General features: G+C 37.6%; 1 protein-coding gene across 2 annotated transcripts; it reads left to right on the forward strand.

Moving 5' to 3' along the window:
- The first annotated feature begins 6,786 nt into the window (after positions 1 to 6,786).
- On the forward strand, positions 6,787 to 109,517 carry PTGFRN (prostaglandin F2 receptor inhibitor). 2 transcript variants are annotated; one of them, XM_087966590.1, is made up of 9 exons: positions 6,791 to 7,157; positions 45,910 to 46,287; positions 47,874 to 48,293; positions 49,174 to 49,557; positions 55,104 to 55,529; positions 82,400 to 82,819; positions 97,472 to 97,579; positions 102,624 to 102,929; positions 103,767 to 109,517. In XM_087966590.1, exons 1-9 carry the CDS (start codon positions 7,103 to 7,105, stop codon positions 103,931 to 103,933), a joined length of 2,664 nt encoding a protein of 887 aa, XP_087822716.1. In that variant the 5' UTR covers positions 6,791 to 7,102; the 3' UTR covers positions 103,934 to 109,517. The 2 variants fall into 2 exon arrangements, with proteins under 2 accessions (XP_087822717.1, XP_087822716.1); XM_087966591.1 differs by lacking the exon at positions 55,104 to 55,529 and having other exon boundaries at positions 6,787 to 7,157.
- The last annotated feature ends 3,812 nt before the right edge of the window (positions 109,518 to 113,329 follow it).

Here is a 113,329-nt window from a genome sequence, read left to right on the forward strand (position 1 = left end):
TAAATTATTTTTAATTACATTTTGATTTCTTTAAAAAACTTTACTACTACCTGTTTTAAACATAGTTTAGTACTAGAAAGGTGGAATAGAAGGGTAGGATTGTCCTCAGGAAGAGTGAAAGCATCGCTCAATCAAAGTGCTGTTTCTGCATTAAATGAGTATAATGCGGAAAGGGGAGGGGAGGCAAGGCAAGGAGTCTGTGAGGAGTGGGGATAATGTACATACCACATATTAAAAAAGGATCGATTTTCTAGTCATGTGGTGGTATCTATCCTTGATATTTTGGTCAACTGCCCCTTCCATGTACCCTGCTAAGTAATCTTTTTCAGGCTAAGAGATGCATTTGACCTTTAAAAGGTACTTGAGAAGATACATTCTTTTAGATTTCTCACATATTAAAATGTTTTAGGGCCCCAAGGGTGAGATATATCCAACTTATCCTACATTGTCCTAAGGACACTACTAATTTATTTAGAACATTTATATTGCTGCCTACTTGCACATGGCTACTCAAGGTGGCTTACAGGACATAAAAACACAATGTAAAATAAATAAATATAATAAGGCCCCACTTTGGCAACAACACACACTCATATCAGCCATTTAATGGATTCCATACTTCTCTGGGTTCCCCAGGCTCGCTGGCAGAATCATATCTTCAGGGCTTTCCTGAAGAGTGTTAGAGAGGTGGCCAGTCTAATTTCTGGATGGATAATGTTCCAAAGGGAGGGAGCCACCATGAAGGAGGCCTTTCCCATCAGATGTATCTCCTTAGGGGACAGGAGTCACAACATTCCTTGCTTCCCTGCCCTAGTGGGTCAGGTAGATGTGACCGGCACTATGTTGGACAACATGCAATTTAGAACTGGCCCAACAGCGTTTAACACACAAATTGAGGCAAGCCTTTAACCTCTACTATATCATGCCTCCTACCTGAATGTACATAGTTCTATTTATATACTCTTCCTATCAAAAGTTTATTCAGCTCTTACTCATTATCAGCAGGTAGGCATTGCCACTATAGCCATAGCCTTCTATGTCAATACACATAATCCATTAAAATCCAGACACCTTAAGTATTTCTTTATTCCTGTTGGGTTATAACCTACATCAAAGAAAAAGAACACAAGAAAAACAGTAATCGGATAGCAGATAACTCTTTTCCCAATGTCCCTAAATAGTGCTGTCAATACAGCTTAACTTCAGAATTTGAGAATTAAAAAAGAAATCCAAACGAAAAACAACTCTGCCCTATAATAAAATCAACAATACTTATTTCCTGAGCTGTAAAGCAAATAACTTATCTATGATCCAATAACATTTGATGCCTATGGTCCACATTCTAACAAAAATAATAGGAAGAATTGAACTATGAAATGTTTTGTGGCAAGATTAATTCAAAAAATAGAGAATAAAAACATAATCATAACAAGATATAATTTGACAACTTTTAGCTTTGACCCTACTTTCACTGATTTGTAAATTATGTACAGGTATGATTACGTTCATCTATAAGTTTTAAAATAGTTGGAAACTATATTCGCTGTAATGATTATGTCAAGAATTGCTGAAAAAGAAGCCAAGGACTTGCTCTGAGAAAATTTAGATTAGTTTGATTGCTATTTCACTGCTGATATGTTAGCAAGTATTAGATAAATAATATTTGTAATTTGAATGCTTCAAAAATATATTATATAAAAAATATATTAACTGCTCTTAAAAGGTTTCTAATAAAATGTTAAAAGAGCAGCAATTTCCATTAAAAGTCAGAAAAAAACCTTCCAATTTAAAAATATGAAAAAGCACTGCAGCTGGTGTCATTCTGTAGGTCTCTCCTTAAGATAGGGGAGCCATTACTATTCTTACCTGATGTAGAAAATTAACAGCACATATCTGCGAATGTTATTAAGACATACAGATTGTCATGAAGAGTTAGGCACATCTCTCACATAAGATTAATCATGTTAGCCCATGTGCATGCTATCCCTTGCCATCAACATGCCTGTATCCAGTTTTGCTCCATTTCTATATTGAATGGAGAAGTAGGCCTTTAGCTTCTACTGCCATTCTCTTGAGTGCAAGTGGAACCATTTGTGGAATCAGTTATTTTGATAGCCTTCCATTTATTTCATATATAATAAAAATGAGTACCTGCTTATGTATTTGAAGAGACTGGAAATTGGAAACATAACTGAAGGACATGAACCTTTCTTTTATTTTCCTTATCAAATGCCTAAATAGGATTCTAGTGATTACATAAACTTGATAGTTGATAAGGATGGGAGAGCACAAACTACAGGTGGACAGTAGGCTGATGTGAAATATAAGCAGATGCAAGTTACAGGTATTTTTCATCAGTTACAATCTCATTTTTATCCTTCTCTTTTTTCCACATTCTATTTCTGCATATCTCAATCCTCCTTCCCATCCAGGTTGAAAAGTAATTGTCTTAAGCCATTAGGCATTAATAAAGAATGAGCCTCTTTTTCCTCCCCATGTGTAATTTCCAACAGAAAGTTAAGTTTTAAGGCACGCATAATACAGGAGGATTGGCAGTAGACTGACAATAGCAATTCAACACTAGATGTGCACAATCAATTACTCTCTTTGATGGAAAAACAAATAGGATCACTAGTCAGTCTGGTTCTGGTTGCTTAAGTCTCTTATGAAGCTCTGTATTTGAATCATTTCCCATTGGGATTGTAACAGCTAGGGCATGTATAGACATTTACAATAATTAAAAACATTAGTCTTGAAACAGTGCTCTTATAAAAGACAAGGTAAATAAGCCCTTTTTTTAAAAAAAAATCCACAATAAAATATCTATTTACTTATTTATCTTCACTGTATTAATTATGTGAATATTTGTGTGTTCAAATGACCAAAAATATTTGTGGCACTTCCATATGGAGAGCTAATAATCTTGAAGAAATGAGAGTGTGTGACTATTTTATGTATTGGCTTTCTGTTTTGTGAAAAGCTGAAAGATGGGAAAATGTAATTAAAAACCAGCCAAAGGAGTTTCATCCTCTTCTTTGGTGGGGGACATCTCAGTGATCTTTGCACTGAGGTAAAGAAACTTTAACAATAAATGTCTTCAATTCCAGTAAAAAAATAGAGGAGAGCACATTTTTTGCAACTACAACTTGCATTTGCAATGGGCATAATACATGAGGTAAACAAGAGTAGTGCCCATCATTTTCCTTCCTTTCTCCTTTTTTCTTTTTAGAATCTCAGGCTATGAGGCAAACCACTGGGTACTACTTGGAAGATGTAGTAGTCTGTAGTAGTAGTAGTCTGTAGTACCACAAACAAATGGACTTGAAATCAAGAAAGATTTGCCTTGGAGAAGTAAATGAAATCTTTAAGTTGTCTGTAAAATCCCATGGATAAGGTTGAACAATTGTTTTACAAAATATTTTTGGAAATTATTGGCATCTCTTTATTTATGAATACTTTTATACCGCTTTAAGGTTTTAGGTTCATGTAATCCAAGACACGTAAATTGTAAGTTAAAAGTTTGTCTCAGTGTATTTCAATGTCAACCTTGTAAGAGTCTCAGTGCCTTGTCCAGTTGTAAATGAAGATGAGTTAGGAAAACAGTTTCTGTATTTTCATCTTTTCACTCACTTTGGCCACAGTACTGCTAGATATCCTATCTCAATCATGTTTTTCATGCCCCCAATTGATGGCTTTTCCTTCTGGACTGGTTAAAGAAAACTTGGGAGTAGAAAATGAAGTGGTAAAACTCTTGTCAATTACACTTTCTTATAAACAAAATGAAACCCATTACTTAACTCGTCCACTATTTCATCTCTAATTTTGTTAGAGATGAAAACAAATACAGCTAGGTCTTTTTACTGTTTCATCAATAAATTTGGACACCCTCCCCAAAAAAGCAAGGACAGATCCACAATTGTTTCATTAGTTATGTTGTAAATTTAAAAGAGTCCAACTTTCACTGTTCCACTGGTGAACTTGTAACTAAACAGTGACCAAAAGAATGGGATGGAGAAAATCCAGCCACAGTGCACAGCAACCAATTTGAGAGGAGGTGTTTGCATACAATGAAATGAAGCATACTGTATGCTGGATAGCAACACTTGATCTCGACTCAGAAAACATTACTTCTGAAGTGCAGCAGAGAAAGGAGGTTGCTTTCCCAGAGGGCTGGGAGAAAGTAGAGGATAATGTCAAGTGTTCCTGCTTCAAGAAATGGTCAGTGGCCCATGCTTGTACAAGGGCAAGCTGGTCATGCAGATCAATCATTAGCTGCAAAACTTTTCAGTGAGATAGCCCAACAGCTTTATGAGGGAAACATATGAAAAAGAGACATATTAATCATTAACAAATTTATTACCATTCGAACTTTTGTGGATCACATCTGTCTCCATTTATCTATTACATATACATGCCACTTTATAATCATTTAAAATAATTCCCCAGATTAAAATTAAAAACAGCAAGTCAGTAAAACTCAGTCAGCAAGTCAGTAAAAATATTTTAACTTTTATTTTCCAAAAAAGGCATTGAAGAAGTAACACCTGTGCAGGAAAAAAGAAGTGAAAAGTATTTGAAATTTAGTGAAAGCAATGGAATGTATATTGGAAAATGAAGCATTGCTGTTAGGCAAGGAGTCAAGGAATCAGTGGAAAAGAAGTATGGAGTAAGAGTAGAGCATGCACAGTATATTAAAAAAGAAAAGGCATGGCTTCAAGATTTCTGTGCTGCAGAAGCCCATATGGCCAAGCATGTTGTAACTGGTAGATAATCTGAGCAGCTTGGATTTACATGACCTGCTCTGCAGGCTCTCTCCTTAAAGACACCTAAAATCTACAGCTGGTCCAGAATGCAGCAGTTATAGCTTCACACTTGTGTGAAACTATTGCAAGAGCTGAATTGGTAATGGATAATATCTATGTGCAGACCAAAGTTTAAAAGGCTGATATCTTTTAAAGCCTTACATGGCTCAAGTCCTGGTTATCACTGGATGTCACTCACAGTAATATCTGTTCATTCAATAAAATATGGAAAGTGCTCCTTTTGGGTCCCTACTCTGAAGGGGTGTTGCCATTAGAAGTCAGGAAGGTAGTTCTTTCTTATTGCTGACTCTCTCCTCCAAACAGCAGTTTCCAAAATCAGACCAGAACCAACATTGTTAAGATTTAGGAAAGCTCTAAAGACAGAATGCCTTTGGGGCTGATAGGTTGAAATTGCTCTTGCAGTGAGGTTACCAGTTGTATCAACTTGTTCTTTGTTGTTTCTTGGCACAATACGGCAGGACAAAATGTTATTATTCTGTTTGTTTTAATTCTTTTCAGTGTATACTGGAAGTGTAAGCTGATTAGAATCAACATATAAGTGACATGCAAGTTTAAATACTTACAAGGCATGGGAAAAGAAAATACTGAAATTATATCTTCACATTGTTTTGTTTTACTAGCTTTACTATTGAACTAAGCTGAAAGTATATTAAATAGGAAGCCCAAAAATACTAATAATTTCATTATTCTCATCACTGTGATTCAGGATGTCAAGTCTTAATTCCTAAAGCAATATTTTTTTTCCATTTGAATTAATTTTCTTTCTCCCGAGTCACCTTCCCTAAAAAATCCTTTCTCTGAAGGAGGGCAAAATTCATACCTCATAAACTATTAATATTATCTTCAAATGCTGGGCTAACACCTGGATCTCTCTAAATTCAAACTAATCAAGCTATGTCTTAGTGAGAATCTCACCCCACAGTTTACATATCAGCATAAACTAGCATCAATTAAAAAGGAAGCAAGGAAGCTCGAGTTCAAGAGAAACTCTTCCTTACTCAAAAGGAAATAGTCAATGTCCATATTTACTTATAAATGATCAATGAAAGGACTAAACTGCTGCTCAGAACATGGGCAGATCGAAAACACAGCTGCTGTTTGGACTAAACTAGGTGTATTAATTAACCATTAAGCAGACTAAGCACCAGGCCCAAAGGGGATACCATAAAAACTTTTTATGTAGCCTAAGCTTGGCTTAGTTTGTACACTATGTACGAAGGAGGGCCCCCCCAAGATTTGTCGGTGCTTAGGGCCCCAGTGAGCCTTAATCCACCACTGGGTGGGCTGCATCCCTTTCCAATATTACCCGAGACTAAACCTGGCGGAAGCAAAGGGATTTACCTCCCGAGTAAACAGATCCAGTCCCGCCTTGCAAATCTTACCACCTTTGGTGTCGAGCGCGTTTGTTCTCGAGAGAAATTCCTACACTCACCACGGTTTTCGAAAGCGCGGGGTAAAGGCCACGTGCGGCCGGGGCTGTCGGCAGCCGCGTTCTTTGATTCACTTCCCGGTTTCTTTGGCTTGAAAGTCGCTCGGTATGCGGGCAATTATTCCCTCCCCCTCCTTTCTCGGGAATGGGGTGTGTGTGTGTGTGTCTCCGTTCTTGCCCTTGCCCGACGATCACTTTCCCGCCGCGGAGTTGGAGGCGCTGGGTTTCCCTTTCCCTGCCGAAAAGAGGCAGGCGAGGGCGGGGTCCGCTCAATGGCATTGGCTGGCGCGCCAGACTCAGGCGGAGGGCGTGACCGCCTAGGTAGGGAGGTTCCCTTGTAACCCGAGCCTTAATCGATGGCTTTCCTCAGCCCGGCCGAAGGCGACGCGCGGACTCTGGAGAACGCGCTGTCGGAGGACCAGCGGCGGCTGCCTGGAGGAGTGCCAGCGCTTCACCTTCTTCTTCCTCCTCCTCCTCCCCTTTAAGGGGTGGGAGCCGGGCTGGCCTCCTTTCGGCACCTGTGGGAGGGGGAGCGGGGCGGGGGCAGGGAAAGTTTGGGTCTGTGGTTGGCTGCGCGGCCGGACTTAGGCGGTGGCGGGGGAGAAAAAGCGGGCGGCTCCCGCCCTCCCTCGCTCGCGCCTGCCGGTTCCCAGGACAATCCAGAGCCAGCGGGGAACGAGCGACGGCTGTTGGCTGCCACTCGGATTGGATTGGATTGCCCCCCCACTCCCCTCCTGGCAGAGGCTTCACTTGACTGAAGCGGGGAAGCTCATTAACCGGCCGCTTTGGGGGGTCAGGCTGGCTTTCGGCGCGCTTCCTCGGTCTTCGCTCCCAATCTGTACGCGGCGGTATGGGGGACCGGACGGAGAAGGCGCCTGTTTCCCTGCTCCTCGTCCTGTTGGCGGGTGAGTCTTGGGGAGGGAGGAGGAAAAGTGGCTGCGGAAAGGGATAATGCCGGTAACGCATTGGGGCGGGAGGGAGAGATTTTAATGGGTGTGAGATAATGCTTTTTGCAAGCCAGAGAGTGATGGTTTGGAGCCCTAAATAAACTAATTTATTTGCTCTCATTAAGCCGGTACAGGTATTGTGACGAGACGTGTGAAGTGCCAAAAAAAGGGGGGGTAATGGGGGCATTTTGGGCACATGGTTTTTCTAACCGGGGAATGTAGGAAATCCTTAAGGGAAAAAAATATTGTGCTAAGTGCCATTGCCGTCATTCTCTTATTCTGAATTTTAAAAATCGGCTCTACATCCTTGATTTGTGTGCGTTGAAAGAGAAACCTTTGTTTTCTTAATCCGTGTTTCCCAACTGTCGAAGAGGTAATCTATAGAATTCTTTTAGATAGTTCATTATCCCTAATTTTCTCTCCCCTCCCCTCCCCTCCTTAGCAATGAATTAAAAACATTTACCTTGAGTTTTCACATTTCAGTAAAACGGTAAAAAACGGGTATTTGCAACGGCTTCTTTAAGAGGTAGTGCATGTAATTATTGTGAACTTTCCAGTTGAAAGATTTTTAGAGGAGGGGGAGGGAATATTATATTTTTGTTCATGCTGTGTTTTGGGTACTGTCTCCCTTCCCCCTCAGTTATCACTTCATAGTTCATTTTATGATGATGTCAGAGTTCACTTAGAGAGCAGTGAACTTATTTGCATTATGTGTATCTTGCTAGAAATCTAGCATCAGAAGTGCTCCAACACTAATTTTAGGTTTGTTAATTTGTGTTTTCTCTTGTTATGTTCTAATTAATGAATGGCACCTCTAAAGTTGTAGGCTCTGGAAAGAGCTGTCTTGGTGTGGATTCCAGTGCTAGACAAGAAAAGGTGTGTTTTGTACTTGTGTTTTGGCCTTTGGTACAGTTTAAAAGTAGAAATATGTATAAGAGACCGAACAAACCTAGATATACAATATGTACAAAGGAATTTTGAAGTAGTTATTCATGATTTTGTAACATCTGGAAAATTATTTCAGAAATTTTGTCATTAACTAGTAATGTGTCAGAATTGAATATATTACAAGAGTGTTTTCATTTTTAAAGTTGCAGAGCTCAGAAGAATTTATTGGGTTAAACTTAATTGGAATTTATGCCTGGGGCTAATGAGAGAATGGATTTTATTAATTATTATATCATTAACTTTGGAGAACGATAAGCCTCCATTTGGAGGAGCCATTCAGAAGACATCAGATATCTGAATAAAGACTTTGGACTTTACTCCTAAAGAACATAAAGGTTCATTGCTTGGTGAATCAGTCTACATGATTTGCATTAATTTATATGTAAGTTATTACAGCATTGAATATATTTTATGTAATTTACATAAACTTGGATTTCCTAGACATAGAGATTTAATAGCATCCCTCCATATGGTTCATTAAATTGAGGTGTTAGTAGACTTCAATTTTCATCAATTTTTACCAAATACCAATTTTTACCAAGTAATTTTCATTTACAAGATACTGGATTTCAGGAATGGCCATATTTCATGTTCCTGCAGTTCCTTTATTTTGGAGGTGATTAATTTAATTCCATAGAGATATTTAGTGAATCCCATTGATAATGATCATTAAGCACAAAATCAGGAGTTATTGTCTTTCAGTAGGTGCCTTCCCTGAACTACTGGTATATGTAAGAACAGTTTTGGACTGTTAGCCCTGAACTGAAGAGGCAAGAGTCTAGTTTTTGAAGCCCAAAGGCTTCATGCTGTATTTATCTTTATGCATTAATTGTTGGTAATGTCCAACTAATTGGTTCACTGTCTTGTTTCCAGTATTAGAAAAAAGGGAACAGGTAATGGCAAGTTATGAAAAAAATGTATTGTGTTCCAGAAATTATAGTACCACAGTACTTATTCTTTAAATTGTCTCTAAAGAAAGTGGTGCATTGCCACCATCATGATTAAAAAATGCTACTGTAGCGATATTGCATAAAAGTTGCACACATGAGAAGTGAGGTGAAGGAAGAGAGCAAGTGACAAATGTATGTCAAGATGCAAAAATATTTCTATGCTTGTAACAGATATTGCAATGTAAATATTGTGAATACATACTGGTAGGCTGTGCATAATGATGTCATTGACTGTGCCTTCAGTTTGATATAACCTTGGTTTTCTTCAGATGCTTTGGGAGGGTGCTTTCTTAAAAATGCCTTTTGTTTTGTTTGGGAGAATTATTTTCCAGTCATAGTTGATTCCTGGTAAGTGCCTGAACTTAGTCCCTGCAATCTTTTTTGGCAAGATTTTGAAAAGTATCTTGCCACTGCCTTAGGGATGAGAGAAAGTGACTGGTCCAGCTGTATTCATGCCTAAAACAGGACTGAACCTCATGCCCTCCCAGTTTCTTGCTTAGTGCCTTAAACCACAGGTTATAAGCTGTAAGCAGGCCTTTTTTTACATTTCTTTCATATTTTCATCTTTAAACATCAAAATATAATCCTTAGAAGAAGCAATAAAGAGTTTGAGAATTACTTCCCTATGTGTTGAGGATTGTGTTGTTAAAGAGACACAATATATGTTACATATAATTAGATAGAATTTGTACCATAAAAACAAAGAAATTCAGTGAAATGTTTGGCTAATTTATACCATATAGAGAGGCATAGTGCACTGTGACGTGTTATGTGATTAGAAATGTACCAGTTATATATTTACCAACTACACTAGAAAGTGTGATACTGTTTGGCAGTAAAACAAGTAGAGGCACTTGCCTTAAGAAATCACTTTCGGTGACTGCACATATGGTGTAAACCCCATAGGTAAATGCTTCACTATCCTTCACTGCTTAACAGCAACATAGAAAGTTTCTGCAAGCTGTTTGTGATCAGTCTGTAACCTGAACAAATGTCAAGCTCTCCAGTTCTAATTAAGATAAATAAGATAATTTAATTTAAAAACCTGCTGCTTTCTTTGGTGAGAAAAGCTTGAGGGAAGAAGGTGAGTCATGTTATACCTCTGTAGGAAAACTCACAGTAAACTTGTAAAATCTCCAGGTAATCAATATCTCTCTTCCATGCTTCAGAGACCCTTCTTTTTTCTGCCTAATCTTCAGTTTTTGGATAACATTAGGGAATCTTTCAGAGACTTCATTTCATGTTCATTGTTCTTTGCCATTGCTTGCATTTCCAGCTGTTTGATTTCTTTGATGCTACAACAGTTAGTAATTTGAATCAAGGTTTAATTCAAATCCTGCCGTTAAAAGCTTCCAGTAATTAGTTGCTTATCTGCTTGTAATCATGAACCTCATGAAGCAGTGTCCTTTACAATGCAATTATAGTTAGACAACAAACATGAGAGCATTAAGGGGTTTGTTCGTTAGATATGCTATTTAGCAGATAAAAGAAATATACAAAAATAAATATGGGGAAACCCTGCTTGTCCAAATGGTAAGGAAAAGAATTTACTTAACAATTTTTCTTCTGCTGGCAATCTACATGAATTGGACTAAAGAAATACTTTCAAGCAGACATTTTTGGTTTCAGCAAGTACAAAAAAAGAACTGAGTGTAACCAAAAGGATTCTAAGTTGAGAAAAATTCTGCTGTAAGGTATTACAATATTTTAGGCTTTTAGAATGAGAATGAAGGTATGCATTGGAAGACCTAGTAGAGGCATAGAAAATGTGCATATAAGTGAAAAACATTACAAGTTTTTGTTTCTTTTGTAATAGAATTCTGGGTCATTCATTGAAGCTAAATGTGGGGAAATTTAAGGCCAATGAAAGGATGTACTTTACATAGCAATCATACTTGTTTAGCCAAGTTCTGGTTTGGTTTCCTTTTCTCTCTAATTGCAAAACTAGACGGCTTCCCCAATATAATAATATAAAGTCAGGTTTGTCTACAAAGCATGTTTAATGTTAAGTATACACCTGAGGAAGATTGTCTGAGGCAAGGCAGTGGAGATGTTTTTGTTCCTTAAAAATCATGGTATTTGAAATATTTGTTCTTATATAGCATGCATGTGTTGCCTGTGCATGTTTTTCAGGGGATCTGCAACTTCTGTTTTATAAAATGGGTATTTGCTGGGCTTTGTGGAACAGATAGTTTAGCATTTGGAAGTCAGATCCCCTCTTCAAACTATACTCACAAAACAGCTGTGTAAGAGGACTGATGCCAGGAAGTAAAGTGAGAGTGGCTTAGCCTAAGGACCAGGATGCTTCTCTGCAGCACTTTTTAAAGCTGCTTTTGTTTTATAACTCCATGAATTCAGGAGTTTATGTGAAGTTCTGGAAACTATACATTTACTTCTAAAATTTAAGATTATATATAATTATGTGCAATTATATACACAGGTTTAGACAATCTAGTCAACTTCTGTGTTTTAACTAAGTGAACAGGGGTTCAAACCTGCATTATGATTCAAAAACATGAAAGGTTCAGAAATATGAAAACCCTTCAGCCAGGCTTTATATTTCCTCCTCTGGAGAAATAGATTTCAAACACTTCCTGTAGCAAGCTAAATGCCTTTTCTGTTGCTTTTGAATTTTACTCCATTGTTCCTCACAAAACTCTTCTAGCTCAGATAGTGCTCCCACAAAGGAGCTGTTACAAGTACAATTTAAGGGGGCACCCATTTCTTTACCTATCATAATCACTTTTTCTTATCCTGAATTTGTCAACAGCTGCACATCAATTCAAATTTGCACAAAGATGGTATGTTTAGTTTGTACCGTGTAGATATTGTGTCAGCTTTTGTTCACTTAGGAATTCATACAGCTGCATTATTTACTCAAAGCAAGTTGCATTTGCCTGCAGTCTTTGTGGCTATACTTACAATGAAAGCATTTGAGAATCTTTGAAGAGATATTGTAACTTCTCTTTGCATGATTAAGATGCCCGTGCAGATCACATCTGTTAGTATTTGGCATGCTATGTGAAATCTACTCATTTTAATGCCTCAGGGGGAAAATGTGTTCTTTATTGTTTTCATGGTATGTGAATTTGAAGTAGGCTGATCCTATGAAATTTGTTGTAGTTTCATGTTGTAAAATTGTTTGAGAATATGCAGTAATATTCTATTTGTGTTTTTGTTCTTTTATTTTTCATTAGTTGTATGATTTACAACATAAAATGTTCATCAATGCTATCTTAATAAAGTGTGACATACAGTATATCTTTTTTCATATTTTTTTTAAAATAATCAGGACTGCTTTACTCTAAAGATAAAGATTTTCTTTTATCCAGTCATGTCCAACTCTAGGGGGCAGTGGTCATCTCCGTTTCTTAGCTAAGGGAGGTAGCGTTTTCTGAAGACACTTTGTGGCCGGCATAACTATAGTATATGCCAAGGTGCATGAAACACTGTTTCTTTCCCACCGAGGTGGTATTTATTTACTTGCATCTGCAAGCTTTCAAACTGGTAGGTGGGCAGGAGCTGAGGCAATTAACGGGTGCTCATCCTGTCATATAGTTCTCAGGTCTTGAATCCAGTTGCCAAGCTCAGCAACTTTAACCGCTGAACCATCACACCCCAAGCTTTATTTTACTTGAATATTTATCAGTACATTAATATTATAATTCGAATATTGACATATTCTACTATATGTAGGCACACGAAATTATGTGTTGTGTGTATATGTGAAACTGAGAAAGTAAAAAGGTAAAAGAATCTGAATAAGAATTCTCGGATCTTATGGAATGTGATTGTTGCATACTGGTAGGAACTTAAGGAGTAGGTTTAATTATTAATAAAAGGTCTAAATGTAGGGCAAAAAGTATGAATTGGGTCTCTAGACCAATGGTCACCAACTGGTGGGCCACGGCCCACTGGTAGTCCACGAGAAAATTTTGGTGGTCCGCAGATAAATTTCACCCCCAGAGCACCCCCCCAAAGCAATTAATCCAGGCTGTGCGGAAACACAAGGCTGTACCGCCCACATGGCTCACGGGAACCCTCCCCACTCACTCCTCACCTGGCAAACTTGCCTGCTAAATTGCTATTTTTCCTTTTCCCCCCCGACTATCAGCTGTTCTGCTGTGCTGGGAGATTAGCTAGAAAGCAGGAAATCGTTGGATTTCTTGCTTTCTAGCTAATCTTTAGATCTTCGGCTCTGCTTTTAAACAGAACCAAACCTTCCTTAGGACTGAAGCTTCTATTATTCAGGGCAGACTCAGGTAGCCGATGGCAGAAAGATAGATCTCTGAATAATTCTGTGATTCTTTGAGAAACTCAATCTGCCTGCCTGCTTTGCCTGATTTTGGGTAAAAGTTGCTCTTTTTTAAAAATAAAAAAATCAATATTTACATACATGGTGTATTGTGAGTTAATTTGGTGAGTTTGCTTGCAGGTAGCCAATGGCAGAAAGATAGATCTCTGAATGAATCTATGAATCTGTGAGCAACTCAATCTGCCTGCCTGCTTTGCCTGATTTTGGGTAAAAGTTGCTCTTTTTTTTATAAAAAAAATCAATATTTACATAAATATTTATAATGTTTACATACAAGCCATGCCCAGCCAGTCACATGACCACCAAGCCACACCCACAGAACCGGTTGTTTAGAAATTTGAATCCCACCCCTGCTTCTGTGTGTTTGTGTGTGTGTGAATGAGAGAGGTGGGGGGAGGGAGGGAGGTTAGATCAGATGTCAGCAAGCTACCATCAAAATTCATATTAGTGGTCCCTGGGATTTAAAATTATGAGTTTGGTGGTCCCTGAGGTCCAAAAGTTTGCGACCCCTGCTCTAGACCACATAGATAGGCTAATGAACGTGCATGTTACACATTGATAATGGGGCTGATGGAAGTACCAGTAATCTTTGTTTAGTGACCGCTATTGGGGTAGTGACCACTTAGTGTCAATGTGGTCACTAAGTGATGCAGTTGTTAATTGGAAATAATGTGACCAATGACTATGCTTATGATTTTACTTTAGCTTTTCTTTGTTTTACGGTGTCTGAAGGATCAAACCCCAAATAGTCAGGTAGCTCAAACATCAGGAAAGGTTAGAGTTAGGGTATTAATGTTTGTACTGACTTTCATTGGAGAGGAGATGGAGGGATTAAAGAGAGTAAGCAGGCACATAATGGGAAATACACATAGAAAGGAATGTGCTAGTATGCTCCCAGCTTGTAGCCTTAAGTCACACAGGGGACAAAGAAAAACCAAAGTGTGAAACTGATTAAAGTCTTGTCAGTTTCAGGCAGTCTTTATGATTCTGCTAGTTAAAGTCTCAGAATTGAGCTTGTTAACATGCGATCCCTGTTGCAGACAAAAGCAGCTCAGGAAGAGATAACTTGTTTAGACATTTTCTCTATTCTGCAGGGTAGGAAAAAATGAGTTAGACATAGGACAATGCATACAAATTGGCTGTAATGGCAAATGTGCAATCGAGATTCTGCAAATGTGTAATAGATAGGTTGGCATCAGTTACAAGGTTTCTTTTGGAATAATTATTTATTGTACTTGTATGCTACTCAACTCTCAGTGACTCTGGGCATTAAATTCATAAATGCAAGATTAGCAATGTAAAGCACCAGTCCCAAACAGCCCAATTTTTTCTGATTTTTAACTTTTGGCACACTAAAAGCTAAATTTTTTTAAACATGAAAGTGACATTGGGATTGGGAAATCTCATGTTTCAAGATGGGAAAGAATACAGTCTGGAGTACATATATGAAGGCATTATTTTAAAAGCTGTATCTCAGGAATCTAGGAGAAGCTATGTCCAGAAAAAATAGGATGAAAAATAATACATAAGTTACAACTGGAGTAATTCTTGAACTTGACAAACTGTAATTTCATTTTTTTTTCTTCAGAAAGGCAGTCTAAGACAAGAAGTAAGCACACTCAAAAATGAATAGTAGTTTAACGTTTTAAAAATGTTTAAATATAAAGATCGTTACGGAATGGAAGTGAAATGGAGCAGGTGTCAGTGTATTTCTCTATTCCAAACAAAATAGAGTGAATGTTTCTGATAACTTAAGGAACAGAAATTATAAATAATAATCACATTTCATTATACAATTTCCTTAAAAATGTAATTGCCAAATTTGAGGTACACCAGCTATAATTTAACTTATCAATAGAAATCTGTAAACAAGATAAAGGAAAGAAATATAGTCTGTCATTGCAGTAATAAAAAAACAATATAGTATATTAAAAAAAAATCACAGAGCTTAGGCTCATAGCAAATGACAAATAATAAGATCAAATGTCCTAAAAGTGAATCAAGGCTGCATAGGGATTTAAGAATCAATTAGGTGCAGACAAAGAAATAGTTATGTTAGCACATAAGTGCTTATTTGAAAATGTACCATGGTCATGAGTTCATAATTTGCATGCTTCACAGCCAGCTTCTGGCAAGCAGAGTCAGTGGAGAAGATGGCTGTACAATTGCAAGTTGCTATAAAATGATATATCACTCAATGACTACAGTAGAAATGTGATCTCGTAAATTCATTGTGGTGATGTGATATCTCACTTGATGAATGAATCTTTTAGCATTGGAGTTACTTGTCCCAATTGTAATTAAATAAGAACTAACTGTCTTGGGTTGTTAGAACTCCGGCAGAAAACTGGATTTCTTACACAAAAATAGACCATGGATTTTAATAGAACTACAAAATGTCAAGAAAGATGTAATTAAGTTTTCAAGATACAGCTTGATGCTCATGGAAATATGTAATACAGGTAGTCCTCAACTTACAATTATTTGTTTAACACCTATTCAAAGTTACAATGACACTGAAAAAAGTAGGACTAACAGCTGTTTCAAGCTTACAACCATTATAGCATTCTCATGGTCTCATGTGATCAAAATTCAGATTCTTGGCATCTGGCATGTATTTATGATGGTTGCAGAATCTCAGAGTCATGTGATGACCATTCACCACCTTCTTAACCAGCTTCTGAAAAGCAAAGTCAATGGCAGAAGCCAGATTTACTTAACTACACTGATTATCTTAACCTTTTCAGAAAAAAAGTTGTAAAATCAGGTGCAACTCACTTAACAACTGCCTTGGTTAGCGACAGAAATTCTGGTCCCAATTGTCATAAATTGAGGACTTATCTGCACTATATAGCAGAATTGATGTTGAGGATTATGGTGAGATTTTTGCACTATAAACATACAAATACAACGTAACAGCACTTAGAAAATTGCATATGGGGTACTTATATTAAAACTACTTTCTTCACAGTTATTGAAAAAGAAAATTTACATATATCAACCACTAAATTTTGAGAATCAGGAAGGAAACCTGATCTGCAAATTGTAAAAATCCATATATGGACTAAAGCAAACAGCTAAAGCATGGTACAATAAACTAAAATAAATGTGGTGAAAGATGACTTTGGAAAATAAAATGCTATTCCATACTTATTTACAAGACTTTAAAGGATGATTGTACATTCATTGTTATACTGATGATCTAATTGTATGTGCAAAGGGCAAAAGAGGCAGCTTGGAGATAGTGAATAATTTAAACGTAGTAGTAGAAAGAATAGATAGAAAATAGAAAGAATAGATAGAAAGAAGCGATAGAAAGTAGAAGAAAGAAAGTAACGGAAGACCAGATTAGGGATAAATTGTTATTGAGAAAATCTTTATGGTCGCTAGAAATTGAAAATAATGTCTCATAATCATCAACTGGAAATGACATATCTTAGAAGTAATTAGTCGCTATTCTTGGAACAGAAATGTGGAGTGTGCTTGCTCAATCAAAAATGAAAGAGAATGGACCAAATCAAGTTACTAAGGCAAAAGAGTCAAACATATCCATGAAAATTGGATACTTGAACAAAGGAAGACACACAAATTGGCAAGTAATGAACAGCAGCTGTGGGAAACTGGCATACACTGCATCTGTAAACAACCCAACATGACCAATGTTTTTCGATTCAATAGAAAGGTAAGTGAGCTAACAGTTAAAAGAGTGAGTCATCAGATAGTTGGAAGCAACTATGGACTTTAATTTAAAATTTCCTATATCTAATGATCTGAAACTTACTCGGTACTATATAGAGTTTCAGATTCAGATCAAGATAAATCTGATAAGAAATCAATCACTGTGTACATATTCTTTTGTGGGGTATACTTATCACTTTGTACAAAAAGAAACAAAGCCTTGTAACCCCATTACCTGCAGAAGCTGAGTACTGTGCTATAGAACTGACATACAGGGATTTTGCTTGGCTGCACAGATAACTATTAGATTTCAGAATAAAAGAAGCAGACCCAAATACTTTACTTGAGGACAATAAGGGATCTATGAGAATTGTAATACATATTATGACATTGACATGTTGATCTGCAATATGTGGACATGCAAAAAAAATAAGTGCAAGTGAAAACTGATATAGCATCCTCAGATAACGTAGTGGCAAATGCTCCTACTAAGCTATCACCTTCAGACTGCTTCTTTAGGCTCAAAAAAGCACAAAATTACGCACATGGTACAACCAATTGCAACAGTTTGGTGCACAGAGTTGATGAAATGGGGAACAGGCTATATCATTCTGTTTCCAAATAGTTTCCGTCAGGATGCAGAATAGAGATTATCGTGTGTTATTTTCCATCCTATTGTGCTGTTTTTAATTCTATAATAGAATATTTTATTGGCCAAGTGTGATTGGACACACAAGGAATTTGTCTTTGGTGCATATGCTCTCTGTACATAAGAAAAAACAAAATACGTTAATCAAGAATCATAAAATACAACACTTAGTAATAGTCATAGGTTACTAAATAAGCAATCAAATCATACATAAGTTACTAATACGCAATCAAATCATACTAGGAAAACAAATAATATAAATTGTAAAGATACAAGCAACACGATTATAGTTATAAAAGAGTGAAAGGTGGAATAACTAAAGGTCTCACTCCCTTTGGCACAATCTTTGATAACTGCCCAGTCCTTCTAATATAAAAGTTCTGTCCTTCTCATACAGATATATAGATGTAAAATTTTGTCTACAGGTGAAACTCGAAAAATTAGAATATCGTGCAAACGTTTATTTCAGTAATGCAACTTAAAAGGTGAAACTAATATATGAGATAGACTCATTACATGCAAAGCAAGATAGTTCAAGCTGTGATTTGTCATAATTGTGATGATTATGGCTTATAGCTCATAAAAACCTCAAATCCACAATCTCAGAAAATTAGAATATTGCATACAATCAATAAAACAAGGATTGTACATGGAACAATATTGGACCTCTGAAAAATATAAGCATGCATATGTACTCAGTACTTGGTTTGGGCCCCTTTTGCAGCAATTACTGCTTCAATTAGAGACTTCAGCTCTTCTGCATTGTTCGGTCTCATGTCTCTCATCTTTCTCTTGGCAATACCCCATAGATTCTCTATGGGGTTCAGGTCAGGCGAGTTTGCTGGCCAATCAAGCACAGTAATCCCACGGTCATTGAACCAGGTTTTGGTGCTTTTTTGGCAGTGTGGGGAGGTGCCAAGTCCTGCTGGAAAATGAAGTCAGCATCCCCATAAAGCTCGTCTGCGGAAAGAAGCATGAAGTGCTCCAAAATCTCCTGGTAGATAGCTGCTTTGACCTTGGACTTAATGAAGCACAGTGGACCAACACCAGCAGATGACATGGCTCCCCAAATCAACACAGACTGTGGAAACTTCACACTGGACTTCAAGCATCTTGCAGTGTGTGCCTCCATTCTTCCTCCAGACTCTGGGTCCTTGGTTTCCAAATTACTGCAAAAGTTGCTCTCATCAGAAAAGAAGACTTTGGACCATTGAGCAACATACCAGGTCTGTTTTTCTTTAGCCCAGGTAAGACGCTTCTGACATTGTTTGTTGTTGAGGAGCGGCTTGACAAGAGGAATATGACATTTGAAGCCCATGTCCAGGATCCATCTGTGTGTGGTGGCTCTTGATGGACTGACTCCAGCCTTGGTTCACTCCTTGTGAAAGTCCCCAACACTTTTGAATGGCCTTTTCCTGACAATCCTTTCCAGGCTGCGGTCATCCCTGCTGCTTGTGCACCTTTTTCTTTCACACTTTTCCCTTCCACATAACTTTCTATTAATGCGCTTTGATACAGCACTTTGGGAACATCCAACTTCTTTTGCAATTACCTTTTGAGGCTTTCCCTCCTTATGGAGGTTGTCAGTGATGGTTTTCTGCACAACTGTCAGATCAGCAGTCTTTCCCATGATTGTGCTTCCCACTGAACCAGACTGAGAGACTATTTAAAGGCTCAGGAGCCCTTTGCAGGTGTTATGGCTTAGTTAGCTGATCCGAGCGGGATGCTTTGAGCCAGGAATATTGAACCTTTTCACAATATTCTAATTTTCTGAGATTGCGGATTTGGGATTTTCATGAGCTGTAAGCCATAATCATCTCAATTATGACACATCACGGCTTGAACTATCTTGCTTTGCATGTAATGAGTCTATCTCATATATTAGGTTCACCTTTTAAGTTGCATTACTGAAATAAATGAACTTTTGCACGATATTCTAATTTTTTGAGTTTCACCTATATTATCCATTTCTATGCTTTTCTTGTTTTTGCTGGTTAAATTTTTTCAGTTTTGGCAATGTTTAATAAACAAGCAAATAAACATCAAGTTATATTGTTAGCTGAACTGAGTGGTTTGTCTGCTTGCTCTGATTTGGATATAAGGATTGACTGAGAATGTTCTTGGCGTAAATTACACTGGAAGATATTCTCAGTAACATTCCTCTGTGACAGAAATATGTGTGATTTTCTTAATGGGAAATATGAAAGCAATGCTTGGTGGAATTATGAGGTGGCTGCTGAAAACAATGAATATAAAATTATTGCTGAAAAAAATGTGAAAGGTTTGATACATATATTGAAAAAAAAGATAAATTATGGAAAACTTAATCACAGCAACAACCAGTTAAAGAGGCAGAGAAAATGCAAAATAATTTTGATGCGAATAAGTCATGGTTTTGGAAGTGGGAAAAGAAAGCTAAACGAAGGGCCTTTAGCTGAAGTAATTTGAGATTTAATCTGAAATGTGGGGTGTATGGGAGTGATATTGATAGGTTGAAGAGTAGAATTATAAAAGTTTGTCTCTCAGAAATAAAATGATGTAAAGGAAATAATAAACATTGGGAAACGATTGAAAAGAAGAGGTAAATATACATACATAGGTAGAAAACTATAATTTCTATTATTGACTATGAAATATGGGTGTGCGGGACACTGGTAATTTTTCTCAGTAATATCTAAAATACCAAAAGTCACTATTGGGCTCCGTGTGCATCGGCACCCGCCAGCAGTACCTTGGATCCCAATCCCCGACGGAAAAGAATGAAGTCGGTGGCCCCGCATTGCAAATGCTGGTTGGGAGTTGACAACTATGTAGGGAATCCCTGGGTGACGTTATCGCAGCGTGCTGGGGATTCCTGAGTTGCCGCTCAGCGTCTGTGCTTGATCCTGGGGGGGGGGGGGGAGATGGAAGTTCTTTTTGTATAATGCGGTGTGGAAACAGGGTTTAGATGGGGATCAGTAATAGGTAGGAATCAGAGCGAATTAGGATGCGGGGCGTGGAATAAACTATGACTAGCCATATTAGGAGGGGGTAATTGGGAATTTAGCATAGGGCAGAGATAGCTGCGATTAGGTGGGTGGGGCAGTAATATAAAGTGTGCTGGAAGGCAAATGCTCCTGCGCTAACCTGGATCAGACTTTAACCATTCTTGCCGGATGGGATGTGCGTAGATGAATTAAACTACTCCAAACCCTGATGTTTGTCGTCTTGTATTTTCTGACTATTATCATCCAAACCAGTGGTTGCCAACCGGTGGGCCGCGAGAAAATTTTGGTGGGCCGCAGAGAAATCTCACCCCCAGAGCACCCCCCCAAAGCAATTAATCCAGGCTGCACAAAACACACAAGGCTGCGCAGCTCACAGGGCCTGCGGGAACCCGCCTTGCAGGTAACCACTTCTTACCCTGCAAACTTGCCTGCTAAATTGCGATTTTTTCCTTTTTCTGAACATCATCTCTTCTTCTCTGCCAGGAGATTTAGATTAGCTAGGAAGCAGGAAATGGTTGGATTTCTTGCTTTCTAGCTAGTCTTTAGATCTTGAGCTCTGCTTTTAAGCACAGCCAAACCTCCCTTAGGACTGAAGGTTCTGTTATTCAGTGCAGACTCACGGCAAGCAAATTTGAGAGACTGAGCTAGCCGATGGCTGATAGATAGATCACTGAATGATTCTGTGAACAACTCAATCTGCCTGCTTTGCCTGATTTTGGGTAAAAGTTGCTCTTTTTTAAAATAAAAAATCAATATTTATATACATGGTGTGTTGTGAGTTAATTTTGTGAGTTTGCAAGCAAATTTTATGTGACAGACTGAGCTAGCCAATGGCAGATAGATAGATCTCTGAATGAATCTGTGATTCTGTGAGCAACTCAATCTGCCTGCCTGCTTTGCCTGATTTTGGGTAAAAGTTGCTCTTTTTTTATAAAAAATTCAATATTAATATAAATATTTATAATATTTACATACAAGCCATGCCCAGCCAGTCACATGACTACCAAGCCACACCCACAAATTAGGCCAGACCCACAGAACCAGTTAGTGGTCCCTGGGATCTAAAATTATGAGTTTGGTGGTCCCTGAGGTCCAAAAGGTTGGCGACCCCTGATCCAGACCACTGGCTGAGACTATCTTTGATTTTTTTTAAAAAAAAACCTTTTACTATAGCGAGGATGTTCTTGGTTTGGGAAAGCAAGCAGTATAACAAGATTTGGGGAAACAGATTATTTCAATTTCATATTTCTGAGATAATGAAGAAAAATGCTGAATTAAAAAATAGCCAGAATTCCTCACATTCGTTGAGTACCTGTCAGAAATAATGAGGTTTCTGATAGGATTAAATATAGAAACCTTACCGTAAGCAATGGAAATTCTGTGCCATCAAGAAGGATTTCTTTTTCTTTTATTCCTTCTAAATGTTTTTTATATATTGCTTAGAATACTTCCTTCCCTTCTGAAATTTTTTTGCTGTAGTGACATTCCCGACATCTGTATAAGGGTTGTTAAGTGCTTTGACAATCATGCTCCTGAGAGTTGACTCAATTAAACCAGCTTCTTTACATGTAAGCAGGGCCAATCCTGACAATTTTAATATAAGTTGAAGTGCAATATGAGGATCAGTGGTGGATCAGATACAGAAACTATTATTATCTCAATACATTGACCAGCTATATGAATGCATTGTCAGACTAGTATTGCTCATGTAAGTATTTACTAAGAACAATTTTGTTTGCTCATGTAAAACAAAATAGTTTTTGTTTTTGTGAAGTGACCCCAAGGGATATATAATCAAAGAGAATGCCAACTTGCTTGTTGAAAACCGATTTCTGTAGTCTGTTTACAGCAATGTCAATTTTTATATACTGGAGTGACTGTAAAGCAGATTTTAGAAGAATATCTTTCAATAAATGATATAAAATGACATAAAGATCCATGATGGCACAGTGGTTGGAATATAGTATTACAGGCTAATTTTGCCAACTGCCAGCTGGCTGCCAGTAGTTCGATTTTCACCACGTCAAGGTTGACCCAGCCTTCCATTCTTCCAAGGTTGGTAAAATGAATACCCAGATTATTGGGGGCAGTATGCTAACTCTGTAAACTGCTTAGAAACAGATGTAAAGCACTGTGAACCAATATGTAAGTCTAAATGCTTTGCTATAATATGTGATCCTAAAATAAAATATTCCATTAATTAATGGCAGTAGATACAGTAGTAATTCTGGTGGCCTTGCTACTATACCTAATCATGGCATTGATAAATCAGGGAATACTTAAAGGTAAAGCTTCCCGCTGTCCAGTTGTGTCTGACTCTAGGGGTCAGTGGTCATCTCCATTTCTTAGCTGAAGGAGCTAGCATTGTTCAATTGTGGTTACGTAGCCGGCATGACTATATAGACCGTTACCTTCCCATTGCAGTGGGTTTGAACTGCTAAGTTGGCAGGAGCTAGAACAAGTAATGGGAGCTCATCCCATCGTGCAATGGTTGGGCCTGAACCCAGGACCTCAGTTTCCTGCTGATAAGATCAGCATCTTTAACCACTGAGCCATTGTGCTCCCTTATGGAATACTTAAGATGTAAAATGAACAAATATAAAAACAAATTAAAAACAACAATTTGGTGAAAAAAATGTAACTTCATAGTGATAATTTCCCCCCTGGATGTGATGTGGGTTTTTTTATATAATCAAGCTCATTTTAACAGCAACAATTGAAAAGACACATAAATATGATTGTATGATTAAAGCTAATTTTTTCAGAGGATAATATTTTGAATTATACTTGATAATTGGACAACATAAATGGATTTTCCATTTGTTTATTATGACTCTAAAATTGATTTTGAGCATTGGAAAGATAAATGATTCAATTTCTTCAGTGAATTGAATACCTGGTTGTACTTGCTACCTACTACAGGTGAAACTCAAAAAATTAGAATATCGTGCAAAAGTTCATTTATTTTAGTAACGCAACTTAAAAGGTGAACCTAATATATGAGATAGACTCATTACATGCAAAGCAAGATAGTTCAAGCCATGATTTGTCATAATTGAGATGATTATGGCTTACAACTCATGAAAACCCCAAATCCACAATCTCAGAAAATTAGAATATTACATGCAATCAATAAAACAAGGATTGTACATAGAACAATATTGGACCTCTGAAAAGTATAAGCATGCATATGTACTCAGTACTTGGTTTGGGTCCCTTTTGCAGCAATTACTGCTTCAATAGTGGCCTTCAGCTCTTCTGCATTGTTCAGTCTCATGTCTCTCATCTTTCTCCTCCATGCTGCATCGAGAGCTCAGGATGGATTGACTTCTTCCTATGACGTCATTTAGCTGAGTCTGTACTAAGATATAAAAGCCAGCCCCCGGAGAGACCCCAGCTTTTGACTCAGCTCCTTTCAGTCAGTAGCTGTGTCTCTGAAAGTGTTCTGTTAGATAGCAATCACCAGCGATCTTCAGTGATTTTTTTCCTCGCTTCAAGCAGCTCCCAGGGATCTGGGCAGCTGCTTTTCCTTTCCTGCAACGTTGGGAGCAGCGTTACAGAGCTCTGTGCAGGCAAGCTGGGCAGCGTCTGTAGACCTCCCCCACACCTGCGTTTTGGAGCAATCATAAAAATGATCGGCAAACTGAAAAGAGCACAAGCCAGCTGATCGTGTGGCTGGTTGCTGTGTTTTTCCCTTGATTTCACTCGGGGCTCTATATAGCCTAAGGAGCGATTCTTCGATCTTGGAGCCTGTTTCCTGTAGTCAGCAGCCATCTTGGATTCAAGCCTTCCACCACAAGGTCAGTGGCCGTTTTGTAAGCCCGGGCGCCATTTATACCCTAAGGGGCTTAATAGAAAAATTTCTAAACAGCTTCTTTCCAATGCAAGAGCCTTTATTGTACAAATGGAGCAAGAAAAGGCTCAAACAGAGCTCCCCCCGCCCCCAGTGGAACAGTCTCTTAAGCCCAATAAGAGAAAAAGACGTAGGCAACGCACCCAATCAGTCCAGAGGGAGGTGGCTGCTAAAATCAAAGCTAAGGCTCTAGCCTCTAAGAAGGCAACTCAGGCTGAATTGAGGGCAGAGAAGCTCAGATATGCAGCCCTAGAGAGGCAGTTCAACAGAACTATTCAACAGAAGGGAGTGCATCTACAGCATGTTTCAGGTGATACTCGTGGGCCGCAACCAAGCCCTCCCAGGGGAGGAGAAGTTATCTATGAGCCTTTCCATCCTCCATCCTGGTCTCCTGAGGCTCTTGGACTACAATCAGATCCTCAGGATCTAAGCAGATATGGGCCTTATTTCCAACAGGCTTCTGTGCCCTATGCTCCTCCCCCTCCCTCCAGGCCTCGAATCTCTCCTCAATCTAAGCCTGAAGCCACCTTCACTCCCACAGCAGCAGGCCTTTGGCCTTCGGCCTCTACCTTTGAGCATAGACCAGGGGATATCCAAGATGTTGTCTCTTTGGCCATTAGGCAGGGATTGGCTGAAGGCTTCAAGCAAATTCTTCAACCTCTGGAAAGGGTTCAGGCCCTTCTCCCTTCCCAATCTATAAGTTCCTTGCCTCATCATCATGATTTACACAGGCCCCAGGACCTCAGGGTCCATTCTTCTCTACCAGAATGGGGGGAGGTTGATGAGGAAGGAAGGCCTTCACCATCTGAACACAGTTACTCTTCTCATTCAGAGTGTGAAGAGGGCAAGATTTTTGACCAAAATCTTTCAGGGGAAGAGGATTCTCGCCCAGAGCAGACATCCTCTGCATTGGTCTTCAAACCTACTCAGCAAGGCCTTGGTCACTGCCAAGCTGTCGCCAGAGGAAGTGGCTCCCGAGCCACAAGGAAATCCCTCTAGCCAAGGGGATTCGTTCTTCTCCAAGCTTGTAGTGCATGCAGAGATTTTACCTTCTCCCATTTTGTTCCTGGACATGGTCAAGGAACAGTGTGCTTCTCCTTCGGCAGGTCCTCGCCCATCTTCTCTGGATAAGCGTTTCTACAATGTCAGCGCAGCTCTGGACAATGCCCTGGCAGTGCCTTCTGTTGACATTCCGGTTCTGGTCTCGTTCTCATCTTCTGACACTCCCACGGAGCCAGAAGATATCCTGAAACCGGATGATAAACACTCCGAACAGACCCTCAAGCGCAATCACCAGGCCGCTGCTTGGGCTGTTCAGGCTTCAACAGCAGCATCCTTTTTCATGAGGGCATCCATACAGTGGCTGCGCCAACTCCAGAATAGATTGCCTGCTTCTGACCTCCGGTCTCACCAAGACCTTAATAAGATTATTGCAGCGGCAGAATTCACTGCGGATGCCACTCTCAATTCTGCCAAATTTGCATCCAAGGCCATGGCATCTTCTGTAGCAGCAAGAAGACTTTTATGGCTCCGAAATTGGCAGACAGAGTCACGCTGAAAATGGAAGCTGGCTTCAGTTCCATTCGCAGGTGATAAGCTTTTTGGCGATGCTCTGGAACCTTATCTCATTGAAACCAGAGATAAACGTAAAATTCTCTCTTCCTCTGGGAAGAAAGCCAACTATCGCCATGCCCCTAATCACCCTCTTGCCTTCCGAGTGGTACTCCCAAGACCAACAGGCGGAAGCATCTGGCAGGCAACAACCTTCTACTGGTAAGTGGCCCTTTCGGGGGGGGGAGAGAGTTGTTCCTTCCGTCACTCTAAGTAATCCCTCGTTCTCCCCACCCATCGGAGGTCGCCTAGCCTTCTTTGCCTCCAAATGGGAGGAGTCAATGACGTACGCCTGGGTGCTCAGCACGATTAGGTCAGGGTTACAATTGGACTTCCTAATGCCACCCCCCAAAATTTTTTGATCTGTCCTATCTCTCGGGACATTTCCAGGCAAGCACTCATGAATCAGGCCATTCAGCACCTTCTTGAAATCAGGGCTATTCAACCTGTTCCCCCCTCTCAATGGGGATGTGGGCTTTACTCTCGCCTTTTCATCATTCCCAAAGGTTCAGGGGGGTGGCAAGCCATCCTTGATCTAAAATTTCTCAACCAATTTATAAAATACAGGCGATTTAAAATGCAGACTCTGCATTCTATTTTAGAGAGCGTTCAGGAGGGCAACCTCCTCTCTTCCATTGATCTCACTGAGGCTTACCTCCACATCCCAATTTGGCCTCCTCATTGCCAATTTCTCCATTTCTGTTATCAGAATACCCATTACCAGTATCGAACACTTCGCTTTGGCCTCTCATCGGCTCCAAGGGTCTTCACAAAGGTTCTGGCTGCATTGATGGCATCTCTGCATTCTATTCCAGTGAGGATCCAATGCTACTTGGATGACATTTTGATTCTATCCTCTTCCATCCATTCAGCCCATCGGGATTTGCAAATTACCCTGTCATGTCTCCAGAGCCACGGATTTTTCATCAACACCAAAAAGAGACAGCTCTCTCCCACAACCAAATTGCAACACTTGGGAGCAGTCATCAATACCATGTCGTGCCAGGTTTTCCTGTCCCCAGCTCATGGAAAGAGCCTTTCAGAGATCATCAGCCAGATCCAGCAAAATCAAATTGTTCCCCTGTCACTGCTGTCCAAACTTCTGGGGAAGATGGTCTCCTGTATTGGCATCGTCCCGTGGGCTCGGCTCCACTCCCGACCCCTCCAATGGTTCCTGCTTCCCTACCAACAAGCAGGAACCAGCCACTCATCCATCAAGGTCCCACTCCCACCACAAATCCGGAGATCTCTCAATTGGTGGCATACCCCGTCAATCTGGAGGGGACTCCTGTTCAGGGACCCAGACAGGCTAGTGATAACCACCGATGCCAGCCTCCTGGGTTGGGGTTCCCATGTGCAGGGCCAGATAGCTCAGGGCGTTTGGTCCAGATCAGAGCAGACCCTTCCCATAAATTGGCTAGAGCTCAGAGTCATTTTTCTGGCTTTCAAGCATTTCAGGCAATCAGTGACTGGCTCTCATGTTCTAGTCCTTATGGACAACATGGCCACAAAGGCTCATGTCAACCGGCAAGTGGGGATGAGGTCCAAAGCCCTCATGAGAGAGGCTCTACGGTTGGGGTGATGGGCAGAGAAACACCTGTTGTCGATCTTGGTGGACCACATCTCCAGGGTCGACAACTCCCAGGCCGACTGGCTCAGCAGGAGCCTAGTCGACCAGGCAGAATGGTCCATTCCTCCGTCTCTATTCAGGGATCTTTCCCTCAGATTCGGAACGCCGGAGGTAGATCTCTTCTCCACTCCTCAAAACACCCAAGTCACCAGATTCTTTACCAGGTTTTCTTGTCAGGGAGCGGAGAGGACCAATGCTCTTCAGTGCAGATGGCCCAAGGGTCTCCTCTACTCCTTTCTCCCGCTTCCCATCATTCCAGCAGTAATTTGGAAGAAGTTGAAGGAACGTGCAGAGCTCCTCCTCTGGTCAACCTATCGGTGGCTTCTCCTTGGAGGATCCCAGCACATCTAATCTCCGTTCACCAGGGGGCCCTGCTCCACCCAGTGGTTCAAGCTGACCATGTGGCACTTGAGTGGCAGCGGCTAGAGGAGACTGATCTTCCAGAAAGGGTCATTCTCACTATCCTGGTATCTCGCAAACCTTCTACAAGGCGCATCTATGATGCCACCTGGAAGGCTTTTTCCCGATGGTGCCTTGGGGGATGGTCTTTCTCCTGCTCCAGCCCAGTTGGCAGAAGTTCTTAGTTTCCTTCAGCATGGGTTGGAGAAAGGTTTGGCCCCTAACACCTTACGCAGGCAGGTTGCGGCCCTCTCCTCGGTCTTTTCATGAGGTTTGCTTCCTTCCTTATCCCATCACACTTCAGTCAGGAGGTTTTTGAAACGGGCTTCCAACCTGCACCCTCAGGTGGTTCACAGGTATCCTTCCTGGGACTTTCATATGGTCCTTAATGCCCTTACAAAGGCCCCCTTTGAACCCCTTGGAACAGTGTCTCTCCGTTTCCTGACTCTGAAGGTAGTGTTCCTTGTTGCCATCACTTCTGCCAGGAGGGTTTCTGAGCTTGCTGCGCTTTCCATCAGACAGGACCTTTGTTCCTTTCACGATGATAGGGTAGTTCTTCGTCTGATAGGGTTGTTCTTATTCCGAAGGTTAACACCTGGTTTCACAGGTCCCAGGACATTGTCTTGCCTGACTTCTGTCCTGTCCCGCACCATGACTTAGAGTGGCAGTGGCACACGCTAGACTTAAGAAGGGCTCTTAGAATATACATTAAGTGCAGTTCCTCCTTCAGGAAGTCGGAAGCCATGTTTGTTTCCTTTTTCCCTTCTCACTTGGGGCACAAGGCCTCTTCTACTATTAGCAGGTGGGTCAGGTCTTGCATTGAGCAGGCCTACAAAGCTGCGGCCCTTCCGGTTCCCCAAGGTCTGACGGCGCACTCTATCAGAAGAGCGGCCACTTCTGCTGCCTGGGCGACCCAAGCATCCTTGGAGGAGATTTGTTGTGCGGCCACGTGGACATCCCCGTCTCCTTTCATCAGACACTACCGTCTGGATTCCTTTGCCTCGGCGACTGCAGCCTTCGGCAGACAGGTGCTTCAACGAGTGGTTCCACAGTCGGTGTGATGAGCCGGACGAGGACCCGCCCGTGGACATGCAAGCTTTGGCATGTCCCATCCTGGGCTCTCGATGCAGCATGGAGGAGAATGGGTGTTGGTAGAAGTTACCGTGAACACCCTTTCTATCTATGCTGCGAGAGAGCCCAGCCCCTCCCTTGATTCATCCGGAGAGGGTAAGACATATTTCTGTAGTTATTTTGGGCTTTCAGAGACACCTTTCAGTCTGTCAAGTATCTTCGCCAAAGCTGGGGTCTCTCCTGGGGGCTGGCTTTTATGTCTAGTACAGATTCAGCTAAATGACATCATAGAAAGGAGTCAACCCATCCTGGGCTCTCTTGCAGCATAGATAGAAAAGGCGTTCACGGTAACTTCTACCAACACCCATTCTCTTGGCAATACCCCATAGATTCTCTATGGGGTTCAGGTCAGGCGAGTTTGCTGGCTAATCAAGCACAGTAATCCCACGGTCATTGAACTAGGTTTTGGTGCTTTTAGCAGTGTGGGCAGGTGCCAAGTCCTGTGAAGTCACAATATTTCACAATATTCTAATTTTCTGAGATTGCGGATTTGGGATTTTCATGAGCTATAAGCCATAATCATCTCAATTATGACACATCACGGCTTGAACTATCTTGCTTTGCATGTAATGAGTCTATCTCATATATTAGGTTCACCTTTTAAGTTGCATTATTGAAATAAATGAACTTTTGCACGATATTCTAATTTTTTGAGTTTCACCTGTGTAATCAGGTTGCCTATAGACATTGACTTTGTATAGATAAGTATAATGAAATATGGGACTCATTTATATTGAATACATAAAAAGATAGTCACATAAATGCATTAGGAATATATATTTGAATACTATTGGTATTAGTCATCTATGAATTGTAACTGCTATTTTTTCCTGTATTTTCTCTTTTTCTGTTTTAAAGTTTTAAGCTTTATTATAGCATAAAATAAAATGAAAGATTCTTAAAAAGGGGAGAGAAAGTGCAGGATAGAAGGAGACAAGAAAATACCTACTCTTTCCAACAGAGTAAAAATTTAATACATTTATGATATTTATAATTATTATAAGCCAGTTCTATAGCTGCACAATTATTAAATCAATAAACTAAACTCTACATTTCATTTTTTTTATATTTCAAGCATAAAATTCAGAAGCAATATCCCAATAGAAACAAGACTAAATAAAATTTTTATTTAAAATAGTTTATATTGCTATTTTAACCAAATCTATTTTTTCTTTTTTCCCCTATTGTGGGAAGTGATATATATATATTTCTATTTACATTTATTAACCTTTCTAAACTATCATTTATATTAACCATAACAAAATTCTCTATCAAATTCTTTAACTCTAAAGGGAAATCCTTATATTCATTTTAAGATTCTAAACATTTTTTAAAAGCTCCATCTTTATAACTAAAATAAAGTCTAATGCATCTTTTTAAACTTCCTTATAACAGACATTCTTTCAAAATCACTTTCAATAATACTTTGCAAACCTTAGGAATTTCTCAAGCATTCTATATAAAGAAAGAAAGAAAAAGCCCGACCCATTTTCAAACTCACTTTGTAAGCACAAAACAATCCATTGGAACTTTCTTTTAATTATATATGTCAAATCAATAGAAAATCCATCCTAACTCCAGTTAATTTATTAAAGTTAAGTCACTTCCTCCAGCTTGCCCTCATAAAATAAAATAGTTTTCTTCATCAGAATGTATATTGAATAAATATACATTTCTTTTTTTCACAAGAGACTCTTCAATATGATTTTTGAAACAAATATGTCAGCGTTATCAATTTCCATTTCAGTTTTGGAGATGTCAAACTTGTACTCTTGAGATTTACTTGCAACTCTTATTTAAATTGCTTTGTAATTAAACCATCTTTATAGTAGGCACTGTTGGTGTTAGATTTATATTACAAAATTACAGTTGTCCTTTGCATTGTCAAATACTTGTACAGTAGCTTCAGTGGTTTGTCAATTTTATACACTTGGTTGTATGTCTTAATTACTCATCTTTCTTCCAATTGCTTGGATAACTTGTTTTTCTTGCTACACTTTCATAATGTTTTTGGAACATAGTTGATCTATCAAGTGAATTGTTTTGTTTAAATACTTTGCAAAATAATTTTTGTAATCTCCATCTGGCTTAAATGCCTTCCCACAATCTAAAACACCCAATGTGAAATTCATAAAAAATGAAGTTTTTATGTTCCTTTATAAAACTAAGAAAGAAAAAAAACTTGCATACTTCCTTATTTTAGTTCACCTCTGGCAACTCTCCTCATTCAATAATAACAAGATCTCCGAAATGGTTCATATCTTCAAGGGCCTCTTTTAGCTTAGTAAACGTAATAATCGAATAAAGTGTTTTAAGAAGTGAAAAGTACAACTTATTGTCCATTTGAAAAATAAATTCCAAACCACTGCTTTTTCAATAATGAAATGATTGCAGCACATTTCCCAGTGTATAGATGACTTATCCGTCCATGTTGGAGTACTGCTGCAAGAATCTCTTTGCAAAATCAAGTATGGAGGAACCTGTGGGGTGATTCTGGGACTCCCCCTAACCCAGGAGAGTCATATGCTGTAAACTTGTGGAACTCAATTCCTTGATTTGTAAATTGAAATGCTTTGGTCCTGAAACAGCTTTCAGGATTGGTCAAGCTGCCATATTCACCGGAAGCCTTGTTCCAGGGATCTTGGGACTAATAAAGCGTGGACTAGGGATATGGAACCAATAAGATTTATAACATTGTGATTTGCCACATTCAGGGGCTCGTCATATCCTTGTCTAGTAGTCTTAAGCAAAATTGTCGAAATTGATTTGCTTCCCTGGATTTTATGCAAATCAAATAATGGCTTTGACAAAAGGGACTAATTAAATATCTGTTATTGAAGTCAAAAGATAATAAATTAGCACCAGATTAGCACAAGTTTTTTTTTTTTTGCTTTATGTTAAGCATTAGCAATCAAAAACCTTGCAGATGTTAGACTTCATTGTGCTTTTGTTTTGTTTTTTATCTCTTTAGTTGTAGACTTCTATACAATGTTTATGAATAATTTAACATTATTATCTTCTGTAACTGAAGCAGAGATTGATTTATGTCAATGAAAAAGCTTTGAGTGCTGGATTTGGCCAGTCTATTCTTAAAATGAGCAAGATTCCCTTATGTCCCAGGTGATTGTGTCCGCTTAAACTGAAAAACTAAATACAATTGGGTATGAATGAAATAGGGGTGTGTGTGTGTGTATGTATGTATATGTATATGTGTGTGTGTGTATGTGTGTGTGTGCACACACACACACACACACACACACACACATCTAACTTCTGTTAGGATACCATGTCTTGAGTTTTGCTCTTCTGAGTTTTTTGGGAGTTTCTCATTTCAAATAAATGAACTATAATTTTGTTTAATAGTAAACTTTCCATTGGAGCTCAGCTGTGGAAAGTGACATGGTGGTTTCACATTGAGATGAGACATGAGCGACTATCAAAGTCTGGCCATCTGTTATCATAGAAATAACACTATGCAAGTTTCAGTAATTGGGCATTTGAGATTAAACAAGGAGAAAGTAGTCCCAGTTCATAAGGAGTTTTAGAATTATTTGCTTAATAATGTGTTATGATACAATTTTTTTTTTAGTTTTCAGCAAGTATATATTGAAAATTGAAAAATAGTAATTTTATGTGGTTTTTTTTTTAATGTAGGGCAATTGAAGTTTAGATATGAAAAATAATTCCGATTGTGTCTCAACAACTTGAAGCTGCATATTTTGCTATATATTTTCCTGTTTATTGTATCAATAACATTTGTACTTTTGAGTTGTTTATACTGCTTCATTTCAAGGCCATTATGCTGGCCTTCGCAATCTTTGATGCTAGTCTAAAAGATTGGAGGAAGAATGATTGGCTACTTGTTACTCCAATTAGGATTATAATTCTTTAATCAAGCAAATTGCTAAATCTCCTGTTTTAGTCAAATTTTATTTTTCTCTCTCTCAAGAATCCAGGGTTAAGTTTACATCCCTACTAGATTTTAAGACAATGACTATGTTTCATGACTTTTTCTGTGAGAACTTAGATTCTTTCTGAAAGTTGTTACAGTTTAAGTAGTCTTCATGCTGATGCTATGCACATGTCCACCATTTTGGTTTATGAATCCTGAAATATCTCTGTGGATTGGTCTTCCATCATGAAACTTGAACTATTTGGGCCTCTTGCTCATATGCATGAGTATTTTCTTATATACAGTAGCTCATTACACAATAAAAACTTCCTGCCAATGTCTTATATCAAGAAGAGGGCTAAATCATATATGTGATTTTAATTACAGAGAGTTTAATTTAGTCTCACCCAAAACATGCTATTGGTTTTAAATTAATCCCTGAATAGAATATATAGGAAGTTAATTAAGACTCATTTTTGTTTGGGCAGGCTTTATAATTGGCTAACTTTTTAATAATATACTGCTCAAAAAAAATAAAGGGAACACAAAAATAAGAGATCCTAGATCTGAATGAATGAAATATTCTTATTAAATACTTTGTTCATTACATAGTTGAATGTGCTGACAACAAAATCACACAAAAATTATCAATGGCAATCAAATTTAGCAACCCATGGAGGTCTGGATTTGGAGTTACACTCAAAATTAAAGTGGAAAAAAACACTACAGACTGATCCAACTTTGATGTAATGTCCTTAAAACAAGTCAAAATGAGGCTCAGTAGTGTGTGTGGCCTCCACGTGCCTGTATGACCTCCCTACAATGCCTGGGCATGCTCCTGATGAGGTGGCGGATGGTCTCCTGAGGGATCTCCTCCCACACCTGGACTAAAGCATCCCCAACTCCTGGACAGTCTGTGGTGCAACGTGGCGTTGGTGGATGGAGCGAGACATGATGTCCCAGATGTGCTCAATTGGATTCAGGTCTGGGGAATGGGCGGGCCAGTCCATAGCATCAATGCCTTCGTCTTGCAGGAACTGCTGACACACTCCAGCCATATGAGGTCAAGCATTGTCTTGCATTAGGAGAAACCCAGGGCCAACTACACCAGCATATGGTCTCACAAGGAGTCTGAGGATCTCATCTCGATACCTAATGGTAGTCAGGCTACCTCTGGCGAGCACATGGAGGGCTGTGCAGCCCCCTAAAGAAATGCCACCCCACACCATTACTGACCCACTGCCAAACCGGTCATGCTGGAGGATGTTGCAGACAGCAGAACGTTCTCCACGGCGTCTCCAGATCCTGTCACGTCTGTCACATGTGCTCAGTGTGAATTGCTTTCATCTGTGAAGGGCAAATGCCAAACATCCTGCACGGTGTTGGGCTGTAAGCTGTGGACGTCCAGCCCTCATACCACCCTCATGGAGTCTGTTTCTGACCATTTGAGCAGCCACATGCACATTTGTAGCCCGCTGGAGGTCATTTGGCAGTGCTCTGGCAGTGCTCCTCCTGTCCCTCCTTGCACAAAGGCGGAGGTAGCGGTCCTGATGCTGGGTTGCCCTCCTACGGCCTCCTCCACATCTCCTGATGTACTGGCCTGTCTCCTGGTAGCGCCTCCATGCTCTGGACACTACGCTGACAGACACAGCAAACCTTCTTGCCACAGCTCGCATTGATGTGCCATCTTGGATGAGCTGCACTACCTGAGCCACTTGTGTGGGTTGTAGACTCCGTCTCATGCTACCACTAGAGTGAAAGCACCGCCAGCATTCAAAAGTGACCAAACCATCAGCCAGAAAGCATAGGAACTGAGAAGTGGTCTGTGGTCACCACCTGCAGAACCACTCCTTTATTGGGAATGTCTTGCTAACTGCCTATTCTTTCCACCTGTTGTCTATTGCATTTGCACAGCAGCATGTGAAATTGATTGTCAATGAGTGTTGCTATCTAAGTGGACAGTTTGATTTCACAGAAGTGTGATTGACTTGGAGTTACATTGTGTTGTTTAAGTGTTCCCTTTATTTTTTTGAGCAGTGTATATCCATTGCTGGATAAATGTTATACATTTATATTGATTTGTTATAGGGCTGGGCTTTTCTCTGAAAGAAATTGATATGAAACAGAAATTATAATCTCAATTCATTGGGGGGCAGAAGTAGATGCATTTCACTTTTCTATATCAATACTTTTTATCAGCTTTGGAATGACCGTATGTTTATAACACAATTTTATAAAAGAGGAAGAATATTATAGAATTTAAAACTAGCCCACTGAATCTCAGAACAATGACAACATAAAAAGATTTTTAGCAGAAATCATATGCTTGACGTGGTGGCACAGTGGTAAGAATGAAGTATTACAGTCTAGCTCACTCTGAGAAGTTCGATCTTGACAAGCTCAAGGTTGACCCATCCTTCCATTCTTCCTAGGTTGGTAAAATGAGGATCCAGATTGTTGGGGCCAATATGCTGACTCGGTAAACTGGTTAGAGAGGGCTGTAAAGCACTGTGAGTGGTATATAAGTCTAAGTGCTATTGCTATATGTATGAGTCTTTTCTAGATGACAATTTTAAAGTAAAATATAAGAATATTCATACTTTTGTAAATGTGTTACGCCCAGATAATCTTCATAATCCATTGCATTATAAAACCTACAGATAATAAAACTATTAAAAATTAAATCTTGAATCTATAGGGAAGGTGGGAGTGTGGATTCCAAATGTGGTCATTTTCTTCCATGTATAATCACATCATTGTTCTTCATCCCACCGTTGTCATTTGTACTATGTACCTATTTATGCTCCTCCCCCTTGTTAGATTCTGGGAAGATTGCTAGGTCAGTGTGTAACTTCATGTGTACCTTCATGTGTTTTCTCAGCAACTGGCCACCTTCTTTGGACTTCAGTTCATGATGCGGGTGGGTGGGTGATACCTTGCTCTTACAACGTTATTATTACAACATTATTCAGTGGTTTCTAAATAGCTTGAGTGCTGGAGGGGCTCCTAAACTCAGATTGTGAAAGACCATACAGAGTGGAAATTAGCCTGCATTGCATGCTGTGACTAGAGTAAATCCCTTCATTGCTAGCAGGTAAGTCACTCTTAAGAAGCCAAATTGCTACAAGGAGGCTTTGTAGAGCTTCATACTTAGACTGACCCAGACGGCTGAAAGATTTTATGCTGCATAAACAACATGACCCTTACCCATAAACACTAAAATATGTAGCCAAAATCCCATTTATCATTCAATTCATGCATAATATAATAAAAAAGCAAGGCTGAAATTGAGAATTTAATATACTAAAGCCTTTATACATGTAGCATTGATGTTTGACCTTTATTAATCTCAGATATGTGAAACTATGAATAGTGACATAATGGATTACAAGGTCCAGCTATATCTCCACACTAAAGCAGTATTATATTTCGAAGTTGTTGTGTATTGTTTGGCCACTGACTAGAACCTGTGCCAATATAAGCATGTTTTCCTTTTTTAAGATAATAAGAAAGAAGCAGGTTTACAATGCTTTATGTGTTTGGCTGCCTCTCTGATTTGCAGAATTATTTACATAAAACTATTAGCATGAAAAAAAAATACAGATTCTAGTGTGCGCTTTTCTGTTAATCATCATTTATCATCTTTCTGGCCAAAAGTAGCACACTGACAATATCAAATGCTTACTGTGTTTAAAGAGTGCTACTTAATGTTGGAGGACTTGAAAAATATCCTTATATTCTGATAATAAACTGCACAATTGTAAGTCACCTTGTTTAAAGCCAACAGATTATTCTGGGAAGGAGATAGGGTTTCAGTGGAATGAAACAGCCACAGTTATCTTATACACAGGTGTCATGGAGTGTAATATCCAGCCAGCATAATAACCTTGTAGCAAATGCAACTTGTAATTCTGTCATTGCATCTGCACAAATATGACTGAAATAATATGGCTTGGGCAGTTATCATGAATGTGTAAGTATAAGTACGTGCATAGGATAAAGAGGGCTAGTCTTTGAAGAAACTGAACTTCTAAAAGTTCTAAATAAGAGGGATTAGGTTTGGCTTTTTAAAAATGGCAATAGTCTGCTTATTTCATTCCCTTACGACAATGATATTGATACTTGCCAAAACATTGTGTTGTCGATATCAGTAAGTCATATAACAGCCCTGTAAATACCCTGATAATTATTTCTTTTATTCAAGTATGGGAATTAAGAGAATCATATCAAATATTAATTTAGCCATGTATCAAAGCAGTCAGAATGGTTTTGTTAGGATGAGCACAGATGAGAGTGTGAATCTCCTTATCTGTTTTTCCTTAATTGCTCTAATCCAAACAAAGCTTCAATCCATTACTATTAGTCTGTGATCACTTTTCTGAGATTGTGTTTAAGATGCAATTGATGTTATTTCAAGCTGATAGAAAAATAGATTTTAAGTAATTATTCTCAAGCTAATTCTCTTTCACAAGTACTTTGCATTATCTTTTGAAATAACTTCTCTGTTGCTGGAGAATACAGTAATGGACAATTGGTCCCTTTATAATTATTGTATGATGGTTATTCTCATCAGCCACAAAGCATAACTGAACCTGCTAGAAAACCGTATTTTAAGTGAATGAGTTTGCAACATGATAGAAGTTAATACATCACTTTTTAAAGATTGTTATAGTTTATCCATAAATAATATAATTTGGGATCTTGTACAGAGGCACATCATATTTCTTTGGAACTATTGATAGGACAAGGCAATTAAAATGCTGAAAAAAGTTGCCATATTTAAATAATGAGTACTCATTTTTTATTTTATTATAGGTAGGCATCATTATCTATCAAAAGGAGCTAATGCTAATGTGAATCAATACAGAAATAATAAATGTTTTTTTAAAAAGTCTGCAGTTACTCTCTTGTAGGGCTTATGTGTTTGCAACTTTATACCTCAGATGGTTTTGTTTTCTGAATTAAAGTATATCAATTAGCAAGATTTGGGATAAATTAATATGTTAATGATAACCAGCCAATTAATTATATCAGTTATTTTGAGTAATTTCAGGAAAATATGTTGGTTGAATACTGGCGTAACATGGATAGAGATTTGAAATGTCATCTTTAAAAATTCTAACATTTCCCAGAGTCTATTTTCTCCCAATTTCTAGTCAAGATCTTTGTCCAGAAGTAGTTCTTTATAAAATTGGTACCAAAAAGAGAGCTGATGTATAGGTGTAGAAGAGAAAGTAAGGCCAATGAAATGTATGATAAATGGAATACAATTTGATTGGAAGTATGTGTGTGCATTGGGGTGGTAGAGGAAAACTCACACTTCCTAAGCTATATTTCAACTTTTCTTAAAATGTGCAGCTATAATTCTTGGCATGTGCATATTTGCTTAAAATTATAATTGCATCACCCAGAGTCACATATGTGAGATGGGTGGCAATATAAATTTATTAAATAAATTGTAAAAAATAATTACATTTCATCATTACATCATTACATTTCATCAGAGTTTCTGATTTATTTAAAAAGTGAAGAAGTGTTCTGTTGTATAAAATACTGGGTTCCAAATATCTTAATAAAATGACATAAGCTTCAAACATCAACAGGCTAATTATATGTATTTCATTACTTTTAATTTTTCATCTGAGTATTAGATTTGGCTTTGACTTTCAGAACAGAACTGACTACAATTAAAATTGCCTTTGTACCATATAGAAAGCTGTGCCACCTTCAGTTCATTTAGGGATACCTTCAGAATTGCCTAAATTTTTCCTATAACTGAAGTACAAATACCTAATATCTGGAGAAAGAAACTTAGAAAAACTGAAGCTCAAAATAAACTTAGGTTTGGAAGGGAATCTAAAAGCCATGCTGTAAAAAGGGTAACGGTGAGGCTGCTGTTAAAAAAGAATTATAGGATAACATTAGGCAATGGACAGAAGATAGAGCTGATCAATTTCTAGTATTCTTTCAAAGGCACTTAAGTGAAACATTTGACAAATGGAGAGAGTAGCAACTCAAGTAAAAACATAGTTGTGCAACCAATTATTAAGCAGTCAGGCATTGCTTGCAAGAGCCAGAATTGGTTATAGAAGAATATATTGTGCCAAACTAATCTGATATCCAGTTTTGATAAAGTGACTATTGTTGTTGACCAATACAACGTGATGGACATAATATACAATATATTTTGTATTCAAAAAAGGCTATCACCAACATTGTCCATGAGATCTTCCATGAGATAAGGAAGATGACAAAATATAGATTGGATTAGATTAGGATACACTGTTTATAGACAAGAGTGGTATGGTGACCTACTGATGAAGATGCTTGCCTCCCATTTGGAGGGTTGAGAGTTCAATTCTAGGCAGTGCAGATATTTCTCTCTTAGGGCACAAAGAAAAAATATCTGCTGCGAACTCTGCATGCGTATATTACTAACTCCAAATCACAGTGGAAGGAAATGTAGCCATTAGAGGACAGTATCAAGATTTATGAAGATCTTGGTAAACTGAAGTATTGAGGTACATTGAAGTATATACCCACAAGATGTAATTCAGCAAGAAAAAACTCAAAGTCTTACATTTAAGTAAAAAAAAAATACCCCAAAGGCATGAGTATTAGTCTGAGGAAAATATATTGAACAGCAGTCCTGCAAAAAAGGTTTCTGAGTGTTTAATGTATTACAAGCTAAATATAAATCAGCAATGTGCTACAGCATTTTATTTATTAAATATATATCTATGTGCTGCCTACACTACAGATCCTGGGCTGCTTACACTAAATGGTACAATAATAAAAAGTAAAGTACAAAATTCACAGCATATCATATGACTCTGCCAGTGGTGGGATTCAATTTTTTTTACTAGCATTTCTGTGGGCGTGATTTGGTGGGCATGGCAGGGGAAGGATACTGTAAAATCCAGTCAGAGGTGGTATTTGCCAATTCTCCAAACTACTCAAAATTTTCGCTACCGGTTCTCCAGAACTGGTCAGAACCTGCTGAATACGACCTCTGGACTCTTCCCTGGACTCTTCCCTCCTAGTTATCTCCAGTTAACTGACACCTTTTAATCCAAATTTTCTTTGGAAGAGAATATAGAGTGGATCACAAACACCATGTATTGTGCTAACATTAAGGAAAGCTCTACTTAGGGGTTTCAAAACGTCGCAAAACATCATGTGATGGCAATGTGACATGGTGAGTTTGAAACCCCTGTTCTATATGGTCTGACATGAATATTGTGCCCAGTTCTGGCCACCACATTTTAAGAATTATATCAGTAAACTTTAGTATCCAGAGCAAGGTGATAAGGATCCCAAAGGATGGTTGGAATGTTTAGCCTGGAGAAAAAATGTTGTATATAGACATAATAACTCTTCAAGTATCTGAATAACTGTGAGGCAGAGGTCAGGACAGAATGTTCAAATTGTTCTACAAGACAGGACATGAAACAATGGGCTTAAGTTACAGGGAAAATATATGTTGGCTGGATATGAGGAACAATTCTAACAGTATAATCAACAATAGAAAAGATTGTCTGGTGATTTGCCTTTGCTGGAAGATGTTCAAGCAGACTCTGGATTGCCAGCTGGGATGGGATCCTGTAGTAAATAGTACTGCTAGGACTGAATTGGATTAGATCAGGGGTGGCCAGAGTGGATGTGGCAAGGGTGGGCATGGCCAACTCAACGTCACTCGTGTCTGGGGCACCTGTGATGGCCTGAATGCTCTGCCAGCGAAAATGGCCTCCTGAGCTCCGTTTTCTGCTGCAATGGCCTCCTGCAACCCTCTGCCAGTGGCCCTCCTGAGCTCCATTTTCGCTGGCAGAGGCACCACAGGCTGGTCCTTTGCTATTTCCAGGGCGGGCCGGCGGGCCTGATCTAAGCACCCTGTGGGCCGGATCGAGGCCCCGGGCCTTGAGTTTGACACCCCGGGTTAGATGATCTCCAAGGTCCTTTTAAATTGTCCCTATACTTTCACTGTATGGTTAAAAAAGATGGAAATTTCTTCTATTGCTATTTAGTAATTTGTATAATTGCATTAATTTAGAATTCAGTTAAAGTCTATGGAGTACAGACTGTACTTCTTTCTTGAGTATTATTTTTGAATAAAATATATGTTTTAAGTATAAATAACAATCTTTTGGAAGTAAACATTTTAATTAAAATTTAAATACAAATTGAAAGGAACTCAGTATAATAGTGGCATCACATAGATACAAACTGGGAAGAGCTATTTAGCTTTATGAGCAGAAATCTTTGAAGGAATTCTGGAATATTAAGTAAGGTGTTTTTTAAAAATTAAAAATAGCATGCATTTTATGAAATTTTAGATGAAACTCAAGTTGTTTAGCTCAGGGATTTTGAATCTGTAGATTGTCCACATCCCAAAGTGGAAGATAACAAGTAACATAGAAGTGGATCACATTTTTTTAATTGCTTGGGCTTGCTCAGGCAACTCTGCCTAGGTCAATTTAGAGCTGTCTTATAGGCAAATTGGGGACCAAAGCCTGGAGCAAGTTTTGGAGATGCTGAAACTTGTGTTCCTACTCTGAAACTTGTGTTCCTACCCGTTTATTGGAAACTTTCACAGACTGGTGTGATGTTTAGTAGAAAAGCTGTAGTCCTTGGAGGATATTTATTTATTTTATTTTATTTATTTGATTTGTCAATTGTTTCCAAGATAATAAGCATAAGTGTATACATAGTTGTGAATACATGAAATGGGTACATACAAGAAAAATAAAAGAATAGAGAAACAATAGGACAGGGACGGTAGGCACGTTGGTGCGCTTATGCATTTTAGTGAAATTCACACATTTAGTGCAATGTTTTTATTGAATAGTTAGGAAAAAACTAAAGATAATGGAAGTTATAATACAAGACTAAATCAAAAAAGCATGATGAAAGTTGTGTATTTTTAGGAAATGTTATATTTATTTTCTAGACAAATCATGATAAAATATGTAATTTAATTTATGGAAGAGATTTTTGAATATTTTGGAGGGGGGTTTGAAAATCTGTAGTGTGAGATTTTGTTCTCTGTTGCTAAGTTTTATGATTTATAAAATTTGAAAATAGGAGGAAACATTGTCATTTTGGAAAGCTTCATTTTAAAAATTACATATACTACATTACTTCACATACTGTCATAATCCTTAGTAATATGAAAGTGATTAAAATATATTAAATATTTTTAAATAATTAAACAATTGCTATCACTTTAATTGAACCTCTTTTCTGGAAAGCATCTTTATTTTTCATTGGTTTGTTAAGAGAACCATAGGTTCTTTCAGCAAACTTTAAAATAAGTTTTCAGTTGTGCTACAGTTTTACTGTGTAGGCTAGAGATCTTTGCACAGATACAAATAAAAGATATGTTCTTTTTTTTCATAACATTTTCCCACAAGTGCAGTGTCCACTTTTTTTATCTTTGTGAAATGTAGTTTTTGTTATTGGCTGGATGTGCCCTTGGGAAAATATTACAAAAATACAGTCATTAAGATGATGTAGCAATCTGTTCTATTAGTTACAGAAATCTCTCACGTTTGTTTTTTCATTATTGTTGAAAAACAATTACTGTTTCAGTATATTTTGCTGTTGGCAAGAAAATTGGAAACAATCATGAACTGTATTATTATTGCTAGAAATATCAAGTCAGAAATTAAGCTGTAATAGATATCCATGGATGATGCTGTTAATGAGTTTCATAAGGGAAACTATTGTCATTGTCAAATATTATTTGCAAGAGTATTGTACTTTACCTTAGTAATGAAGATATGCTGTACATATTTGAATGTCCTGGGATCAATTGCTTTGTGATTCAAAGAATATTTGTTACCATGCTTTCATGTCAGGGCCTGAAAAGAAAATAATATGTCATTTTGGACTCGCTCAGGAGAACCTTTCTTCTTTAGGAAGGCATGACTTCATTTTGAAGTGCATTTATAGTCCTTCCTGATAAACTGATCCAAAGACTGGCCTAAGTAAGGAGAGTTGGAATATGGAGTATTGGGGTATTAAAATGGCTCAGTAGATCTTGCAACATTCATTCATTGGTTCACCATATGAGGCAGCCATAAAGAGATGCAAAACCTTCTTGACTCTTGAGTTCCTGACTAAAAAAAATGATGGCATTTGGCGGTATTGCATTTGACTAGTTATCTCCTCTGCACTCTTTGGACATCTGCTCCCATGGTGCCGTGTCAATGGACTGATGTAAGTTGTAGGCCAAAATATTTCATACCATTCATATAACAGAAGATCTGGATAGACTTGGCTAGAAACGCAATTCATTGTGTCAACTTTAAATGCTTGCACTGTGAAGTGTAATGAAGTGCAAGAAGCACTGACACAGAAATAAGGTCTGTTTGTTCCACTGATAGAGGCGCAGATATTGCTAGAGTGTTTGATGGCGTAAGAAGACTTCCTCCCTGTGCCTTCTATCTCTTACTCCTGTTTTTTTATAGTTTTAAATTTCAATTTGCATAATTTTAATATTTTAATTATCTTTTGATTTGTCTTTTTATAATTTGTAAGCCTCTCAGAGTCACCTTGTAAGAGAGATGGGCAGCATAAAAATTAAATAAATAAATAAATTTAGAGCCTCTGTGGCGCAGTGGTTAGAGTGCAGTATGCAAGCTACTTCTGCAGCCAGCTAGCTACAATTTGGCAGTTCAAATCCCACCAGGCTCAAGGTTGACTCAGCCTCCCATCCTTCCGAGATGGGTAAAATGAGGACCCAGATGTTGGGAACAATATGCTGACTCTGTAAACCACTTAGAAAGGGCTGCAAAGCACTATAAAGCGGTATATAAGTCTAAGTGCTATTGCTATTGCTAAATCCAAATCCAAATCCAAAGAAACATGCATAATGCTCACCTCCTATTTGCCCACAACTCTGTAATGGGGATTGGGCTAAGAGAGAATAACTAGATGAAAATCACCCAGCTTGCTTTTGTTTAACTACTAAACCAAACTGATTATTTCCATAATGCAAAATGGTAAAAATTGAGAACGGCAGAGTTGGAGTTTTTTTGGAAGGGAATTTATCCCTTTCAGGTAAATACAGAATCTATTGCTGAATTCTTGGAATGTGAATGCTTGAAACTATTTCGTAAACATTCAATTGGCTTGAAGAAAGGTACAGATGGTCCTCAACTTACAGATATAACTATAATCAAACCCAAATTTTCGTAAACATTCAATTGGCTTGAAGAAAGGTACAGATGGTCCTCAACTTACAGATATAACTATAATCAAACCCAAATTTTCCCTTGCTAAGCAAGACAATTGTTAAAGAGAGTTTTGCTCCATTTTATGACTTAGTTGCTAAATGAATCATTGCAGTTGTCAAGTTAGTAATATAGTTGTTCAGTGAATCTGGCTTCCCCATTGATTTTGCTTGCAGAAGGTCACAAAAAGTGATCATATGATCTCAGGACACTGCAACTGTAATAAATACATGCCAGTTGCCAAGGGCCCAAATTTGATCATGGGGATGCTGCAACAGTCGTTTGGTGTGAAAAAATGGTCATGTCACTTTTTTCAGTGCCGTTGCAACTTCAGATGAGTGATTCAATGAGTGATACAATCACTAAATGAGTGATTGTAAGTCAAGGATAGCTGTATTCCTTCAATATAGGTTCTTTTTCTTCTCAGTGAACACAGGTGTCTTTTCCTTTCATGAGGCTGAAGATACGTGTTGTTATATTGTCCTACCATATTTTTCTTATGTGATTTTTCTGGACTAAGAGAAGGGTGTATATTTGCTTTGACATGTTTGAATTAAGGTTTAAGGAGAAAGGGCAGTGAATACTGCATACATTGGTATTATTTTAATCCTAAAATCTGCATTTTTAAAAAAAGATTCTTTCAGCAGCATTTGAGATTCCTACTGATATAGCATTGTGGAAAGCTAAGCCAAACATATATGGATTTATGATGGAATGGGATCACATGTTTATTTAAAAATTGAAATTGAACAAAGTATCTGCAGCTGAAATACTTCTTTCCTTTTAAGGAAAAGAAAATAAATGCAGTTCTTGCTTAGAATTCCTAGAAAATAAAGCCTGCCAAATTCACTTGATCGTTCTTGATCTTGAAGATATCTCGTGTTCAGGAGAAGCAGACTGGTAGAGACTGAGTTTTGCCAATCCTAATTAGAAATACATACTTAAAAACCTTTTGGTGTCCAGCAAATAAAAGTTATACAGATTCTGTGCAGTTCTGTGACAAATAAGTCTTCCATTGTTTGATACTTTTTGACATGGAATAAATGTAAAAGGATAGCCCTTGAGCATTGGAGAAAAAGAGAGTTCACATACAGTATTCTGGATTGTTGCCCTAAATGCAATTCTAAATTTGTTTCAAAAGACAAGTTTCTACCAGTTTAAGATGAAAGTACCTGGAATGAGTCATAAATGTGTTAAACACCGAAACCAAGTTAAAGCTAAGCAATTTTGCAGTCTATATAGCTTTATGCTGTTCTGCTTTAATTAATGCTGCAGCTGTAGATGTCTAATGTAACTGTCCATTTATAAACTTGAAAGCCTTAAAATGTAACTTAAATTACCACAATGAAGGATTCTATCTTTCAGTATAATTTTTTCTGCTGCATTAGATAATTTTATATTTTAAATTCACAGTTGGTTTTCTTCTCTTTCAGTTTTCTGCCATGGTCGTATTGTGAAGGTGCCTGAAGGACCATTAATACGAGTTGAGGAAACTGAAGTGGTGATTCCATGTAATGTTAGTCAGTACGGTGGACCTAGTGAGCAGAACTTTGACTGGGAGTTCTCGACAAATCTTGGTCAGGATTCTAAGTTTGTACACATATTGAGTACATGGGACCCTTGGTTTATGTCTCCAGAATATCAAGATCGGGTTAATAGGGGAGAGATCATGTTAAGGCGAAAAAGCAACAGTGCTGTGGAATTCGTGATTGGAAATATTCGTCCTACTGATCAAGGGATATACCGATGTACTACACCCAGCACAGACAGTGTCGTCCAGGGAAACTACAATGATGTAGTTGAAGTTAAAGGTACTTCAACAGGGTGAGGGGTATTTACAATTGGAGTGGTTTAGTGTCATATAAATATATTGTGTGAAATGTCTTGAGTAGAAAATATAAATGGTCTAAACCTGAATAGATTTTAAATGTAGATATATTAAATGTAGATATGTTCATGTCATTTTGTATGGAAATCGAACAGAAAATCAGCAAATAGACATTGTACTCTGAATTAAGGTATGTGACCTGGCCACAGTTGAACTAGTTTACTTTTTTTTTCTGAAGGAAGGGGCCCATTAAAGGGATTTAGACTTAAACCAAAGTGTTACAAATATTTTCTTATTGGTTTTATATATTTTATCAATAACTATATTTCTAAGCAAATTGAATAATTGAATGTACAATTCTGTGGAGAAAGTATTTCTTTTGAATGTTGGCGTTGAATGTTAACATGTGGGTCCTACTGATACAGTTTCAGGCAGATGTTTAGGCACCTCTGGTCAAATTACCATATTTTTTGCACTAATAGAATGCTCCAGACCATAAGATGCACCTAGCTTTTGGGGAGGAAAACAAGAAAAAAAAAAATCTGCCTCCGCCTCCCAGCAATTTGCCTCCTTGCAGCAAACAGCCTGGTCAGCTTCAGCACAGCATGATTTAGCATGTGCAGCTGACTGGCAGTTGGATTGGCCTCCCGGAATACAGCTGATCAGCTGTTCCAGGCTGCGGGGATTGCCACTGCCCATCGCCGCCCATTGCCACTGTCTATCGCCATCTCTGCATGCACCATTTTTGGCCTCTGCACATCCCATTTTTGACCTCTGCACATCCCATTTTTGACCTTCGCACATCCCGTTTACAGCCCATTCTAGGTGGGCCAGAAAGGGATGGTCCATGGACTAGATCAGGGGTGTCCAACCTTGGCAATTTTAAGACTTGTGGACTTCAACTGCCAGAGTTCCTCACTCTGCTGGCTGAGGAACTCTGGGAGTTGAAGTCCACAAGTCTTAAAGTTGCCAAGGTTGGACACCCCTGGACTAGATGTAGCCTCCAGGCTATAAAATGCCCAGGTCTGGTTTAAAATGGTACATCAGTTGTCAAAACAAGTACTGTCTGAAGCGAAAACATTCTAGGCAAGACATTCATTTTTATGACGGAAATTCTGTTTTTCCCATCTTAACGTCTCTTTTTAAAATTCATTTCCTGTAGTTGTTTTGAAGAGAAAAACTATGCAGTTCATATTTATCACATTGTTACCCAGATACTTTACCTTTTTCTCAATCTTCAAACATGTTTTGATTGTTAGTTCTACTTGATCTTCTATTTTTATAGTTTGATTGACATGTTAGTTTTCTCTTTATTAATTTTGAAACTTAGTAATGTGCAAATTTCTTTTAAATTGTTGATTACTATTTCAATTCCCTTTAAAGGAACCAACACCCAGTCATATGACATAGTGCCTTAACTTATACGTTTCTTTTTAAATTTTTACTCCCACAAATTTTCATCTTATCTTATACCTCTTCAATCTTCAAACTAAAATAAACAAGGGATAATAGGCATGGGAAATCGTTTATTATAATCGTGTGCTTGACAATCCTCTGTTTTCTAAATAGTGATTGCAGATGGCTTAACTGTTACTGGATCGAACTTCTACTCCTCATCAACTTGGAACGTATCAGAAGGAGATACATTTCAATTACGTTGCTCAGCTTCTACCAATTCTACTGAACACACCCATCTGCAAGTGTCTTGGGAGTTCAAGAGTAACCTTGTCTGGCAAGAAATCCTTTCCCTGACACATGAGGGCAAGTTCCGGACTGGCTCAGAATACAGTGACCGCTATATCAGTGGGGATGTGCGCCTGGATGCTATGGCTAATGACATTTACAGCCTGTCTCTGTCTCAGGCTCTTCCAACAGACGAAGGCGCTTATAGGTGTCGAGTGAGTGAGTGGGTTAAAGGGGCAGATGGTTCATGGCAAAAGATCCAAGAGAAGACTGCTGATATAGTAAATTTGGTGGTGAAACCAACATGTGAGTATACATTTCTGCATAGATATTATGTATATAGCCACAGCATGAGAAATTGGCCCGATTAAGATATATTTATCATGATTCATATGCATACATACAGACATACAGGCACACACATTTAACATATGACCGCATTTTTATTGTTCTGTTGGCTGCTAGATTTTTCCTATAGAGGAAAATATATAAAAAAAGAATATAAGGAAAAAATTCACTGATTGACTTGCTATTAAACAGTGGAACAGCATGGATGCTCTTATCACTGGAGGTTTTCAAATAAAAGTTGGGCAATCTTTTCCACAGCATGGGCTGAGGATTCCTGCCTTGGACAGAGGCTGGACTAGCAGATCTCCGAGATCCTCTTCCAACTCTAGGTTTATAAAATTCTTTGAATTGGTATGGCATAAAATGTTGTGTTTGAATTTTATTCTATTTTTGTCAAAATAAGCTACCTAAAATTTCAATTGAAATCAACTTAATGAAGTATCATCTGTTGAAAAGACATCTGAAGAGTAGCTTACATCTTAAATGTCTAAGGTAGACTACTTTTGTACTTCAGCTGAAAAATATTTATGTCTGGAGTATCAGAACATAAGAGAAAAAATGGTGCCATTAATTGCAAGAAAACTGAAGCTGTAATATATATTTGCATACACTTATTATACAAGAATAGAAACCAGTTTAGTTTAATAGGTTAGTGCTTTAACCATGTTACTCAGCAATACACATGTTTGCTCATGAATAGTAATGTATATACAGCGAATTATATGCACTTGTATAAGCTGACAGGGACATAGTTGGTGAACTGCAAGTCGAGTTACACTTGGAAGTTAACAATAATCCTTGATGTTGTTTCCTTCATTCCCTGTTCCCAATTCTGCAGCTTTAGAAGTGTTCATCACCAGGAGCAATATATCTGTGATGGAACGAGAATCCCTTGAACTTACCTGCAACATCACAACAGACAGAAGTGGTATTTTCCAAACAGAAATCACATGGTATTTCAATGAATCTCCAGATGGCACCATGGCAGAGGCTCAGGTTTTGCTGAATGCTGACCGTGATTTGGTAATTAGTGATTCCACCTTTATCAGCCCCAGCCATGTAGATCGAAGTAATTACAACCTGTTGATGCGTGATGTAGGCACTGAACACTCTGGTTACTACTACTGTCAAGCAGCGCTGTGGGTGCCGCAACACAATGGCAGCTGGCATAAGGTAGCAGAGAAGATATCGGTACCAGTCACTGTGGAAGTGGTGACATTGGGTGAGTAAATGGATATGAAGGAAAACAAACTTTTGAATTAAGTTTAGCTATTGGTGGTTATGTGGGCACTTCTATGAAATTTTCTTGCCATTTGCAACTTCTATGGACAATTATGACATGGTTATTATTTGGTTTTGATGAGAATTAAACATTGGAAGGCATTAGCTGGCTAATCATGCTACAATAATGGTAATTCCTGTTTTTTGTTTCACAGTTTAAAAAAGAAAGAGGCCATTCTGTGGTGACAATTTTTTTTCTAAGGTTTAGATTGAAAAAAGTTGTTCATAGCAAAACTATGGTGTTTTCTACTTAGAGATAAAATATCTTTGCTTTGCTTGCATCTGATTGATTATGTCTATTTTAATTTGGTATTGATTTTTTTAATGAAAGTTATGATGAGGAATTATGGGTTTTGATGCATTTCTACTGTGTTATATTTTGAACAAGAACTTTTTAGTGATATCAGTTGGGAGATGTTAGATGACATCTAAAAATAATAAATTGTAATAATGTTTTAAACTACTGAGTTTTTCTATCAGTTCATGTTCAGTAAATGGTCACTTAGGTATTGCTATTATATAAAATAGTGGTCGCCAACCAGTTGGCTGGGAACACTGTTGGTTTGCAAGAAAATTTTGGTGGTCCGCAGGAAAGTGTCACCCCCAAAGCACCCCCAATTAATCTAGGCTGTGCAGGAACACAAGGCTGTACAGCCCACATGGCCCGTGGAAATACAAGGCTTGCATAGCTTGCATTGCGAACAACATGAGGTAGTGGGGGGGGGGGGGGGGGGGAACTTGCCCCATTTGCCCCACACACTTTGCCTGGCCACCGGGCTGCTTCTTTCTTCTTTCTTCTGCTTTTGGCTGCATGCAAGGAAAGCAGCAAAAGTCTTTCTCTCCCCCAAACTGCCAGAAATGAGTCTTTGGGACCCTGCAAGGCATCCTGCTCCAAGAAGGTGTGCCCAGTGGTGGGATTTAGCCAGTTCGCATCACTTTGGGAGAACCGGTTGTTAACTTTTTGAGCAGTTTGGTGAAGTAGTTATTGGAAGAAATAATTAGGGTAGAAAAATTATTATTGTTAAATTATTTGAATCCCATCACTGGCTCCACCAGCACAACAAGTCTCACAAAGACTCATTTCTGGCAGAGTCTGGAGGACAGAAAGAAAGACTTCTGCTGCTTTCCTTGCATGAAGCCAAAAGTCTCTTCTCCCCCCCTCCCCCGAGAATGGAGCTGGAGATGGTATCATGTGATCCCAAATAAAGAATGATTGATCAGTAGGAAAACGGGCTGGGGAATTTTCCTGCAGACTTTTTTTGGGATTTTTCCAGGGTCTTTGCTGCTTTCTGCAGAGACCCTGGGAAAACGTCAGCAAGCCACCACCAGTCAAAATTCATATTAGTGGTCCATGGGATTTAAAATTATGAGTTTGCTGGTCCCTAAGGTCCAAAAGGTTGGTGACCCCTAATATAAAAAGCAGAACATATAAACATCTAAATTACATTTTTCACAATTTCACAGATCAAATCTCAACTGGTCCAGTCAGTTGTTTTGTCTTGAAATTTGCTTTCTAACTTGCTTATTTTATTTTTGGATAATGAAACATGGTGTAAGAAAAGACAGATACTATTTTTCAAATTTATCCTTCAATTAAGATTTTCTTCTTGGAATGAAATTGCAACATTAGAATTCAAATATTCAAATAATTCTATATTTGATGAAACAGAAATGCAAAGTGGTATCACACAATATAAAAAGAGAATTGGGTGAATATCAGACTTGTATAGAAAAATGTTTATAATTTCAGTATTTTTCTATAACTATATAAACATTGTCAATAATTTTTATTCTATTTTCTGAACTGGATTCTTAAGCTGCTAGCCTTCTTTTCTGCAAATGTACTAAAAATTAACATTTAAGCATAAGAGTTACAGAAGATTAAAGCACATGTTAGTGAAGATCCATGTGGTTCTATGAAGTTTTTCTTGATATATCAAAACCTTTTCTAGAATAATTAAAAAATCAAGTTTCTTCATGTTAATTAAAAAATCAAGTTTCTTCATGTTTTACTTTTCAGTTAAAATCCAGATAATTCTGTATAGGTTTTGAAACAGTGAAATGGCAATGCTGGAATGGTTGTTGTATTTAATGCCCAGTTACCTTAAGTGCAGTCCAGTAGTATTTGTGTAACTGCTTATATTTACTTGAAAAACATCTCATTTAAGTTCATTGAGATTTGGGGTGCTAAATTGTAATATTGTTGATTCTGATTTGGCATGGCATGTGATGAAATCAGGGGATTGTATGCTGTTTCTTTCTAGGAATTGCTTTGCATCATTACATCATTACATTGCACCATTATGTTACATCATTACATTGCAACATTATGTTGCAATAACTATGAGTGAGTTGAGACAGGTTCAAGCCTGCGGGAAAATTGATTGATGGAATATTATATAGATAGGGTTATATGTTATTTTCCATTCCTGAAAGGCAGCCAGAATACAAATAAAAATGCCAAAATAAACTAGCATTTAGTATCTAAAAGGTTTAAGATAAGCTATTTAAAACTTGGTGTTTATTTCTGTCTTTTCTTTAATATATGTTGTTTTCTTATAACTTTTTAATTGTAAGCTTCCCAGAATCATTGTGTACTGAAATTATAAATAAAATTTGAAAAAGGTCCAGAAATTAAAATGACCCAATTCCCTCCTTTTTATATAAATGGAGGTAAGGGTTAGTTTTCTCATGCATAAGGGATATTTCACCACCAAGTACATGAGAATTTAGAGTTTGTAATATGAAGACTGTAAATTCTTAAATTAAAATACAGGGAGATTCCTCTCTTGCTGAGAGTTGGAGAAGTAGATCATTTCGTGCAGTGAATTGTCTGCATATTATTAGTGCACAGAAAAAGAACAATTTTGTCTGGAGGTGTGCTGGCTTCTGTGTGGCACAGAGGAAAGATAGACCATTTCATGTTTGCTGTTGGCTAATCTACTTGACTGTGTGCTTGGCACATTTAAAGAAGTACAACTATTTTTCCAGCGAAGTTCTTTTTCTGATATTATCTTGTAGTCTCCCTACTCTCTAGTTGGCTTGAACAAGAGACTTCTATTCTGCTTTTGTAAAGTTGTCTATAGCCACTTGGAGCTTCTGCTTCCTTCTGTTACAATTATTACTTGGGTTTAGGTAAAAGTAAAGGATAAAGCTATTTTTAATGACCTTGTATTGCCTGGGTGAGTTAAATGGGAGAGGAATTACCATCGGAGATACATAAATTGTATCCAAATTTCATCAGCAGCCTCCTGCTCTTCCTTGATAGAAGTTTGAGAGCTTGGCAGGGTATTAATTCACTGAACTGTCAGCAAGGCTGTTCTTTGACAGTTGACAGAGTGCAGAAATGAGGCTTATCTAGCAAGCCTTTATTCCTTCCTTCTAAATCCTCAGTCAGAGAGTCAGTGTCAAGAGCATTGCTGGTACACTATTCTCAAAGGCAAATTTTTACCTAGCAATCCACTTCTATAAACCTTGCAAATATTTGTGGAGTTGACTAAAACTTCATTTCCCTAAACTTTATTCTTGTTCTTCAGAGCAGAAAGCATTTATTCATGTTTCCATGTTGGAAATTATCTGGTTTGGTGACTCTAGCATTGTCTGCAACAACTCTAGTGATTTATACTAGGGCCACATACATATTTATCCACTTTAATATGATCATGATATTATCAGACATAGTTCAACTTTAAAAGCTGTTAGATTCACTTAATGCAACTTGATTTTACTTCAGAGCTATTAAGCATCATGTGTAAGTAAAAGTGCATGACTGTCTTAACATTTATTTGTTTGGTTGATATTGTCCTCTTTAAATATGGCATTGAAAATAAATAGCAACAATTAAAACTCTGCAAAAAAAATCTGGTATACTTGGGTATAATCATCCAAAATGTTGATTTCGTGCCTTACATATATCATAAAGTGCACAAACAAACAATTTTCTCAATTTGAAATGAAGTTCAGTTTTGACCATGGCTTCCTGAGACACCAACAAACACATATAAAATCCAAAACTCTTTTATTTTAGTTCAATGGCTGTGAATTATTGTCATTCACAGACCGGAATGAGTCTTAACTGATTATAATTAGTCCCAGGAATGTCCGCCAAAGTTCTTTGTAAGACGTCTGATAAGAATGCACCTTATCTTACTTGAAGTGCTGCCAACGACTAAAGTCCCAATTAGTCTTTCCAAAACCAAACAGAACAAATTCACCATGGAGCTTTCAGAGTCCAAACTGATCAGAGTGAACGACTTTGCTTCCTGCAAAGGTTTTCCTACCTTTGTACTTCCTTTATACCTTATGGGAGGGGCAATCACCTCCAAGCCTTACTCCCGAGTCGCCTCTTTTGTCTTAGCTGCTCATGCCTTCTGGCAGCTCTGTGCACATGCGCACTGGAACAGGCTCCCCTTGTTCCTCTGCCTCACTGCTGCCAGATTCTGGAGGCTCCAGAATTAGCACATAACTCCCAGATGGTCCGGCCCCATCTCTGTATCAGATGTAGGACCTTCGTCCGAGTCCTCCCCAGACTCCCAGACTCTGGTCCCTGTTTTTCCCCACTGTCCGATTCTGCTGCTGTTTGCAAAGGCTGCCAGCGAGCCACAACAAGTTCAGAATGTTTTGAATTTTAGAAAAGGTCTTTGCATATATTAAATCAGTATCTTTACTAAGTTAATTGAGGGTTTATGAAATAGTGTTTAAATTTAAACTTCTGTAACAAACTTCATCATCATTCTTTAATTGAAAACTAATAATATATGCACAGGTAGCTTAATAAAGAAATGTTTTATTTTTATCTTCTCTTGACCAACATGAAAGGATGCTTTAAGTATTCGTGTGTGATTATGTTACCAAATAACCAGTTAAGCAAACTTGTACTACATAATCTTTTGTTATTTGCCTGGCAAATACAGATAGTCCTCGACTTAAAATAGTTCATTTAGTGACCGTTCAAAGTTACAATGGCACTGAAAAAAGTGACATTACCATTTTTCCCAGTTACAATCTTTGTAGCATCTCCACGATGATGTGATCAAAATTCAGATGCTTAGCAACTGGTTCATACTTATGACCATTGTGATGTCCCAAGGTTACTTTTTGCAACCTTTTGACAAGCAGAGTCAACGTGGAAGCCAGATGCACTTAACAACTGAGTTACTAACTTATTAACTGCAGTGATTTGCTTAACAACTGTGACAAGAAAGATAAAATGCGGCAGAACTCACTTAACAAACAGAAATTAACAACAGAAACGTTGGGCTCAAATGTGGTCGTAAGTCGAGGACTAGCTGTAATACCATGAAGAATTAGACATAATTAGCTGATGGTACAATCCAAATCCTTGCCATAACTGGTTAAATACTAAAGAAGCTTTGCAATTTAAAATCATGATGTATGTGAAGATATAACCTATATTCTGTATTAGTTCTGTTTCATACTTTTAATTGTTACTTTGGCTTTCTTTCTATTTTCCCAAAACCTACATAGAACCAAATTACTACGTGTTTCTGAATGCTTCTAAAACACCCCTGTTTGCTGAGGATCCCACAGAGCTTGAATGTAGGATCATGGAGGTACAGAACACTGAAACAAATGTTCGTTTCACTGTGTCCTGGTACTATAGGATGCCCACACGCAGTGATGAAGTGGTAGAATATGAACTTCTGGCCACTATGGATGCAGACTGGACACTAGTACTTGGCGAGAAAAGCAAACAACGTGCTCAGAATGGGGAAATTATTTTCTCTAAACCAAAGGTAGACATCTTCCGCTTACGAATCCAATGGACTTCTGAAACAGATAGAGGAGAATATTATTGTGTAATTTCATCATGGAGCAGACAGCGCAACAACAGCTGGATAAAGATCAAGGATGTGGCTTCTATGCCTGTAAGCATTTTATGGTCTACACAAGGTAAGATTTCCCAATTCTGACTTTAAATGGTGTGGTGCATATTGGTGATATTTCAGTGTCTTTGTAGGTATTCCGCAAAGGAAAAAAAAAGGTTTTTGATAAGTTGTACATGCATTTCCCACAGCTAACTTTGAAATGAAGAAAGCAGAATAGCCAAATGTACAAATGACCAGCAGGATGACATTTAATAATAATAATAAATAGCTACCAGTGTAAGCTTAAGATACTTTTTGTAATGACCCAGGGCATGGCACAAAAGCAACGAAGTCACAAAAGTAGGTAAAGTCCCTTTAATACCTTCAACTTGGCTCCCAATGTCCAGTTATCATCAGCTGGAGAAAAAATTCTCCCAAGAACAGTCTTTAAAGAAAAGAAATTCAGTCTGCACCCAAAGTAAATTTAAATTATAAATAAAACCAACACAAACCATGCTGCAGCAATTAACAAAACAGGGCAGGATAAGGAATTGCAGACTTCCAAAAGATAATGAAACACACACAGTTAGGAAGACGCTTTCCTGTGCGCAGTTTGCCTTTTTAAACAGTTTTCCCAGCTGCAGCTAATGAAGGGGATCAGGGCCCTTTCCTCCCCCATAAACCACGTAACTCACGTTCCCTTCTCCGTTCCTCCCTGCATGCCCTAGGATGAAGAGGGGGTGGCCCTGGGTCTTCCTCTGAATGCCCAGCCGAACTGTGCCCTTCCCCAGTTTCTTCCACAGCCACCAGAGCCACAGTCCCACTCCCTGTCAGCTGCTCGACCTCCCCTCAGAATCAGATTCCAACAGGGGCATGACACTTTTATTAGGAGAGGAAATATATGTATTGCAAGCCTTGTTTCCTTAAACATCTTACCAAGAAGCAGCCTGAAGTATATCTAAGGTGAATGTGTACTCCAGAGGACATAATGTTCCTGACGTAATTTTTGTGTCCTTAATGTTACAAAGAATGGGACAAGACATAAAAAGCATATTCTTTTTAGATATCAAAAGGAACAACTCATTCAGCAGACTGAATGCATAGGATGAAGCTTTGTAGCTTTTTAAACACTGACAAAATAGTGATAATCTAAATCCTTGTTGATAACAGTTAAAAAAATTATAATGTATTCAGTTGTAATTTTCTGAAATCTCTCAAGACTCAATTGTTTTGCTTCAAAAGACTAATACATATGTTTGTCCTTTAACTTTTAAAACATTAAATTTGATGATTTTAAGTTTGAAAAATCATAGAAGTGAAGGTTTAAATTTAAGAACTAGAATAAATTTAATTTTGTTGCACACTTTTGAAAAGACTTGAGAAATAAAATTCCTTTGCGTATCGCCAAAATTATAATTTAGTCACTGTTATGTGATTGGCCTTCTTTTAACTAATCTGATAAAATATTAACTGAGTTAACTGAAAAAGAAGTGCTAGTGTTTTTCAGATAGTCTACAAGTATCTTGTTGAATATACAATTTATAAGTCATTTTTACTTCAGATTAGTTAGTCTTTTTTTAAAAAAATCAAAAAGAATTTTGTTTTTATATTCAATAGTCTCTGATTACTGTCTGTAATCACCTATGTGAATAACATAAGGGTAAGACTTTAAGAGAGTTGACACTAAATTAAACAATGTAATAATCCAATTTAAGGCAGCTCACATTTTAATGCATTTGGATAGTCAGCAGCTGAAAAGAAGATGTAGATATTTCTTGGGATACTTCTACATGTATTGCTTTGTAAATATTCTAGAGCTCCCTGATCCCAGCAGTTCCTTGTTTTTTGCTGCAATTCTTGGCTCCACTTTTATGGAGATGCTGTCAGTCCACTATTCCTCTCCTCTAAGCCTAGTGCTAAAAAGCTGAGCAGATTTATTTTATTGTCATCTGTGGTGTAGTTGAACCTTCAGAGAAACTAGTATTGTCTTTTGCAATGTTTTGTGTCAACTTAGAACTTAGGTTGCTATTTTTTCTCACTGCAGAGAATTCTTGATTCATCTCACTTCAAGACATCTGGCTTTGATCAACTTAGTGTATTACCTCAGTATATTAGTATATTTTCCTTAACAGATAATAAAGCATGATCATTTTTCAGTTCAATAGCTGAGTTGCCATGCAGTCAGACAACACACATAAGTATGTTTCACAAGCATGATTTAAGAGCATATAGAATGCCAGCAATGTACATTTCTTCTTCTATAGATTGAACATGGGGAACCCTTTTAAATTAGAGTCTAGAGCAGTGATTGAGATTCTTTGCTCCTTATTCCTAGTATTTTGATAATCAGTGGTACTGAGAATTTCTGCCTAATAAATTTGAAAGTACTTCTGGAGATTTGGGAGTGAAAACAGTGATGGTGTTGAATATTATCTATTTCAGTAGCACATCCAAATTTTACATGTACATAAATAAACTTAAGTGCTAATTTGTCATTAATTGGTAACAGAAATCATTTTGACCGGTTGGATATAACTTTCAAAGCTGCTAGATGTCCCAATTTGTGTTCTTCTAACAGGAAATAAAAATAGTAATCTAATAACCAGAAAAGTACAAGAAATGTTATGGTCCTTTCCTTAAGCTCTGAATACTTTCCAATCCGCATTGATGTTTTTCTCTTTTCTATGGCACTGGTTATATGTGTGCTGGAGGAGCTTCATTCATGGGGTCCTTATGAGGAACAGATAGCATTTCATAGTTAGAAACAGCCTTTTCATATGTTAGTTGATTTTTAGCGGTGGAAGATGCTAAGGTTCCCTTTGTGGAAGAAAGTTTTTTCTCTCTCTAATAAATCATGAAAGTTTAGAATGTAGCATTCTAGAATGCCATGACTTGTTTTAGCTGTTTAACAGTCTACTGTACTTTGACATTTACCTGAATCCACTAATCAGCGTCTTTAAAAAAGACACACAGGAAAACAGTCCAAGAATTTCAATTCCATCCAGTCTCCATATCTATAATTTCTACCTTCAGGGGTATTTATTAAACAGTTTAGTTTATAAACTACAGTCTTCTGAAAATCATCACTAACTCTCCAAGTGTGTCTAGATATGCTTTCCATCTGCCTTTGTTTTTAGACCAAGGATGGGCTGTGATACATTAATAACTAGTGATAAATTCATATTTAATGCTGGACTAACAATGGTTCATAAAAATTGGGGCTTTCATACTGGATTCTGTTGTGTTTCTATGGCACAGGCAACCATCCACATGTCCCAGTTTGTCATCTTGCTCTTTGAGTAAGACGTTTTACCTCAAGTTTCAAAAGAATAGGTTGTCCCAATTTTGAAATGCAGTCTTTCAGTAAAATATGCCTTTTTATTTTCTCCAATCATTTCACTTTAGATTGTGTATCACATTTTAAGAATAAGCCTGAGGCAAGGGGCTGCATTATTATTGCTCTTACAATGTATTTTGAGAGCATTTTTTTCCTGAAAAAGTAGAATAAGAATAACAAATAGTGTTTAATAAGAGGTCAGAGCAGTTGATATTTAGAGTGCAATAAAATTTGGAAATGTCACAGTTTATAACTACCTTTCCGGTTTTTAGTAATTATCCATTACCCAAAAATAGAAGATTAGCATAAAGCTGTGCATCACAAATTATTTTTGGATGTATATTGTTCTGAAACAGCAGCTGAGTGGTTTTTTCCCCTGTTACATAGTAATTCAAAACACATGCTTAAAGTACTGCAGTGTATTCGTATATCTAAGCGCACATAACAATTAATCCACTGTAAAACAAAATATTGATAGACACTTGCACATTTAAATTCTCTTTTTTCCCTCTCTTGTTATGTGCCTTAGAAATTCTCCAACAGAAAAATGACAGTAGGGAGGATCCTTGCTTTTCATAGAAAATGATCACCTTTCAGTTATTTTTTGCCATTGGCATCAACCTGATGGCAGCTACCCAAGCCATGTCCAGCCAGTAAGCCACCCCCAGCCAGTCACGTGACCAGCAAGCCACACCCTCAAATTAGGCCATGCCCACAGATATTTGAATCCCACCCCTGGGTGGGGGGCACCAAGGATGAGTTTGTAGCACCAAGGGGGCAGTGGACTGAAAAAGTTTGGGAACCACTGATATAGATGATAATACAAAACCTCAAAGTTTGTGACATAAAGGGATAGACCTGATCTCAGTGAGGTTTTTTTTTTTTTTTCATTTTTAAGAACATGTAACACTTCTTTATATCCAGGAGCTAAATATTTGAAGAAACGACTTCAGCATCTAGGTGGTATTGCTAGAAAAGGACAATGTGTTGTACTCACAAGTTCTACAATGTGAGAAAAGTGTAGATTGCCCAAACAGGGATAATGAAATTAATTCTTAAATTTGAAGCTATGTAATAGTACTTATCAATTTAGGTTTCTCCTCTCCTTTGTATAACATTGTCTTTTATAAACTTGCATGTTTCAGTAGCAATTCCTCAATATGTCATGTTGTAAAGTGATTACAAGCAATCTAATCTGAACCAGTTACATTATCTCTATTTCAGAGAGAATCCTGAAGAAAGAGAGAGAGTGGGTCTTAATGTTTAAAGAGACTTAAAGGCAGCTAGTTAAAATGCAAATCTTGACTAAACTATTCAAATTTAATCTGAAGATTTGCATCTTGAATGAACTAATCCTGACACTTATCTGATTTTATGCTTCAGTGCAGGCTTTTAAACACATTAGCAATGGTAGTTGAATTTCTGAGACATTGCATGGGGATATCTGCCTGGTTGTATTCAGAATAACTGTGAAATGATGACCAAAATCACAGTCTGCAAGCTTCTCGTCCGAATTATTTGAGGGAAAAAAGCATTGTGGGCAGGAAAGAAACAAGAAAATCTAAGGACCTAAGTTATGTAGAACTTTACATGTAATGTCACTAGCATTGGACCTGCTCCGAAAGATTATTAAAATCCATGCAGTTACCAGAATTCTGCAACTTGATGTAGAGCATGCTACAGAAATCTAAATGAGAAGTGAAAATATCATCACTGGATATCAGTAAAGCTTCTTGTTCAGAAAAGGCTGCTCTGGTAATCCATTAGACTATGCAAAACCTTTTGGCCATAAGTTCAACCTGTTCTTCCATCACGTCCATTAAAAGTTTCATATTGTTTTCATACTGTTTATGGAGAGCACAATCCCATTTAGAGTTAAGAGGACTTAATCTGAAATTCAGGGGCTTCTCAATCATATGGTCTATCTTGCTAGAACCTAGCCTAAACTTGTGTCACTCCATCCACACCCTAACAGAATTATGATCACATGTCCTGCTGTGCCCAAGATGGCACTGTAAACTGGTAATCCACTGTTAAAAGATGGATTCTCTTCCTGAGTTCACTTGTTTTCATGTAGATATTGAACAGTGAGAAGAGAAAAAGCTTAGTTCTCGAACGTTGTACAACGTATTACCACCAGTCAGGAAAGAGAACCATTTTCATTTTCTTCGTCTCTTAGCAGAGGGTCCAGAAGACTGTCATGAACTAAAATAGTGAGATCTGGTAAGAGGTCTAATAGGAAAAAAAGACTGGGAAAATCTTGGACTAAACTTGAAGCTGTGTTAAAACTGAGGAATGTGTAGTTACCAAAAAGGTAAAAGAGACACAAATGCACTAGGTGTTGAGATACATATATACATACAGTTATTAAGATTTTTTTCAGAATAGGGTAGGATAAAAAATAGTAGGGCTATTTGGTTAAGTTAAAGCTGATTAAATACTTTACATTAATAAATAATAAGCAATGATTAAAGGAAAGAGAAAAGGCTTAATCAGTTGCAAGATAGATGGATTTAATTAGAGTATTGATAGGAACGCAGTTGGAAAGCCTGAAAAACTAAGTTAGTACAGATTATCCTGGAGATAATCTGTCAGCACCAACTTGATGGATAATGACCATTGGCAGCAGCAAAGGTTCTTGAGACACTGATCTGCCTTGTAGGTGAAAAAGTTTTATGACTTTATGACTGGAAGCACTTTTTGGCCAAATTTAGTTCAGCCAAATTTAGGAATACCCTCATGTGTTAGAATAAAACTTGACATGAAAAATATTTGCACATATTTGCATGTCCTGTGAGCAGCTCTATAATCTAATCAATTGAGAATTTTGACTCTGACTTTTTTTTAAAGAACTTCAAAGCATTGTTCAAATTCTTATCAGTCTTGCAAGCTTTAAGCTCTGCTGTGTTTTCAGAATAATGAATGAGTCAAGATGTCAAGATGATATGAACAATGAGGCACCGCTATAAGCTCCTTTGCGATGTGATCTGTAGTTTTCTTTTCTTTCTTTTTTTTAAGGAAACGTTGAATTTTTATTTAAGCATGTTATTTTTATTAGCCAGCTTGAGCTCCTATGAAGAAAAAGGTTGTTTTTTCTCGTAAGAGCTTACGTTAATAAAAATAAAGTAATTTTTTTTAAGGTGAATAATATTTCAAGCTGTATTTAATCTTAATAAGCCATAATTGCTTTTTACATGTTTTTGTTTTCTTTTGAAGCTTTAAGATTATTAAAAATGGTTTACCATATATGAAAAATACAACCTGTCCTGATTTAGATAAATGAAGTTAAAAATTAGATTAAATTAAAATGTTTCTGAACCTTTTCTACATGGAGGGAAGAGAAGATTGTATATCAGAAGTATTCTGTATGCGAAGTAACTTGCCACAGGACTCCTGCACTTAGATTGGGTGTTGGTAGAAGTTACCCTGAACACCCTTTCTATCTATGCTGCGAGAGAGCCCAGGATGGATAGGATGGGTTGACTCCTTCCTGTGACGTCATTTAGCTGAGTCTGTACTAAGATATAAAAGCCAGACCCCGGAAGTTACCCCAGCTTTGGCGAAGATACTTGACAGACTGAAAGGTGTCTCTGAAAGCACAAATGAATACAGAAATAAGACTTACCCCCTCCGGACGAATCAAGGGAGGGGCTGGGCTCTCTCGCAGCATAGATAGAAAGGGCGTTCAGGGTAACTTCTACCAACGCCCATTCTGCATCGAGAGCCCAGGATGGGACATACCAAAGCTTGCATGTCCACGGGCGGGTCCTCGTCCGGCTCATCACACCGGCTGTTGAACCACTCGTTGAAGCACCCGTCTGCCAAAGGCTGAAGTTGCCGAGGCAAAGACATCCAGACGGTAGTATCTGATGAAAGGAGGCGGAGATGTCCACGTGGCCGTACGACAGATCTCCAAGGGTGCTTGGGTTGCCCAGGCAGCCAAAGTGGCCACGTTTCTGGTACAGTGCGCCGTCAGACCTCGATGAACCAGAAGGGCCGCAGCTTTGTAGGCCTGCTCAATACAAGATCTGACCCACCTGCTAATAGTAGGAGAAGAGGCCTTGTGCCCCAAGCGAGAAGGGAAAAGGAAACAAACATGGCTTTTGACTTCCTGAAGGAGGAAGTGCGCTTAATGTATATTCTAAGAGTCCCTCCTACGTCTAGCGGATGCCACTGCTGCTCTAAGTCATGGTGTGGGCGGGGGCAGAAGCCAGGCAACATAATGTCCTGGGACCTGTGGAACAGGTGGTAACCTTTGGAAGAAATGAGGGGTCCAGACTGAGGACAACCCTATCATCATGAAAGGAACAAAGGTCCTGTCTGATGGAAAGAGCAGCAAGCTCGGATACCCGCCTGGCTGAAGTGATGGAAATGGGGAACACTACCTTCAGAGTCAGGAAACAGAGAGACAATGTTCTAAGGGGTTCAAAGGGGGGCTTCGTAAGGGCATTAAGGGCCTCAAGAAGATCCCAGGAAGGATACCTGTGAACCACCGGGGGTGCAGGTTGGAAGTCCCCTTTCAAAAAAACTTCCTGACTGAAGTGTGATGGGATAAGGAAGGAAGCGAACCCCATGAAAGAACCGAAGAGAGGGCCTCAACCTGCCTACCTAAGGTGTTGGGGGCCAAACCTTTCTACAGATCATGCTGAAGGAATCTAAGAACCTCTGCCAACTGGGCTGAAGCAGGAGAGAGACCCTCCCTAAGGAACCCTCGGGAAGGGTCTTCTAGGTGGCATCATAGATGCGCCTTGTAGAAGGTTTGCGAGATGCCAGGATAGTGATGATGACCCTTTCAGGAATATCAGCCACCCCTAGCCGCTGCCGCCCAAGTGCCACATCGTCAGCTTGAGCCACAGGGGCTCTGGGTGGAGCAGAATCCCCTGATGAAGGGAGGTTAGATGGGCTGGGATCCTCCAAGGAGAAGCCCCCGATAGGTTGACCAGGTCCGCAAACCAGGGCGTCCTTGGCCAATAGGGTGTCAGGAGGAGGAGCTCCGCTCGTTCCTCCAACATCTTCCGAATTACTGCCGGAATGATGGGAAACGGGGGAAAGGTATAGAGGAGACTTTTGGGCCATCTGCACCAAAGAGCATTGGTCCCCTTAGCTCCCTGGCAAGGAAACCTGGTGAAGAATCTGGTGACCTGGGCGATTTGAGGAGTGGAGAAGAGATCCACCACCAGCGTTCCAAATCTGAGGGAAAGGTCCCTGAATAGAGACGGAGGAATGGACCATTCTGCCTGGTCGACTATGCTCCTGCTCAGCCAGTTGGCCTGGGAGTTGTCGATCCCGGAGATGTGGTCCGCCAAGATTGACAACAGATGTTTCTCTGCCCATAACACCAACTGTAGCGCCTCTCCCATGAGGGCTCTGGATGTCGTCCCCCCTTGCCGGTTGACATGGGATATGGCAGCCATGTTGTCCATAAGGACTAGAACATGAGAGCCGGTCACTGAGTGCCTGAAATTCTTGAGAGCTAGAAAAATGGCTCTGAGCTTTAGCCATGGGAAGGGCCAGCTCTGACCTGGACCAAGGTCCTGAGCTATCTGGCACTGCATATGGGACCCCCAACCCAGGAGGCTGGCATCGGTGGTTATCACTAGCCTTTCTGGTACCCTGAAAGGGAGTCCCTTTTAGATTAACGGGGAACGCCACCATTTGAGAGATCTCCGGATTTGTGGCAGGAGCGGGACCTTGATGGATGAGAGGCCGGTTCCTGTTCGTTGGTAGAGAAGCAGGAACCATTGGAGAGGACGGAGTGGAAAAATCCGTGGCTCTGGAGATATGACAGGGTAATTTGCAGATCCCGATGGGCTGCAGGGATGGAGGACAAAATCAAAATGTTGTCCCAATAGCATTGGATCCTTACTGGAACAGAATGCAGAGATGCCATCAATGCCACCAGAACCTTTGTGAAGACCCTTGAAGCCGATGAGAGGCTGAAGGGAAGTATTCGATACTGGTAATGGGTATTCTGATAACGGAAACGGAGAAATTGGCGATGATGAGGCCAAAAGGGGATATGGAGGAAGGCTCCATGAGATCAGTGGAAGAGAGGAGATCGCCCTCCCGAACGGTCTCTAAAATAGAATGCAGAGTCTGCATTTTAATTTGTCTGTATTTTACAAATTGGTTGAGAATTTTTAGATCCAGGATGGTTCGCCACCCCCCTGAGGCTTTGGGAACGATGAAAAGGCGACAGTAAAGCCCACATCCCCATTGAGAGGGGGGAACAGGTTGAATAGCTCGGATTTCAAGAAGGTGTTGAATGGCCTGTTTCATGAGGTCTTGCCTTGAAATGTCCCGAGAGACAGGCCAGCTCAAAAAAAATAGATTTTTTCCCCCTTTTGGGGGTGGCATTAGGAAGTCCAATTGTAACCCTGACCTAATAGGGCAGAGCATGCAGGCATCCGTTGTTGACTCCTCCCATTTGGAGGCAAAGAAGGCTAGGCGACCTCCGATGGGTGGGGAGAACAAGGGATTACTTAAAGCGACGGAAGGAACGAACCCAACTCCCCCAAAAGGGCTGTTTACCAGTAGAGGGTTGTGGCCTGCCAGATGTTTCCGCATGTTGGTCTTGGCGTTGGGATTATGGACTCTTGAGACTGGGGAAAGCGGGATGAGGTCTCCGCTCGAAAGGCAGGAGGGCGATAAGGAGCTGGGCGATAGTCGGCTCTCTTCCCAGAGGAAGAGAGAATCTTACGTTTATCTCTGGTTTCAATGCGATATGGTTCCAGAGCATCACCAAAAAGCTTATCGCCCGCGAATGGAACTGAAGCCAGCTTCCATTTACGGCGTGACACCGCCTGCCAGTTTCTGAGCCATAACAGTCTTCTTGCTGCTACTGAAGATGCCATGGCCCTAGATGCAAATTTGGCGGAATTGAGAGTGGCATCTGCAGTGAATTCCGCCGCTGCGATAATCTTATTAAGGTCTTGGTGAGACCGAAGGTCAGATGTAGGCAATCTAATCTGGAGTTGGTGCAGCCACCGTATGGATGCCCTTGTGAAAAAAGGATGCTGCTGTTGAAGGCCGAATAGCCCATGCAGCGCCGGAATGTCAACAGAAGGCACTGCCAGGCCATTGTGCAGGCCTGCGCTGATGTTGTAGAACGCTTATCCAGAGAAGATGGGCGAGGACCTGCCGAAGGAGAAGCACACTGTTCCTTGACCATGACCAGGAGCAAAGTGGAGAAAGCAAAACCCCTGCATGTACTACAGGCTTGGAGAAGAATGCGTCTCCCTGGCTAGAGGGATTTCCTTGTGGCTCGGGAGCCACTTCCTCTGGTGACAGCTTGGCAGTAACCAAGGCCTTGCTGAGTAATGGCCTGAAGAGAGAAGGATTGAAGACCAATGCAGAGGATGTCTGCTCTGGGCGAGAGTCCTCTTTCTCTGAAAGATTTTGGTCAAAGGTCTCGCCCTAAATCAGGGTGATGAGGCAGGTAACTTACAGATTGAGAAGGGAGAAGGGCCTGAGCCCTTTCCAGAGGTCGAAGAATTTGCTTGAAGCCTTCAGCCAATCCCTGCCTAATGGCCAATTGAGACAACCTCTTGGATATTCCCTGGTCTATGCTCAAAGGTAGAGGCAGAAGGCCGAAGGCCTGCTGCTGTGGGAGTGAAGGTGGCTTCAGGCCTAGATTGAGAAGAGGTTCGAGGCCTGGGGGGAGGGGGAGGAGCATAGGGCCCAGAAGCCTGTTGGAAATAAGGCCCAGATCTGCTTAGATCCTGAGGATCATATTGTACTGCCAAAGCCCCAGGAGACCAGGATGGAGGATGGAAAGGTTCAAGATAACTTCTCCTCCCCTGGGAGGGCTTGCCTGCGGCCCACGGGTATCACCTGAAACCTGCTGTAATTGCACTCCCTTCTGTTGAATAGTTTTGTTGAACTGTAGGGCTGCATGTCTGTGCGTTTCTGCCCTCAACTCAGCCTGAGTTGCCTTCTTAGGGGCTAGAGCCTTAGCTCTGATTTTAGCAGCCACCTCCCTCTGGACCGATTGGGTGCGTTGCCTACATCTTTTTCTCTTATTGGCTTAAGAGACTGCTCCACTGGGGGGGGGGAGCTCTGCCTGACCCTTTTCTTGCTCCATTTGTAGAATAAAAGGCTCTTGTGATGGAAAGAAACTGTTTATAAATTTTTCTATTAAGCCCCTTAGGGTACAATATGGCCGCTCACCTCATGGAAGGCTTCAATCCAAGATGGCCGCTGACTATGGGAAACAGGCTCCGAGATCGAAGAATCGCTCCTTAGGCTATAAAGAGCCCCGAGCGAAGTCAGCAAAGGAAAGGGCAGCCTCTGGCCACACGATCAGCTGGCTGATGCTGTTATCTGTTTGCCGATCGCTTTTTAGACCGCTCAAACCGCAGGCGTGGGGGAGGTCTACAGACGCTGCCCAACTTGCCTGAACAGCGCTCTGGCAACGCTGCTCCCAACGTTACAGGAGAAGAGAGCCCTGCTCTCCTGGAAGAGCAGCTGCCCTGGGAGCTGCTTGAAGCGAGGAAAAAAGGAACTGAAGATAGCTGGTGAGTGCTAACTAACAGAACGCTTTCAGAGACACAGCTACTGACTGAAAGGAGCTGAGTCAAAAGCTGGGGTCTCTCCCGGGGTCTGGCTTTTATATCTTAGTACAGACTCAGCTAAATGATGTCATAGGAAAGAGTCAACGCATCCTATCCATCCTGGGCTCTTGATGCAGCATGGAGGAGAATACTTCTTTGGATAACTGCAGTGAGCTAAACAAGTTCCCTGGAACAATGCAGTCAATTTGGAAACTTAATTGTTTCAAAATATAGTAATCCATATATCAATGAAGGAGAGTTTCATGTAGCATGTGACTGGTGCTTGCTACAGTGATTACCAGTATATTTCCAGTTGTAGTTGAAGGGCTGGGTTTTTAAATCTATACAGCTCTATTTAGCTTAGCACCAATGTGCTTGCAAGACAGTCTTTCTCAATTTATCCAAGTACTGCCATCTTTTTTTAATTGTTTCCCAGATATATGAGAAGCAGGTGGAACTTCAGACTTTGATGCTATATTAGATTCCATTTGGTAATTAGGCTGGTTAATTTTTCTTTTATCTTGATTTTAGGTTATTACAATGTTTTATTTCATAGCTATCGGATCTTCTTATTTTTCTCTTTTAACTAAATCAGCTAAGGGATAGAAGCTTTTATGTAGCTGAAAAGTGAGAATAATGGGCACTGCTGTTACAGGGGAAAGGAAGACTAATGTTTGAATACTGCAATATAATGTTCAAAACCACATTAGCCTGCTTACTGGCTTATAAAAAAAGCTGTTTTTCTCATTAAAAAAATCTGGATTTCCTTATGAAAAGCATGCATTTGGACACAAAACCATGCATTTTTATTAGATGACCAAAATTTTCACTTGTAAAGACAGTATAAAAGTAAAATCCTATTTTAATAACTTTATAACAAATGGTAGTTGATAAGCTTTGTTGCACAGCAATAGATTTATATACTGAATAAGGAAATTGCACACACACACACACACACACACACACACACATATATGATGTAAAATATGATAATATTTAGCTATCTCGGCAAGTTTTATCTTCACCAGCCATTTCTCTAATGTGTGCAGTGCCAAAACTTTGCATCTTTGTGTATGCAACACTTTCACTACAGTTTTATCAAAACAAGTTCCAGCTCTTTATCCATCACTCCCCAAAGAAAAACCTCTGGTATCAATGGTACAGTCATTTTTTGAAACCATCTGAAGCAGTGTGTATTTGGTATCCTCCTAGCAAATAGCCCTTTCATTGTCAAAAACTGCCTGCTGGGAGGGAATCTCAGCTGTGTGGCAGGTGGAAGCCGCTTGCAATCTTCTCTGCCGGCTTTCTCATTGACTTTCTAGGGAAGCCAGCAAGCAGAGAATATTGCAAGTGGTGATCACATGATTGTAGGGCTCTTGGGAATCAGTTGTAAGTGCACCCAGATCATGATAATGTGACTGTGGATGTGTAATATTTTGCAATGGCCTGAAATGGCATTATGGGCCGTAAAGCACCCATTCTCTGATTAGTGTAATTCCAGACTATTGTTAAACAATGTTAAGTTGAAAACTACTTGTAGTTATCCTCATTTTCAGCCATGAAACTTATCCACGAGAAGATAGATATTATATGACAGAACTACCCTAAAAAATGAACTCTGAAGATGTTTACATGGAAGAAGTTAGTTTTTCCAATATACAGTATAGCTCGATACCTGTGCTTTGCTACAAAACTATGTGATTGGGCTTAATTCTCTGGGAGGAAAATAAGGGGGAAAATTCTGCTCCTGTCTACCAGCATCCATCGATAATCACCTGGCTAGTATCATGTCAGTGTGTGGGAGAGTTGAGGGCTGTTTGGAAACTGAAACCATATTTGCTGTGTGAGCAAGAAGGAGATAGTAAGGAGTCTGGGTGTGGCTTAGCTCAACTGTTCTGTACTAAAGCTGCTTGCTGCTGTGAAACTAAAACTGAAACTCTTCTCCTCTGCTTGTGTTTTTCATGTGGCACAGATTTCTTTTCAGGTGGGGAGAGGGAGTAGAACTCCTTAGCATCACAGCGTGTTAATAATAATATCTGAAATATTAATGCTCTGATGGTCATTTCAAAGAATCCTTTCTTAGTGAGCACCTAGAACCCAAAAGGAACATTTCAAGTTTGTAGGCTTTACAGTTCTGGAGATTTTGTGATGATGCATGAGTGGTATTTCGCTTGGCATATATATATATAGATTTGTAGTTATTTCAACTCAATATTCAATATTTAACATTGGCTAAAATGCTGCAGCCCAAAATGCTCTCACTTCTCCAAATAATAACTTACTTAATATTTTGAGACTTGAAAGCATATACCAGTTACTTTCAGACCATTTGAACATTCAGAAATGTGAACATTATGAAAAAAGAAATCTTCATTTCTTAATCTCTTTAGTATAATTAAGCCATTTAATGCATACTTCAAATTGGTAGTATGTATCACAAATGTGCTTATAAAGATAATACTGATCTTAATTCACATTTACATCCCTCACTGTAGCAGCAAATTAACCTAGTGTTTGATGATATACTGTATTTGTTTATGCACAATTTATTTAAATAGAAAATTGCATATAAAAAAGATTGATAATATTAAATTAAATAATTAAACACATCTATACCTTAAAATAAAATCCCATTAAAAGGTAGAAGAAATTAAAACATATATTGATCGATATTTATATGCTGTCTTCTCAAGCAATTCTAGGTGATTTACATAAAAACCCAAGAAAAGTCCTAAAAATATATCGCATAAATAAATATTAGTATAATTGACCTTCATTATCCAAATACCTTCTATTGATCTTCTCATGCAAACACCTTCCAAAAGAAAGCTATCTTTAACAGTTTCCTAAATGAAAGTGTGGATCTGATCTGATCGAAGAAGGAATGCTCTACCATGGGTCAGAAAGTTATCCCTATTCCAACTTTTCTAATCTTTTGCAGGATAGGCCAAGTAGGCCAGGTATCTTCTCTTTTATATGTATATATGTAATATTAATATATAGGGCAGACAAAATCTGTTTGAAGAAGATGTCCTCAAGGGTGCAATCATCTCTGCATTGAATAGGACCCAGAAACCTATTCATAAGCTATACAGTTTCTGCAGACTAACCTGATCTATTATTGATACACCCAGGGCTGGGATTCTATAGAACCGGTTGCTATGATTCTGCACAGTTCAGAGAACCAGCAAATCGTGCCCCTGGCTGGGCCCGCCCCTCTCTGCCCTCCCTCCCCTTCCCGCCCAGTCGGTCCTTATCACACATGTGCAACATCACGCATGCCCGACATCGCTGATTGCGTTCTTCCCTGCCCAGTCACTCCTTAAGGTATTTCTCCCCTCCTGACAATCAGCTGTTCGTATGATCAGCTGTGCTGGGATTCCCCTCGCTGTCTTACTGCTTCGCCCAGGAGGCTTTCCTGAGGCCCAGGAAGGCAAAAAATGGAGCAGGGGAGGGGGTGCAGCTCCCCCCCATCCCCCCTCCATTTTTTGTCTTCCTGGGTCTCGGAAGCTTCCTGGGAGCAAAAACAAACCCCAGGAGACTTCCCTGATGCCAGAAGGCCCCAACATGGAATATGGGAGGGGGCTGTGCACACACCCCCAGGCTCCTTTTTTCCTTCCTGGGCTCCAGGGAAGACTTCTGGAAGCAAAAACGCCACCTCAGGAGGCTTCTCTGAGGCCCAGAAGGCCCAAAAAACCGGGGGGTTTGCTGTAAAAAAAAAGACACCATGCCCACAGAACTGGTTGTTAAAAAATTTGAATCCCACTCCTCGAAACATCCAACATAACGTAATATAGTTCTCCTTTCTATTTTCCAGTGAAACTTCAGAATCAAAAGACGCTGAAAAATCACATTCTGTATAGATGTATTTATTTTTCCATGAAATCAGGCACACTTGTAGCAATCTTTACAAGTAACTTCACAAAATTGTTTCATTGCAGAATTTAATTATAATGATAATGATATTTAGGAACTATCCTTAATAGGTTTCTCATTATTATACATAATTGTAAATCTATGCTATTAGGGCTAAGTACAATAAAATACTTTTCATTTAACTATCAACAGTTCTTAATGTTAGTTTATGGGATATTTTTCAGCCTTTTGCCTTGCTAATGTATAATTGGATATATAAAATCAACACTGAGCAAGTAAAAGCTGTGCAAACAGCTTAGAGCCTGCTAAGTAGTTTAATGGCTTAAATTGCCTGCAGTTTTGCTAAGTCTATTTGTTTTTATTATAAAAATAGACAAGGACATTTCATATAGAAAGCATGTGAAGGAATATTCCTACTTAAATAAGTATTCAAAATATTGAACTAAGAAATGTAATAACAATGTTTTAAGAAAGTTTGGGGCATTGTAGACATGCACTTTTATAAAATTTATTTCTTGGTTTTTAGAAAGACAGGAACACCAGCCTAACAAAAATAACAATAACAATAAAAAATGAGGATAGAAGCCTCAGAGCAGCACAGAGAACAGCAAATTTAATGGTTGCTTAAATTAAAAGATGTAGTGATTGCTAAAAATATGCAGATAATATGTACGTCTTTGTTCAGGGTAATTGACTCATTTAATCAAATAAAAATAAATATAAATATAATCTTTTCCTAGCTCGATATTTATCCAAAATGTGGAATTATAATTCTTGTTATTCTAGCCAATGTGGTATTTGTATCATGTTGGCTAGGAATGATAGGAACTGGAATCCAATATATCTCAAGGTCTTGCAACTTTAGTAGAGCTAACTCACCCCCTTCTTCAGTTCATTTAAACTTCTGCTATCATTTTTAACAACTTTAAGTCTAATATTCTAGGTTACTTTGCAAAGGTACAATTTAATGCTTTTCCATCATAGGTCCTGCTGGGAAGATTGCAGGACAAACATCTTGTACAAAGAATTTGTCTCTGTGACATTATTGCCGCTTTACTAATTTTTTTTCAACCATGCCATTTAAACCAGGTGTCGCCAACCTTTTGGACCTCAGGGACCACCAAACTCATAATTTTAAATCCCAGGGACCACTAACCAGTTCTGTGGGAGAGGCCTAATTTGTGGGTGTGACTTGGTCATGTGACTGGCTGGGCATGGCTTGTATGTAAATATTATAAATATATTAATATTGAATTTTTTATTAAAAAGAGCAACTTTTACCCAAAATCAGGCAAAGCAGGCAGGCAGATTGAGTTGCTCACAGATTCACAGATTCATTCAGAGATCTATCTATCTGCCATTGGCTAGCTCAGTCTGTCACATAAAATTTGCTTGCAAGCAAACTCATAAAATTAACTCACAACACACCATGTCTATAAATATTGAATTTTTTATTAAAAAAAGAGCAACTTTTACCCAAAATCAGGCAAAGCAGGCGGGCAGATTGAGTTGCTCACAGAATCATTCAGTGATCTATCTATCAGCCATCAGCTGGTTCAGTCTGTCAACATTTGCTTGCCGTGAGTCTGCACTGAATAACAGAACCTTCAGTCCTAAGGGAAGTTTGGCTGTGCTTAAAAGCAGAGCTGAAGATCTAAAGACTAGCTAGAAAGCAAGAAATCCAACCATTTCCTGCTTCCTAGCTAATCTAAATTTCCTGGCAGAGAAGAAGAGATGATGGTCGGAAAAAGGAAAAATCGCAATTTAGCAGGCAAGTTTGCAGGGTAAGAAGTGAGTGGGTGAGGCGGGTTCCCGCGGGCCCTGTGGGCTGCGCAGCCTTGTGTTTCTGTGCAGCCTGGATTAATTGCTTTGGGGGGGTGCTCTGGGGGTGAGATTTCTCTGTGGCCCACCAAAATTTTCTCGTGGCCCACCAGTTGGCGATATCAACTCAATGTGATTCTGGAAGTAGCCAAATTTTTGTAATCCATGATTAGAGTAAGCACTAAAGTCAATAATACTATTGTTGAACTAGTTCATGAAACTTGTTTCCTCTGGGAGGTCAGATGAATATGCTCTTTTCTTTCTTTGTTATTCAGTCAATCAGTTGGTTGTCCTTTTTTCTAACCATTTATGATTTTGTTCTTTGAATTTTTATAAATTGATACCAGAGCCATGCTAACACTGGAGGCTCAATCATATCCTCTGGCTTATTATTATTATTATTATTATTATTATTATTTATTGAATTTATATTGCCGCCTATTCGCTCATGGTGACTTGAGACTGCGTACAGAATATAAAACCATATTTAAAATAAAAAACAAAACTAAAAAAATAGAATGAAATAAATTAATAAAGTACAATGTAACAAAATCTGGAAAAAATATATAGGAACTAGCCTTTGTTTAGGTTGAGGTGCATAACGTGTTTTCTTGAGCTGTGGTTTTAGTTAAAAGAAGGTAAGAGAATGGTGCCAGAGGACTGTAATATAGAAGATTGCTTCTTCATAGGACCAGAATCAATTATTTAAATTCAAAGGAAGAGATTTCTGTCAAAAATTAACAGAAAGCAGTTTCACAATGACACAGATTGCTTTAATAAGCAATGGGCATTTCTTCTTTGGGGACAGTATAAATAGAGTCTGGGAAACCTTTTGTGAAGATTGCATTGAACTTAGCAGATAAATGGTTTGATTCCCAAGATTGCTTTGTCTATGATTTCCCTATTTATCCAATATTTTTAAAAGAGTAACATCTTCTAAGAGTATATTTTGAAGCAACATAGTCATATTACTGGTGCAGTCTACATTTTTGTTAATGTAGAAAATATTACACTATTAGTTCAGATTTCATCATATTTTATAAGAAAGTGTAGTGGTTTAGATTCAAAGGAGAAAAGATGATATCAAAAATAAAGTATTAATGCACTTACTTGTTGATACCTTCCTTCCCCCTTTCCCTTTGAATCTAGATTGCTGCTGAACATCTTAATTATTCATGAATAAGGTTCTCTGTAAACTCCTTGGAACAGTTTCACTTGTAACAAATGTAGTTGATCTACTTAATATAATAAATTACATTAAAGTACTAATTGTTGAGCAATATTTTAATACTATTTCTAAAAGACAGCTTTCTATAAATTAAATTAAAAGAACTATCCACATGCAGGTATCTTGAAAAGATGTTTACTTCAGTTGTTGTATACTACTTATTATAATTCCAGTGGTCATAAAATATTCCTAGAAAAAAATCTAAACATATTATTATATTTTAATTAGACATTTTTTGAAAGCCTCTGGCTAAGTAAAAGAGGACAAAATGGAAAATGATAATTTTCATCTCTTTTTCTTCCTCATATACTTCCACTAGTATAATCTCTTCTCAGTTTGTGCATAACAGTAATTCCTCCTAGACAGAAATTCCCTGGAGTTTGTCGTAATAGGGTTGATTAGCTTAAGACATGTTTTTAAGTTCATGAGTAAAATGTTTATATCAGTTTTTCTTTTTTAAAAAACTTGCATCATTAGCACACACAAAACTACATTTAACTGTGTGGAGAATTAATTGTTTAAACTTAGTTGAAAGGGAATCAGTTGATTTCTCTTACTTGCCAGTAAAATTTCCACAAAACTGTCTTGTTTATCCTTCCTATTCTACTACTGATTGCTTCTTTTAACAGATGAAGGATAACTGAAATTAGGAAAGTAAAAAAGCTTTGTAGTAATTTTTAACTTTTTGCAAAACATGGCGATACTTTGATGTGTGTACTTAACTAATCCTTACCGATATTAATGGTAACAAAGTTTGGGGAAATGAAATAGTTTCCAGAAAGAGACCTGTGTTAATCTTTTTGAACAAAAAAACAATAGTCATATGGATTTTTGCAAGTATAGTATTACACAGGGTCCCCAACCATCAGTCGGACAGGTCCAGATCGTAGGAACGCTCTTGGGCCGCTGGTTGCTGGGCGCCGCCATCTTTTTGATAAAAGTGCTTCGGTGAGCTTTTCCGGGTAGAAATGTAGCTTCTACCGGAAAAGCTCACCGAAAGCATGCAGCATATATCTTTGATGAAAAGTGCTTCTGGTGAGGTCACCGGAAGCGCACTTTCATCAAGATGAGCGGCGCAGTGACTGCCGGTGCCGGAGCCGCGGCTGCCACAGCGATGCCGGTTGCGGGCAGCGGCATAAAAAGGTTGGGGATCATTGTATTACTACATAGGTTTTGTAGCTATCAATCCACGGTAGATTTGATTAAGCCATTTGAATTACAACATCTATTCTATCCCATTGCAATTCTATGGCTGCATATTATGGTTATTTTATTATGGTTTTAATTATTATCTTCTATATTTTATATGCTGATGCTTTATTTAAACTAAATTTGTGTATCAGTCATTGCATGACCTTTGTGGATGGCATATGGTAAATAAATAAATAAAGCCATTTGACACTTTCCTGTTTGGGGAGACAAAAAGAAAGAATATTTTTTTGCCTTTTGGATATCTTACACATATTTTTTTTCTCATAGAAGGAAATTGATATCATATAAAAACATAAGAAATGGTGATGAACTGGAAAAATTTCAAGATATACAAAATTTTATTTGAATTGTGCTTCATCACAGTTTTACTAACAATAAAAATAAATAGTAAATAGGTAGCCAACATATATAAGAACTCAATTTTTCCACCTGACCTGCCATAATCACTTCTCTCATTAGATGTCTGGCAACAAGAGTTTACTTTTCAGTGTACCTCAGGCTTTACCCTTACCTAGGTATGATACCGAAAATGCACAAGAATTTGATGCAGACAATTTAAGAAATATGGCATAGGTTTTGTAGCTATCAATCCACGGTAGATTTGATTAAACCATTTGAATTATAACATCTATTCTATCCCATTGCAATTCTATGGCTGCATATTATGGTATTCAAATTTTGCATATTGCATATTTGCAATAATATGAGGGTTCTTCCCAAATAAATACCTATGAATTAGTAACACCTATAACAAACCCAATGATGACACATGCAACATGCAAATAGGATCTCATGCAAATGTATTAAGTCATGGCACTTGCATTAATAGCCTAATCACATGCATTTAATCCATGCTGTGGATTACACTTCCAAGAATTTACTCAAGGATTTAGAGAGTTCTCTGAGGATATGCTGTCAAATTCAAACAAGAGGTGCAATAAGCTGCAAAAATCCAGAGCAGGAGACCTAGACTGGAAATGACGTGTCACTTCTGAAGAGCTGCTAGCTTGATGAATTTTAATTCTTTTTGTAATACTTAAGATTTCATTCTTTTTTTCTTGTTCAGCTTCTCTTCCCGTAATTCATCTCTGTCCAGTTGTGCCTTCTTTCTATTTGCTTCCCTTTCCTTCCTCTTACTACTTCTATCTTGTCTGCTCTTCCTTCCTTGAACACAGCAAAATGTAATCATGACAACTATCTTGTGTATCTCTTGAGGGAGAGTATCTGTAATTTGTAATTTTTATTTGTGAAATACATTGTGAGCTTGGAATAACTTATTTCCCCATTGCCTTGTAAAAGATTCACCTGTGTTTGACATTCAGGGTATTTTTTATTAGACGATAATGCATTGTTGTATAAACAGTTCTAAATGCCAAGCTAGTTCACTTCTGTAATAAGAATTCTGCCTCCACAGTACATGACCTGCCTTTTTTGTGCTATAAATCTAAACCATGTGATTGTAGAAACTGAGAACAGATTAAGGGAAGTAAGAAACACCGGCAAGTACCAGAAATGCATATATACTTCTTTAATTCCAAATTCTTTACAGGTAAGGGAACAGGCTATAAATGTTCTAAAATGATGTCCTCTTGCAAAAATGTCAAGCAACTAAGACAGTGACAGAGTCAATATCTCTATATCTGACTATCTATTCCCCAGTGATGGAATTTGACTTCTTTAGGAAGCAATTAAAATTCTCTCCTATAATAATCTCAACTACATATTCATTTTGTTTTCTGCTATCACCATGTTTTCCCAAAAATATGACCTGGTCTTGTTTTTGGGAGCTCCAAAATAAGCACTAGGGCTTATTTTAAGGGAAACACAATTTCAAGGTGATTAGTCCAGTTGGGCGCCTCCCTGGCACGTGCACAAAAGGTGGCAAGTGTGTGGGGGCCAATATCTGGCTGTAGCCCACTGGCCCCTGGGTCGGTGCACTCTGGAGCTGTGCAGCCCACGCAGTGCAAGTGAGTTGATTATCCGTCCAAGCAGCAGAGGCATGAATGGGAGGCATGCAATCCAGATGTGCCACGTGCAAGTTGCCTGCAAGCTGAGAGATGGTGGGACGAAGTGGGCAGGTGGCTGTGAGAGGATCACCTTCACATACCTTGGCTTGGCTGTGGCCTGCTCACAACCCCACAATTGCCTGCCTTCTTCCCTGCACCTCTGCCTCTGCCTGCTGACAGTGTCACCATGCAAAGACGAGACTCCCGTGGTCGGCTGCCTGCTTCAGCCCACCAACTCTTGGCTTTCCTGCAGCTCACACTACGTGTCCGGATCACCTGTCTTCCTCTTTTGTCTGCTTCCACCTGCTATTTGGACAGGTAATCAACTCACCTAAGCAAACTGTGGCTGCTGGTGGACACAATTGGTCCCTCTGCTCCCTCTGGTGCTGGCCACGTCTACCCCCGGGCTTATGATGGTCTTCACTATTAGGCACACATTTATAAACCAGGCTAGGTCTTATTTTGGGAGTAGGTCTTATTTTCAGGAAAACATAGTATATATGCTCAATATTGGTAAAGTACTTTTTAATTAATTAAGGTGAAATTAAATTTGGATAAAACCTCTAAGTTCAAACAAGAAAATTCAGTTATATCCATTTGCTTACAAATGCAGATATTTAGTTCAGTCTGATTGTTACTTTATGATAACTGAGATTTGTATCAATTTTCTGATTTGTGGAGGAGAATTATGCATATATGATTGGTGATGCAATTATGCATATGATATTTTTTTTATAGAATACACATTTATATTCTAAAAGAAGGTTATTTTAATATAAATATTGTCTTACACTACAAAATTTTCCCAGTGGTGTATAGCTATTAAGAAACTTGTCACATGAAGTGAAAGAGAATGAAGCTATATAAGATTTATCAAGATTTATCAAGATCAACCTGAAAAGATTATTACAGGAAAAAAGCAGCTTCCTACAATATTATATTTTTAGGGTTCTATGATAATCCTGGAATTTTATTTTATTTTTTGAAAAAAATTTAGCTTCCTTTTATTGTTACATCAGAACATGGCTTAACTCTGCTTGTTATTAAGCTTTCAATTGTGAAAAAGTATTCCTTTTGTTCAAATGTGAGAAACTGAAAGTCTGTAAGGTAAAACATAACTGTATTATCATTGCACATCATATGTCATTTAGGTAGATGTTTGGCGTAGAAATTTGATTAAACAAAAATTACTGGCATCATATGTCAAGGACCAGAAGAACATAGATTTGGAATTATTGGTTCAAATGGTTTTGCACTTCAAGGGATCTCTTCTTCCAAAGGATCCACACCAAAGGAGAATTCATCAGAGGATTCACCCCAAAGGAGGGGAGTGCATTTAAGGGGGTGAATCCTCTGGGGTGGATCCTTTGGGAGAATCCTCTGGGAAGCTTGCTGCTAAGAGTCTGTAGGATGATTCTCTTTCTCTTCTGTTTGGATTGGAAGGTTTGCCTCTGCTCGAAAGGCAAAGTGGATAGATGGTTCCCTTTTTAAAACTACTGGGAGGGGTGGGGAGGAAGCTGCCCGGCCATTCTGTATTCTTAGGTGACTGACCGAGGGAATGAGAGTAGAGAAAACTTAAAGAGGGGGGAAAGGTCCATGGGGGGTTTCAGGCAGCTGGAGCAAGAGGAGAGCGCCCGACTGTACAAGGGATGAGAACATGACCCGAAATTCTGGGGAGGGAAGCAAAGCGAGGCGTGGGGGGGGGGAGAGAAACGATCGCATCACCCTCCCTCTGCCACTTCCACCTACCCAACCCCAAAAGACTCACCGACTTGCAGGACCTTGTCGATGCAGCTACCGTCAATCAAAGCGATGCCCCATGGGAGGGCAGGCGGTTCTCGTCAGCAGCAGGGTCTGTCTCACCACTGCTCTTGTTGGAGACAGTGCTGGTGAGAGAGGCGCCAGCACCGGTGGGAACCGTGGAAGCTATGGCTTCCCTGCCCCAGAAGCAGCTGAAACACTGCCGGTGGAGGAATGTGCAACACTCCAAACACGGGCAGAAGGGAAAGTAACAGCGGTGGAGGAAGCAACAGCGGCAGGCGCGATGCAAAGTGCCCCACTGCCACCGAGGCTGACATCCACGCCGCCGCCCGCCCGCCCACCCAGCCTGCGCCCAGCACCATACCTGGATCTGCAGCAAAGGCACGTGGCGGGGGTAGGGATCTCTCTGCGCTCCACCATGATCGGCCATTAGGAGCGGCTGGTGGCAAGGCATGGCTGCCCACGGGGTGCTCCTAATGGCAAGTTCCCCCCCGCCCCCCCAATTTTGCATGTTTTAAACTAGGCCTAAATTTGGGTGGAGGGGCTTAATTTCGCCTTATGCCTAGAAAACATGCTGGGTCTTCCTATTGGGGGGGAGTATTGTTGGAGAAACACAGTATGCCACTGTGTTTATCTGGCTACAGTGTTATGATCTATATGATAATTTGTGCGTATTGATGACTTGCAGTAAATAATCCTTAGCTTTTATATAACATTTATTATTATATCTAGAATCATGCATGTAGAACTTAAATCATGATTAATATTTGTATAAGCTTAAGTTTGATCCATGCAATTGAAAAGATGATTATTTATAACTTGTTAGATGGTTAGGTCTGTTTTTGGTGTCTTCTAAAATGTGCTAGTCTGATAGAACTTAATTTCCATATATGCAATCACCAAGGCTTATTTAGGCTAACTGCAGTAACAAATTAACCTCATAGGACAGTGATGGCAAACGTTTTTGTTGTGGTGTGCCGAAAGCATGTGTGCGTGCCTGCACCCACAATGCAATGCGCCCGCCCCTCCTGTGCATGTGTGTGCAACACCCCCACTCCGCCCCTTTACCTGCACTATGCATGCGCTTGCCTCCCAACTGATTTTTGGCCCGTTTGAGGCCGTTTTCGCCCTCCCGGAGGCTTGAGGAAAGCCTCTACAACCTCGGGAAGCCGAAAAACGGGCCTTCCAGAAATACTGGAACTGCCCATTTTCAGCCTCCGGAGGGTCTCTAGAGCATCTGGGAGGCCGTTTTTGACCTCCTGAAGCTCGAGGGAAGCCTGTGGAGCCCCGGGAGGCTGAAAACGGGCACTTCCATGTTAGGAATGCATTATTATTAGCATGGGAGAAAATTAAAGAACATCATTACTTGAAAATACCGAAGATACGTTAATTTGGTTAAACAAATAGTATGATTATTATGATTATTAACATTAATATAATTGATATTGATGTAATGAATATTGTTGTAAATACTGTGTTATTATTTCCTAAAATGATTTGTCCCCGGACAACACACTGTTCTATTGAAATTGGAATTTTTGTATGTTATAAAATAAAATAAAAACTTGTTACAAAAAAACAAACATTCATATCAGAGGCACCTGTGGTGGTGTTCTGACCCAAGCATCGTTCAAAGCAAACAAACACCAAACAGAGATAAAAGCAAACCCTTTTTAATGCTTCTCTGTGAATTCCGTTCATTCACAGTAGAACACTATTAAAACTAATTGTCCCAGATAAGAACAAACCTTGCCAAGGTTGTGCAAAGCTGCCAAGAACACTAGAGTAAATTACAAGGAAATATTCAAAACCAAAAGTCACCAAACACAAACCAGGATAGTCCAAACTTCCACAAGACTTGAAGTGCAAGAACTTCTTTGCTTCCTGCAAAGAATCCCACCTCTGAGAGCTGACTTTTATCCCTTAAGGGAGGGACCATCACCTTGCAGCCTTACTCCCAAGTCGTCCATCCTGCTGTGGCTATGCTTTCCTTCGAGCAGCCCTGCGTTCATACGCACTGGGCACAGGCTCCTTGGGGTCCTCTTCATCATTGCTGCCAGCTCCACAAGCTCTAAATGCAACACTCCACTCTGACAGTCCTGGCTCCATCCCTGCATCACACGCAGGCCCCTCATCCGAGTCCTCGCTCTCCAAGATCTCAGCTATCCGCACCTGCAGCTGGTGAACCACAGGTGGCCCGAGCGTTCTACCAGTGGAAACCGCGCATGCACCCCTCTCGAGTTCTGTTTTTGCTAGCAGAGGGTTGCAGGAGGCCATCATAGCCTAAAATGGAGCTCGGGAGGCCTGCATGCAGTCCTCCTGAGTTCCATTTTCACTGGCAGAGGCACTGCAGGCCGGTCCTTCACTATTTCAAGGGTGGTCCCACAAGCCAGATCTAAGCACCCCATGGGCTGGATCTGGCCCACAGGCCTTAAGTTTGACAACCCTGGTATAGAGTCTCCTACTTGAGCAAGGGGTTGGACTAAAAGATCTTGAAGGTCCCTTCCAGCTCATATTATTTTATTATTCTATGTTTTATGTTCTGTTAGGAATGTAAAAGCCATTCAAATAAAAGACATTTTAAAATAAAATTGCAAAGATGAGAAATTCTAAATTTACAATGTTGTATTATTTTGAGATACACTTTATGGATGAGTAATCATGTCATGAGTTATTCTCATATTTGACAGATTATTCCCTAATCCAATTATAATACGAAGCATTACCAGTTCAGAAAAATTCATTTTTCTGATGCTGTTCATGTGTTCATTTGTACAATTTTTTTCAACCAAAGCTCTAAATTTCTTACTAAAACTCAGTTAGGACTTCACTCAAGAACATGTTGAAATTATCAGTATGTAATTATTCTGTATGCTTTCCTACTGCTCTTGTTTTCATGCATTGTCAAAACCTGCTGTTAATTTGCACTAAAGCTTTGTATATGTTTGGTAATAAGCACCATTGAGTGCAGGGAAACTGCAGAGATGCACACTATCCTGTGATGCTTTGTATGTCTACATCTAACTAACTATGGTGCAGCCCTTCATTTCTTAAAAAAAATTAAAATAGTCTATAGGATATTAACAGCATAATCTCTTGCTTACTGTGTAACATTTATGCACCATTTTCTTGCTGCTTATGTGCTTCCTTTCTTCTTCTCAGATTACACACTAACTGTAGAGGCTGTGAAGCTGAAACCATTCTTCATGGCAGGGCATACATTTGAAATGACCTGCAAGGTGTCATCCCAGAACATCAAGACTCCTCGTTATTCAGTCCTCATTACAGCAATGAAGTCTCTTAGTGATCGGACGAGATCAAACGGCACTACTCGTATCATTTCTCTCAATCAAGATTCGGTAGTTAGACGGGAAGACTGGACAGACCAGGACCGGGTAGATGGTGTAGTCTTGGAAAAAATCCAAGAAAATGAGTTCCGCTATAGGATGTACCAGACTCAGATTTCTGATGCCGGGCTATATCGCTGTGAGGTGACTGCATGGTCACCAGGGGGTGGCGGCAGATGGAGGAAGGCAGTTGATGGTTTCTCCAATCCTATCCAGATAGACTTCCAGACCTCAGGTCAGTACAAATGCCAGTTTCGTGAACAGTTTGGAAAATACCTGTGTTTATAAAATTAGTACCAGAATTTCTCCAGGTTTTTGTTTTAGTACTACTAATGATAGAATGGAAAACTCTAGAAGAACTCTAACTCAGAACTTTGATAATAGTTCTGCCCCTGAACCTTGTCAAATGTTACATTCTGGAGCAATTTGCAAAAATGTAATGCATGAATTTACCCAGTGAGATATGATATTGTTAATTCCTCTGCTATCAGAATTGCCTAATGAGAGCGACGCTCCCTGCTCTTCCATAGTATCTACAGTGTTCTTGCATCTGTAGCTATCAACATGTATTCCTACCCAATTGCTGATAAGGTTATTCAGAATGAAGTAACTATATGCATAGCGTTGAATTTATAGCACTTACCAGTAGTAGTTAACTTTGCTAACTTCCTTTTCTATTAAACTCCAAGAAATTAATTTAAATCTGGAAGATTTTATGGTGACTAGTGTTTAGAGATACTAAGCATTACTTATCGCTCTTCCCATTGCATACCACAAATCACTCTTGTATAAAGAGCTGATATTGGTGATATTTTTAATAATTGCATTTTACCTATGGAAACAAAAAGATCACATGCAAACACAGGTAATACTTTCTATTAGGTATGGAAAAATAAGCATTGATGATTCCTTCAAAAGTATTAAATATGTGTGAGAGAAAGTATATTGTGAGTTATTTAAGAGAGGGAAAATGTCAATTTCTCATGCAGTAGCAAAATAGCAAGCAGTTTCTTCATTGCAGCAGAATTAAGCAAGTATTGGAAATTTAGAGCCAGAAAATTTCAGCTGTGAAAATAGGGCTACAAAAATGTTTCCATTTTTTCCTTACTTTAATACTTCCAGCCTATGACATTCTCCTTTTTTTTAATGAAGCAACTTTCCACCTTCTCTCAGATGTGTGGGTCACTGTAGGCCTGGAGGCAAGTAAAAGCTATCTATTGTATCGCACAACACCATGGTATTTAGACTTTAGTAGCTATAAACATGAAAAGCATGAAGAAAATAGATAAATCAAGAACTGGCAGCCAATTGCAGATCCTTATGGTTCAGAAATGCTTCTTTAACTTTGGGTCTTCCTTCAATAAACACAATTGCTGTATATATAATAAATTGTAAAGTAGCTCTAGCATATTTCCTATTCTTGGCTTAGAATATTGTTTCACAAAACTGAATTTGTTTTTCTTTTCCTATATATTTATATTTTGTTTTAGTATCATTTAAAACAATACTAGATTAATAAAGCTGTAATTTTCATTATGAAGTGCTGCCAACTCAGATAATAGCCTTCAATTTAGGAATGAAGTAAATGTACGAATATTTAAAAGAAGTTAATATTTCAAATAAATATTTTTTCATAGTTTTGGGATAAGTTTTGTGTTTTATATTGATTTTTATTTGAAGCTTGGAAGGACTTGTTGGTAATGGAAAAATAACTAATTTGGTTTCCTTCCAAAGTTGCTTCAAGATATCAGTTTTCCTGAGTGTTTTATATTTCAAGAAGAGTTTTCATATTTACAAATGTGTAGTCAAAATGGTCTGTGGTTCCTTTTTTCCTTCTCTTTGTAGCTTACTTGTAGTATTACTCAGTGAACAGATACAATTAGGACAGACCAGAATCTTCATAATTTTACTCTCTATTTTTTACATTAGTGTACAAATTTTACAAAATTTTATTATCTGCAATTTTCAAAGTGTTTATGGTAATGAAATATCTCCAAACTACAGGTAGTTTTTTATGTATGGCCAGTCATTTAACAACCATTTGAAGTTACGACTCAGTCAACAAGGGTGCTTTGTGGCCCATAATGCACTTCTGGTTGTCATAAAATGTGCTAGGCACCATGTAGTCACATAACCCCATTTCAGGTATTTGACAACCAGCTTGCAATTTATTACCAGTTTCAGCATCTGCAGTCATGTAACAGCAATTTGTGATGTTTTTGCCAGCTTCCATTTTAAAAAATTCCCATTTGGGAAATGGATTGGCTTAATGATTGCATTTCACTTAACAATCACATGATTCAGACTTATGATCACACAATTCACTTAGTAACTGCTGTAACAAATTATCAAAAAAAAAACAACCCAGCTCCAGTCTCCTCAACTTCACTCAACCCTTGACTGCAATGACTTACAACTGGAATTCAATTCCAATTGGTGTAAGTCAGAAACTTCCTGTATTCCAGGCCTGAAATTCTTAACAACATGTTTAATATACAACTTAAACAACATGAAGATAATATGTAGATTTGTCTCATTCCTTTCTTTAAAGTTCTGTTTCAAATTCAGTTCTTACAAGTTATTTATCTATCTATTAATTAATCACATTTCTACACCACCCATCTTTCCTCAGTGACTCTGGGCAACTTTCTGTTAAAAAATAATAATAAAAGCATTAATAAAAATAAGTTAGGATAATTTCTTGATCATTGTAAAGATTACTCTGAAGAAGAATCAGATGTTCTGCAACATCTGTTAGATGTAATACATTCTAATTGTCTACCATAATCTTTGCTTTGGTCAATAAACCAAAAACAAATTTCCTTAAAATTAATATTATATGAAAACATCTAATCTTACATTTTTCTACCCTTTCTGAACCATATCAATTAATCTGTTATCTTTTCTCCATGTGTGAGTCTATTCCTCTTTGTCATATTCTAAGCAAGTTTCTTTGCATGAGAGAACAAAATTTGTTTAATATATAGTATCTTGTTGTATATTTCTTAACATGGAACTATTGGTACTTTAACTGGCTCTTGCAGCTTTAAATTGTTCAACTTTTCATTTGCATCTGTGGTTTTTTTTAATTAACAGTCGGTCTATTGATTGTTACATTTTAATTTCTAATGAACTTGGTTCCTGAATATTTTCTCTACCTATAGATGTTTCTATCATTCTATAATCTCAGTTGTAAAAGATTTCAAATACAATATTTCTATCTTCCTTAAACTTCATTTGCCTCTTCTAGATCTGTTTCACAATTACTTCTGAAGAGTTCTACCTTTGCTGTGAAGTTTCTTATCATTTCTCTGATCTTTTAAAAATATCTCATTTTCAATTTCTTTTTGTTTTTATGAATTCATTGACGTCTTGTCTGCAATATCTTGTCCTTGCTTGCTTGACATTTAAAGTCTGTGTTCAATTGTGCATTCTTGTTGCTGCTTAAGGCTTTTCATACTTTGCTTTGCCTTGGCTATCATTATGATGAAAGTCATTTGGATCAGTTAGAAATGTTGGGTTTTTACAATGTCTTTTATCTTTTCCAGTAGCTTTTCAGATTTTTTTAATGCAATCTTTATATACTGAATCTGTTACTTGCATTATATTTAAGTATGTACCTACCTCTATTCCAACTACAACTGGCTTTAAATGCAAGCTACTCAATGCAAGAAGCCTTGTAAACAAAATACCTGAATTTCTCCTCTTACTAAATACAGCTAAATTCGACATCATATTTTTCTGTGAAACATGGCTCAACGCATCTCTCCCTGACTCCATTACCACAGTAAGAGACTATCATGTTTACTGATCAGATCGTGAAATCCGTCAAGGAGGTGGTGTTGCTATCTTCTATAAAAAGTCCCTACATCTAAAAAACATCCAAGTTACACGGTAGCTTGCTCTTCCTGAGACCAGCGTCTGTGAACTGTCCTTAAATATCACATTTCGATTCTTACAGAGTCCCTGATTATAACATCGAAGTTGAATTCACTACCAACATGGGCAACTTCCTGCCCACACGCTTTTATCTTTTCTTGGTGACCTCAGTCTGCCTCATATTAAGTGGACTCTAAATGAATGTAAAACTGAACCAATACATGAAACCTTCTACAATGCTGTAACAAAACTGGGACTGGAACAACTAAAAACCAACAATACTAGACTTAACAGCTGTCTCGATCTCATCTTCTGCAATAGTTTGAATTCAATTTACGGAATACAAATTAAAGAACCTTTTTCCAACAGTGACCACAACATGATTGACTTTTGTCTCAACATACGTCCACACAAAAATCATCATGACGACGGGATCCCCAATTATAACTTCAAAAAAGGCAACTATGATCTTATAGACAACGATCTCTCATCTCTTGATTGGCAACTTCTATATTTACTGGATGCAATATTGTTGAAGACCATTACAACATATTTTTATTTGAAGTCAAAAGAGTCATCAAACTATATGTACCAATAACAACTCCCAAAACCAGAAAAAACAAATTACCCATAACAATAAGGAAACTTCAATCCAAAAAGAAATCACAAATCTGGTCAGGTTGCCAACTTCAAAAGCCAATACAAAAATTTATGCCACCAAGTAAAGACTGAATGCACCAATTATCACATTAAACAAGAGGAAAACCTATGCACCAATTCCACCCGCACTTTCTATAGTTTTGTAAACAACAAAGACTCAATGTCCAGCCCACCCCTGAAAGGACCTAATGGTAAAGACTGCAATGATAACACCTTTAAAGCCAACCTCTTTAACACATTCTTTGGCTCAGTATTTGTAAACAGCAATGGATCATGCCCAGTATTTCTTAGTCGAACCACAGACAACTAAATGATCTAATACATATCGATTTTACAGAAGACAATGTTGAAAAAGCACCACACAATCTAAAACCATCTCTATCTATTGGACCGGACGGAATATGTCCCTATTTCTTAAAAAAGCTATCCACTGCCATAGCAGAACCTCTAAGCATAATCTTTCAAAAATCTTTCAGGACCAGCTCCTTGCCAAATCTATGGTCACAAGCCACAGTCATCCCCATCTTCAAAAGGGAGACCCCAGCCTAGTTGAAAATTACAGACCAATCTCCTTATGCTGCATCACCTGTAAAGTCATGGAATCAATTATTAACCAATCCATTATCCTCCACTTAGAGACAAACAACCTACTCTCTAATAAACATTTGGTTTCAGAAAAAAACGATCCTGTAATCTGCAACTCTTACACTGCAAAAAAGGACTACACAACTCGATCAGGGCAAAGCAATAGATGCAATTTACACAGACTTCTGTAAAGCCTTTGATTCAGTGGTACACGACAAACTACTTCTAACACTAAAATCTTATGGTATCTCTGGACACCTGCATAACTGGATAGAAGCATTCCTGTCAAACAGACAACAAATGGTCAAAATTGGGAGTGTCCTATCAAATTCTGTACCTGTCAACAGTGGTGTCCCCCAAGGCAGTGTTCTAGGACCAACTCTCTTCATACTCTACATAAATGACCTCTGTGATCACATTAAGAGCAACTGCGTTCTTTTCGCAGATGATGTAAAGCTATTCAACACCACAGACAATACTGCTACCCTTCAAAAAGACCTTGACTATGTATCAGAATAGTCAAACAAATGGCAACTTCAAATATCAACAAATAAATGCTCTCTTACATATTGGCAAATATATATATATATATCAGAAAATAAAATACAAGCTGAATAGTCAAGTCCTTGTTGATGATCTAAACTCTGGAGTACTCTTCTCTAATGATCTAAGTGCTAGAGCCCACTGTAACTACATAGCCAGAAAGGCATTAAGAGTTGTTAACCTAATCCTATGTAGCTTTTTCTCAGGTAATATCACACTACTAACTAGAGCATACAAAACTTTTGCTAGACCAATACTTGACTACAGCTCATCAGTCTGGAACCCGCATTACGTATCTGATATTAATACAGTGGAGAAAGTCCAGAAATATTTCACAAGAAGAGTTCTCCACTCCTCTACTCGTTGCAGAATACCTTATGCCACCAGACTTGAAATTCTTGACCTAGACAACCTAGAACTACGACGCCTTCAGTCTGATCTAAGTATAGTACATAAAAGTATACATTGTAATGTCCTACCTGTCAATGAATATTTCAGCTTCAACTATAACAATACAAGAGCACACAATAGATACAAATTCAAGGTAAACCGCACCAAACTTGATTGCAGGAAATACGACTTCAGCAACAGAGTGGTCAACGTCTGGAATACTCTACTTGACACTGTGGTTTCTTCCCCAAACCCCAAAAACTTTAACCTTAGACTGTCTACTATTGACCTCACCCCTTTCCTAAGAGGTCTGTAGGAGGCATGCATAAGTGCACCAACGTGCCTACTGTCCCTGTCCTATTGTTTCTCTTATATATCCATTTCATGTATTCATAACTATGTTTATACTTGTACCTGTTATAATCGCTTGACAAAATAAAATAAATAAACATAAAATAAATAAAGTATTCTCCAAGCCAGATCTTGCTGGCATTAAAAAAGCATTTGTTTAGCCTACCTCCTTTTATTTATGTGGTCTAGGATTACCAGATATCTGAACAGGCAAAGGGTGACACAGACAATTGGGCATGAAGACAAATGGAAAAAAAGGGGTTCTCTAATTGGTTAACTGCCCTGACATCTGCAATAAAAATTGCATCAAAAAAGTACTAATGTCCACATGTATATGAGATTATTTGTCCTACCTCAAGAAGATAGGTTTCTCAATTACAGAAATGTGTTAGAACCAGTTATAAAGCAAAAGCCTTCAGTGAATAACTGATTATGGTCTTAACAGTTTCAGATGGTTGTGCAAGCCCATCAGAGAGTACTAATCAACTAATTAAGATCACAGTTAACTTGAGCTCAGTACTACTTTTGGCATTGCAGAAAACAGCCACTCGGGTAGCTTTTTAGATATACAAAAAGTGAGACAATATTTGTTTTTAAGGTTTTGTCTGCCAGGGGACATAAAGACAAAAAGGAGGATAATTTTTGTAATTCTAATCTGGTCCAAATATTTCTTTTGCATTCCCATGTCCTAATACTGTGTGCTTTCTAGTAACTGCATTTGGCATATCTAACATATCTTAAATGTTATGTTCACTATCTCCATTATACAATATGCATCTATAGTAAATACATACACTTTTATAACATTAATATTTCTAGATGTCCCATAATTCTAATAGATATAACTGCTTGTTCAGTTAGAAGACATATTAGCTTTTTGAGTATCATTGCCTTTCTATTTTTTTCATATAGTCTCATGACCTGAAGTGGCTCATTCTTGATTAATCCAGACAGAATGGAGTTGTTAGTCAAAAGACATTGACTCAGTGACAAAGGTACAGTTTGTTCTATATTTAAGCTTTACTGAGAGAATATGTATGAAGTCTTGGAGTGGTCCTTGATCAGGAAGAGAGAAGCACATTTGTACAATTATTGATAGAATATTAACTTGGCATTTTTCAAGCCTGTCAGATCAGGCAACAGTGATCCATTATTCTGATTTAATTGTCACTAGGTCTGTGTGGAAGAAAACGTTAATTGATGCATATTGCTAGGATTATATGATGCCTGTGCCAAGAGGTTTAAGATTGTGTGGGTCATAACACCCTAAGGTAATACATGAGTTGCATAAGTCTACACATACATGAGTAAAATGGTTGAGTGTAGATGGGCAAGAAATAAACATACCACTTCTTCTTAAGAGCATACTTCTGCGTGTAAAATAAAACAAGACGTCATTTTTTAAAAATTTCATTTGAAATAAACTTAAAAGAACCTAATTTACAACCATCTTTCTTCTGAGCTTGTGTAGTTATACGTAACCTCTGAGGTTGTTTTTTTTAAATAGCCACATCATTTTTCCATTCTGCATTTATTTTGGATCAATATATTTCAGCAACTATAATTCTGCTTTGGTGCTGCTTTTCCGTGCAGATAAAGAAGTAAGTTTGAAGTTTGAGAGCTTAAGATCAGAATCAACAGTATTAACTGAGTTATTAACCCTTCTGAGCACAAAAAACCTTTCATGCAAAATCATTATTCACTTCACTCCATCCATTCGTGGTCTACAGAAGGAAAAATAAGTGGACTGAAAAGTAGTCAGTTTGCTTTGCACTGTTACAATTTTTTTTAAATTCTACAGAGCTGCTAAGCATATCTAGTTCTGTTTCTCAATGTAGAGCAGGGGTGTCCAACCTTGGCAATTTTAAGACTTGTGGACTTCAACTCCCAGAGTTCCTCAGCCAGCTTTGCTGGCTGAGGAACTCTGGGAGTTGAAGTCCACAAGTCTTAAAGTTGCCAAGGTTGGACACCCCTGATGTAGAGGATGTGAGAGATCATGATGCAGTTGCTTAAATAGTCCCAGCCACGCTTACAACTTTGAAGGGGAGACAGTTATCAATTCAGCAATCCTATTGTTTCTTAGTTTAGATGGGAAAAAAATTATACCTAATTCCAAGCCTCTGGATGGCCTCTCCCTACATTTTCATATAGATTGTATATAAGTTTATAGACAATGTTGAACTTTGTGGAACTTGGCAATGGGAAAGCTATGGGCTGAACAGTAACTCCCAGCTTGGGAGTGGCTGTGCAGGTCGGAAAAGCATTACAACACCATAGTGTCTTCAAGTCATGGAATCATCAAGTAAGATATCATGGTTCAAGAAACTAAATATTGTTGAGACTTTGAGGGGGATCAATAGCTAAAACATCCTGCATCTCTTTTTTATGAAAGATAACCTGTCAGAGTGACCATGGCAGTTTCTGTGCTGAAATAAAACTGGTTTGCATTAAAACTATCCCAATTTCCCAATTTCATTCAGTGATTATGCAGCCATCATTCTTTCAGTAATCTTGCCACAAAAGAGAATATTAGCAATGGAAATTATAGTATGACAATATTTCTTGGTTTGAAGAACTCCTGTAAATTCAAATTACTGATGTTTGAAGTCTGCATTACAGATAGTAAGGCAGTTGTACAAAGCAAGTTTTTTAGTAGGAAAGTCATGTTATGATTATATGCAGATCCATGATTCAGAGCATCATAAGTTCTGATTAGTAGGGGAAGGAAGTTTGTAATTATGTTTTAGTTCTCCATCTGTATAGCCTCTTGGCAAAGTAGATGTTGCTAAACTACATAGGCAAGCCTTCTCTGAACTTAGTACTCTTGGTATTATGTTCACAAGTCCCTCTTCTTTTGGTATTTTCCTGATAAACATTAAAAAACCATTTGTTTTCTACTCTCAGGTGGAAATATTCTTCAGAAATTGTGATATGGCCCTTTGTCAGTTGATGCCCACAGTTAAACATGGATATTTTTTCTAATATTTTGTGGGATAATTAATTTTTAATAAAAACAGTGCATGCAGAAAAAATAGCTAGTTATTCATGGAATTGTGTTTTTTTAAAGGACTGTGTATATTTTAAATGACAAGATGCTCATTCAATTTTTATATTTAAAAACTTGATCTTTAGATTAATATTATGGAATGGGAAAGGCATGTAGATTAACCTTAGCCAGAGAAAAGACAAGTATTAGGTTAAAAAGTCAATTGAGCATTATAAGTTATATTCTTGAGAATGGGCATGTTCAGATAAATATGAACATTTTCAGCAATAAATTGTCAGTGCACTTATTATGTTCCACAGTAAGCAATATTTTTTCTTGTTTTGAGATTCTGTATCTTTGACTAAACGTGTGTCCACTTCCATCTTCTGTAGAGCTTTCAAAGTACGCATGTGACAATGAAGATTGGTTTAGGCCTTCTATCCAGTCAGATGAAAATCAAATGACTTACCTTTGCTAAATTTCATTATCATGCAAAAAAATAAATAGATATCACAGCCATATTTCCTTCAATTGGTTTATATTGCTACTTTATTTCCTAAATAGTTTGTAAGGATGGCTTTTAGGTAATATCTATTTAGAATTAAATAGGTTTGGTTTTTTTGCATGCATTCAAAAGGAAAATAGAAAAGAATGGAGTGTTTGATCTTAAGCTTAAAATTAAAACAAAATGTGTTAGAAGCAGACATAAGAATGAATTCTCCCAATTATTCATTCTTACAATGATTAATTAAAAATGCTGGTCAACTACATAGCTAAAGGTAATGGTTCTTTTTCTCTATTGGCTGTTCTTGGAAATATTTTATTTATACTGTTTATTTCTTCTAATTAGACCTTACTCTGTGGCATGTTTGCATAGTCTGAACCCCACTTCCTGGCAAAACACACACATACACACACACACCTTTCTGACTCATTTCTTTGGTGAAAAAAAATATTTAAAATGTTTCAGTATAGGGTGACTTTTAAATAAAACCTTGTAGTTTGTGGAGTAGTATCAAAACTTGTATGGCAATTTTTTTAGTAATAATAAAATAAGCCACCTTACTACAACCTCTAGTATAGCTTTTTTGTTATGTCATTATGATTTGTTATTGGATATTTAGAGCAGTCTTTTGTGTGTGTGTGTGTGTAAAAATGCCTTTACGTTTGACAGACAATAACTATTCACAACTTATAAATGATTACTTCTGTTTTTGTATAGGTATAAAGTAGGGTCTACAGAGACTAAGAATGTCTTAATAGGAAACCCTGATAGAGTTTAGTGTTTCAATCTAAGGACTACCATATTCAAATTAACCAAGTTATTCTTTAATGAAATATTTGCAACGTCTTTAAGGCAATTTTTATTTTTAAAAAATGATTTTTTTATTTACCCTGGACTTTCATTATTTTCTTCCTTTGAGGAGACAGTTGGGCTATAGCTGGATGCCTTTCTTTCATTTGATTTACTCTGTGTGACAAGATGTTTCCCTTGCAGCATTTCCTTCTTTTCTGTAAGTCTTACAAGAGGAGTCATTTGAGGGTTCACTGTCCCTAAACTAAGATTGAAGGCAATGTTAGGCTTTGCCTGTGAAGAATAATGTATTACACATTCAATGTCACAATTTTTTCAATATGGGTGTAATTTATGATTTTTTTTTTAATTTTAGGAAGATTTGTAATCATTGCCACACATTTTAAACGTTTATTTTATATTTTAAAAAAGATAAAATAGTTATAAACTTATTAAAATCAGAACTGGAGGAAGTCTTTTAGGCTATCTAATCCCATCTATAATTAAAAGATAGTGGTAATGTTTTACCTTCAGTGGACCTTTTCTTTGGGTAAATCACATTTCTTGAGCCAAATGAATCTGTTGTTACATCGCCCTCAGAACTATTTTAAAGTTTTTCTTTATTAGTAAAAAATATTTTCCTATTAAGAGGCAATTTGTGGTCTTACCTTCATTTAGGCCTAGACTTTTTTTTTTTAAAGGCTATCAGATCCCAGATAAGACGCTATCTCTTCCCTGCTGCTAGATTCTTGGGAAAGAGAGAAAAAGAGAATAGCTTCAGGAAAGTGTAAGAAATAAAGAAAATGGGCTCAGAGTAAATGCTACATTCATTTTTTTATTCTCTTTAATTTCTTTAACATAAACCATTGTGTACCAACAACAGATTACTTCTATTGAAACATGGTCCTTGAATTTTTTTAAAGTTTTCCATGCCTACTGCTCCAAGATAAGAATTTGACTGAAAGATATAATGTTCTTCCCAAACTGTTAATTTACTGAAAGTTAATAATTGTTCTTGTGATTTGAAAGTTGATGGATGCCTAAGCTAGCCTGGAATATTTAAAGGTTTCCTATGAAGTCTAACCACTAAAGCTCACCTCCCCCTATTGAACTTCACAGTTCTTTATCCATTTTCTTCCCTGTTAGTCTGGGAGAAGACAACCTTCATTTTCTCATTCCCGTTGCTCAACAAATGAATCACTTGTTGGAAGGCAGGAAGAAGGAGATTATATAGAGCTAAGTGAAAAGTAAAAATTTGGTTATAAAATGTACCATTTTTAAGATGCTGGACAGATTGCTGTGGGGAGGATTTAATAGTAAAGGGAAAAAAACTTTGGTACTTAAACCAGCAACCCTTATGCCTATCAACTCCAAGATTATCTGTCCAAAGTGAGTTCCTGGAGAAAAATCCAAATAATCTTGGTAAAATTTATCTGATAATTAAATAGACAAATAATGTTTGTTAATTCGGTATGTAGCAGGTGCTCTGTAGTTGAGAACCACATATTTGCAGCAAATACACATGAAACTGCTAGTGCTATAGTTACTTTTTCCTTTTTAAAAATATTTTTGTAATAGTTATCATTCATTATATTTTCTACTTTCTCCTGTTTGTACATTTGCAGAACTAAGAGGTTTATGTGTAAAATATTCTAAGTACAAGTGATACTGAATAAGAAAGACATATTTCATTAATCTTGCTTTAAATATTGCCAGTAACTGCTGCAGAAATACTCTTATCGGGATCTTACATTTGGTTTTCTTCATCCATTTGTAGTTTAGTAAGGTATTGAAAAATACAATAATTCCCTCTGAATTTGATACAGGATTAATTTAAATGGAACTATTTTTTGACTGAACTGGAAATTACATAGAAGAGTTTTAATACATATAAATATGTATCATACTTTGTGTTGCTTTATCTGTACAGACATTTCAGTTTCACTAAAAGAAAAATGACCACGTCTAATGCTGATGTGAAAATGAAATAACTTTGATTATCTATATTTGCAGCATCTTCTATTCATTTTGTAGTTCATTTTCTAAAAGCAAAAAATAAAGAAACTTCCTTGTTCCTTTGTTTGTATCCTCGTTATCTCTCACCCTGTCTGTTTACAAAGTCTATACTTTTTATCTTATAAATATACACTTAAGAGAACAAAAAATAAATGTTAATTTTGAATAACTGGGAATTATTTGGTATGGGAGTAATTCTTTCCATGATAGTAAAATTTAGTCTCAAGACTGCACAAAGTATCCATAGGTGAAAAAAAATTAATTTTTCCTTGTTTCTTTTACTTTTTTTTTAAACAAAAACACACTTCACTTTTCAATACATAGGTTTGATTCTTGCAGCTGATTCAGCATTGGCAAAAAAGTAATGTAGTTTTCAAACCAATAATATTCTTAATAGAAACTTGTTGTGTTCCTGAATGTTTCCTCTGAGATTACTGACTTGATTTGGCTATAAGAGAAACCCAACTAGTGTAGCATGAATAAGCTTAGAGCAGCAATCGTCCTCCCAATATTTTAGACTGCAATTTCTGCAATTCCCCAAAGAGTGAAGAGTTTCTACCAGTCATATCTGGAGAAGGCCAGGTAGGAAAATGTTGGCATAAAGACATCACCAAAATTAAGGGTATTATTTGAAAACAGAAAAAGGTTTTGTCTCATTTTCCTTTCCTTAACCAATAGCTAATTGTAAATTGTAGGAGTAATGTAGTTCCAAGTGGGTTGGACTTCTTCATATTTTTAAACATGTTTATATTCAGTTTTTTTATTTCTCAAATCATGATTCATATTTATTTCCAGCTCCATGTGGGAAATGAACACAATAATATTTAAAGCTGTTTTCCATGTGCTCCTATTAAAATGTTAACTAATGTCATCTTTCTTTAAAAAGATGAACTAAGTCTGAGTGGTATCACATTTTTATGTCAAACATAGTATAATGAAAAATTATAGAATCAAGTGTCTGGCACGTCTACGTGAAATCTTGCATAAAATCTTGACTTCATGGTGTTTTGTTGTTTGTCAAAATCCATACCAATTATTTATTAAGACCACACTCCTTACTTTTCCTCTTAAGTTTTATTTTCCCTGAGTACTTTTTAGCAGTTGAAAATACCTTCTGTCCTATTGAACAGGCATGATGTTCTTAGTTTTCCTTTGCCTCATGGTCCTTTTTTCCAATTTTGGTCTTATTACAAGATGATTTTTGTATACAAAACTTCAGTTACATAACTGTGAAGTTTTCAACAAAAGCATTTACTATAAATCTTTGATTGCTGATACATTATTGTCACTGACTTTCCAGTTTTACATTTGGTCCTACATCATTGTCTAGAAGACTTAATTCAGCATTATATATTCACTCTGACTTCCTAATACTTTTAAATCCTAACATTAGTTTTTTCTCCAGTCCCAGATTTGACTCAGTCCTTTAAAATCTTGCATTTCTAACTCATTCACTTAAATCCTTATACTGTATGTCTTTGTCCATGTGATTTACTTCACACAACAAGCAGCCATTTTAATGTTAACGCAAAAAAACCTATATCTTTCCTTCCATTTCCCACCTCATAGGGATTATATTATAACTTATCTGGATTCTTCCATAAAAAGAATAATGTTAAAATTATAGTTAATTTGTTTTCAATATTCACATATTCACTGAGAAATTCATTGATTTGATATTCAGGGTACATTTTGTACCTGTTTCTTTCTTTTTATTAAAATGAAAATAAGTAGCTTCTGCTCCATTTTTATTTGTGGTTTTGAAAAAAAAAACATTTTGGGTGGCCCAAGACATTGTGCCTAATGTATGGGTCAGTCTTGCTTTCCTCCCCAACCTTATGCCTTTTGTTCTTGGGCTAACAACTTTTTGCTACATATATCTTCTTTTTAGAGATTTCTGCCTCTTTTGTTTCCATGCCACTCTCAGCCTGAAATATGTGTTACAGAAAGATTCCTTCATTTGTTAGTGTCTAGAAAACCTGCAGCTATTTCTGTTCAAAGGCTTTTAGGCAATGCTTGTTTATCATCATCATAAAATATACTTTGTTATTAAGAATGAAGAACTGTTTATGTGAGGTTTTGATCAAGCATTTTTACGCACTACTCAGGTTTGCATAGGTATATAGCACAATGAAAAGTTTTGTAGCAACATTGGATAAACACTTGTTTTTCTTTCTTCCTAGGACCTGTTTTTAATGTTTCAGTGCATTCAGATAGCCCAACCATTTATCGAGGTGATCTGGTAAACTTGTTTTGCATCATCACCATTGAATCAACAGTACTTGATCCAGGTATCATTTCAATATGTTTTCCACTTTTCAGTAGTTTATTTCCTAATCAAAGAAATTTTGTGGATTATTTTATAGCCTACATCCCCATAGCCAAGTATCTTGTGGTACACATTGGATTGTCCTCAAAAGATGTTTGTGCAAACACTGGGTATTGGTGGGTGAAGTACCAGGTTTATAGCTAAATCAGAAAGCCGGATTTTACTTTTCTGTATACCAGAAAAGTACCAGTTGAAATGTTTTTTTTTCTTATTAATATGGGACTTCTCAGCATGGTCAATGAACTTTGAATATTTAATAAATTTGCAACTCCCCAGGTATTCAGGAAAACCTTTTTTTCTTTTTTTCATTTATAAGGGTCGAAAGGATTTAAATTTTAAGGGTCATCTTTATTCATTATCGTGTTTGTGGCCATGCAAAATTCAGTATACTTCAGAGGACACTTTGAATAAACTCTCTAGTTCTAGTAGGTGTTCAGCTTTGCTGTTTAGTTTAGTGCTCAGTTCTACAAATTAGGTTTGTTTTGCAGCATGACGAGAGCACACTTTGGAGTATCTGTCTATTCTTTCTTAATCCTTAATATTTGTCCTGATCTATTGAAAGTGCCTAATAGAACATTTTTAAAAAAATCTTCCTGCACTGAGACAAATGTTCTTTTTTTATGTGAGCCATTCCTTAAATGTTTGGGTCAGTACTTATAAGTAATAAACCTAGTTCAGCGTTCAGTTTGCAGAAAAAATTAATTGCACTATTAATGTTCAGTAAAAGTAATAAATATTAGTGCAATTAATGAAGTTTAAGAAAATTACAATTTGCAAGCACATTTAACAGTCTCAGTATAATTGCTGTTACCCATTTAAAATCTCCTGATGACTACATGGACACATCCATGTTGATTTCTTTAGAACAATACAGAAAGGACTTACCATTCCTGCTTTCTAGGTTATTTTTTCAATGTCTGAAAAAGTTTGCAGCCTTAGGAATTCCTGGTAATCTTCCATCTAAGTACTAGCCAGATTTAACCCTACTTAGCTTTTGTGAGAACTGCCATATTCGTATCACATTCACATACATTTTTCATTCCATCTTCTCCCCATATCTACAATGGTGCTTAAAAAATTGTAAACTCTTTGAATAAATAAATGAACAAGTATTTGTTTGGCTCATGTGTTTAATTGGGTTTTCTTTATCTAATTTCAGAATTTGCCTTGGAGAGCTGATAACATTTTAGATAATATTTATCCAGAAATATTGAAGCTTCAGTAGAATGGACAAACTTTTAAGCATCACTCTGTGTTTTTAATAATCTACTTAAAATTCACATAGTAATAATATACTAAATGTGGTATTAGATCAAAAATTCAAGTTCCACCTTAGCCATGAAAGCCAAATGGATGACTTTGGGCCAGTCACTTTCTCTGCCCAACCCACCTCACAGAATAGTTGTGGAGAAAATAGAAGTTGAAGTAAACATTTGTAAAAATAATAAAGGCTGGAAATGAATGAATGAATTCACTCATTCATCAATTCATTCATTCCATTAATTCATGCTGAAATATACTTTGTTCAACTTACCCATTATTTATGAAAGCTTCGTATACTTCAATTCTTCACATTTGCTTATTCTTGTACTTTACAAACTGGGCTCTGGAGCAGTTCCATTCCTCTTAAATGAATAGGCTGAGTAACAAAGACCAGGTGGATGCCATTGCCAATCAAACCTTTACACAACTTCAGCTGTTGGACAAAATGTAGCCATTAAAGGAAAAGGTGGTGCTGAATGCAGTCACTTTGGCTTGTCATCTCTAAAATGGACTGCAGTGTAATTTACATAACAGGGAATTGCCTTAGAGAGTATCAGAAACTTTAGCTTCAAAATAATAATAGGCCAGGTCCATTACTAGTATATTATATCATTATTACAATAATTGAGCTCTATCAGTTTCTTTCTGAAATTTAACTATTGATTATTACTCAGCCTAATATGGCTTGTGGCATCTAGAGGCTACCTGTTCTGGGTACAATTGGCTCAAAGACACAATCAAATTCAGAGAATTCTGCTCAAGTCACATCACACTTTCAATATACCTTGTCAGAATATTTTTTTTGTAACACAATGATATTCTCATTAGTCAGAATTAAATCCTAATACAGGGTATTATAATGTCTTATTCACAAGCGGATGTGCCTGCATTGTAGTGCAATAATGAATTTATATTAACTGAGTGTTTTGTGTATTACAATGTTTATTCATACAATTTGTAGGCAGCTATAGGGAAAGCCAATTATTCTGGGCATCGCTAATTCTGAAATTAGAGAAAGAAAACAAAAAGAATTATGAACATCCCCATAAAGAATATAACACCAAAGAATCCTACAGAAGCATCGTTAATAGCTTTCTGTACATTATTAGGGTGGGGGCCATATAGATCTCTGGGGAGATATTCTAGAAGGCAGGCAATCTGACAAACAAGGCATGCTTCATGGACCCCGCAAGATGATACTGCTTAAGCACTGGGACATGCAGCATACCCACTCTGCCTGATTACACCAGATGGGCAGGAAAAAAAAACCTGGAGGAACGTGCCCACTCAGATAACTGGATCCTATGGTCTTACTGGAATGGAACCATTGGGAATCTTTAAAATAAAGAATTTTGTTCAATAGCAGATGGCATTATTACAAGTATGGTCAATATGTGGCTTATGATCAATTGCAGTGTTTCATAGCATCAAAGAACAGATAAGCAATTTGTGCTAAACCTAAAATTAGACCAAAAGGTCTTTGTTTATTTTTAGGAGTATTGGGGAGACGTTCTGTATTTTTTTTAAAGTGTAAAATCTTAGGTCTAAGTTCCTTCTTTGATATCTGCCTATCTCCATAATCTTTATGAGGTTCATAAAAATGTAGTCTGTGATCTTTATCATTCTTTGAAAACATATATGCTGTTTGTTGCAACTAAATAATTAAATAGATAACTAAATAATTCTTGGCAACTAAATAATTTTTGGTTTTCCAAATGAATGGAGGGATTTCTAAATTGGACAACTTTAATATAGTCTTTGAAGACTTTTAGTATACTGTTCTAGAGTTAGAGAATTTGATAAATATTTTGTTAGGATATAAAACATTTTATATATTCAGTAAACTTTCACCCCTGCACTTTAATAGTGTACTAATTAAATTAAACATGTAGCTGCTCTTACTTGATTGCTATTAGGGTGTGCATTCCTCCAGATTCAGTTTGATAGTGCTGCTTTGGAACACATAGCAGTAGGACCACAACCTTTTGCTTGTGTTTCATTAAAACATCCTCATAATGCTGGAAAACAGGCTTGGTGTTTTAATGAGCTACAGGAAGATAGAGTGCTACACATTGCAAAAGATCCTTTACCTGTAAAAAAACAAAATGTTGCATAGTCTGAATCATTATATTGTATAATTATTTTAATAGTATACTGTACAATTTTTAATTAACCACTTTAAGGATGGAAAAGCAGGAAATTTAATAAAAATAAAATTAGAATCCAGCATCTTTCATCAGTTAAGTATCATTTAAACTATTTGAATACAGGCAATTCATTATATTTCTCATAAGCCTTTCATATATACAATGAAACAGTTGAAGCAGTTCTTCTGTCAAGAACATGTCTAATTCATCTTTGTATTCACCGATTGTGATAATGATCTCTAGGACAATGTTACAAATGCTTGTAGGAATGTGTGGCAAATTTATTCAGACAAGTTCCCACATTTGGTTTCCATCTTACAGTGGGATACACCAAGATATTCTACACTGAATGCAACAATTAAACTTCCAACAACAGCTACTAGCCTAATGAGCTTAAAAGTACAGATCTACTCAGGGATTTATAAAAATTGTTCCTATTAAAATATAAAAAATGGTGGGTTCTGACTAGCTGTCATTCTGTATTAGAGGTTGAAGTCAGTGTAGGATCTTGGGAGCTTATTCCCTAGTAAAATTGACATATATAGTGACACATACCTTATATACATATGAAGGTAAAAGATTATCTGAATTGGGTCAGTGGTACAGGAAGTTATTAGTACATAATGGGACGTGGTAACTCTGAAATAACCTTCCTTTAAAGGAAGTGCTGTCTGTTTTTGATGACCAAGCCAGTAATTAAAGCTCTAATGTATGTATAAAATATTACTAAAATGATATATTTATAACATTTGCATGTCTTTAAGCTACACATATTTTGCATAAAAACCATACACAACACATTTTAAAAGTAAGTGTACCTCTGGAAAGACATTTCCAAAACCACAGTCATATCATTACATGTGGTAGAACATTTTCAGTAAAGCATCTGAAGAATTTTGGACATTTTTTTGGACATGAAAAAAGATGTTTTACAGGAAACTTAAAACAATGAAATTGGAGAATAAACAACATTATAAATTAGATGTGGAAACTGATAAATTGCAAAAAGCAGTATACGTTACCCCAACTATACTAAAGTAACATTTGATATGTTCAACTCTGTTAGCCCCATTCTCAGAGTTGATCATTTTATCCTACCAAGAAAGAGGGGGTAGTAGTAATAACAGTAAGGAAAGTTCATAAAAAAGTCTACACAGTCTCCTGGAAATTTGAGGAAAAGTCTAACCCTTTCAAGTCCAGGGGCAGGAACAAAGTAATTGTGGTGATAGTGACTTCAAGTTTACTTTTGTGATGGAGCAATAAGTGCAGAGAAATTTAGTTATAATATAATGGTTCAGTTGCTATTCTCCATGACGCTTGCCTAAAGCTTTGGTCTAGCAAAAATTCTTTATACAAATCATCTTCACCCTTCATTCTGTGGGTAGGAATTTTAAAATTGAAGTTATTGCTTAAAAGACCCTATAAATTCTCAATCATACACTGAATTCAACTAAGCTTGTGCAATTCAGTAGAGTTAACTTTTTGAAGGAGGGGAAAATGTATATATCTTCCTAAAATTTCCAAGAATTCTGTTGAGAATGGTGGTTATTATGCCTGCTGTTATTTTGGGGTTTATTATTGTATTTTCAATTCCAGATGACATGTCATTTGATGTCTCCTGGTTTGCCACACGTTCTTTTGCAATGGACAAAGAACCTGTTTTCCTGGCTTCAGTAGATCGGAAAGGAATTGTGAAACAAGCAAGAAGAAATGGGAGCAGTGATCTCAGCTTAGAAAGAATTTCCCCTATGGAGTACCGGCTTAGAGTTCATGGCTGTGAAGATCATGATTTTGGCAATCACTTCTGTTTGGTAACTCCTTGGGTGCGATCAGCTGCAGATGTTTGGCAACAGGAAAAGGAAATAAAATCTAAAGCAATTCTTGTAACTGTGAAGATGGATGGTAAGTGTTCTCACTGAAAATTTATCCTTAACTTTCTGTCAGGATTTTCTATTTCATGTAGCAGCAACAAATAAGGGCTAATAGAAGGCTGTGTCAAATCTTTCCTCTATGTTTTTATTTTATTATATATTGCAATTTGGATAAGGAAAAAATGCATGCCATTTTTTCTTAGAAGAAAAAGGATTGGATGTGATTAGATGAGGGGCAGAATCCTTACCTTTTTCCTAAGAATTCCTCAGCCTTTAGTTGCAAGGTAGACAAACTATTTGGGCCTTTCCTTGTACAAACATCTCTCTGCTAACTTCCCTGATTTTTCATAATTCAGTAAAATTCCAAGGCAATATGCAATTTAAACCATATGATTTTTTTAATCAATAGATCAATAACAATAGCAGCAGTATCAGTACCTTCTTGAAGTATCTTGCAATAATAAAAATACTACAAAATTAATTCAAAAACTCCCTAGATGACAGACAAATAAAGATTTCCACAGTTTAGATAGAGTTGGTTGTATGGAGATACACAGTTTTTATTCTTAGTGGTAGCTAGCCCATCTTACAAATTTACCATTGTATATTCTTGCTTAATAATGAATGACAATTCAGTGTCATAGTTTCCAGTAAACAGCTATTCAGTCATATTGAACATGAAATATCTAGGTCTTAATCCAGGTCAAATTCAAAGAAGAAAAGGAATAAAAGGAGGTCCTTTGAACAAATAACACACAAAATCCAGTTCTTATTAGATTAGAAATACTATTTTTTTCATGTAAAAAAAATAGCTGCTCCATGTGATTTGTCTGTAACATTACTTTTTTTTTTCTTCTCCTTCTCTCAGTGCTGAATGCTTTCAAGTTTCCACTGTTGATTGGCGTTGGGCTATCTTCAGTTATCGGTCTTTTATCCTGTCTGATTGGCTATTGTAGTTCCCGTTGGTGTTGCAAGAAGGAAGTTCAAGAAACTAGGCGAGAGCGTCGGCGCCTTATGTCTATGGAAATGGACTGAAGAAGAGAGATGGATGGCCTTATTTTGGGGACAGAGGGATTTTGGAAGGGCCAGATTTACTCAGACTTGAGTCTGGTAAGCCAAAATGCCCTGACAACAGAACCATCTGATCTTGATCTGGAGCTGCTTTTTCTACCAATGTTTCATATTGAGAACACGTGGTGCATTTGTCAGCATTTAGCTCTTTTTCCAATGGCACTTTTTATTGGGATAGAAATTTCAAAGGAAAACTGTTGCACAGACTTTTAAATAAGATCCACTACCAAAAGTTGTGATTTACAAACAAAAGCAGACCCCTATTCTTGATTAATAGGAGAGTGGAATTGAAATCGTTTGCATACAGTTAAAAAATCTGCCTTATAACTAAGTGACCTCTCTAGATAACATCTCTAGAGAAGGAAGGAAATGTTTCTGTGCAGTATATTTAATGGAAAATCCCTCTTGTGTCTTAGGTGAAAATCAAATTCTTTTTTATTATTATTATTATTATTATTTTTACATGATGCTGCTTCAGCAGCCTCGCAAACTGATTTTTAGAAAACGTACTTTGTACAAATTTGCTCTTACAGGGCCCACTCCAATTGATTTATTTTGAGAATCACAATTGCTTTCTTTCAGTTAGATATGCTTGAGACTTAAGTCTTTCGAGAAGTACTATCAGATTTCCTGCTTCTTCTTTTCATGCTGTGGGTTTTATGTAATTACTTACATTTCAGAAAATGGATAGAGCCTGCTAAATGTTCTAATGAAAACTACATTATTAGTTCAGTGGTCAAATGTCTAGAAATCCTCTATCTACACATGGCTAATTTGGGGGCCGGCAGGCAGACCCTGACTAATTACAATAGTAATGTGGAATGAACTGTAATAAAGTCAAGTACACATTGCCACAGATCCTTTTGGGTTAGCAAACAAATGATCAGATTTCCAGCTTGCCACTTCAATTAGACTTTGACACTGCAGGGTAAGGGTATGAAAGGTGGATGAAAAGGATTGGATAGGTGTGCTGTGCCAGCCAGTCTATAGGAATTGGATAGTTACTTAGGAATTATGAGCTGTCTCCTTAAGGGAATGCATCATGGTAAATGTAGTTAAAGGTATCCTGGGAAATGTAGTTCATGTCATGTGACCACATCTGTAATCCCGATTGGTCACTATTTTAACTCTCCATGGGTTGGGGGACTTTTTCCTCACTTTTGCCTGAACTCCCTAACTCATGGCAGCTGCTTTCTATCGCTTCGAGATGGGTTAGGAGATAACCATCTTTTACTACGAGGCAGATATGCAAAGGATTGGTCATTAAAGAACTTCATCACAAATGTGAGTTATGAGGATAGCTGATGAACCAATAAATGTACTTTGTTATGGATGTCTCATTGAGTTTATCTATCTGCATCTGCACAGCTTAAAAATCCACTACTGTGCAGAAGACAGAAAAGTAAAAGATGGTTATCTCCTAACCCATCTCATAGCGATAGAAAGCAGCTGCCATGAGTTAGGGAGTTCAGGCAAAAGTGAGGAAAACTCCCCCAACCCAAGAAGGGTTAAAATAGTGACCAATCGGGATTACAGATGTGGCCATGTGACATGAACTACATTTCCCAGAATACCTTTAACTACATTTACCATGATTCATTCCCTTAAGCGGACAGCTCATAATTCCTAAGTAACTATCCAATTCCTATAGACTGGCTGGGACAGCACAATAGGAGTAAGGGAAAATGCCTATCCCCAGATGTTTCTTTGTGCATGACACAGTGCCAAGGGCTGTGCCCTTCAACGTACCATTTACTGTATGTATTCACTAGGAAAGCGATAATTTTCCCACAGATATTTTTCCCTTTTTTCCCACAGAGTTCTTTTTTGGTGCTGTTATAGAGCGAGACTTAGGTCTTGTCTTCCACATACTGTTATCCCACAGCCATGAGACTGTCCTGTGATTTAGGACAGTCCATCTTCAAGCACAGCTAGTATTTTCAAGCAATAAGAAGTCTGAATAAAAGTATAATAAAATCAATATGCTTTAAATATAATATGATTTGAATCAAACTTATACTGAAGTAAAAGCATAAGAATCATTTTTCAAAATGCTTCAGAGTGAACAGAAAATGTTGATCTTCCAAATACACTGGTGTATGAGTTGAATGTACATTGTACACAGGTTGCAGACATACAGATTTAATAATGATTATTGCTGTCATTTCTGTATATTCATTAAGAAATGGAAGAATGTGTACAGATCACTCATTGTGCATAAATATCCATTCAACTTGCATTGACTTAGGTGCATATTTATAATTTTTTAAATATCCACTTATAGTGTTAAACAGGTATTTGAGCTAAGCCTCATTGGAAACATCTTTCATAGACATTCCAAGGAGTATTATTAGAGGACGGTCCAATTTTAGCTACACAATATCAACTCAAAATTGATTTGGTTCCTCTTTGCTGTGTTATAGTCCTGATTTGTATTGCTCTATCCTAATCAAGTGATCATAAAATTGCAATTGTAATGTAGGGATATCCAAATGGATGATCCTGGAAGGATTTGCATCTTGAGAGTTTAAAGAACTCTCTTCAAATCTGTGACTTGGAAAGTTTATAGAGCCAATATGGTTTGAGATTGAGCTATTTAGGAGGCTTAGCAAATGATCTGGCTGGCTGACCAATCTTTTTTTTCAGAAAGTCTTCTTCATAATGAACTGTTTCACACTTGACATTTATGCATGACACTAGATGTTATTTAAATTGACAGACCACAACATTTAACAAACCTCTTTGTCTTTATTGTTTCCTAGTACGAGTTAATTTTTGAGATTATTTTTTGCCCATACATTAAAACATCTTATTTCTACAGTAAAATTGTGATAAGGAAAGCACAAATGATACTTTCATATGTATTTTTATTTCGTATGTTTTTTTGTTCTCAGAGTTTGAGGAAGAAACAAAAACATACTTAAATGCAATAATTATGGAATAGATGAGCCCAGGAGATTGCTTGAATTTTCTCAAGCACTTGTTACACATTGACATTGTCTCTTTGTGGAAAGAAACTCAGGTTTGATTCAGGAATTCCTTGTTATTCTTTGAGGATTCCCTGTCTCTCTAGTTTTGCCCATTCTTTTGGATTGGAAAGAGAAGCAGTTCCTTCCAAGCATCAATTGGTCAGCAGGACATAGTTCTTCCCTTTGGATTTGAGGTGATGCTTCATGTCCTGTTCTGAACTACACCTGAAATAGTACACTCTTTTTTCAATTGTGCCAGTTTTATATCATTCCTCAAACAGATCTTTTATCTCCATAAGATTTTTTTTCCCACTCCTACGTTATGATCATTCTGTTTCTTATTTGAGACTCAGATTCTCAGTATATTTATCAAAGCTTCAGTCATGGGTTTAGCAGTCAAATATCCTAAGGGCTTCCATTGATCTGGTTTATCATTTTTGGCATTTTCAACTTAAAGAAACTGAGGACACTTGGAATGTGAAATGAACTTGTTTTCAGAAGTATCTTGAATAAAGGAAATGGAATATCTTTTGTTCATTTTAAGAGAGAAGATTCAAGTGCAGTTCTGGATGATTTTTAAAATATTTCCAGAATAGCTTTGGAGGATAAGAATTGGACAATTATAATGATTCTGTGTAATGTGTGTGTTTTTCTATAAAAAATAAATGGTCTTTTTATAAAATCTGTTTTGTGGTCATTGTGTTGAACTACGGATTATTTTTGCTTTAGGCACAGGAATCTAGATACGTTTTCCCAATGGATGGATTCTTTTCTATTGCATTTATATCCCAACATTTGCATGACATTTAGAGAAGAAAAAGAATTGTAGTTTGGCAATTAGTCTCTGTGAATTTTGTTTTATAGCTAATTTTATTTCAAAATGATGGATTGAAAAGAAGTGATTTTGCAACTGAAGTGTGTTCTCCCCTGTGCAGGGCTTAGTATTGTGCTGAAAATGTACTGAGAGCCCTCATCTTCTATTAATTATGTTGATAATGCTGCAATGGTATTTTCTTATAAGAAATAATCTCTATATGTGCAGTCTAGAACTAAATTCCTTCATTCCTTCAAGATAATGTTTGTGCAGAGAAATTTCTTATACTAGTAAGTTTTATAAATTGATCCTGGCACTAATAAACTGATATAAAAGCTTGTTTCTTAGGTTGTGATGACCACATGAATTGAAATAAATTCTCTTCATAAATAAATATTGGGTAAATTATGAGTTCCAAAGATGGAAAGATATTGAAGTCGAATTGTAGACTTTGGCTGCTTTCATGGATAAGGAAACTAAACCTGTAAAGCTTCCATATTTGATAGATAATTGGGTGAGACTCTGATCTATTCCTCTACTCCACATTATTAAAGTGTTCACTACACCCTACAATACAAATGCTTACTGTAGCTAAATGTGCACTGCAAGATTATGTGGAAGCTAATATTTATGCCTGATCACATGCGCTATATAATTTTTTTAGATATTTGCAGTGTAGGATTTCTTCAGTGTCCTGAGCTTTTTAGAGCCCACTTTCAGTATGAAATATTGACATTATTGAAAATATGGTTAAGTATAGTCAGATGCCAAGCAGGATTGGGAGAAACAAAGGAACTTCTGTTCCACTAAACTTTTGACTCTTAATATGTCATTCTCAACTTTTGGGAGGGCCTGAAATAATCTCTTCCAGTGAAATTTAGCTTTACTAAAGTAATGAAGGAGCTATGACATATATTGAAAACTCTGATTCAAGCTTTGATTGAATATTGCATGAAACATGACCTCAGAACAGATTTAAAATCTATACTATAGAATGTCTGATTATATAGCTGAAAGTTGTCTTTCCTCCTTCATCTACCCTGTCCTCAAAAATGTATCCTTTCAGAAACTGCATCTATGAGTTAGTGCATCATTTTTCAGAAGGAAAAATATCCAGGGTTTTCATTCAAACTGGTCTGAATCTTGCAGATCTTGTGAAATGGAAACATTCTTCTCTAGGAAATCTTGCCAGACTAAAGTACTTTTAAAAATACAAAGTACCAGCAAAAGATAAACATTTATTTTTAAAAGCCTAAATGACAGCTATGTGGCATAGTGTTATGATTGTGTTCAGATGTTAGACCAGATGTGTGTAGATAACATATTCATATTTACTGAATAACTCTGGTCACTAGTTATTAAGGTCTGGAAATAAAATGGGGAGAAATTCCATGAACTTGTCCATTTTAGACAAGTTTAACCAAATAATAAACTATAATAAATAGTAAAACAAATTTACCATGGTTGTCTCTTATTAATGTAACATTGACAGAAAAGAAGGTTATTTTATAAAGTTCAGCAGGACTTGTTTATATATGCCTATTCCCAACTTGATTATTGTAACTTTAAAAGTGTCGCTATACATATTTATAAAAAAAAGCCATTGTAGTTATCCTACCAAACAAAGAACTGTAATGTTGTACAAAATACTTTTGTATTAGCTGATTGTATCAAGTATTGAATAAGTATATCACACAAAATAACTATCTGGGTGTAAATCATATCATTATAAGAAGAATCAGTAGTAGCTGACCTATCTCTATTCAGCTCTTGAAATTAAATATTTGCCATAAAATTACTGCACATTAGCATATTTATTTTCTTGTTTACTTTCAGCGGTCTCTGTTCTTATCTGCCCTTTCCCCATGTCAATAAAACACCACCAAAACACCACTAATTTAACATGTAGGAGGACATCTGGTTCATATACAAGGATAAAATATTACAAAAGAAAAGAGCCGCTGTAGTAGAGGATTCCCTTTGGATCCTGGCTCTCTTAATCAAGGGGTTAGGACTCTGAGCAATCACTAGCCCAAAGTATCAGATAGCCAATATAGCAACCAATGAAGTAGAATTATATGATAGTAATACCTTTTACCTATCAACATTCTGCGCCTGCATTCTATACTGACTGCAGTTTGAGGATCTTCTTTGAAAGCAGCCTGATAAAGGTCACATTACAGTAGTCAAAACCCATGATAAAGATTTTTATTTATTTATTTATTTTTGTCAATTGCTTACAAGATAATAGGTATAAGTAAAAACATAGTTATGAATACATGAATACATATAAGAAAAATAAAAAAATATAAAAGAAACAATAGGACAGGGACGGTAGGCATGCACCCTACAGACCTCTTAGGAAAGGGGTGAGGTCAATAGTAGACAGTCTAAGGTTAAAGTTTTTGGGGTTTGGGGAAGAAACCACAGAGTCAGATAATGTGACTCCCAATTATCAAGCTATTACAATCTAGGTAGTCCAAGTGGCATACCAGAAAAGGTTCTCCTATATGTGTTAGACTAAATGGACTGGAATTTCTACGCAATATATCTGAAGGGCGTGAAGTTATGGAAAGTTACATTAGAACAAATTCTGCATTGTCTGGATTCACATAACACTTTTAATCAGGTCAGTTAATTCCTAATTACAACAAATATTTTATGCTTAACGATGTTCACTTTGGTTAATTTGTGGAAATGGAAGACTCTTTAACATCTAAGTTTTTCACCCATCCTATTTCAGATCAATATATAATGAAATGATGAAGAAAATGCATTAAATGTCTAACCAGGTTGTAGTGTATTTTGCATTAATAAGTCGCATTTAAAAAACTAGTTTGAGACCAACACTAGATGGTGCTATCTCTTTTTGGAAGGTAAATCTTATGCATAGACCACTCTTTGTTCACTTTAATTGTTAGGATGGCAAAAGTAATTTATATCCATAAAATCTCACACACCAATTTGGCATTCTAAACACATGTGATTGTCCCTGTACAAATAGACTTTCCATGTAGATTGACTGCATGAATCTCTCGAAACCAGCTAGCCATTCTATTTCAAACTCATGAATAACTCGACTTTTGAAATGATATCTCTAGGGTTAATAGAACATTGTGGGCTTTGTCAAGCAGAGTAAATGAAAGAAAATATTTCTTCTGTGGCTTTCCAAACTATCCTTAGATTCCTAGAAATCCTTTATGTGTGCACAGGCCTAGGGGAGTTATTTGTGGAAACTCTCATAACATTTCAAAATATACCCAGTCAATTTGCAAAAAGGAGAAGCTGCTGGAGGGCAGAGCTGGCATCGCGGTGGTACAGCATGCGATCTTTAAGCTCTAAGATAGCTGCTGATATCTCCATTGCAGGACGGTCCCAACGGACCTAAACCGTCCCGTAGAGACGGTGACTGAGGAGGGCACATCCTGTTGATCCCAGGGACATTGCAAAGTCCCTGGTAGATCCAGGAGAAGCCCTTTTTTCCCGTGGTGGAGAGGCAGCCATTAAAGCTACTGAAGCTGGGACAGCTCCAGAACGGAAGAAAGCTAGAAAGAAAGTGTGTCAGTTTGGTGAGATAATTTTCTACTTATTTTTTTCTGGAGAGAACACCCTAAAAGACTAAAAATTAAATTTAAAAATGAAGATAAAAGTGCTCAAGCGGCGAGATTAAGCACAAATTAAACCTGAAGGTTTTTTCTTTCTTTTTATTGGAACTTTGGATTTTGTAAAACCTTTTCAATTTTTAAACTGGACTGGTCTTTTCTTTTTAATTTTTCTTTTTTCCTTTCAAAATAACTTTTTGGAAAAGTTTTTTTTTACCTTTTTAGCAACGGGAGTATACGGATTTCTGTCATTTTAAATTTTTCCCTATTTTTTTTTCATCCTTTTTCCATTTTCCATTTTTTTTCTTTTTTTCTATATAATTGGAATCAATTGGATTAAGGTATTCAAGTGCCTGAAGATTTTTTCCCTTCCCCTTTTTATTTTTATTTTTTATTTTTTTACTGGAGTGGCAGTTGGCTGCTCTTGCTTTTTCTTCTCAGTTTTTCTATTAAGTACTCTAAGATGAGCAGAAAGATACCAGCCTCAGCTTCTTCAATCCCAACTTCTTTCTCCTCACTATCTGGAGGACAACGATCAATACAGGTGATGTTACAACAAGAGAAGGAGAAAGAAGTGACACTGCAGATGATTTATGCAAGGAATTCAAAAGATACAAGTAAAAACAGATAATATTGAAAAGAGAACAGAGAACATTGAGCAAAGAACTGAAAAGACAGATGGGAAAATTGAAAATATTCAACAGATGATGATGCAATACGAGGACAGAATCAAGAAAATTGAAGAACAAGATGTACAAAGAGATAAGAAGATTGGAGATATGGATACCCGATTGAGTGAAGTGGAAAGAGATAAGGGCAGATCTCTGCAAACATTGGGATGGAAAATTGATAGATCAGAATTCTATCTTAGATTTCAAAATATAGAAGAAGAAAAGGGTGAAAACCTTGCTGAAATGATGACAGAAATCCTGGCAGAAGTATCAGAGGTAACTAAAGAGAAGATGATGGATAGAATGGATGAGGTTTTTCATGTCTATACAAGATATGCGATGAGAAATAAACTGCCAAGAGAAGTTCATATCAGATTTACTAAGAAAATAATTAAATCACAAATACTGCAGGCGGCAAGAGAAAAAACACTAAAGTACAAAGATAAAGAAATAGTGGTACTGAAACAGGTACCGAGAAGAGTGAGAGAGATAAGAAGAGAATATTTATTCTTGACCAAAGAGTTACTTAAGAGAGGAATAAATTACAGATGGCTGATACCAGAAGGTCTCATGTTTACCTGGTAGGAACAAAGACACAGAATTGATACAGTTGAAAAAGCGGAGTTATTCTATCTGGAATATTTTAGAGGAAGGGAGGAAGATACAAGAAAAGAAGAGTCGTTAATTGAATTTCAAGAGGAATGTACAGCAGTAATTGAAAAAGAAGAAGAAGCTGTAGGTGGTGTACCCAGAGAGCAACGAGAACCAAGATCTACTAGAGCAACAAATCCTTCTTATAAAGTCTAAAATGGATGAGAAAAAAACTAATTACAATTAATATAAATGGGCTTAATTCCGCTATTAAAAGAAGAAAAATATTTCACAAGTTAGAAAAATTAAAATTTGATATAATCTGCCTACAAGAAGTACATATTAAAAAACAACATGATTATATATTGAAACAACAAAAATTAGGGAAACTATTTACAGCGTTGACACAGTGTAAAAAGAGAGGAGTGGTGTTATACATTAGAGATACAATCCCTGAGAAACAAATATATACAGATGATGATGGAAGGATTTTGATGGTGGAGATAATGGGCAATAATCTAAAGATACTTTTAATAGCAATTTATGCCCCAAATGATAATCAAGAAGATTTTTACAGGAAATTACATAAGAAAATAATTGAACTGGACTATGCTACCCTGTTTCTCCAACAATACGGCCTCCCCCAATAGGAAGTCCCAGCATGTTTTATAGGCATGAAATGAAATTAAGCCCCTCCCCCCAAATTAAGGCCT

The sequence above is a fragment of the Notechis scutatus genome, chromosome 5, assembly GCF_049901735.1.
Source record: "Notechis scutatus isolate UNSWTSFEM ecotype Mainland chromosome 5, rNotScu1.2, whole genome shotgun sequence".
NCBI classification, from domain to species: domain Eukaryota; kingdom Metazoa; phylum Chordata; class Lepidosauria; order Squamata; family Elapidae; genus Notechis; species Notechis scutatus.

Coding starts and splice junctions, on each gene's coding strand:
- PTGFRN (XM_087966590.1), top strand. CDS start 7,103: ATGGGGGACCGGACGGAGAAGGCGCCTGTTTCCCTGCTCCTCGTCCTG. Junction 7,158..45,909: donor GCTCCTCGTCCTGTTGGCGG/GTGAGTCTTGGG, acceptor CTTCTCTTTCAG/TTTTCTGCCATGGTCGTATT. Junction 49,558..55,103: donor TGTGGAAGTGGTGACATTGG/GTGAGTAAATGG, acceptor AAACCTACATAG/AACCAAATTACTACGTGTTT.